The sequence below is a fragment of the Rosa chinensis genome, chromosome 4 (assembly GCF_002994745.2).
Source record: "Rosa chinensis cultivar Old Blush chromosome 4, RchiOBHm-V2, whole genome shotgun sequence".
Lineage (NCBI taxonomy): Eukaryota > Viridiplantae > Streptophyta > Magnoliopsida > Rosales > Rosaceae > Rosa > Rosa chinensis.
The window spans coordinates 30,054,102-30,176,018 of NC_037091.1; the positions used below are offsets into that span (position 1 = coordinate 30,054,102).

Below are 121,917 nucleotides of genomic sequence, written 5' to 3' on the forward strand. Positions count from 1 at the left end.
TTTTCCTCAAGGTCATCTTCAAACTCTAGGTCAAGGTCTTCATCAACTATCAAATCTTCATCATTGATGTGGAGATGAGGATCATCCTGAGGAGGAATGACAGCTAGGGGTTGACGTTTTGCTACAGCCACTACAAGGGCTTGAGAGGTGGGCAGGGTTGGAACAGTCCGATCTGGGGACAGAATTGAATGGTGAAGGTGAATGATGCATGGTCTCATTAAGATTTCTGGCTGCATCCACAAAAGTGACTCAAGGTCTACGTAAGACCGGTCCAGAAGCAGAACGACCTCTATATTGAAGCTAAGAGTCATTTTGGCTATCTATCTTTCAATTCGATGGCTTCCAGAATCCCATATTTAGAATCTTTTATACAATTTGAACATGAGATTCCTCACTTACAACGTGCACATGTTAGCATATGCTGCACATTAACTTGCTACATCTCAAGTGTCCAAATAATGGGTCATAAGTTAAAGCATAGATAGGGAAGAGCTGAGCCTCTAAATGAGTGAATGACGATGCACATCAGCCTTGTCTGAACATGTTTTGCTTAAAATCAGAGTACGTGGTAGTGGTTGGAGAGATGACAATGTTGGAAAAGTGTTTTTCCATTCTTGGCAGCAAGTTGCCTTTAAAAAAAATAAAAAATAATATGTTTTCATAAGAATGTCACCTCTTCTTCATGGAGCAAATGTTTTGTCTGTCATGCTAGCATTTACTTATGCTGCTATACTTACATGAACAAAGATTCTATCATGCTCTTTAGGTACGCAAACAATGTAACAATGTCAGAGGGATTGAGAGAGAAGGATAATTCATCACTATTGATATTGAGAATGGGATGCAATATAGAAAAGTAAGGTTTCATTTTTATACTTTGTTTTCAAGATTTGGAATTGATCTTTCCTTGAATTTGTTTATATTAGTTAACAAGCAATATTTCTTCCTTGTGCAAGGACCTATCTTCCTATGTTTCCATGTATTTTATTCTGTCTCACTAAGTTCTCTACATGTTGGATTGTTGGTGATTTAATCATTGAATGCCTAACTTAAAGGTGTCATTCTATACTAGATAGTGCTCCTCGCGCGATGCTGCAAGATCAACAAAAATGATTTTATGTGTGTATCTAAGAGATATTCCAACTTTGGGATATCCTTTAGAGGCAATACATCTCAGACCTTTAACATTATCTCATATTCTTTGCAATAGTCTGTTGTGCAAACAATGAGATTTAACCTTAAGTTTCTTCAAGATTAGTCAAGAGCTAATACCAACTTCTCCCTACACCGCGCTTCTTGGGTCTTTAGCCAGATGACTGCTTCAGTAGAAGATCTAGTGCTGAGTGCTAACTTCTCCAAACAGGCCACATCAGATTCTTGAATAACTTCAAAAAGTTAATACTAAAAAGCACCTGTGTATAACCAAATAATCTAACATCAGTACAAATATGGACCATGTGGTATGAAATTCTCGGAAATTAAAGGGGAAAACATAGGATATAAAAACAAATAACATCAAGTCACCTTGCATCTAGCGTTTTTGAAAATTATGCTGTTGGCATTGGGCAACTCATGAAATTGGTCCAACATTTTCTTTACGTCTACCATGGCTTTGCCAAATCATTGTGTTGATCAGCATTAAAGAAGCATTCACAACTTTTGGCATAAAAAATCAAGGCCTTCCAAACAGAATCACTACCGCATACAGTTCTTCCATTGCTCAAAATCCAGAGACAGTGCTTTCCATAGAATTGAACAACACCTACTCTATCTCCAGCTTGATCTAAAGCACTTCGGAACACTTCTTTCCCACCATTTTGGTTGGTCAACGATGTTCAGCTCAGGAATAGTAAATTATGCAACTGCATCAATGTAGACCAACTGTTTTTAAAATGGCATAGTCGAACTGCAGCGTCGCTATAGTATCAATTGCAAACCAAATACAATTGATAAGTTCCATAGTTAGAGACTAAAAATAAATAAAAGTATCTTCTGAACATTACCAGAATCGTACTTGAGGTGATATGTTCCCCTACTTGGTTTGTTACTTCATGCCACCTCCTCTCAGATTTCTCCAGAACAATGTTGCCTTAAGGCCAAAAGCAGTGCTCCTGTATGTTTACGTAGGTAAAAATTTAATCAAAATCAACTTAAGCACCCAATTGCATAATATAAAAGTTCTATCAATAGATTCCAAGTATCTAATCTTCAGACATAGCTTTACATGAAAGAAAAAAATGCATATATGTATCACACATCAAATACATAAGACTACCTTGTACCAAAAGAAATTTCTGCAAATAAAGAATACAGATTAGCCTCAATCTAAATGCGAAACAGATTTCAACTTTGCAGTGGCTAATCTAACCGTTATTATATATTTACCATATAGCAAAAATCGATAGCAAAAGAAAACTGATAAACAATATACATAAGAGCTTGTAAATCAAAAAGGGAAATATCGAATAACAAAAATAAGAGGTTTCTTCCTAGCTTCTGGGTGTGTGAACGTATGGCTGCCAAACAGATAGAAAAGCCAAACAACACGGATTTGTAATGGGTATAATATACACAATTAGTCAAACTATATACTGCACATATATACGACGACCCTTCAGGCATGAGCATAGAGAAAAAGGAACCAATCAAATCAATGAATCAACACAAACATTATTGATGAAGAAAAATTACCAGCTAGGGGAATACTTGTGCTCCAACCAAATAGTAGCCAACTGCAAGACAACCATAATAAACAGAAAACAGATAAATTGTTAGCAGAGTAGATATATACCCATTAAAGAAAAAATTAAAATGAACAACAATTAGAGTGAAAAGACATCCTTAAGGTTGAATCTAAGATTGCAAATCTTTGTTTTTTATTGGCATCGATTCAGCACAGTAAAGCAATTGTAAACCATCGAGACATGAAATTTCAATTCTTTGCTCATCCAATCATATGTTTTCCGTACTTTGAAACTTTTATACCCAGAATCATAGTAAAAGAGATGAGTAATTGTGAATAAAGATATTATTATGCAGCATCCAAACCCAGAAGCTAAGAATACAAAGGCTACCTCAACAAATGAAGAACAAATAAATTCAACAAAAATTACATGCAACCAAACAAAGACCAAAAAAGAAAAATTCACCGATTTCTATCAACTGTCAAAGGAAAAATTCACCTGATGCTTTCGGCTAGTGCGTGGTTGTAATTCAATCCATTTATGATAGGACCAAGCACCCGATATTGAGTTAGAGCCGGTTGGGAAGCTTCGAATCCTGATTGATGAGCCTCTCTGTCTTCCCACCGTCAAGAAGCACCTGCAATCAATGTTGAAATAAATACAATCACACTATTTCTTCATAACAGAAATCTGAAACTTGACTTTAGATAGAGAACAAAATTAAGCCTCCCTTTTCCTTGGTCGACCCTATAACCAATGCCCAGTACCTCTGACATTTTGCTCGATCGTAACTCAAAATGAGCCATTTGTCGCTGAATATGTTTGTTTTTCAAGTTTCTAATCAAGCAGAATGGGATTACACTCTCTCTTCTCACCACTTCTACTTACGGAGTCAATCTTGGTTATACGGCCGTAGAAGAAAGAAGAAACCGATGGAAGCATCTAGTACCTAGGTCAATGGCAGCCTGAGATTATGAGTGAAAAGCAAGGGCAAAACCGTCTTTTCGACACCCAATGAACAGTAAACCGAACTTTCGTATTATTTATTAGTAATAATAATCTGAGAAAACTTAATTCCTTAATACATTGTGAATCTAAATTTACAATTGAGATCTAAATGACTTGGTAACTAAGCAATAATATATCATACATATTTTGTTAGATACAATAATAATGATTTTATGCGACTTGTTATGGGCAAGTATTCATTGTTTTGTACAATATAAATGCAGGCACCGCTTACAATTAGGAAAATGATTCAAACTCCAGTATTCATAAATCAATTTACAGTCTACAGTTGAATGGATTCCAATTGAATATAATCATAAATACTACTAGTCGTGCCTGCTTCTAAATCTTCGTTTAAATGTTGCATAATACCATGGAAGTTTGGCTGTGCGCTCAAACACACTCTGTAAGTATATTGTCCACCTCTTTTCTTTTACGCCTTAGAGAGATTAAAGGACCATCAGGCGAATTGACTTCAAGCCCTCTTAATTTCTTTTTCTTTATTTCTTTTCCCTTCTATAGGATGAAGTGAAGCATCATACGAGTATGCCCGATGCCAATCATCCATGGTGTGATACTTGTACAAGATACGCGGTTTGTTCTGACATTTTTTTTTTCTTCCTCAATTATGTACAAAAAGATATGAGACTTCTATTTTCTACGCATTTAACTGAGTAGTTGGAACTGTTTTTGGTTGCCTACAATATATAGGAAGCTGGAGACACTGGATTTTTGAACCTTGGTGATGGCCGGCAACTTTGCTCAGATTGTTCTTCAATAGCAGTCATGACTCGAGAGGAATGCAATTTCATAGTTCAAAATGTGCTTGAATTCTTTAAAAGCCTCAATCTTCAAGTGGATGAAAACATTCCTATTGTATTTGCCGACAGAAATCAGATGCGCAGTATACGGAGAGGTAATGGGCCTGAACTCTAGCATGATCAAAGGTCATGTACGTGATCCATCGCTTTAGTCTACATGCATAAGAAGAGTTCACTCGCTTATAGATAGGAACAATATTGCAAAAAAATCAGCAGCTAACGGAATTGTTTAATCATCGAAATTGTTTGAAAAGAAACATATCTTCTACATGATTTGTCAATTCAAATTACTAAACAGTTGATGTATTAACGGAAGAACTAGAGAATAGATAGATGTTTCTCATGAGTGAACAATTTCATAACACATGGTTTCCATTTAATATTTGAAAAAATCTTAATTAGATGTTTAGTTTTTTTACTTTTGTTTTTGTCATTTAGATGATGTGGCAGGTTTATTCCTTCCAAGAATCAAAGTCGATACTTCATGCCTATCAGTTTACGGTTCACTTAAAATATGGTATCTTCTAACCAGGTGTATTCTGCCCAAGTTGATGACTATATGCACCATTCAAATGGTAAAAGTTATTTGTTAATTATATTCTCTTATATGCAGCTATTTCAAATTTATGATAAGTTGAGACAGAAATTTATAAACGTTTGTATTGTGTAGAAGGGTTCTACATACAATCTCTTAACTTGAACAAAAAAGATGACGACCTTACATATATGTTTGTGTACCCTCAATAATATATACAAATGCTCGTTTTATTTGTGACAGAGAGAAGAATATCTAAGATCTGTAATAAATACTGAAAAAGCCGTGAAGTTGCTGCTAGGAGACAGAATCATAGTTTTGTTTGGGAAACCAGAGTAAGTAAATATGAATGAACTTCTAAATTTATCAAATGCCTGAATATGTCATATAACACACACGCACATATAACATACAATGTCGTTTACAAGTTCTTTAGCATTATGTACCCCCAATGTATTTGTACTGCATCATATGCATATACATGTACAATTTATAAAATACGGTATGAATCATCCTTTTTTAAAAAATTTGTATATACATACTTCGTATGAATATACCTAACTCTAGGGTGTTGTTATCTTATTTGCATTCAGTGTAGAAATGGGAGGATTGTTGGCACATGAGATGATGCATGGATGGTTGTATCTTCAAGGTTTGACATTTCTTATTTTCGATTTGACTATGGATTTTACTGAAAAGAATAAAAGAAACTTTTGCACTTAATTGATTTATATGCCAGTCATGATTCATAGAGATATGTGGTCAATTAATAGGTAAACCATGGGAACGGGAACGAAGCGTTGAAGAAGGTATTTGCCAAGTAATGTATTACAAATGGTTGCAATGGTTTTCTTCTAGAGGTTATAACTCTTCGCACAAAACCAATGAGCAAGTTCAACATACAAGAATGTTGAAAGAGTACTTGGCACAGGAGATTGAGTGTTGGAATGATGAAGTTTATGGTCAAGGATTCATAAATGCTATGCGAGCTATTGAAATATTTGGATTCAAAACTACGGTGGATCATATCGTCAAAGATGGAACTCTCCCTGTGGTTCCACCGGTTGCCCCGGTTGTGATGGGGAAGAAGAAGAAGACCACCACCACCACTGAGTTAACGAGGAAGAAGACCACCTGTGCCCTAATAACTGAGCTGTTATGGAAGGCGACTAGCAACACAACTAAATCATTATGGAAGGCCACAGCTGCAACAATTACCAACTTATTATGGAAGGTCACAGCCGCCTGTGAAACACCGCGATTTGTTACTATGGAAGGACACCGCCACCACCAGTATCATCAGGGACAAAGCCATAACAACTTACATGTTCCCATGGCCGCATCTCCTACTCTCCTTCTTGTATTTATTGGGATATTAATCGAACACAAGTGAGTCTACGTTGTTACGTTCATATTGTACAGTAGGCGCAACAAGGTGTTTATGTGTTAGTAGTACAGTGCGCAGCGTTGGTCTCCTTGAGCAACAAAGCTGCTCTGTATTTCGATATGTCTGCTGCCATACCGATGTGTGTTGATGGGGTGCTTGCTGGGCTCCAAACAGATCACTTTTGTTATTCTGGGTATCTATCCATAGTATTTATGTGGGTGTCCAAATGAGTAGGCTTTTCTTCTTACATGCACCAGCTTTGTTCTCATCCTTGGCTGCTGATGGTGGTTAAGGAGTTGTCTGCAATGAACCAAAACTATTCTGGTGAGCCGTGAGATTGACTCGCATACGACAGGAAGATGAAAACCACAGGGGCTTTAACGGGAGAAGGAGAAAGGCACCTGCATCCAGTTTGAAGAAACCATCAACCTGCAAACAGAGCACAGTTGAAGTCGTCATCTCCTCCGAAGAAAGCGTGAATCCGATAAACAAGTAACTTCCTGAACCCTAAGAAATTAAGCGTGATTCTCGGTGGTACGTGTTGATTATTTAGGAAGATTACAAAACAGAAGATGGTGAGAAAAGCTGCTTAGGCTGCTGGGTTTTCATGATCAGGTTCCGCCACATGTTCTAATTAATTTATCTTGTTCATTGTTTTTGTAACTATCACTTGATCAATTTTGGGATGGTTAGCTCTTTGTTTTTGATGGGTAGCATAGTTTGCTTTTGATTACATGAGGGAGGCATTTGAGTATTGACCAATGTCAATGTGGCTTGTCATTTGTTTGATTGATATCCTCGGAATTTTCACCGCTCTTTTCAATCCCATTTTTAACAAACCCTGGGAATTCTCACTTTGCTTGCTTACATAATGCCAAGTTATAGGGGTTGCTTGCTCCCAGAGCTGCAATCAAAATCAAAGGTAAGCTTCTTTCCTCTTTTTAATTTATAACAAAATCAGAGAGATGGGTTTGAGTGGCTGGCTGCTTATGGCTAGATTACTGAATTTGTGGGACTATGAATCAACCTATAGGTTACAAAATTTTGATTGATTGGATCCTTTAGGAATCAAACATTAGCGTGCACATTATGATTTAGCCTCTTTTATTAGTACGCCTGTGCAAAGTAGCTTACTTTCCCTTCAATTAGTTTGCCTAAAATATGCAAGTAATAAGACTATCGATTATGGTGAAACTTGGAATTTAGGTGGTATTTTCCTTCAAATTCTTCAGTGGGGAAGTCTTCGAACCCTTAGTTAATCTAGAATCCCGGGCTACATTTTGTTGGCTCAGGCATTTTTAAGTAGATTTATGATCTCACTTCCCTTCTGAAGGTGGTATCTGAATTACTTGACCCTTAAACTCGTTAAGAATAATTCTGATCACAAACATCTGATCAAATCTAAACAATCAGACTTAGTGGGCATACCAAAGAGGCGCATAAGGATTTTTTTTTTCCATGGGTTTCACCTTTTGGTCTGCTTTGCTGCAGGACTGCTTTCCCTTTTCTATTAGCCTACTATTAATTTAGTTATTGTAAAATTTGATGCTAATTTTATTTGCTCCATGTTTCGGTTAGGTTACTTGCACATGCAAAGGTCGAATCTGTAAAATCAAAGGAAGTGGCTGAACAGAGGATGCTCCTGAAGAAAAGCTGGTTTTCATTTAGATGGTTAGCTAGAACTCCACCCTAATCCTGAATATTTTTTTATTGTTTTTGGTTGTGTTCTGTGCTAAAAATGTTATTTTCATTTTGTAAAAGTGTGTATTTTTTCCGTATGTGTACCTCCCAATCATTGTAGTTTTAAGCTTCTTTTTCTTCAGGCGTACGCCTGATGAATCTGATGATGATACTTCTGAGGGATCACAGTCACCAGAAGAAAGACTGACTGAAGAGGAGTGGCAAGCAATTAATAAGTTACTAAGTTACCAGCCAGATGAAACATTGGCATCTCACTCAGGAAAGGACATGCCGAATATGATCCGGTTTATGGTAACTGTGTCAGTTGATCGGGCTGCTGCTAGGATCGTTGATATAAATCACACTGAGATTTTGTGTTGTAAATTTGAGCAACTTCAAGTGTCTACGAAGTTTAAACATCAAAGTACATGCTGTGATGTGTCATGCAGATTCTATGGTCTGTATGCACCGGAAGGCTCGCTTGCTCAGGTATGTCTGTTGAGAGTATATTTCATTTTCAGAATCTCCGTGCAGTACAAATTTACAAGACATAATTTCTTGGGCTTTTTTGACCATTAGCCAGTTGGTGAACATAAACTCAATCGTCAACATTAACTCAATAGATAACATGACATTCCATCTGTGGTTCTATGTAGAGTTTTTTATTTTCTCAAATCACTTTGAAATGAAGGTCTTTCAGGTTTGGAATGGCTCCACTTGTTGATCAGGTAATTACTTAGATTTCTGACCTTCTTATTTAATGATTTGAGGGAATAGGTTTAGTCTTGCTCTTTTTAGTCATCGGAGTCTACGCTAATTGTTTTATGCTCTTAAATAATTGAAGATCAGAGTACCTCACCCAAGTTACCTGTCAATGCGTATTTCAATTCAAGTGCCAAACCTCCGAGTGCACTTTTCACCATCGAGATTTCAGAGACTCATGAAATTATTAAACAAATTTTATGGTACTCTGGAAACTGTTGGTCAGCCAGCTGTTGATAATTTTCAAGCAGAACGTGCCCCATGGAGTCCTGCAGATCTTTTACACGGATGCTAGAATTTTAGTATGGAAGGTATGTGATGTGCTTAATCTAAGGAAAACAAGCTGGTGTACTTCATTTTTAAGTATCTGGTGTTAATTACGCCAATATTTTTCATAATTAAGGGGATTGGCAATTCTGTGGCTACATGGCGACCTTGTTTTCTTGTGTTGTCGGGGACAAATATTTGTGTTTTGGAGTCTGAGAAGTCGCAGACTTATCAGCGATACTCCAGGTATCTATCTGAGTCTGTATGCCAAAAGTAAACCTATCTCTATCACTGACATCACTGCAATAACATTAGCAGGGGTCCACTTCTTTTCTGTATGCCAAAAGCTAGTAAACCTATTTCTTAACCACTTCTTGATTATTCTTTTCTGTTTCAATAAATTGTTGTTTCTCTTAAAACAAAAAAAAGTATAAAATAAATACCGCATCCTATTTCTCTTTTGAACTACCACTCCATAATATTCTATCACATAGCTTGCACCCCAGTGAGCCCACACAAGTAATGCTAACTCACACAACTTGCCTTTTCCTCTTATATAGTCTGGTTTGTTTTCTTTCTTGGGGAATTATGAAGTTATCACATATGTCATCTGCTTTTGTCTCTTCTAAATTGATTTTCTGTGTTTCCTAATTGGAAATTTCTTGTTTGGGATGCTGCAGCATGGCTGGTGGACAAGTATGTGAGGTTCCTCCTACAACAAGTATTGGTGGTTCACCATTTGGCCTTGCTGTGATTCACAGGGGGATGGACACTCAAAAGGTATGTCGAATTGGTGGTTCACCAATTCACGTTGCTGTCATTTTCTTGCTATGCTGAATCAACTATTGTGGTAGAGGTGAAGCTTGTTTTTCCATGTCTTTTTGAGGTTGTATCCTTACTGGCTGAGATTTTGTGATTTCTTTTTGTTAGTGTGAGCATGCCTTACCCACTTCCAATGATTATTTCTAATCTAATATAATCTCGTGTGCCTTGTCCACTTTCAAAATGGTTTAAAGTGATATTTGACCAGACATTTCCCTGTTTGAATCTTAACATGTCTTGATTTACAAAATGAAAAAACGCCTCGAGTCTTAGCCTGTGCCTTTATTTTTTCTATGAAATATTACTTTTCAATCATCTCTTTAACATCTCACTCATTCTTTTATCAACGGTTTTTGATATGTATCTGTTAGTTTATTTCGTGCTTTAGACCTAACATCTGGATAGTAGTTGGCTTTATTCTAGCCTTATTGTTGGAGCTGGGGATATCTTCCTTTTTTCAGTCTAAAATATTAAGTACTCATCTGTTCCAGGCTCTGGAGTCTTCTAGTAGCTTGATTATTGAGTTCCGTGGGGGGAGGAGGAGGAGGTCGTTTGGTTGAAAAGACTCATACAAGCAACATATCAAGCTTCTGTATGATATAAATCTCTCTCCCAGTTAATTTTTTCTTCAGATATTATTACTGAAAATTTGCAATTATTCTGTATATAGGCTCCCTCTTCAGTTGATGTCTTGGGAGAAACAATTGATCGTGTTGCTGAGATTGGTGAGCCTCCTCAGACCGGCAATTCTAAAACAGCTGACCTTGTCATTAATGGGGCATTGGTGGAGACAAAGTTATCTATTTATGGAAAGGTTGGTTTTACTTTTTTGGTGGGTCCATTTTGTCAAAGTATCTACAGGATCCTCAATCTCATCATTTTTGGTTTTTGCCATGTATGCTTCTTCTTTATACTTGCTTACTAGCTTATATATGTTTTATTCTACTATATTGTGTAGACGGGTGATAAAGGTGCTGAAGAACTTGATGAGACTGATGCTTGAGGTTCTTGCCAGTCGGGGGGCAGGTTTGTTTAGCCAATATATACTCCATTATGATTTATGACAGCATATATGCTCACACCGACAAGGGATCCAGAATGTGAAAATATATAGAATGGTAGTGTTGAATTTGTTTTTCTTTGTAATAGTTTTTATGTTTCTGAGTTCGTATATGTACCCTATCTTAGCTGAAGTGATCCAGGCAGTAGGATTAAAATAGTGGTGGAAGAGATGTTTCTGTGCGTGGACATATTCCACTTTTATAACTGTTTATCAAATTTTGAATGTTGATTTAATTTTTAAGTTTAGTTTATTATCACTTTTTAACTTTATGCAAGTTCTAGGGATATTAAGTCATACTATTTGAGCTCTTTCAATAGTGATACTACTACTGAAGACTAGGCCATTTTGTGTTGCAGGTTCATATGATTCTTTGGGAAGGTGGCATGACACTTAAGACAAAGCTTCACTCTTTAAAAATCAAAGATGAGCTTCAAGGTCGTCTCTCTACAACCCCACAGTATTTAGCTTGTTCTGTGCTGAAGAGTGACAATTTAGTTTCATCCCCCGGCATAATTGATCCACATTGGAAATAAATGTATGTTTTACTTCATGAGGAGGATGATACTTTTACAGATGCTTTGCCAGATTTTATGTCTGTATCTGATGCAGGCTTTGGTTCACCAACTTCAGATACGGTTTCATGTCTAACAACTGAGGACAGCAATGATGCTGCTGGATTTGCATCTGCTAAAGGCTTAGTCCTTGAAAAGAATCTTGTTACAGCAAGGTGCATTTCTGCTGAGGAATTTTATGAGGCGGAGGGTAGTGACTATTCCAATTTTGTCTTTCTAACCTTCTCGACTCTGAGTTCTAGTTCACCTGATTATGATGGTATTGACACACAGGTACTGACATGAGCAGTCAACTTTTAATTGTTGTTATTTTCTTTCATATTAGCTTAATTTCCATTGCTAATCCTATCAACTGATTTCAGTTGAGCATCCGTATGTCAAAACTGGAATTCTTCTGCAACAGACCTACTTTGGTCGCTTTAATTGATTTTGGCCTGGACTTAAGCTCTGTGTACAGTGAGGAAAACACTGCAGACATTACTGAAGGTTCAGGTGACAAATCTTTGACGAACAAAGAAAAGACCGAAGAAATTGGGCGTGTCAAAGGCTTGTTGGGTTATGGTAAAGGTCGTGTAGTATTTTATTTGAACATGAACGCGTACGTGGACAGTGTGACTGTGTTTCTCAACAAGGAGGATGCTTCTCTGCTTGCGACGTTTGTGCAAGAAAGTTTTGTGCTAGATCTGAAGGTGAGGAAGTTCTGTAATAGAAGTATGAATTTGCTTGAAATTCCATAAGCTACACTTGCTTACCTGTAATTACATTTACTGTTAAATAGCATTCTATTGTGGGTGAGCCAGAACTAGCTTCCCAAAGTCAACAAGCTGCGAGAGAATTCGCATGGCCACACAGCTCCGTCCAGTCCACCTCCGAGCTGACCACAAAGAAATCTCTTCGTTTCGTTTTCTAGGGTTTTGTGGTTTGGGTCGAGTAGGACAGGGAGAGAGTGTGAGAGAGAGAGAGAGAGTCGTTTTCTAGAGTTTTGTGGTTTGTTTCGATCAGGAGGAGAGGGATAGAGAGTTACTACATAGTGCTCCTCGCGCGATGCTGCGAGATCAACAAAAATGATTTTATGTGTGTATCTAAGAGATATTCCAACTTTGGGATATCCTTTAGAGGCAATACATCTCAGACCTTTAACATTATCTCATATTCTTTGCAATAGTCTGTTGTGCAAACAATGAGATTTAACCTTAAGTTTCTTCAAGATTAGTCAAGAGCTAATACCAACTTCTCCCTACACCGCGCTTCTTGGGTCTTCAGCCAGATGACTGCTTCAGTAGAAGATCTAGTGCTGAGTGCTAACTTCTCCAAACAGGCCACATCAGATTCTTGAATAACTTCAAAAAGTTAATACTAAAAAGCACCTGTGTATAACCAAATAATCTAACATCAGTACAAATATGGACCATGTGGTATGAAATTCTTGGAAATTAAAGGGGAAAACATAGGATATAAAAACAAATAACATCAAGTCCTTTACCTTGCATCTAGCGTTTTTGAAAATTATGCTGTTGGCATTGGGCAACTCATGAAATTGGTCCAACATTTTCTTTACGTCGACCATGGCTTTGCCAAATCATTGTGTTGATCAGAATTAAAGAAGCATTCACAACTTTTGGCATAAAAAATAAAGGCCTTCCAAACAGAATCACTACCGCATACAGTTCTTCCATTGCTCAAAATCCAGAGACAGTGCTTTCCATAGAATTGAACAACACCTACTCTATCTCCAGCTTGATCTAAAGCACTTCGGAACACTTCTTTCCCACCATTTTGGTTGGTCAACGATGTTCAGCTCAGGAATAGTAAATTATGCAACTGCATCAATGTAGACCAACTGTTTTTAAAATGGCATAGTCGAACTGCCGAGTCACTATAGTATCAATTGCAAACCAAATACAATTGATAAGTTCCATAGTTAGAGACTAAAAATAAATAAAAGTATCTTCTGAACATTACCAGAATCGTACTTGGGGTGATATGTTCCCCTACTTGGTTTGTTACTTCATGCCACCTCCTCTCAGATTTCTCCAGAACAATGTTGCCTTAAGGCCAAAAGCAGTGCTCCTGTATGTTTACGTGGGTAAAAATTTAATCAAAATCAACTTAAGCACCCAATTGCATAATATAAAAGTTCTATCAATGGATTCCAAGTATCTAATCTTCAGACATAGCTTTACATGAAATAAAAAAAATGCATATATGTATCACACATCAAATACATAAGACTACCTTGTACCAAAAGAAATTTCTGCAAATAAAGAATACAGATTAGCCTCAATCTAAATGCGAAACAGATTCCAACTTTGCAGTGGCTAATCTAACCGTTATTATATATTTACCATATAGCAAAAATCGATAGCAAAAGAAAACTGATAAACAATATACATAAGAGCTTGTAAATCAAAAAGGGAAATATCGAATAACAAAAATAAGAGGTTTCTTCCTAGCTTCTGGGTGTGTGAACGTATGGCTGCCAAACAGATAGAAAAGCCAAACAACACGGATTTGTAATGGGTATAATATACACAATTAGTCAAACTATATACTGCACATATATACGACGACCCTTCAGGCATGAGCATAGAGAAAAAGGAACCAATCAAATCAATGAATCAACACAAACATTATTGATGAAGAAAAATTACCAGCTAGGGGAATACTTGTGCTCCAACCAAATAGTAGCCAACTGCAAGACAACCATAATAAACAGAAAACAGATAAATTGTTAGCAGAGTAGATATATACCCATTAAAGAAAAAATTAAAATGAACAACAATTAGAGTGAAAAGACATCCTTAAGGTTGAATCTAAGATTGCAAATCTTTGTTTTTTATTGGCATCGATTCAGCACAGTAAAGCAATTGTAAACCATCGAGACATGAAATTTCAATTCTTTGCTCATCCAATCATATGTTTTCCGTACTTTGAAACTTTTATACCCAGAATCATAGTAAAAGAGATGAGTAATTGTGAATAAAGATATTATTATGCAGCATCCAAACCCAGAAGCTAAGAATACAAAGGCTACCTCAACAAATGAAGAACAAATAAATTCAACAAAAATTACATGCAACCAAACAAAGACCAAAAAAGAAAAATTCACCGATTTCTATCAACTGTCAAAGGAAAAATTCACCTGATGCTTTCGGCTAGTGCGTGGTTGTAATTCAATCCATGAGCATCCATTTATGATAGGACCAAGCACCCGATATTGAGTTAGAGCCGGTTGGGAAGCTTCGAATCCTGATTGATGAGCCTCTCTGTCTTCCCACCGTCAAGAAGCACCTGCAATCACACTATTTCTTCATTACAGAAATCTGAAACTTGACTTTAGATAGAGAACCTTCATAAGAGGAGCACAAAATTAAGCCTCCCTTTTCCTTGGTCGACCCTATAACCAATGCCCAGTACCTCTGACATTTTGCTCGATCGTAACTCAAAAGCCGGCCCTTCGCTCTCAGAGTCTCTATCGTTCTTATCCGCATTACACTCTCTCTTCTCACCACTTCTACTTACGGAGTCAATCTTGGTTATACGGCCGTAGAAGAAAGAAGAAACCGCCCCGATGGAAGCATCTAGTACCTAGGTCAATGGCAGCCTGAGATTATGAGTGAAAATCAAGGGCAAAACCGTCTTTTCGACACCCAATGAACAGTAAACCGAACTTTCGTATATTAGTAATAATCTGAGAAAACTTAATTCCTTAATACATTGTGAATCTAAATTTACAATTGAGATCTAAATGACTTGGTAACTAAGCAATAATATATCATACATATTTTGTTAGATACAATAATAATGATTTTATGCCACTTGGTATGGGCAAGTATTCATTGTTTTGTACAATATAAATGCAGGCACCGCTTATAATTAGGAAAATGATTCAAACTCCAGTATTCATAAATCAATTTACAGTCTACAGTTGAATGGATTCCAATTGAATATAATCATAAATACTACTGGTCGTGCCTATTGTTGCTGCTTCTAAATCCTCGTTTAAATGTTGCATAATACCATGGAAGTTTGGCTGTGCGCTCAAACACATTCTGTAAGTATATTGTCCACCTCTTTTCTTTTACGCCTTAGAGAGATTAAAGGACCATCGGGCGAATTGACTTCAAGCCCTCTTAATTTCTTTTTCTTTATTTCTTTTCCCTTCTATAGGATGAAGTGAAGCATCATACGAGTATGCCCGATGCCAATTATCCATGGTGTGATACTTGTTCAAGATACGCGGTTTGTTCTGACTTTTTTTTTTTTTTTTCCTCAATTATGTACAAAAAGATATGAGACTTCTATTCTACGCATTTAACTGAGTAGTTGGAACTGTTTTTGGTTGCCTACAATATATAGGAAGCTGGAGACACTGGATTTTTGAACCTTGGTGATGGCCGGCAACTTTGCTCAGATTGTTCTTCAATAGCAGTCATGACTCGAGAGGAATGCAATTTCATAGTTCAAAATGTGCTTGAATTCTTTAGAAGCCTCAATCTTCAAGTGGATGAAAACATTCCTATTGTATTCGCCGACAGAAATCAGATGCGCAGTATATGGAGAGGTAATGGGCCTGAACTCTAGCATGATCAAAGGTCATGTACGTGATCCATCGCTTTAGTCTACATGCATAAGAAGAGTTCACTCGCTTATCGATAGGAACAATATTGCAAAAAAATCAGCAGCTAACGGAATTGTTTAATCATCGAAATTGTTTGAAAAGAAACATATCTTCTACATGATTTGTCAATTCAAATTACTAAACAGTTGATGTATTAACGGAAGAACTAGAGAATAGATAGATGTTTCTCATGGGTGAACAATTTCATAACACATGGTTTCCATTTAATATTTGAAAAATTCTTAATTAGATGTTTAGTTTTTTAACTTTTGTTTTTGTCATTTAGATGATGTAGCAGGTTTATTCCTTCCAAGAATCAAAGTCGATACTTCATGCCTATCAGTTTCCGTATCACTTAAAATATGGTATCTTCTAACCAGGTGTATTCTGCCCAAGTTGATGACTATATGCACCATTCAAATGGTAAAAGTTATTTGTTAATTATATTCTCTTATATGCAGCTATTTCAAATTTATGATAAGTTGAGACAGAAATTTATAAACGTTTGTATTGTGTAGAAGGGTTCTACATACAATCTCTTAACTTGAACAAAAAAGATGACGACCTTACATATATGTTTGTGTACCCTCAATAATATATACAAATGCTCATTTTATTTGTGACAGAGAGAAGAATATTTGAGATCTGTAATAAATATTGAAAAAGCCGTGAAGTTGCTGCTAGTAGACAGAATCATAGTTTTGTTTGGGAAACCAGAGTAAGTAAATATGAATGAACTTCTAAATTTATCAAATGCCTGAATATGTCATATAACACACACGCACATATAACATACAATGTCGTTTACAAGTTCTTTAGTATTATGTACCCCCAATGCATTTGTACTGCATCATATGCATATACATGTATAATTTATAAAATACGGTATGAATCATCCTTAAAAAAAAATTTGTATATACATACTTCGTATGAATATACCTAACTCTAGGGTATTGTTATCTTATTTGCATTCAGTGTAGAAATGGGAGGATTGTTGGCACATGAGATGATGCATGGATGGTTGAATCTTCAAGGTTTGACATTTCTTATTTTCGATTTGACTATGGATTTTACTGAAAAGAATAAAAGAAACTTTTGCACTTAATTGATTTATATGCCAGTCATGATTCATAGAGATATGTGGTCAATTAATAGGTAAACAATGGGAATGGGAACGAAGCGTAAAAGAAGGTATTTGCCAAGTAATGTATTACAAATGGTTGCAATGGTTTTCTTCTAGAGGTTATAACTCTTCGCACAAAACCAATGAGCAAGTTCAACATACAAGAATGTTGAAAGAGTACTTGGCACAGAAGATTGAGTGTTGGAATGATGAAGTTTATGGTCAAGGATTCATAAATGCTATGCGTGCTATTGAAATAGTTGGATTCAAAACTACGGTGGATCATATCGTCAAAGATGGAACTCTCCCTGTGGTTCCACCGGTTGCCCCGGTTGTGATGGGGAAGAAGAAGAAGACCACCACCACCACCACTGAGTTAACGAGGAAGAAGACCACCTGTGCTCCAATAACTGAGCTGTTATGGAAGGCGACTAGCAGCACAACTAAATCATTATGGAAGGCCACAGCTGCAACAATTACCAACTTATTATGGAAGGTCACAGCCGCCTGTGAAACACCGCGATTTGTTACTATGGAAGGACACCGCCGCCACCAGTATCATCAGGGACAAAGCCATAACAACTTACATGTTCCCATGGCCGCATCTCCTACTCTCCTTCTTGTATTTATTGGGATATTAATCGAACACAAGTGAATTGATTAGATCAAATTTTTTATTTTTATAATTATCTATTTAAATTCGGATAATTTTTTTTATTGCCAAAGAGTAAATTCCAAAACACATACATCTGACAATAAGACCCCAAGTAATGAGCAAGGGTTAACCTAAAAAAATTTAAGTAAGAGAGTCTACGTTGTTACGTTCATATTGTACAGTAGGCGCAACAAGGTGTTTATGTGTAGTACAGTGCGCAGCGTTGGTCTCCTTGAGCAACAAAGCTGCTCTGTATTTCGATATGTCTGCTGGGCTTGCTGGGCTCCAAACAGATCACTTTTGTTATTCTGGGTATCTATCCATAGTATTTATGTGGGTGTCCAAATGAGTAGGCTTTTCTTCTTACATGCACCAGCTTTGTTCTCATCCTTGGCTGCTGATGGTGGTTAAGGAGTTGTCTGCAATGAACCAAAACTATTCTGGTGAGCCGTGAGATTGACTCGCATACGACAGGAAGATGAAAACCACAGGGGCTTTAACGGGAGAAGGAGAAAAGAGGAGGAGGAGATAAAATGTCCAGTTTGAAGAAACCATCAACCTGCAAACAGAGCACAGTTGAAGTCGTCATCTCCTTCGAAGAAAGCGTAAATCCGATAAACAAGTAACTACCTGAACCCTAAGAAATTAAGCGTGATTGTCGGTTGTACGTGTTGATTATTTAGGAAGATTACAAAACAGAAGATGGTGAGAAAAGCTGCTTAGGCTGCTGGGTTTTCATGATCAGGTTCCGCCACATCTTCTAATTAATTTATCTTGTTCATTGTTTTTGTAACTATCACTTGATCAATTTTGGGATGGGTAGCATAGTTTTCTTTTGATTACATGAGGGAGGCATTTGAGTATTGACCAATGTCAATGTGGGTTGTCATTTGTTTGATTGATATCTTTACAATTCCTCGGAATTCTGACCGCTCTTTTTAATCCTATTTTTAACAAACCCTGGGAATTCTCACTTTGCTTGCTTACATAATGCCAAGTTATAGGGGTTGCTTGCTCCCAGAGCTGCAATCAAAATCAAAGGTAAGCTTCTTTCCTCTTTTTAATTTATAACAAAATCAGAGAGATGGGTTTGAGTGGCTGCTTATGGCTAGATTACTGAATCTGTGGGACTATGAATCAACCTATAGGTTACAAAATTTTGACATTAGTGTGCACATTATGATTTAGCCTCTTTTATTTGTACGCCTGGGCAAAGTAGCTTACTTTTTCAATTAGTTTGCCTAAAATATGCAAGTAATAAGACTATCGATAATGGTGAAACTTGGAATTTAGATGGTATTTTCCTTCAAATTCTTCAGTGGGGAAGTCTTTGAACCCTTAGTTAATCTAGAATCCCCGGCTACATTTTGTTGGCTCAGGCATTTTTAAGTAGATTTATGATCTCACTTCCCTTCTGAAGGTGGTATCTGAATTACTTGACCCTTAAACTCGTTAAGAATAATTCTGATCACAAACATCTGATCAAATCTAAACAATCAGACTTAGCGGGCATACCAAAGAGGCACATAAGGATTTTTTTTTTTTTTTTTCCATGGGTTTCACCTTTTGGTCTGCTTTGCTGCAGGACTGCTTTCCCTTTTCTATTAGCCTACTATTAATTTAGTTATTGTAAAATTTGATGCTAATTTTATTTGCTGCATGTTTCGGTTAGGTTACTTGCACATGCAAAGGTTGAATCTGTAAAATCAAAGGAAGTGGCTGAACAGAGGATGCTCCTGAAGAAAAGCTGGTTTTCATTTAGATGGTTAGCTAGAACTCCACCCTAATCCTGAATATTTTTTTATTGTTTTTGGTTGTGTTCTGTGCTAAAAATGTTATTTTCATTTTGTAAAAGTGTGTATTTTTTCCGTATGTGTACCTCCCAATCATTGTAGTTTTAAGTTTCTTTTTCTTCAGGCGTACGCCTGATGAATCTGATGATGATACTTCTGAGGGATCACGGTCACCAGAAGAAAGACTGACTGAAGAGGAGTGGCAAGCAATTAATAAGTTACTAAGTTACCAGCCAGATGAAACATTGGCATCTCACTCAGGAAAGGACATGCCGAATATGATCCTGTTTATGGTAACTGTGTCTGTTGATCAGGCTGCTGCTAGGATCGTTGATATAAATCACACTGAGATTTTGTGTTGTAAATTTGAGCAACTTCAAGTGTCTACGAAGTCTAAACATCAAAGTACATACTGTGATGTGTCATGCAGATTCTATGGTCTGTATGCACCGGAAGGCTCGCTTGCTCAGGTATGTCTGTTAATTGAGAGTATATTTCATTTTCAGAATCTCCGTGCAGTACAAATTTACAAGACATAATTTCTCGGGCTTTTTTGACCATTAGCCAGTTGGTGAACATAAACTCAATCGTCAACATTAACTCAATAGATAACATGACATTCCATCTGTGGTTCTATGTAGAGTTTTTTATTTTCTCAAATCGCTTTGAAATGAAGGGCTTTCAGATTGCTTTTTCACTGGACTATTTATTTTTTTCATGATAATACCAGTCTGATCAAATATTAGTGGATTTTTTATTATCACAATTTTGCTTTACTAAAATTTATATCTTTCCAGGTTGCCTTATGTGTTGCTCAGTATGTTCATTCGTTCTTCTTCTTTTTGGTGGCAGAGTGTATCTAGTGAGCAGAAGGCGAATGCACTGGCTGCTAGCTTTGTATACCATCCAGTTGGAGAGAATGTTGATCAGAGGCTTTCAGCTACCATTTCACCTTGTCATGTCACGGTATTTTCCTATATTTAAATATGCAGAGGGAGTGGAATACACTTCGAAGAACTCGTCTTGAAGTGGTTACTGCATTTACATTTTGCATGGATCCCTCAGGCTTCTCAACTGTGATTTTCATAATATTCCTACCCTTCTGTTTTGATCCATCTTGATGCAAGCAATTATGATGTGGAGTCCTTGGTAGTTGTTTGTTTTGCTTTAATGTCTTTATTAAATGTTGTTTAGAGAATCTAAGAGGGGTAGTTGTCTCATAGCTGTCTTAGCATTTAATATAATCTGGGAATTAGGAGTCTCTAATGTAGTTTATAGGGTTGTCGAAGAGTCTAGGGAATGTCTGGAGGTATTTAAAAAGGGGTTTAGCCCAGGCCTGTAGTACTCAGTTCTGAAGCATCTTCATTCAAAGTATTCCCAGATTGAAATACTTCAAGGCTTTTCCTGATTTCCCTTAGAAATCTGGACTCCAACGGTGATTGGAGTAATCTTCCCTAGCTCTAAGTGCCAGTTCCACACTTAGTTGCTGGTTTTTGTGTTTCATTTACATCACATCTTTATATGGAGCTTCCTGAAGTCTACTTTACTTGCAGGTTTTGATGGAAAGCCGCGATCGCTTTTTGGATTTTGTGAAAAGGAGTAATGCAGTTAGTCCTACTGTTGCATTGGAAACGGCAACTGCTTTGCAGGTAATGGTATCTTATTTCTGTTAGCTTTCATGCTACATGTTTGACATGACATTAAACATTTGTTAATGTGCTACCGTTTATTTCTAAGAGCAGATGCCAATTGAGAAAGTGACTCGTAGAGCACAAGAGCAATTTCAAATGGTATTAGAAGAACAAAGCAGGTTAGTACATGTTATCCTTGGTTGAAAACAAAGTATATGTTTCCTATCTCTATTTTGCTTTGTTTTCTGGGCAGGGAAAGCATCGGAGTTTCTAACATGGCAGTCTTTTTCTTCCTGTTTCAGATTTGCCCTTGATATTGATTTGGATGCTCCAAAAGTAAGAATTCCTATCAGAACCAAGGGCTCTTCCAAATGTGATAGCCATTTTCTATTGGATCTTGGTCATTTCACCCTGCAAACGAAGGTCTTTTGTTTTTTGTTTTTTGTTTTTTTTGTTTACCTTTAATTCCATTTCAAATTGCCTCTTGCTGCATTTTCACGGCCTCAAATGATTAATAAATGTTGATTGTTGCAGGATACTCAGCATGATAAACAGAAGAAGAACATGTATTCTCGTTTTTTTATAACTGGAAGAGATATTGCTGCATTTTTTACGGATTGTGGTTCCGATTGCCAAATTCGCACTTTGGAATCACCTGATTCTGATAACCACGCACCGGTTACCCTGGAAACTGTTGACAATTTCTATTCTCTCATAGATAGGTGTGGAATGGCTCCACTTGTTGATCAGGTAATTACTTAGATTTCTGACCTTCTTATTTAATGATTTGAGGGAATAGGTTTAGTCTTGCTCTTTTTAGTCATCAGAGTCTACGCTAATTGTTTTATGCTCTTAAATAATTGAAGATCAGAGTACCTCACCCAAGTTACCTGTCAATGCGTATTTCAATTCAAGTGCCAAACCTCCGAGTGCACTTTTCACCATCGAGATTTCAGAGACTCATGAAATTATTAAACATATTTTATGGTACTCTGGAAACTGTTGGTCAGCCAGCTGTTGATAATTTTCAAGCAGAACGTGCCCCATGGAGTCCTGCAGATCTTTTACACGGATGCTAGAATTTTAGTATGGAAGGTATGTGATGTGCTTAATCTAAGGAAAACAAGCTGGTGTACTTCATTTTTAAGTATCTGGTGTTAATTACGCCAATATTTTTCATAATTAAGGGGATTGGCAATTCTGTGGCTACATGGCAACCTTGTTTTCTTGTGTTGTCGGGGACAAATATTTGTGTTTTGGAGTCCGAGAAGTCGCAGACTTATCAGCGATACTCCAGGTATCTATCTGAGTCTGTATGCCAAAAGTAAACCTATCTCTATCACTGACATCACTGCAATAACATTAGCGGGGGTCCACTTCTTTTCTGTATGCCAAAACTAAACCTATTTCTTAACCACTTCTTGATTATTCTTTTCTGTTTCAATAAATTGTTGTTTCTCTTAAAAAAAAAGTATAAAATAAATACCGCATCCTATTTCTCTTTTGAACTACCACTCCATAATATTCTATCACAGAGCTTGCTCCCCAGTGAGCCCACACAAGTAACGCTAACTCACACAACTTGCCTTTTCCTCTTATATAGTCTGGTTTGTTTTCTTTCTTGGGGAATTATGAAGTTATCACATATGTCATCTGCTTTTGTCTCTTCTAAATTGATTTTCTGTGTTTCCTAATTGGAAATTTCTTGTTCGGGAAGCTGCAGCATGGCTGGTGGACAAGTATGTGAGGTTCCTCCTACAAGTATTGGTGGTTCACCATTTGGCCTTGCTGTGATTCACAGGGGGATGGACACTCAAAAGGTATGTCGAATTGGTGGTTCACCAATTCACGTTGCTGTCATTTTCTTGCAATGCTGAATCAACTATTGTGGTAGAGGTGAAGCTTGTTTTGCCATGTCTTTTTGAGATTGTATCCTTGCTGGCTGAGATTTTGTGATTTCCTTTTGTTAGTGTGAGCATGCCTTACCCACTTCCAATGATTATTTCTTACCTAATATAATCTCGTGTGCCTTGTCCACTTTCAAAATGGTTTAAAGTGATATTTGACCAGACATTTCCCTGTTTGAATCTTAACATGTCTTGATTTATAAAATGAAAAAACGCCTCGAGTCTTAGCCTGTGCCTTTATTTTTTCTATGAAATATTACTTTTCAAACATCTCTTTAACATCTCACTCATTCTTTTATCTACGGTTTTTGATATGTATCTGTTAGTTTATTTCGTGCTTTAGACCTAACATCTGGATAGTAGTTGGCCTTATTCTAGCCTTATTGTTGGAGCTGGGGATATCTTCCTTTTTTCAGTATAAAATATTAAGTACTCATCTGTTCCAGGCTCTGGAGTCTTCTAGTAGCTTGATTATTGAGTTCCGTGGGGGGAGGAGGAGGAGGTCGTTTGGTTGAAAAGACTCATACAAGCAACATATCAAGCTTCTGTATGATATAAATCTCTCTCCCAGTTAATTTTTTCTTCAGATGTTATTACTGAAAATTTGTAATTATTCTGTATATAGGCTCCCTCTTCAGTTGATGTCTTGGGAGAAACAATTGATCGTGTTGCTGAGATTGGTGAGCCTCAGACCGGCAATTCTAAAACAGCTGACCTTGTCATTAATGGGGCATTGGTGGAGACAAAGTTCTCTATTTATGGAAAGGTTGGTTTTACTTTTTTGGTGGGTCCATTTTGTCAAAGTATCTACAGGATCCTCAATCTCATCATTTTTGGTTTTTGCCATGTATGCTTCTTCTTTATACTTGCTTACTAGCTTATATATGTTTTATTCTACTATATTGTGTAGACGGGTGATAAAGGTGCTGAAGAACTTGATGAGACTGATGCTTGAGGTTCTTGCCAGTTGGGGGGCAGGTTTGTTTAGCCAATATATACTCCATTATGATTTATGACAGCATATATGCTCACACCGACATGGGATCCAGAATGTGAAAATATATAGAATGGTAGTGTTGAATTTGTTTTTCTTTGTAATAGTTTTTATGTTTCTGAGTTCGTATATGTACCCTATCTTAGCTGAAGTGATCCAGGCAGTAGGATTAAAATAGTGGTGGAAGAGATGTTTCTGTGCGTGGACATATTCCACTTTTATAACTGTTTATCAAATTTTGAATGTTGATTTAATTTTTAAGTTTAGTTTATTATCACTTTTTAACTTTATGCAAGTTCTAGGGATATTAAGTCATACTATTTGAGCTCTTTCAATAGTGATACTACTACTGAAGACTAGGCCATTTTGTGTTGCAGGTTCATATGATTCTTAGGGAAGGTGGCATGACACTTAAGACAAAGCTTCACTCTTTAAAAATCAAAGATGAGCTTCAAGGTCGTCTCTCTACAACCCCACAGTATTTAGCTTGTTCTGTGCTGAAGAGTGACAATTTAGTTTCATCCCCCGGCATAATTGATCCACATTGGAAAGAAATGTCTGTTTTACTTCATGAGGAGGATGATACTTCTACGGATGCTTTGCCAGATTTTATGTCTGTATCTGATGCAGGCTTTGGTTCACCAACTTCAGATACAGATTCATGTGTAACAACTGAGGACAGCAATGATGCTGCTGGATTTGCATCTGCTAAAGGCTTAGTCCTTGAAAAGAATCTTGTTATGGCAAGGTGCATTTCTGCTGAGGAATTTTATGAGGCGGAGGGTAGTGACTATTCCAATTTTGTCTTTCTCACCTTCTCGACTCTGAGTTCTAGTTCACCTGATTATGATGGTATTGACACACAGGTACTGACATGAGCAGTCAACTTTTAATTATTGTTATTTTCTTTCATATTAGCTTAATTTCCATTGCTAATCCTATCAACTGATTTCAGTTGAGCATCCGTATGTCAAAACTGGAATTCTTCTGCAACAGACCTACTTTGGTCGCTTTAATTGATTTTGGCCTGGACTTAAGCTCTGTGTACAGTGAGGAAAACACTGCAGACATTACTGAAGGTTCAGGTGACAAATCTTTGACGAACAAAGAAAAGACCGAAGAAATTGGGCATGTCAAAGGCTTGCTGGGTTATGGTAAAGGTCATGTAGTATTTTATTTGAACATGAACGTGGACAGTGTGACTGTGTTTCTCAACAAGGAGGATGCTTCTCTGCTTGCGACGTTTGTGCAAGAAAGTTTTGTGCTAGATCTGAAGGTGAGGAGAATAATTTGTTAATAATTAATTTTTTTGATGTTCCATTTTATATTTGTATATGACATGCAAGTGGTATTGATAGTTGAAATTTACTAGAGCTCATGAAATATTTCGGTTTCCAAACTACTGCACATTTGATTTGGTCGTTGTCATCTTTGCAGTATTTGTTTTTTGTCATTGAATTTCTTTGGTACTTTTACGGTTGATCTATGTTTAATACTGACTTGAGTCGTTTGTTTTGTAAAGGTCCACCCAAGTTCTCTTTCCATTGAAGGCACCCCCTAGTAAATTTTAGACTCCGTGATACGTCTCTTGGAGAAGATAACTGTTGGGCCTGGCTATGTGATATACGCAATCCAGATGTGGAATCCCTTATCAAGGTAGAGATCACTCAGTTGTTTCACTCTCCCCCCCCTCAACTTTGGTGCTCTGATATTCCTCTGTTCTTGAGATAATATTATCTTCTATTTGCTTTTCAGTTCAACTTTAAGTCTTACAGTGCTGAAGACGATGATTATGAAGGATATGATTATAGTTTGTGTGGTCAATTTGCTGCTGTTTGTATTGTCTTCCTTTACAGCTTTGTTCAGGAGGTATGTTTGACATTGCTAACACTTTGATTTCAACACTATCAGGAATGTATTATTATTGTTCGCGCAATATTAAGTTTATACTTTGTTGGGCTTGTTTTGAACCTACTATAAATATTGTGGACATGCTTCTGCAGATAACCGCGTACTTTATGGAACTTGCTACCCTACATATTGTGGAATGTGTTCTTGTAGTCTGTTTTGGCAAGGAGTGATACAATGGATCTAAAATCTCTGGAGGGGGTTTGAAAACTATGGGCCTTGATTTTGTTGTCTATATTTGTATATTCCTTACCTAGATTGTTTTTGTACTTGTATAAATGTACTCATCTTTTCCAGCCAAAAATAAAAAAGAAGAAAGCAAAATTTTTGCTTGAACTGTACGTTATTCCTTGTTATGTTTCTTCCATTTTGACAGAGTAACTCACCTAGTCAGCCAAAATTAATCTAGATATAAGTATATATTATAGTGTACTCGAGTTTCTTGGTGATGCTGTTGAGTCGTCTATCTCTAATGTTTGTGGGTGAGTGCGGTGTGTGCATGTATTTATGCTTGTGAGTGAGTATGTGCGGCGTGTAGGAAGAACTGCCTGGAGCGCTGGTGGAGTGGGCAAGGCATTCATCTTTGTTGTTGGCAAGCAAGGCTCTCTGTTTCTTTCTTCCTTTCTGAACATTTAGTACATATGTTCACTTGAGGTAGGGTTATGGTGTCTTGGTTCTGTTGTTGTGCTTTTTTTTGGCGTTAGCCCTGGGGATTAGGTGTAATAAGTCAATAGCCTGAAGCCTGGACAATCATTGTGATTAGAATTTGAGAATCACCGGTTTTATTTGGGATAGTTTCCCTTCTCCGTTTGGTGTAGTTGCGAATTTACATTCTCATTCTCTTCGATGTAATATTTTGGATTATTGAATGCAGCTTTTCCTTTTCTCTCAAAAAAAAAAAAGTTAAGTACATTTTTCTACCTTGATTTGTTGGTTTTTTTTTTTTTTTTTTTTTTGAGAATAGAAATTTTATTCAACTAGAAAAATGATTACAAAATATGGGACTGACCGATGGTGGACATAATATCCACACTCTCTTCCCTACTATTAGAAACAATTACGGGTCTATCATCAACTATGACACCTATGAGCCAAGAGGGCCCAACCCCTAACCAACTATGACGCCTCTCTAACCGGGCTACACTCGTAGCTACAGCATGTGCCACGCCATTGGCCCTCCGAGTTATATTGTCAATACTCTGAGCTCCAACTGACAACAACAACAACTGCATCCTTCTCCACCAATACTCCCCCTTCAGCAAAACAATCATCACTGTCATATATTCACCAATCTCACAGCCTCGAGACAGTCCGTCTCAATGCTTTCAGGCTCCCACCCACGCTCCACCATAGCTTCAAGCCCCCCACAATTAGCGGCTTGCAACTCAGCAGCACAAGGTCGAAGTCTCCCTTGAATACATTCACCCACGGCCATCCGAAGGTCCCCATGCATTACCATCTCTAATAACCGCCCCCACTCCAACTTGTGCCCCATTATTTAAAACAGAAGCATCACAATTTAATTTCAACAAGCCTGAACTAGGGGGGACCCACTGATTACGTCCAAATCCTCACCATCACCATTGCATGCATGCACCTTCATTTGGGACGTAATTAAACCTTCCCATTAGACATGCATTGTTCAAAAATAATGTCAGGGGGTCTGGGTTTCTCGCCATGCACAACCTTATTTCTTTCTCTCCAGTTATTCCACATTATTGTCACCAACAGCTTCATTTCATCCATAGATAGTACGTTAACCGCAAAATCAAAGAATCCAGAAAAGGAATCCAACGTACTCGGAACCAACTTCGTATAAAAACTCGCCAACACCGCAGCACTTGAAGAACACAAACATGCTACGTGCAAAGGCGTTTCATCAGCTAGCTGGCACGTCACCTAGGGCATATAGGATGATTTGCGATGTACCTTTGATAAAGCGACCACATACAAGTCATAAACCCCGTCGAGCATCTCCACAGAAATACTCACTGCCCTTTTTCTTGAGGAGGGTTCTTATGGAGGAGTTGGGAGCCCAACACTTCCTATGCAGTAATCACCAGTTATTATTTGGAGACTGCAGTACATGCAATGCTCCTAGACTCCGGTTTTGTCCGCTTTGACTCCGATTCAGTTTCGGGTCTCTGGTATGTCCCTCTCTTATACTGTGCCTGGTAATTTGCAAAATCTGGGAGGATCCAAGGAATTGGGTTGAGGTTTGATAAATTGGATGAATCTGTAAGGGTTAATCGGGTTAACGTGTCTTTAACCGGCGATTCTGTGTACTCGGTGATCTTGGAGGTGGAGAAGGTTTGCATCCTTTATCGAATTCGTTAGGGCAAGTAAAGTGTGAATGATATTGTCACAGTGGGACTACTTGAGAAGCAAGAAACACAAGGATCTCAAGACAAAGATTTTATGGTCACTATCTGGTGTGAATATTGCAGCAGTAGAATGTACAAGGAGCTGCAGAACCTTGGGAATGACGGTGAGTTGTGGAAGCACAGGTTAGGGCAGCAGTTTCCTGACGAGTTAATGAGGAAGAGGAAGAAGAAGAAGAAGAAATATATGCAAACAACAGAGTGGTAGATGGTGTTTCCTATAAAACAATGATAGGGTCTTCAACAGTTAGTAAATTACAAGGGGGAGGGGGGAGGGAAAAAAAAAACTTATTACGTTGAAGTGTTGAACAAGCAAAAACTCTTCAGGAGATATATATACTCACATATGATCCGCAACCTGTATAGGATGTGATGAACGTAATTCATAGACTGATAGAAGAGAACCTGCAGGTTCAATGACACATTCAATATTAATTCAAGGAATATAAACCGAATGCAATTCATTCTTGTTGAGAAGAGGTTCGCAACTATTGAAGGTATATATAAGTCATGGTTTATAAAAAAAATAGCAGTGTTTGGAAAAAGAAAAGAAAAAAGAATACATAAAAACAAAGAAAAAAGGAATTCAGTATATATAGTTGTTTCGTTTGCCTTTATATATCCAACCGTAATCAGATACTCTGATATTCATCAAACGCAAGATTGGTTTGGAGTTTGGATAGGACTCCTATATATCCAATGTAGTCTAGTCTAATCCAGTTTGAAATCCTAATCCAATCTTTATTACTCTACCAAACGTGGCTTAGGTCTCTAATAAAGTAAAACAAAGGCAAAGAGGAAAGTAGTCTGAATCGTGTAATTAATCAAATATGATACCTCGTCGTTGGAAAGTGATGTTTGTCTGCTACTGTTGCATCCAATGTCATATGTTATGCTGTATTGTATGATCACGCATCTGGTGCTCCGCCCCCAAGATCCAGCGTTCCGGATCGACTCGGCCGCCTTGTCCCAACTTGATGTGAGTACTCGGTGAGTTAACGGCCACGTTGGACTTGACGGTCCACATTATCAACCCCAACGTAAAGCTGGGTATCGACTTGTACAGCATCGAGGCCATGCTGTTTTACCTGGTGATGCATGACCGACGCGAGAGACTGTTTTACCTGGTGAATGCTTTTCCTAAACCCTAAACCCTAAAACCCATAAATTTTTTTTTTTAATTTTTTTTTTTAACTTTTTATGAAAGCAATTAAAACCAATTAAGACATATATATCCCCTTCATTTGCCATTTTCTCTATATGAACTTTTTTGGTTTTCTATTTTGAAATTTTTTATTTTCTGTCTTTTTAGATTTTTTTTCCTTTCCTTTCCTTTTTTGACAAAAAAATAATTCACAAATCACAATTATACGACGATCCAACGGTCGGACCCTCACAGATCACCAAGAGGATTATCTTTATCGATTTATACGATGATCCAACGGTCGGATCACCTAGAGGATCATCTTTACCGATTTATACGATGATCCAACGGTCAGATCCTCACAGATCGCCCTTAGTTTCATCCTCTCAAAATTATACGACGATCTAACGGTCAGATCCTCACGGATCACCTAGATGATCATCTTTACCTATTTATACGATGATCCAACGGTCAGATCCTCACGGATCGCCCTTAGTTTCATCCTCTAAAAATTATACGACGATCCAACGGTCAGATGCTCACAGATTACCTAGATGATCATCTTTACCGATTTATACGATGATCCAACGGTCAGATCCTCACGGATCGTCCTTAGGTTCATCCTCTCAAAATTATACTACGATCCAACGGTCAGATCCTCACGGATCGCCCTTAGATTCATCCTCTCAAAATTATACGAAGATCCAACGGTTGGATCGTCTCGGATCGCCCTTAGAATCATCCTCACAAAATTATATGACGATCCAACGGTCGGATCCTCATGGATCGCCTTTTGAATCATCTTTGCACAATTATACGAAGATCCAACGGTTGGATCGTCCCAGATCGCCTTTAGAATCATCCTCACAAAATTATACGACGATCCAACGGTCGAATCCTCACGGATCTCCTTTTGAATAGTTTTTTCACAATTATACGAAGATCCAACTGTTGGATCCTCATAGGGAATAAGAAAAATTATAAAAATGCCTTGGTTGAAAAAAGAAAAAGAAAAAAAGGGAACCCATATGGGTAATGGGTTTTTGGGAATGATTTTTAGTTAACGGGTTCCAATGGGTTTAGCCCGCAAAATCCGTTAATTTGCGGGTTTTTTGAGTGCGGGCTTTTTTTAGCCCGAATTAATAAACGGGCGGGTTTGTGCGGGTTTTTAGCGTGCGGGTATAGTGCGGGTTTGCGGGTTACGGGTTTAAATGCCAGGCCTAATAGGGGGTAAACAGTATTTAACCCTAAATCTTTTAAGCTGGTACCAATATGGCAAATACAAACAAAACCCCCAATACAGACATCTCCAACTCAAAAGAGCAAATGTGCAGCAACTTTACTACTAAAACTAACTATGGGAATAAATCGTGTGAACAGTACTTTCCAGTAGTTTACCAAAAAGTAAAGCCAAACTTGTTTCAGTGTAACCTTGCTAATCTAAAACTACTAACAAAAATTTTGTTTTCCTTTTTGGTATCACTTTCAAATGTAAAACCCCATAACAAAACAACTCCCCCCCACTCAATTAAGAAGGCATCTACCCCTTTGACATCAAGATCTAACTGTAGCAACTTGCGTCACTGTTACACCAAACTATGAGAATACATATTGTGAATTCTTCCCGCTACCTTGCCAGACAGCAAAACCTAAATACCTAACGTCTCTGAGCAAAATCTTGCTAATCATTTTGGTATCACTTTCAGACATTATCTATCACATATCAAACAAATTTGACAACTCTGATCATAATTAAAATTGCACCAGTACAATTGACACGATGACCGCTTAAAAGGAATTGACAATGTGACCAGGTTTTGGTAAACATTATAACTTAGCAAGCACCTCATATCTTACCATCTTGTTGAAATCTTAAATGGAATTACAGTAAACAATGGCTCCCAATAGTTTTTCTAAAGCAGTGAGCATGTCTTCTTATAAGATAAGTTTTAGTGAGAAAAGCCCCATTCATGTCACAGCCCTTCATAAGTAGAAAAATCATACTGCACCATTACTATTAAGTGAACTAGGCACATGTTATTTGGATTACTTATATAGCTTTGATTTCAACAGAACACCAACAAGAAAAGTGTAATCAGCAAAGTGAGCAGTAAAATAGAAAAACAGATCAGACCCGTGGCTGACCTCATTCTGCAAGTTTTTCTCCATCTTTCCGTTGTTGTTGTTGTGCCTTGACGCAATAGACATACAGAACGACATTGCTTACGATGTTAAACAACAAAAGGACCACGAAAAGAAGTGAAAGTATCACAATCTGTAGCACAAATTCAGAAGTGAGCATCCTCCAGCTGAGATAACCTGTTGTTAAACTCAACTGGAGTTGTAGAATCCAACCACTGAACAAGCCTAAAACGAGGGCAAAAGTCCCAAAAATCAAAAGCATCATCAAACCCAACATTTTGTTTCCCTTCATCAACGAGCTGCTTTTTCTCATAGACTCTACTAGGCCACGCGCTTCTATGACAACAATTGAGGGTGTAAGGTTCCACTCTAAGTGAAGATGGACACAACCCAGCAACAAAACAATATATACAACATCCACCTTAATCCCTGTGATTACATTTTGCCCCAAATGAACAAGATTAAACAAGGTAACCATGTTGGGAATAGAACTTAAAACCAAGCCAAGGAGAGGAAAAAAAGAGAAAAATGCAGATATAAAGAGAGCAGCGGAACAGGGTCGGCAGTAATATACTGTGTATGTGATTGACCAGAGACCCAAACTGTAGTGGATGAATCCTGAGAAGGAGAAGATGAAGGTGAGGGATGAGAAAGTAAGAGCTAAGAGAGCCTCAGATTGGAACTTGTTCGGAAAAGGATGGTCGGCCATCCCTTTTAGGAGATTTTGACGGGTCGGATAGGCTAGAGAGGAGAAGGATATGGGGAACAGATAGAGAAAAGAGAGATACAAGAGATATACACAGTCTGCTTTCAGTATCCGCACACACTCCCCCAACTGCGACCGAATTTCCATCGCTGACAGGAGAGATCACTCGAATTCTAAAACTGGGAACCGATGCCCCGTGTTTTACGGCAAGCTCAGTCCATGTCAGCCGAAAGCAAAATTTATAACCGATCGGTTTAGGTCAGTATCTAGGAACTCCGATAGTCGGAATTTAGAGGCTTGCGAGTAGTCCGGTGATGAGTTATGCATCTAAAGATCGATGAGTACTTGAGAGTCATGACCCTCAGATATGTCAAACTGAAGAAGATGAGAAGAAGAAGAAGAGATGAAGTAGAACTGCAGAAGAAGAAGAAGATGAGAAAAGACCACAGAAAGAGCAAAAAAGTAAAGAGAAAAATTCAGTTACCGTCCCCAAACTATTATGCCAAGGCTAATTTGATACCCCAACTCTCAAAAGTATCAATGTGATACCTAAAGACCTAAATTCGCATCAACGTGATACTTCCGTTCAAAATTTCTGACGTCGCCGTTTGTTTGCTGACGTGGCAAGCACGTGGGTCCAAAAAAAAAGTGAAATGACCCATTCACCCTTTTTTTTTTGAGAAAAAATTCAGCTACCGTCCCCAAACCATTCTGCCAAGGCCAATTTGATACCCGAACTCTCAAAAGTATCAATGTGATACCCAAAGACCTAAATTGGCATCAACGTGATACTTCCGTTCAAAATTTCTGACGGCGCTGTTTGTTTGCTGAAGTGGCAAGCACGTGGGTCCCAAAAAAAAGTGAAATGACCTATTTACCCAAATCGAGCAATTGACAGTGTGTGGGAGAAGCCAAAGGTACCAAGTACCAGCTGGCAAGTCTTTTTCTTGATCTAATTGTGCTGAATTGCTATCTGGGTTGGTTTTGCTTTTTTGGTTTATGCTGGGTTTGTTTTTAGTTCTTATATACATGAATTCATGTTATATGTTGCTTTGGCCTTATGATTGTGATTTTGATCGGAGTATTTGGTATATGTTGTTACTGACATGACGGCGGCAGTGGAGGAGGGGGTTTGATGAATGGAGGTTCTATTAGCGAATGGGTGACGGTCTCTGCGAAGAAAGAAGATGGTTGGTGGAGCTAAGGTTCACCAAAATTTAGTGTGCAGCGAACCAGTTTTCCAGTTGGTTGCCCCGGAAGAGGAAAGCTGCTGAGCGGAGAAGAAGGAAATCGGTTTTGGCGAAGAAGAAGACATGGGTGTCTCTAGGTGCCCAGAGAAGTTTTCTGGGTGCAGAAAGATTTGATTTTTTTTTTTTTTTTGTTAATCGTGTCACCCAACTTTCGTTTTGGGTCCGTCTGCTAGGAGTTGAATGCGAAGAACATGGATTTGTAGCAGGAATTGGAGAGGATGATGGCAACGTTGGTGATGGTTTGGGCGGAGGGGAAGGAGATGAGAGAGAGGAGGAGGCGAGAGAAGAAGAAGAGGACTGAGTTTGAAGAAGAAGCAGAAACCATTTTTCTTTGATTCTTGAGTGGAGGAGAAGGAGCGGAGCTTGCGGTGGTTTGGCTAGAACAAAATCCCAGAAGAACAAGAACAAGAAGAAGAAGAAGAAGAAGAAAAATGAAAAGAAAAAAAATGCTCCTTTCATTTAATAGGATTGATCTAGGTGATTTCACTTAGGTTAATTAGTAAAGGAAAGTAAAATATGGGAAATCATTTGCTTCAAATGTTTCACATGATCGGCTTCTTTCTCATGACTTAGATGATCAATTATGGGATTTGAATTGAGTTTAATCATATGGAATTGGTTTTGATCTTTGTTTCTTACATTTCATCCTTGATATATGTTTTTGTATTTTCTTTATTTCATTTAATTTTAATTTTTAATTTTACTTGTATATATTTACTTGTATATATTTATATTCTTTGTTTTATTTTTGTAAATAATACTTTATTTTTTTAATTCTTTATTTGTTTACACAATTGTATATATTTATATTCTTTATTTTATTTTTGTAAATAATACTTTTCTTTATTTGTTTACTTGTATATATTTATATTCTTTATTTTATTTTTGTAAATAATACTTTATTATTTTAATTCTTTATTTGTTTACACAATTGTATATATTTATATTCTTTATTTTATTTTTGTAAATAATACTTTTCTTTATTTGTTTACACAATTACAGGTGTACCCTCAATTCTCGGTTAGAACGATCCCTACTTATTCTATACTAACGATGACATTTTACAGGGTTAAATTATGCGCTCATTTTGTGCGTGTCAATTTTTGGCGCCTTTGCCAGGGATTGACACTCATTTTGAGCGTGTCAATTTTTGGCGCCGTTGCCGAGGATTGACACTCATTTCAAGTGTGTCAATTTTTGGCGCCGTTGCCGGGGATTGACACTCATTTTGTGCGTGTCAGCAAACAGACGACGCCATTAGAGATTTTTGACCGAAGTATCACTTCGATGTCAAAATACGTCTTTAGGTATCATATTGATACTTTTGAGAGTTCGGGTATCAAATTGGCCTTGGCAGCATAGTTTGGGGATGGTAGTTGAAAATTTCTTTTTTTGAGGAATTAACAAAAAAAAAAGGGTAAAAAGTCGATTTTGCCCTTTTTTTTTGACCCACTTGCTTGCCACGTCAGCAAACAAACAGCGCCGTCAGAAATTTTGGACAGAAGTATCACGTTGATGCCAATTTAGGTCTTTAGGTATCACATTGATACTTTTGAGAGTTCGGGTATCAAATTGGCCTTGGCAGAATAGCTTGGGAACGGTAACTGAATTTTTCTCAAAAGTAAAAGATGGCTTATGGGCCTCTTTATAATCTAGGGTTTTTGTCTATTTACCATATTTTTAGAGATTTTTTTCCTATTTATCCTATTTTTAGATATTTTTTTCTCACTTACCCCATTAAGTTTTTTTAATTCTCCCTACCCAAAATACTCTAAGGATGTCTTCCCTAATACCCAGTTAAGATTTTTTTTTTTTTTTTTTAAAGGGTTCTTGACCAAAAGCACAAAAATGAGCCAAAGTTATCCAACTTACCCCAGCAACAAATTTTTATTCCTCACTACCCAATTTAACTTAAAAAGATAATTTTACCCTCAGTCAAATTAATAAATTACACCATATGCCATCAAGCTCTCTCTCCTCTCTCCCCTCCGATCTGACTCTCTCTCTCTCTCTCTCTCTCTCTCTCTCTCTCTCTCTCTCTCTCTCTCTCTCTCTCTCTCTCTCTCTCTCTCTCTCTCTCTCTCTCTCTCTCTCTCAGCCGGCGATGGTCGTGCAGCCCAGAAGCCGGCACTCGTGCAGTCAGCGGCGAGCTTGTGCAGCCCAGAAGACGGCGGCGAGTTCATGCAGCTGGCGCCATCAATCGTACAACCGGCGGCGAGTTCGTGCAGCAAGCTCGAAGTTCCTTTACGTCACCTCCGTGCAGCCAGATAGAGTTCCGGTTCGCTCCATCCATCGCCGACGGCGAGTTCGTGCTGAAGACGGAAGTCGCCGGTTGCTTGGCTTCGCCGATCTCGAAATCAAAACCGCAACTCATCTTCGGTGGGAATTGGCTCTCGAGCTCGACCTCTTGTGCTCGACCTAGGCTCTCTGGCTTTGACACAGGCCGGTGGCAGAGAAGAACATGGATCTGGTATGCCGGTGGCGGAGGAGAATCACGATTTGGTGCCCAGAGCTTTTCCCTGGGTGCCCGAATCAAATTCTTTTTTCTTTTCTTTTTTTGCTGTAAATTGGTTCAGAAGCCCAAAATGAAAAAAAAAAAAAAAAATTATGTTGGGGCAATAGAGGCCTCTTAAAGATCTATTGGGGGGCAATAGACGTTTTAAATTGATGTAATCTCCTCGTGCATTTTTCTTTAATCAATGTTTTATTTGTCTAATTTTAGGAAGATTAGTTCTCACTCCACCACCGAAAGTTAGGGTTGTATTGGGGGACAATAGAGATTTATTGCCCCTCTATTGGGGGGAAATAGACGTCTATTGCCCCCAATAGACACCTATTGGGGGCAATTGACGTCTATTTGGGCAATAAACATTTCCGGCGAGGTTTTCAGAAAAGTCCAGCGAGCGGCGACCGGTGACCCGAATCCGGCTGCTAGTGACGGGGCTCTTGCGAAGTCTCTTATGAAATCTCTCTCTAAGTAACAAAAGGGTGAGGGTAAAATTGTATTAAAAAAATTAAAAAAAAAAAAAAAAAAAAAAAAAAACTTAATGGGGTATTAGGAAACACTTCCTTAGAGTGTTTTGGGTAAGAGGGAATTAAAAAAACTTAATGGGGTAAGTGGGAAAAAAATCCCTAAAAATGGGGTAAATGGACAAAAACCCTTTTTTTAATACCATGTTACCCTCACCCTTTTGTTACTGAGAGAGAGAGAGAGAATGGAAGAGAGAAAAACCATAGGAGACTTCGCCGGAGCCTCGTCACCGGTCGCTAGATTCCAGCCAACTTTCGCCGGATTCCAGTCACCAGCCGCCACCCCGCCGGACTTTTCTGAAAACCTCACCGGAAAGGTTTATTGCCCCAGTAGACATCTATTGCCCTCTAATAGACATCTATTGCCCCCCAATAGACGTCTATCAGTCATGTATTGTCCTCCAATAGAAGTCTATTGCCCCCTAATACAGAATCAGCAACCTGCAGCACTTGACCTTGCACCATCTATTCAGTTTACCAGTCTTTTCCATAATCAAGTTACACGATGAAAGAGGGTGTACCGACATGAACTCCACTACAGTCGAATCATTTACTCATCTAGAGTACTGAACTCCACTACAGTCGAATCATTTACTCATCTAGAGTACTCACTTCCTGCTGAACCTAATCAATGCCATTTGGTTTTCTAATAATATCTCATTCCGGTGTCTTCCCGCACCTATACCGAAAAATGTAAATTTTGGGACCTGAGGTGAGAAATTGGGTTCGGATCGGCTTCAGGGGTTCAATCCCCTCCAATGTGACCAAAAAAATGCAAAGTTTGTGCTGCTTCCATTGTTTGATTAGGACTCCTTGTATCTGTTGGTGAAATTGAGATGACATTGGACACATTGGACAAAGAGATGACATCGGGGACATATGATAAACCAGATTTTATGTGTAGAGAAATAATCACTCCTAGAACTCAGTTTTAATGAGCTAACTTTTCAAGATTTTCCTGTTAATATGACTAGTAGGATGCCACTCTACTTTCACAATTTGTTTAGTACACACTACAGAATGTTAGTGAGATTTAACTTTGCAAGGTAACAGCAGTGTTATTGGATGTGAAACAAACTCACCAGCCACCATACAGCAGAAGCACCATAGTGATAGGTTTGCTGCTACTTGAATTTCAAAACAAGGAAATGAAAAGACACATGCACTTATTCTTTGCATCATATTACAAATATTTACATCTCATTTTCAGAACTCAACTGAGCATCGTTAACTGCAAAAGACTAGCTTGTTAGAAAGAGCCTTAGATATTGCCGTGATGGTATTTGGAGTTGTTCTGCAGCAGCCTCCAAACAGGGAAGCACCAGCCTCACGCCACTTCTCTATGACTACGTCTGCAAACACTTAATCAACCCGCCTACTTGATGACTGCAATGGGAAGCACACGCAGTCAAGACTTTTTCACAAACATGTCAATTCAACATTCTCATCATCCATCGAACAATTCATCATATACAAGGAAGATCGATTTCATACTTTTACCAACAAGTGGTACAAGATTCACCATCTGGTTATATAACATTATATCTCACAAAAGAACATTACTTTATGAATTATATCATGAATGAAATTATCTATAACCAGATGCTATAACTGAAAACGTAGGGCAACAAGCACTGTGCATTCATACAGAAGGAGACTTACCACCCATTGCTTGCTCTGACCATCATAGGTCTCACTACTGTTGGGGTATATCACTATTGGTTTGCTTGTCACCTGCAAATTTGATAGGCAAAGGAACATTAATTATATGAAAATGTATTGGGGCTAAGTTACGTATGCTAATTTATTCCAATTAACCAAAGATCGTACCCGTTAAGCAAGAAAAAAATTAACCAAAGATCATACCCGTTAAGCAAGAAAAATTAAGAAGATAATCTTTGAAATATGTAGGAGATATTTTATCTTTTATTGAACACTGAATAAGAAAATTACATCAACTAGGAAGAGAAACAGATGATGAGCAAGGGAAATAATACCTTTACTTCTGGTTCATTTGCAGTCGTCTCAAATTCAGACAGATCAGCATGTACCCGATTTTGCTCAAATCTGCAACCATTCCAAGTGAAAGTTTATAGTTCCCACTGCAAGCAGAAGCAACAATCAAAATGTATAACATTAATCACCCAGAAACTTTATTACCTGATAACAATAATCGAAATGTAAGTAACAAAGTGAAGCCAAATATTACTACTGGATCATATCAACCAATTTATATGGAATACCGTGATTTGCAGAGCCTTGACTGCCACCAATATTCTCCTACAACAGTGGGACTCAATTGATAATCAACGATGAAGATAATGGAAAAGTTGTGATATATACTTGAGACCTCAACGTTTATGTCTTTAAATCGAGGATAGTCCAATATTTCCAACTGTTTTCTAAGAAAATGAGCTGTTCTGTGATCACTTCATTAAACTGGCTTCTGATTGTAAATTATGATAAAATAAAACCTAAATACAAAACATAATAGGTATGCATTATTATTCTGAAAAATTGAAAATAAATGCTACCTCTAAGTTACAAAAGAATGGAAAAGGAAAGGTATTTATTCTAAGAGTATTACACATATGCACTTACTCATTGATCAGTTTTGATGAATAGAAATACTTGTTGGAGAGAGCCTGATCTGCAGCAGCGTGTAAAGAGACTCATGCCACTTGCTTATGACTGAAACCACATCAACAACCACATATGATCGCTGCAATAGAATACGGGCAGTCAGACTTTTTCAAGAACACATTAGAAATCAAAATTGCCATCAGTTAATGAAACGTATATTAAGATCCAATTTCTTTCATGATATAAATATTTAGAATTAGTTTCTTCTCTTACTTACTGTGCCACTAGACCTTGTGAATGGTAATCCAGATTGGTGCTAGCTACTGAATATGTGCTGCTGAATTGATGCAAATAATTCATGCTTGCTTGCATGAATCTACAACAGAGGCAAACTCCAAGGAGTAACTACTCACAGTATCAATTCCATCCTTAGAAACAATGAAACCAATTCCTTCTTCCTCAAGAAGGTCAGCACATAGCTGCGGCATCACCTTGAAGCAAGATACTTTGCCAAAGCCAGGCTATAACTGCTGATACCAAAAAATTGTTGTATATGAGTTTGATGAATTATTGGTCATATTTATGAAATTTGAAGTTGTACGCTGTAGAGAAAAATTTAATATGCATGAACAAACCTTAATAAGCACTAGTATTCTGAAATAACCTCAGCATACAACACCAGCACCATCTATGCTTATAGCTCCAGCATCATGCCACTTCCTATGGCTACCGCAAACTCTTGATCAACCACCCCATTAGATCACTGCAATCAGTGCAATGGAAAAGACATGCAGTCAGACTTTTTTAAGAACATATGAGAAATCTAAATTGCCATCATCTTCTGTTTTCGTGTGCTCGAAGCACCAAGCATTCATTTGAATCGTATCTTATATTGGCAGAAGGGTGTTGGAGGAAAAGAATGAGCACAATATCATTTATATAAATCAGGGGACTCACCATCCCTTGCTTGCTCTGACCATCAGAAGAGTCTCGCCACTATAAGGTATATCAGTGTATGCTTGCTGGTAACCATCCAACTACATAAGCAAAGGAACATTATACGAAAATGTTTAAGAGCTGATCGTGCATGTTTAATTTAAGTTACTTAACTAGAGATCATACCTTTTAAATAGGTAAAATCTACCAGTGAAGAAATCTAGGTAGTGTTCGGTTGATTTCAAGCAACAACTTGCTTGCATGAATCTACAATATTGGCAAACTCCAACAAGCAATAACTACTTAAGCATCAACCCCATCATTAGAGACAAAGGCCTTCTTCCCTCAAGAAGGTCAGCACATGCCTGCCGCATCACCTTGAAGTGGAATTTAGCCAAGTCAGACTAGAACTTTTAGCATATTCTTCACTGCTTGCAAGTATACCAATTATATAATACAATCCTTAGGTTTGAAAATTAATATAGTGAAAAAGATTAACATGAGAATGTTTGTCCTTCAGTACATGAATGAAAACAAATGGCACAGAAAGAAGGGGAGGAAAAACCAAATGTCTAGAAATGTCAACCGTAGTATGCTTACTACTGCAGTTTTTAGAACAAAGAGAAAACCCTAAATTGGAATATCTTGAAAAGGAAGGAAAACTCATAAAATCTCAATTCTAACAATTTGAAACTTGAAGTTAAAAGAGCAGCATCGTTTCAAGTTGTTGCTTTGAACCACTCTAACAGAACACATCTCAGTGAAATTTGCTTTCGCTAATGCACCTCAGAATAGACCAGAGTAAATTACATGCACATGATATTACATGGTAATGCATGGGAGTAACAAGGCGTCAGATTCTAATGCAGTAACAGTCCAGATAGACTGCCGTATTCTGATCTGAATGCTGACTACCATAATGCATTACACATGGCGGAACAACAGTCAGGATTTACTGCACTTGAGTTTCCCCGTGCAGCTGCAAGAGCTACTAACTTGCGTTGACCATCAGCCAGTTCTCCGCTTAGGGTTTGAGTCACTGATGATGCAGAGCTAATAGCTTCCTGCAAATAACATCACGATGCAGAGTCACATATAAATGTGCAGATGAAGCTGTACACCATAGTGAACCCAGAAGACCTGCATAAGAAAGCAAAAGCAAAGCCAAAACATTTGCTATTCCTAGAAAGATATCAACCAGTGAGATCTTGACCGACCAAAAGAAAACCTTGTGTCTAGAACCCAACACAGACTCATCCTTTCAGTCATCAACTCAAAAATACTACTCTTTGCAGGTAGAGAACATTAATACTTTGAGATTCAAAACATAAACACTAGTGGAGCAGCATTATTACACATTCCAGTTCCGCAGTATCAACCTATGACCAGTTACATAAATACTAGTGCACCCCACAAGAAGTTCTACAGTCACTGTGAGCAGATAATAATTCCTAATGAGCTACCAATCTTCATTCCCCATTTTCTCATATAGAATCAAAGACTCCAAACATTATAATTCTTGAAAGCATAAGCGATGAAAATTTGTCAATAAATAAAGTATTAAAAGAGAGGAAGCTGGACAGAGAAAAAGCATACACACCCTTAAAGCATGGGCCAACGGCGAATGTGCAGACTCAAAATGCTGCTGAGCCACAGTTGCATGTTCAACCATTACTTTCTGGACTGTGGCATCTACTTGCTCAAACATGGCTTTACATGACTTCTCAAAGGCAGGTACCACTGAAGCTTCCATGCTAGACTTGAGAGCATCCTATGTGAAAAGGGTTATATATATCATTAGTTAAAAGGTTTACTGAAGCAAATCAAACGCGTGTTAGATATTCAAATCACAAATGCAAAGAAATTAAGTCACTATCACATTTAGACATACCTGAAGAGCTTGTTTACCCGATGTTTGAAACTGCGCCTCGATTTGCCTGGATACAGTAGCTTCAAGTTTTGAGTTAGCTGATTTTTCCAATTGATTAACTGCTTTATCTCCCACTCCTCTCTGCAGCACAAGCATCAATTAGATAACTAAAGCCAATTTTATAAAGGAACAAGCCAGATCATCAAAATTCTTACCTGAAAGCAATCAGATATAACCAAAGGTATTGTTTTCTCCGTAGCTGGAGTGATCGCACGAACAACAGCTGGTCCAACAGCAGCTATTTCATTTTTTACCATTTTCTCTAACATGGCTGGAAAGTCCTTGTTCACAATCAAACCAGTTACTTGTTGAGTACGGTCTCGCAATAATTTCTCATTCTTTGCATTCTCTTCTTGAGACAGAGCCCTCAAAGCAATATTATTGGCCTTTACAGCCTTCTCTGTACTCCGACTGAGAGCTGACTCTAATCGTTTGCCTTCATTTGTAATTAGGACAGGAACCATCATTGTCATCTGCTTTTGCAATTCTTTTTGCACAGTCATTAGCTGCGCGTAGACCAAAAGCCATACTTAATAGAAAGGATAATGGACATAAAAACAAGTTTGATTACACAAAACACAACCAGAACATACGCAAACATAGAACCTTTTGCTATTGCCAGGATATAGACAGGTGAGATGGGACAATAAAAATCATATTAATATACCGTTTCACCAAATAATAAAAGACTTTAAGACGGACTCAAATGGCAGTAGCATAACTTTGGAAAGGCCAGTAAGCCTGCTTTACTAAGGTTAAGCTGAAAATAGTTGGTACGTCATAGACACATGCAAGATAATTGAATTTCCAAATTCTTCAGCACTCACCTGATTCATCATATCCTGCATGGCCATAATTTGAGGAAATGCAGCTTCTCCGGAGGGGGGACTTGAACTCCCACCTGCTTCATTTGAGGGCTCTATTGAGTTGAGCACACTTGGTGATGGGGAAGATGGACCTGATGCTTGCACATTTTTCCATTTCCGTTTTCTCGACTTTGCATTTGGTGTTTGTAGTTGTGACGTGGTTGTCGCGGTAGCTGACCCAGATACATATTTTGTAGAGCGATCCTGGTCTTCCTCTCCAGAATGAGGCTGGGCTAGTGGTTCTGACATGCTGGCACCATCAACTAGCCGAGCTTCATCTGTAATATAAGATTCTGAAACAGCATTTTGGAGTTCTCGTTGAAAGCCAAATTCATCAATTTGAGTAGATCTGGCTTCACCCACAACCTTAACTTCCAAATTCATCGAATTCATCAATTCGCAGGGGAAAGCCATCGGCATGCCACTCTCATGGGCAGGTTCGGCCGCCATTACAATCTTATTTGAATATTCTTTCGGTGGTTGGCATATGAGGTGAACCCCACAGCTTTTGATTTGAGCGGAGCAGTAAAATTCCACTTGACACTGATAAGTTAGCTCAATGGGATACTTGCCATAATAGTCTATGGGTACCCAACCCTTTTGATCCACCTTTCCCTTTATTTCATCTGATAATGGAAAATAAGTTAGCCACATATGGTCTGCCGTTGGATAGAGCCAATTGGAACGGCGCCAACTGGGCAAATCGGAACACCGATGTATGAATACCCCATTGATGGAAATATCAACTCCATCGCGGGTCATAAAACTACGTCTTTCCAGAACAGAACAAACAGCCAGTCCTATGTTCTCCCAATTCAATTTGCTAGGGATTTCAAAAGAAATTGCACATGTACTGGATGGGCCTTTTTCATTAGCAGCAACCTCCTTCGAACAATGGAACCACTTCGGAACCTCACTATCAGGTAATACAAGACCAAACCGGGTATTGTGCTGCAATAAAAATGTCAACTACGTCAATACCTCACGTATTCTTTCAGCAATAGGAATTCAGGTGAGATACCCCTCAAAATGTAGGCGGGTCTCACCCCATATCTATTAATAAGGTGTATGCATCATGTCATAAAACAAAACGAGAGAGAGAGAGAGAGAATAAACAGACCTGATTATTCAGCAAAATATTTTCCACCATGTCATAGCACAGACTGTAACTAAATCTATGGCAATTCCACAAGTTCATCTCTAGCATTTTCAAAGACTTGGGCAATATCAAGAATCTCTCCAGTGATTCGCAATCCCTCGCATTTACCTTGAGTATATTTGGTGGAAGCTCTGGAATCTCGCGAAGTCTCTTGCAACAATACAAGTCAATCCTTGGCAAGTTGACAAATTTGCCAAGTGCAGGAACACTGACAAAATTGTTACTTGAGAGATCAAGTTCGGTTAATGTTTCAAAGCAACCAAGACTCCCAATGAAATCAGCAGTTGATAAATTACATCTGTTGATTCTCAGTGCACGGAGCTTGGGAAGCGCTAATGAACCACTGTCATGATCATATGAAATGCTTGCTTTTGTTGGAAATGTAACGAGATTTGAGCATCCACTCACATCTAGGATCTCTACATTTTGTAACTCATATATGCTGCATGGTATTGTTGTAAGATTTTTACAATCTGCTAGATTCAACTCATTAAGCCCCATGAGATTTCCAATTGATGAATGCAATTCTTTAATGCTAGTGTGTGATAGGTTCAACTTTTTAAAGGAATCTATCTTTCCAATAATTTTTGGAAATTCCTCTAGCCTACGACAATCACTAAGATCCATAGCAATGAGAGATTTCAAGCTAATTTCGGTTGGCAACTTAACAAGTTTATAGCAGCCTTCAAGACTTAAGGTCACAAGCTTATCTAGGAATCCAACAGACTGATGAACCACAACTAGACTTTCACAACCATATAAATTCAGCTCTTTCAAGTTGGGTATTCCGGTGAAGTTCGGGAGTTCTGTTAGGGATTTACAACATCTTAAGTCCATAGATGTTAGAATTGGAAAATTCTGTGCAGCAAGGAAAAAAAGAAAAGATCAACCAATCTGAAGCACTAGTAATTTGCAACATTATTAATTATACAAAAAAATAAAAGAAAAACTTTCTTGAAATAAAAATGGATTATTAGATTAAAGTACCTTCAGTCCCTCCCATAGTCGTCTGATAAAACGGCTGTATGGAATATGGAGAGCAACAAGTTTCCTTGGATGAAAATTTGAAGGAAATGATTGTATCGGACATCCGGACCAATTAAGCCACCTCAACTCATTGGATAGATAATCGATATTCCCAGAATAGTGTGCAAAATAATCGCTGACAAAGTATCTAAGATTTTTCATCTCTGAAAAGCTTTTAGCATTCAAACATATCGTTTTTCCTAGCTGCCCCTCTACTTCGATGCCTTTTATTTTCTTTGTTCCCTGAAAAATGAAAGAAGGCAATTATTATTAACATATATAGCATTTTGAAAGCACAAGCTAGTAAATATGTGTTTCAAAATCTCCTAGCTTCAAGATCTCAAAAAGAAATTTTACTTTCTAGATTAGATACTTACCATATTATCTGTTAAAACATGGTCGACATCATCATATTTCCACAATCTACTCCTTCCGCTAGATTCACCCTCCTGACGCACTATTTCTTTACCCATTTCTTCTATCAAGTCATGCATCCAAATCCTACCACCCTTGAAAGTCTCATAGTCAATTCTAATTAAGGCCTTTTGTTTGAGTTGTGCAATACCAATCAATGATTTGAGGTCGTAGCAAGCTTCTAGTATTGGTTTCACATTGTCTACATACTTACCCTTAAAGAAACAAGCGATATCAAGAAAATATCCTTTTAAATCTACTCCCAGAGCATCATAACTTATTTTGAGAACGTTTATTATCTCTATGTGTGGATCTTCTCCTTTACAACCATCTAATGTAGCTTCCCACTCATCCCTGCTTTTAAGAAATAGATGAGAGCCTAAAACTATCAAAGCTAATGGAAGGCCCTGGGCATAGCGTACAACACGTTGTGCAAGTTCCAGATAATCGCCTGGAGGATCATTTCTTTTGAATGCATTCAAACTAAACAAATTCAAAGCTTGACGATCATTTAACATCTTGACCTCATATACTTCATCAACTTGATGAGCAATTAGCCAACGTTTATCTCTTGTTGTTATGAGAATTCTACTGCCGGGGCTAAAACAATCATGGGATGGAACTAAATTCTGTAATTGGCTAGAATGACTGACGTCATCAAGGACTACAAGAACTTTTTTTTTTCGCATCCATGTCTTTATAAAATTGACTCCTTGATCAACATTGCACACCTTCAAAGTTGAGTCCCTGAAAATATCAAACAAAAGTCTCTCCTGTAGTGGGGCTAGGCCATTTGATCTAACATCTTCCAAAAAACAGCTACCTTCAAAGTTATGGCGAATTGAATTAAACACAGCTTTCGCGATGGTAGTCTTTCCTATTCCACCAGGCCCCCATATGCCTACCATGCAAACAATATTTTCCTTGGCATGTAAAAGTCTGTTGACGTCTTGTCTACAAGACTCTATTCCAATTGGATGTGTAGCAATTTGCAACATACATGAAGGGTTTACTACTCGGGCGGACAACTCCCCAACAATCTTCCTGATAAATTTACCCTCATACCTATGAATAAAGCATATATACAAAATCAAATACTTCGAAAATATATATAATTAAATAGCTAGTGGAGGGGTTAAAGACATACTCGCCATCCTTGATAGGCCATCCAGACAAATCTGCTGCTTCCTTAAGAGTTGCCTTCCATTTGCCTATGCTATCCTTGTATTTGCATTGATCAAGCGTAGCAAATGCCTCACCGAAAGCACCTCTTTGGTGTCGGACATCTGAGGGATCCACCTTGTAGAAAACCGGTCTAACCTCGTGTCCTCTTGATTTTCTGCATTCAAGTATCTTGACCAGTTCATCTAGGCACCACCTTGAGGAAGCATAGTTTTGAGAGAAGACAATGATTGAAACTCTGGACTCCTCAATTGCTTTAAGGAGCTCTTGTGATATGTCCTCTCCTCTGCTAAGCTTATCATCTCTAAAGGTCTCAATTCCCTTCTGACACAAAGCAGTGTGCAAATGATCTGTAAAATTAAAGCGTGTATCCTCGCCTCGAAAACTCAGAAACACCTCGTATGTGTAATGATTTTGGTGATCAGTAGAAGAATGTGGGAGAGAAGAAGATGAAGAACTGGCTGCTTCATTGGTCAGAGAAGCCATATTTTGCTTTTCGTTCTTTGCTTTGCTCGAACAGTTGAATGTTGCCTTCCTAGAGTGCTTTTGCATTGTAGGTCTCAACTGTCCAAGTATATAGTTAATTCCCAATCGATAGATAAAAAAATGTATACACTCACTAGGCGCACTTGCAAAGAATAGTTAATTTTATGCTTTCACTTTTTCTTTTTGACATGGACTTGGATTCTTGGAAGAATCTCTTTTTCTTTTTCTTTTTAGTGGTGATGACTTGGAAGACTTGGAAATTCATTACTTAGATGCTTGATGGAACCGAAAGTTTTCAGATGGAACAAGGAAATTGTGTATTCTCTATGGTAGAGATTGCATTTAAAATCATTTGACAGTCTTAAGGGCACAGTCGGTTGATTTTTAAGGCTGTATTTTACGCAATCCGAAAAGAAAAAGGAAAATACCTATTTAGACATTAAACAATGGAGGCGACATAGCAAAACTTCATATATAATAAGCATCATCACAATTACTCCTATTTTGGACCTGTACTAACCTTGTAGTTCACTCGTCATCATTCAATAGGAAAAGGACAGCAGCATATCATACGTACCAGACTACCAGCAATGAAAATCACTATGATTTACAAAAGGAAAACACAAAACAAAATCAATCTCATCCACGAGGTAGCTCAACAGTTTCTGAATAGAAAAACCCACGAAAATAAGCAAAATTCGAAGTAGCAAACTCATCCAAATCAAGACTAAATACCAAAATTAGAAGTAGCAAACTCATTCAAACAGATACGAAGAAGTGAAAAACTGAAGAACAAATTCTTCTCTTCAAAGTTCAAACTGTCCAATAGTTCAATCCCAATCCCAAAATACTGAAATAGATTCAGTACCCAACTACCCATTAAGTCATTAACCAATTCAAAGTTCGAACTTAGTCAACTTACCTTTAGAGACTGAAGGCAGCGCGATGTAGAGGGAGTCTGAGGCAGAGTCGCGGTGGAGGCGTGGAGCTGCGGTGGCTCGGGGCGGAGTTGCGGTGGATGTGTGGAGCAGAGGCGCGGTGGCTTGGTGGGGAGAGCGAACAAAAGCTGCGGTCTATTTTTCCAGTTTTGGGGGTCGAATGGGTTTAGGTTTCGCTGATGTCGAGTTTAGGTTTCGGGGAAAAAAAAAATAGGAGGAAACCGCCCAGAGCGCCCAGTAATCCAAAACCATAAACACCAAACTCACTGTAATAAGGAATTTCATCTCCACCCTTCATTTTTCTGGGTATCCAAACGTCGATCTCATTGCCGGCCATGTCGAAATCTTCTTTGAATCAAGCCAAACACATTCGTTTCTTCGCGCCTTCAATCAATCTTCTCGATTTTTTCGGTTTCAAAGCAAGAGAGTGAGAATTCTTGCTTTCTCCATTTTTTTTTTTTTGGATTCGGGAGTTTTAGGAGGAAGGTGGCGAAGTGAGATGCGTAAAAGCAAGTTGACCCATTGAGCTTGACTGACAAGACTATTCACCGCTTTTTTACGTTTTTGATGTTGGCTTGTCAGATACTATTCATAAAATGTCAAGAATGATCACTTATAGTTAAGAAATTGACTACGAAATTTCCCTAATTGGGTTTTTGGCTGAAATCTAGGTCAGATAAGAGCTAAGGACAATTTTCGAAATTTCCCTTCTAAATGGGCCCCACTTCTGTTGAGTTGGCATGCCACGTTAGATACTGACGGCTTATGTGTAACGAAATAACATATTAGACGAGATTTGATACTGTATGGGTGTTTTTGATGAAATTGAAACTATAGAGACTCAATTGATTTCAAACCCAAAGTATAGGGTAGTAAACAAACCCAAAGAAGTATTAAGAAGAGAATTTATACACCCACCATATGTAAGAGAATAGCTCATGCTCTGTAGTGGTTGAGACTACGTAGGCCTGGGACGGTTCGGTTATGAAAGAAAATAACATTGGAACCTGACCGAAATCGCAGAAACTATTTTCGGTTCAAGTTTGTTACATTTCAAGTGTGGTACCGAGCACAAACCGAACTGTTTTCAGTTCGGGTTTATTACATTTCAAGTGTCGAACTGAGCACAAACCTCGGTCGGTTTACTGGTTTCTCAGTTCCTACTGTCCTACCTGAAATTCAGAAGTTCAGAACTGCAGAACAGGCAAAAGACAAAGTGCAAAATTGAAGCAGAGTGCTTCCAATCTGGGCAATTGAAACTCACTGTTTTTTATCATTACATGTACAGAAATGCATAAAACTGAAATCAATTAATCAAATTATCATTACCAAGCAATTACAGTATTACACAAATACATAATCAATGGATCAAATTGTCACAAAAACTGTTAAGCAAATAATCAAACTGTCAAACATCAAAGACTCAAAGTCATCAAATTCAACAAGTTTTTTTTTTTTTTTTTAGGGAAACGGAATCAGGTTCCAATATGGCAAGGCCCGCCCCGGATTTCACCCTGAAATCCGAAGTGGCCCTGCGGGACCCACTTTTAAAGAAGATTTTATCAAAAATTTTCGGCAGAACCTCCCCTAAAAATAGGCAACCCAAACATGTAAGAAACCAAAAACACTTCTAATAATCCTAACGTATCCTCCTGGAGCCACCCAGCTCCAATATTCCAACCAACTCAAACTCAAGGATATTGATAGTATTTCAAATACGTAAAGTCCAACGAAGCTCCATAATTAAAATACAACAATTCACCAAAGTTAGGTCATAGACCTCAAATATAATTCATTACAAGTCCGGGTCACACTTCCCATAGTAATCAGAGCAAACTAAAACAGAAATTTATAAAAGTTCAGTAGGTTAAACAAGTAACCTACTATACGAGATGACGGAAGCAGGAGCGGTCACTATGGCTCACTCCTAATGCGCCGAGTAGCAACGCTGTGAACTGGGCATTTGAAACCGAAGGGCCCAGGGAGGAAAGCATTTAAAACGTTAGCGTGAGTGGACAAAAAGTTAAATGGCTATAACATAAGGAAAAGAAAGAAAGAGTTTGTACTTTCCCACAATTTAGTTTGGAAAGATAAATTTCCGATGCATGCAAGATTTAGAACGATTTATTTCCTTAACTTCAAACGAGCGTAAGAAAGAAAATAGTTTAGCCCCGTTGGCTAAAATAAATAAATAATATGGGGAAGAGATTCCACCATACGAGTAAAGGAGCTCTTACGCTCTACCCTCGACTGCCACCTACACATAGATTGTGTGAGGATGAGAACTAATAACCTCGACTACCACTCACGTAAGGAGGGGAATCCTCGACTGCCACTCACAAACACAAAGTAAGTGAGGAGGAGACACTAACAGAAAGACCCGAGTATGGTGAGGAAAAACATTCGAAAACCAATAAAATCCATAAGGCTTCCCCACATTTCTCACGAGAAAATAAATATATTCCAATGACATGGCCCCGCACGCCAAAATATTCTCAAATTCGTAATAAAAAGCCGAGCGATAATAGATAACTATAAATCAGTGAAAATCATGTAAATCAAAATTTAATCTCCCAAAATCAAATCATGTTACCGAAACAATTCAAAAACCTAAATTTGAGCATATATAACCATTTCATATTCGAAATCCATATGGAAACAATGCAAAAATTATGATCCAAAGTAAAATATTATGCTCGATAAGAAACATGATAAATAAATAAAGCAATCACTCATCACTTCGAAAAATAATTGCATGCATCACAATTTAAAACAAAAGTCCACTCACTAAATTAGGCTAGTCCTGTCGTCGATCAGTATTCTTCTCGTATGAAGACTTTTCTCGTCCTGTACGAATAACACTTATAAAAATATAATTATAGGACGGAAATTTAAAGTTATGATAATTAGAAATTGAAATTCTAAACCCCTTCTTTAACCAACTCCTTCAATCCGCATCGGATTCCATCCAAACTACACAAAAATCACAATTACAGCTTCTACAACTCAAATACCATTTAATTAGCTAAAAACCGAAACCAAAACTCCGCCCTACGCTCCATCACGCGCCACCCACAATGGCGGAGCGTGGGCGCCTCCAGCAACACCACCACAAGCCACCAAATTTTACCAACAAACACAACTCAACAGTCCAAACATCTTTCTCAACTGCACCTAAGCCTAATTATACCTGGAATTGCCTGAATCGGAGCAAAATTTCGAAGACCACCGAAATGAATAGTGACAAGTTCAATTCTTCGATTCTCCTTCCACACCTAGAATTGGATCGCGAAACTTGGAGAGATTCATCTATGAGGAGTGGGCTTTCTCGAATGCCCGGTTTTGTAGCCGGAGGTGGCTGAAATTGAAAGAAATCGGTGATTGAAGCCGACTGCTACAGTAAAGTTTGGAAGCTCGATCTGCGAAATTCCTGCCAAATAGTCGTGAATCACCACCGTAGGTGTGTCAAGGAGGAGGAGGAGCGTCGTCCTATGCCCTGGGTTCGTCGTTGGGTGGCCGAAAAGAGAAGATCGACAGGAAATCAAAGGGAGGCTGAAGGGGAAGAGAAAAATCGGGAAAGAGGAGAGGAGAGAGAGAGTTACTAAGGTGAGGGGTGGATTTCCGAAAATGGAAATCTACCAACAGTAATTTTCCTATATATACTTATTACCATGAACAATAATTTTCACATTTTAAGCTATAATTTTCACATACGAACTCCGATTTAAGTGTACCACATGTCCACGGACTCGGTTTAACGTCCCCCATAACTTTCGTGAAGAAAATTTTCTCAAATTATTAACCCCTAAAAAGTCAACCCCCCCCCAAATGGTAGAAACTGAAACCAAGGACAGTAAAACGTATAGTAATTCACTCAGAAACCACTCATAGTACAAATACAAGCACATAAAGACTGCGCAAAGCAGCCAAACACCTAATCAGACTGTCCAAAGCAGCCAAATTATTACTAGCCAAACCTAGAAAAAGAAATTGCAACAAATAAATAGCCTATCACCTATCCAACCCCGAATCAAAGCAACTGACATAACAAGCATTAACGTCTAAGACCTTCATGGTGAACATCGTCACTCATCAATCATCACACAGCAACGATCAAGGACAAAATAGGAGGTGAGCCGAGCCAAACTCAATTATTCAAAACAAGAAAACTGAAAAACTACCACTCTCCCAAAAAAACCTAAATCAGGCCTGGTCCAAGAAAAGGAAGGGAATAAGAGAATGATCCCAGGCAGGCGGAGGCCCACTGGCCAAGGCCCATCTCTTACCCACACCTTCCCAGACCCGCCCGTGTCAGGCTTCGAGAGAGTAGCCTCCTTCACCAGTCTGGCAGCCGGCCGTGGACATCTACCATGGCCATGGTCAAGTCTGGACCCCGACCTAGATCGAACGACCTGTTCTCCGAAGCCTCCTCGCCGCCGAGCCCGGCAAGATGGATCATAATTCTGATCCAAGCACCGTTATAGCCCAAACACCCTTAAATGCGAATGGAGCTGGACACACTTGGATCGAACAATGCAATCGACCACCCCTACCCTCGCCACGATCAAAGTCTATCACCGCTTGGATCGAAACTTGCCAACACGATCTGAGAAGCCTCGAAACAAAGAACCCCTCGCCACACCCACGATCAGAGAAGCCTCCGATCAGAAAACTACCGCTGTACCCCATGATCGTCGCCGAGACCCAGCCCCGCGTCGTCGCCATATCTCGTCACTCCCACGGTTATCGCCTTGCCTGAGGGAAGAACGCCACCGTCGCTCCATGAAACCTAGGTTTCGCCAGTCGAGGTCGCTCCCATCAAATTCAACAAGTTCTGTTAAGCAAATAATCAACTGAAATAAATTGAGTATAGCTCCATAGTGCATAATCAACAAGTTCAAAGTCATCATTCCACAAGTTCTGCACTTCTGCATAGTGCATAAAGAATGAAACAATTGAACAAACAATGAAACATTGCACATGTCCTTACTCCATTGTCCAATATTCCAATTCAACAAACAATGAAACAATAAAAGTTGGGCTTCTGAAATAACAATGAAAAAAAATGCAGCATTGCAGTTCCAACTTCTAAACACAACCTGGCAAAAAAAAAAAAAAAAGTAAACTCACTAAACTGAAAAAGTATATAAGATTATAACAAATCAAAGAATGCAAACTTGAGTTACAGAAAGTCAGAAAGACAGAAACCATAAAACCATCGTCAAAATTAATCTGAATAAAAAGGTAAATGTAAGAGCAAGTTCAGCGGAGGCCCTGGTGCCCGGGCACCACGTCAAACGGTGACCCAAGTCACCAAAATTCTACTGTTGTTCCTTCTATCGGGGCTGGGGCAAGAGAGCAGTGGGTGACCCAAGTCAAGAGCTCGGGCAGCATGGTGATTGAGTTGATGACCCAAGTCTCCACCGTGATGACTGAGGATAGACGCGCCTGGCAATGGAGGTGAGCTGCAGTTTCTTGTCGTGCAGCGGATAGGAGGCTGCTTGCGCGTGGAAGCCCAGAAGCTGTCGGCTAGTGGCAAGTGGAGATGTGACGTGGCAATTAGCCATTGGATGCTTTGCAATTTAAATGCATCGGTCCACAGATCTGGACCGTTGGTTCTAATTATAGGAGGGATCCTATGGTATATAATTAAGGAGATATTTACATCATTTGCTGCGGTGATTTAAAAAAAAAAATTATTAAATGGTTACATTTACAACGGTAATAAAAAAAAAAATAACTAAAATTTTCTATAAATACCTCACCTCCTATTTTACTTCTCACACCAAAAAAATCATCTTTCTTTCTAAAAAAATATATTTGATGAAACTGGTGACCCTGGCCCAACGGGTGGAAGCAAAAATCCAGTGATAGTGAATAGTTTCCTACGCTCTAAGATAGTTCTGATTTGGATTTGCTCATAAGAACCCAGATGCAATCACAAAGACGATTTTGGCCTCATTTAATTTTTTTTTTTACGGTTCTGTGACTGCCCAGACCGAGTGTTTTTGCTTTGTTTTCTGCGTCCTGACTCCTAAACCGCCTCCTTACTCCCTCAGACAACTACCTCTTCCTTCAACCGCGTCTTCATCGGAGATTCCAATTCCGGGTCGGGTTTTGTCTCCACAGGCCGGTCCACCTCCAAACTCACCCTCTGCTTCAAGCTATAGCTTTAGCATCAAGAAAATCGGAACTCCACTTGGTACGTTTTCATTCATTCTCGCCGTTTTCGGCTCAGGGTGGGTTTTGATTTGAGAGCAGCAAACTTTACCTTCCTTTAAAGCTTTTATTCAATGAGTATATCTCTATTCTGCAAACAGAGATTATTGACTGGTTGTTTTTGCTTCATCCTTTTTCTGTGTGATTGATGATGATTTCCTTCAGAGACTTGGGACTGCTTCATATTATGTGTTTATGAATTTTCATGTTAGATTGGATCTAATTTCTGCGTGTTTTTTTCTTCTTCTTCTCCATATATATATATATATATATATATATATATATATATATATATATATATATATATATATAGTCTCTTTCTCAACCCAGAGGAAGATTTTCCTATTGTTTTCAATTATGAGAATGATTTAACAAAAAGATTTGCTTATTTCGTTAACTGAAAAAGACTTTACATATGTTTTGCATTTGATTCGTAGATGACTAACTGATAAATTTTCTATGTGCATTTGCAGCTATACTCAAAACACTGAATCAGTTTTTGTCATTAGAACCAACCACCTCGGTAATTTTCTCACTTTTTTTATGCATGTACAAACTGGTTATTTAGATAGAGATATGGGATCAAAATGATAGAATTGTTTAGCCTTTATTGCTGTTTGGTTTGTTTCTCAGAATTTGTTATGGTTTTGTTGTCACTAATGGTGTCATTAGGTTTCAGATCGAAAGAGTTTTTCTCAACTAGTTCAAAGTGTTCCTATATCGCATTCATTCCCGTATTATTCTTTGTTTTCCCTAAATCCATGCAAGGAAAATGAAATCTGAAATAGGCATTCTATTAGTAAACTTATAGACATATCAGTTCTCAATATTGAAGAAATACAAAAGTTCAAATTATTCTACATATTGTTTTCTCCGGTAAAAGACATACTTTGATTCTTATCTTTCAACTTTTGTCCCCAGAATCACGACTTTGAGGTTCGCAATCTAATTGTTAAAGTTGTTCCAGATCTCACAATCTAAAGAACTGCAAGTTTGGACCTCATTAATAATATATATTTGCTAGAAAAAACCTGTTTTCCTGTTGCCTTATATTCTATTCTGCAGAGTGATCACCTACAAACTATATTTGTAATTTGGTGCTCTACTTAATATTTTTAGTATCGTTAAAGTTTTGAATGCTGATAAGGGGTTCATGAAAATTCTGAGACTGCAGTATACTGCTTTAATCCGTAGCCGGGGTCATAGAGAATCACTAATAGAGATTACAAATAAAAAGGACGTCGTAGGAGACCTTTTCAACCAACTTCGACTTGCCTCCCAAAGACAAACTAAAGGGCGTCCTGCTCAAGTATGCTTTTTCTAGAATTAGTTTTCTTTCATTGCATTCATAATAACAAAGCAACATTTGCTGGCAAACAATTATTTTTCTTTTAAATGCTTGAGTCTCTTTCCTCATGAGTCTATTAAAACAGTTGCTGCTTTAGCTTTAATAAATAAGAGTAATGATGACCCTGGATATCTCTTGAACGGTGGTCTATAGTAATCCATTAATGCGACTCTTAAGTCTGGTGTTAACTCTTAACTACATTGATGCTATACATATATATATATATATATATATTTCTTCCATTCATACCCTTATTCTACATTCAATGGATTACGTCATATCATCAGCATTTAGCAAGCATTACAAATTCCTAATCCAAGAATGTGGGCCAAAAGATGTTAGACTGAAAAAGGAAAGAACATGTATTAACGTATGTGCTCTTTATTGTATCTCAAGTGTTGCTATCCTTTCAGACCCTTGCTGCAACAAATTTACTTATGGCTATAATTGTAAATGAATATATTGATTTCAATATTGTTCGGTTGGTTTGGGAAATTAGTGTGAAAATCGTAGTTTAATGTTAAAATCTGTATGACTAGGGAAACAACAGTTTCTATAAGTGCACCTTTTACATTTCTTTTGATTTTATTCAAAGTTCATGTTAATGTTTTTTGTGCAATGATTTATTTCATTTAGTAAAATGGTATTGTGATTGAGGTATCAAAGCTATCATAGCATCATTTCGTTAATACATCCCATCAACCAATTTTTATTTGGGGAAATGAGTTTCCTTATAGTTTAATAAGTTTGCTTGGGTTGATGGTTAGAGAACCAGCAGATTGATTGAAAAATAGAACCAAATAGATTATGTTCACTGCAATCTGAGATTAGTGGCATGCATGACTTTATTCAAGAAAATATATATTAGTATTGCTGCTATTACTATTGATCACTTCAAGTTTCTCATTGCAAACCCTTCTTTTCGTATTAAATACCAGTTTATCACTATTTCCTCAAGTATTTGGTAGACTTTAAATCCAAATAGAGCAGTGGGAAACAGTAATGTTATTTCTCATTTCTTTTCAGTTATGTGCTCATTCCTTTTCAGTTATTTCTTATCCCTAAACCTGATAGTTAACAGCTTAAACCCTAAATTAAAGGTTGTTAGCTGTTTTGTACTCAGTAAGTAAATAACCTAAATTAACCATCATATGTCACTTGCTTTGAAACTTACTCAAACTTTCAATCACACTATTTCAGGGAGTTTTTGGCTCAGTTTTCCAGGTTGGTGTATCGACATGGTGTCGATGCTCAACCTTTGAGGATTATATTACAATTATCACCAATGCTATTCAGCAGTCAAGTTTAGTTGAATTTTCTACTGTATCCATGTTCAAGCTTTTGGGGATTGTAGTTACCGTTTTGCATTGAAACCTACTATTGCTATTTTGACTCAGAAAATTTAGAAAGAAAGCACGGGCTATCTAGCTTCATTTAGAGTTTAACTACCAAAAGATAATTGTTGTTTATGTACCCTATTAAACTGAAAACACATCAATAATAAAAATACCCACAACAAAGCGCGGGCTATCTACCTAGTTTATATAATTCAACTATGTTTTGTTTTTTTAGGGTTTAACCTTGTAAGAGGGTGATCCCAGGGGCCTGGGCATTTCTGTTTTCTGCATCATTTTAGGAATTGTTAATTTGTGGAGCATTTTTTCTACTAGTGTTACCCATATTGGCTTATCGTCTCTAGGTTCAAGTATCTACACGCATTTGATATGAGTGGCTAAGCCTTTTATGATATTCTGACTGCTTGCGTTCGTAATCTTATTACAGTCATCTTTTCAGCTTTGTACAAGATAAAAGAGGACCAAAATTTGGAGTTTCAGCATGGAAAATTTTGAACAGCCTATGGACTTGAGGTATGATTTCTATTGCACAATGGAGTTTTTTTTTTTTTTAATTGCATTTTGCCTGAAACTTTGTATCCTGGACAATACAACATAGAGCAAAATTCCTAAACTGTGGGCACTGGCTCGCTTGTTTTAGCTTTTGGAGTTTTTGATTTGTTTCTTGCACAAGTTACTGTGGATTATCTACTAATAACTAGTCTGGTGGGACTGGGCACTGAAATATGTACTGCACTTTCTGTTTGAGCATTCATGCTCTTTCCCTGTTTCTGGCAGCTCTGGAGGTGGCGATAGCAATGCAATCGTCTTGCCAAATAAGAGAAAGAGGAAAAGGAAGGGTGCTACTCAGGTATGTGCGGAACCTAAATCACCGATCTCTTTCTTTTCTACTCTATCACAAATAAAGAATTTCTCTTATCTGATTGGCATAGGAGGGTAAGATACTTGGCACAAGAAAAACACCGAAGATGACCAAATCCCAGGAAAGGAAGTTGCAAAAGTTGGAGGTACGTCAATATATTCATTTGTGTATATCTGTTTAAGTCTCTTAGCTTGACATGGATTAGTTTGCTTTCTATTTCTGCAGGAGGAGAAGGAAAAAGCCCTTTTGCTATCCAAGAGCATTGATGCCTTAGGGTAAGTCTATCGTCCCCATCCTCCCCTCCCCAACTTCTTCTTCTTCTTTTTTTAAATTATTTTTTAGTGTCTTTCTTGGTGGTTAGGCCTGTTTTCTACACAAGTAGTGCTTGATGCAATTTATATGTTTAAATTATCAGGAAATATAAGCTTCCGGAGGGTGCATATTCTCTTTTGCAATCATCAAAAGATATTGGCCAGGTTTGTATTTATTGAAATGTTCATCATTTTTTTTTTAATATAAACAAATTTTATTTAGCAAAAAGAATGATACAAAAGAAAGTGGACAAGCAGTCCACAAATGCACTGAGCTACATAACAAAGCTCCAAACAATCTAACAACACTAACAAAACTAGAAGCGCACAACAACCATACAAGAACAAGGACTCTAGAGCAGCCTTCCAATCTAACAGAATGGAAGAAAGACTAGAGTTTGGAAACCATCGAAACAGAAGACCCCAGAGCTGCCCAATATCCTACTGTTTCACCACATTAGTCTTCAAAAATCCTTCTATTTCTTTCCATCCAGAGCTCTCAAATGACAGCACGAACACTACAACCCAAAGTACTTTGGCTGACCCTTTCCCAAAGCAGACAAAATGAAAATGTTCACCAAAATTTGTTGCATATATCTTCATTCTTGACGGGTTCTTCTCTGTAGGTTGAATCAAAAAAGGAAAAACGTAGGAAGGCTGTACTATTCTCCAAAGCTGGATTAGAAGTTCCCTATACCAACCAACCATTAAAAAAGAAAGACGGTATGGATGCTTGTAGTGAAAGTGAACCCGAGTCGGAAAGAACTCAACCAAGGCAGGATCTTGACAAAAGTGGTCAAGTACAACCGATGGTGATACAAAAGGAAATCCAAAAGACCACATCTGTATTTTTGAACTCCTCGCAGGGGCTAGTCTATAGCAGAGGACATGCTACAAATGGTGGTCCTGCTGATGGCTCACTGTCTAAAAATGTTATTTGCAACGTGTCTTTGCCAGAAAACATAGCTTCTAGTGTGAATGATGACCATGAAAGAACAGAGGCAATGGTACTTTTCATTTTTATCATATTGTGAATTTCTCAACTTTGTTGTTTTGCTTCCTTATTTATGCAATTAAAATTTTAAAAGGAGACTTGTTTGACTCTTTGATTACATATGCTGTACATTCTGTTATTCTGGCCTTTTGAAAAGGGAGAACTTTTTGGATTCTAATATTTTAGTGTCTTTGTGACATGTGTCCAATGAGCAATCTGAGATCACATTTCATTTTGGATTAGGTATTAGATCATAACAATGAGCACCGTGTAAAAAAGATGTGGAGATGTCCCTGGTTCTCAGCTAACAATACATATATAGAGCAATGACAACTGTAAAACTACCTGTTTTTGTATCTTTCTGGGTGGCATTCATTTGTATATCTAGTATATTTACTGACTAATTGGAGATTGGATATCGTATAGGATAGAGTAAAAGGGAGCCCAAAGGTGACTTCAAGCAGGACAGGTGAATTTTCTGATTTTGCTGCTCCAAGGTCTTTGATCGCTCCAACTATAGTGCACGTATCAAGGCCAATTGAAGTTGAAAACACAAGGAAGGATCTTCCAATAGTAATGATGGAACAGGAGATAATGGAGGCTGTTAATGACCATTCCACTGTTATTATATGTGGAGAAACAGGGTGTGGTAAAACCACTCAGGTTCCTCAGGTGGGTTATAATATTTATACCCTCAAAATAATAAAGAGAATCATCATCATTATTATTGCCCATTATTTTGCTTCATCTCAGCTCTCCTTGCACTTCCTAATTTCCGGACTTCGGTTGACATCTTACAGTTTTTTTTCTTAATTCTTTTTGAAGTTTCTAATTTCTGCATTTTGGTTTACATCTTGCAGTTTCTTTTTGAAGCTGGCTTTGGTTCAAGTCACTCTTGTCATCGAAGTGGTATTATTGGTGTCACTCAACCTCGTCGTGTTGCAGTCCTTGCAACTGCTAAGCGAGTTGCATATGAGCTTGGTCTGCATTTAGGTAAAGAGGTTGGCTTTCAAGTTAGGTTTGACAAAAAATTTGGCGACAGTTCCTCCATCAAGTTCATGACAGATGGAATATTACTACGCGAGCTTCAGGTGCACAACTTTTAATTTTAATGTCAGGATTTGAACAACTATGCATCAAAATCAAATCTTGACTCTGATTTAATTTATTTGAGTTTTTACTTAGGTAGGTCCTCTGTAGAATGAGCCTATATCTGCTATCTTATCTTACATCTCCATCTAAAGTAGGTTCAATTTAGGAAACAGAAAGGATTGTATTGTTCTGGCCCACCTGCAATTTTGCCCAACAATCTACTTTAGATAGTCCAGTTTTTAAGTCTCCTTTCTGTGACCTTGCAATAAGAAACAGCGGTAAAATCGGAAACCATTTAGCCATTATGAGCATATAATTGTTTGAAATATTGTGTTTTTCTAACTTTTAGACGACTATAAGTCTCAATTGAGATGATTTTATGCGACGATGATCTTTAAAGGGACAGGGGACTTAAGAAAATAAATAGTGTTGAATATTAGAACGATAGTCCAAGCTGAAAACTACAAGTGGTATTTTCTGAAAAGGTGGATCCTTTTTAAGAAGTTTTGCTCCACTTATGTGGGCGCTGCCCAATTTTATAATTGCATGATTTTATGCAAAGGGTCCTAGTTTGAGAGTTTCACCTATGGATCTTTGGAACTGGAACCTTAGTGCCAAGTCTTGCTCAGCCCCAAACTGAATTCTGTTTGTTTGGATTTGCCCCTTTCTCTTTAGAGAAGCATTGTTCTCTTTCGAGGACCTGTTTTGAACTCTTTTGCCTTTTCATGTTAGATTCTATGCAGCATGGTTGCTAAACCCTCTATTTTTTTGCAGAGTGATTTTTTGTTAAAGCGATACTCTATAATAATTCTTGATGAAGCTCATGAGCGGAGCTTGAGCACGGACATACTTATTGGAATGCTTTCTCGTGTAATTAGTACTCGCCAGGTGAAGCTCAAGAGCGGTGTCTATTACTGGAAGTTTTACTATTAACAATTGTTTATCAACCATTTGTTGTACTCGTATTTGCAGGAAATCTATGTTAAGCAGCAAAGGGCTGTGCTTTCAGGAAAAACTATAGATCCTGGACAACAAGTTTTTCCATTAAAGCTTGTGCTGATGAGTGCCACCTTGCAAGTGGAAGACTTCATTTCTGGTAGAAAGTTGTTTCGTGATGTCCCGCCAGTTATAGAAGTTCCCACTAGACAATTTCCAGTAACCACTCACTTCTCAAAAAGAACTGGGACGGACTATGTTGGCCAAGCATATAAAAAAGTCTTGGCAATTCACAAGAGGCTGCCCCGGGGGGGCATACTTGTCTTTGTCACTGGGCAGAAGGAAGTAGAGTTCTTGTGTCAAAAACTACGTAGAGCTTCAACAGAACTGGTCATGAAAACATCTGGAGGGAAAATTGGGTGTAATGCCACTGATGCTTCTAATAAAGATGTTGAACTACTAGATATGAACGAGATTAATGAAGCATTTGAGGTTGAAGAAAATTTAGCCGACCATCAAATTGACAGGTTTAGCTCTGTTGATGAAGTTCTGGGTAATATATATGAGGATGAATTGGATGCTTCGTATGATTCAGACACAGACAGTGAAGTGGAAATTATTGATGATGATGGGGGTTTATTGTTACACAATCCCCCAGAAATTGATGGTGTTGGTGCAGATGTTTTAGGAGAGACGGGGAGCATTGCTTCACTGAAAGCTGCTTTTGAAGCTTTGGCTGGTAAAACTGAACTGTACTCTAGTTCTGATGGGAAACAGCCAATTTCAGTTACTGTAGATGCTTACTTTAATAAATCCCATCCTAGTCTTGGGAAAAAGAGTGAGGTTGATATTGATAATTCCCCAGGTGGCTTGCATGTTCTCCCTCTTTATGCCATGCTGCCTGCGGCTTCTCAGCTTCGCGTATTTGAAGAAGTCAAGGAAGGAGATCGACTAGTTGTTGTAGCCACAAATGTGGCTGAGACCTCTTTAACCATACCTGGGGTAAAGTATGTCGTCGATACTGGCAGAGTAAAAGTGAAAGACTACAATTCCTCAAATGGTATGGAAACATATAACATAAAGTGGATAAGTAAGGCATCAGCTGCTCAACGTAAAGGAAGAGCTGGAAGAACGGGACCCGGGCACTGTTATCGTCTTTATTCTTCTGCAGTATATAATAATGAATTTCCCGACTTTTCTCCGGCTGAAATATTGAAAGTCCCTATTGATGGCGTTGTCCTTCTCATGAAATCTATGAATATTGAAAAGGTTCCTCTCTATTTACATTTAGATTCCCATAACTGTACATTACTTGCCTCGGGTTAGATTGTTCCATATCTGTTTATTTCTGTATGTTATTAGTTGTAGATGTATTATTTGTCTTCTGGTGTTCATGGTTTGGATGTTCTTACAACTTTCTTTTTCATTGATTGCCTTCTATATCTAATAGTATGCTTTTTTTTATTTATTATTACTTGTTTTTCATTTGAAAGGACTCTCTCTCTCTCTCTCGTTATTCTTTTGTTTTTTTTTTTGTTTTTGTTTTTTGTTTGGACGTATTCTAGTATTTGACCTTATGTTGTGGAAATCCCAGGTATCCAATTTTCCATTTCCAACTCCACCTGATGTTGCTGCCTTGGGTGAAGCAGAACGTTGCTTGAATGCCCTTGAAGCACTTGACAGCAATGGCAGATTAACACCTTTAGGGAAGGCCATGGCTCGTTACCCCATGAGTCCTCGCCACTCCAGGATGCTCCTTACGGTTATTCAAATCATGTACAATGAGAAAAGTTATTCCCGCAGTAAATTAATTCTAGCATATGCAGTTGCAGCAGCGGCTGCTTTGAGTTTGTCAAATCCTTTTGTGAGGCAGTTTGAAAATGACTCAAATAACCATGACTTGGATCAGGATGAAAATCTCAGCGCTTCTGTGAACAATAAGGTGTTAGAGAAGCAAGAAAAGTTAAGAAGGAAGAAACTAAAAGAAACTGTAAAGGTGTTTCGTGAAAAATTTTCTAATCCTGTCAGTGATGCTCTGTCTGTAGCTTATGCTTTGCAGTGCTATGAACTTTCTAGGAGCCCACTAAAGTTCTGCAATGATAATGCCCTACACCCAAAAACGATGGAGGAAATGTCCAAGCTGAGAAAGCAACTACTCCAACTTGTATTTAGTCAATGTGGTGTATCTGGCAGTGAGAAGGATTTTTCATGCATTTTTGGAAGTTTGGAAGATGTTGAACATGTTTGGAGGGCTTCCCATGATAAGAGTCCTCTTTCACTGTATGAGGAAGATCTCTTAGGCCAAGCTATCTGTGCTGGTTGGGCAGATAGGGTGGCGAAACGTATTAGAGGAACCTCAGGGTCATCTGAAGTAGATAGAAAAGTTCATGCAGTGCGGTATCAAGCCTGCATGGTTGAAGAGACTGTGTTCCTCCACCGTTGGTCATCTGTTTCTAATGCTGCCCCAGAGTTTTTGGTGTACACTGAGCTAATACAGACAAGACGTCCATACATGCATGGTGTTACTAGTGTAAAACCAGAATGGCTTGTAAAGTATGCTCCATCTTTATGCACTTTCTCTGCAGCTTCATCCGATGCCAAGCAGTATTATGAGCCTGTGACTGACCAAGTGTTACATGATGTCATTCCAGCCTTTGGTCCTCATCTATGGAAGCTTCCCCCACATAGTTTGCCTATTACTAACTATATCTCTCGAGTGGCAGTTTTTGCTTATGCTTTGCTTGAAGGCCAGGTTTTGCCATGCTTGAGACGTGCTCGGGAGTTTATGAAGGCACCTCCAGCTAGTATTTTACGGCCAGAGGCAGAAGGGCAAAGACGGGCTGGAAATTTGTTAGCTAAGTTAAACATAAAAAAGATAGACAGCTGTGCTATGTTAAGAGAGATCTGGAAGGAGAATCCTAATGAATTGCATTCAGAAATCCAGGATTGGTTTAAGGAGAGTTTCCGCAAGAATTTGGCAGCTCTATGGTCAGACATGCTTAGGGAAGTTCTTTTAGAGCCGCAAGAACGGTTTTCAAAGAGAGAGATCAGAAGAATTGAAGTTAAAAGATAAACTAAATGGTTAGTTTGGATGTTGGACGAGCACACTGACACGAACATTGTTTGCCTGAATATGAGAGTCAAAATTGTAGTCCGTTTAAACTTTTCGTTTGCTTGTTATTCCATTTGAACTCCCAGCAATTTCACTTTTAACTATTGTTTACTTACAGTTCTACACACCAGTGTATTTTAGGGCTGGTTAGTTACATGAAAAAGGAAAGAAATATAAAAACTAAAGTAAACATGGGTATACATATTACTTGGAAGTGTCATTTTAAAATTTATATTATCAATTAAGTCAATATATGTTTTTATTTCTCATTAAGTCACCAAAAAATAAAAAAGATCAATATTTACAAAAAAATTGTGATATCCAGTAAACTTAACTTAAATTTTTTGTACTGTTCACCGATGGTTATTTTCTTTTAGGTGAGTTCTTGTTATCTGGATTGGTAAATTGACCTGTTACTTATTTAGTATTTGTTTAATATGTATCTGTTTTGTTTTGTTTTGTTTGTTGGTAGTAAAACAAATAAAATGCCTTTAGTTAGTAAGCGTGGTTTAGACTATACATGTGGCTACAGCTTACTAATATACCTTTTGCTATAGCTAATTTAAATGGGGAAATAGGAGCTGGAGGGGTTCTTAGATATGATTATGGTAACTGGATACATGGATTTGTTGCTCATCTGGGGCATGGTCAGATTTTGGAAGCTGAGACATGGGGTATGTTATTGGGATTACAAATGGTTGCTGATCTTGAAATGGATAAAGTTATCCTGGAATGTGATTCTGAAGTGTTGGTTAATCTGATGAATAGTGGATTTGATGATATGCACCCTGTGAAGACGGTTATTTTGTCTCCATCTTCAAAGTAGCTTCTCCGAGTGTGTGATTAGCCTCGTGTTTCGAGAAGTTAATATAGTTGCAGATGCCCTTTCAAGATGCAATTTATCTGCTGAGAAGTTTTGTTAGGTTTGGGGCTTAAAATGAGAGGACAAAGGCCATTGTGGAAATGAATGGTGCATATTGTTCGAGCAGGCCCATGCGTATAGGTGTTGCAACGCCAAAAAATCATCTGGATATCAACAACAGTACTCTTCACAAGGTATGATTGAATGCTGAGGTTTTTATTGCGTGATATGAGTTGCAAGTTTAGTCCTTAAATTATTCACCTGTAACAAGTCCCCCGTTTTTTATCAACATGTTGGATTCATCTGTGCACATTTGACAAATGAAGTTTTATATTCTCTTTTCTTATGTTATGAACTTGCTGTTGATGTAATTTTAAGTCTGGCTTCTTACAAAGCTGAAACTGTAAAGTAACAAACTTGTATTATTGGGCCAACCCACATCTTGCACATTTTCCTTTTCCTAATTTCTAATTTCCTTTCCTCCTGCTTTCTACATAAGTTGCATGCTTTGCTTATCTTACTTTTAACCTTAACATTTACTCATGCTTAGGATATTTAGTATTGCTTGCTTTTCCATCATCAGTCATTTCTACTTTCTTAGCTCTATCATATATTAAAGAGCTTCTTGTACAATGGCAATTGGTAATAGTAATCGTCATCATGTCATAACTGACTTGGAGGCATTGCAGTTCATTGGGCGATCTAGTTTTAACAGGCATGTTTGATTGTAATTGGCACCTTGCAGTTTGCATCATCTTCTTTTCTTGGTTCTTTTTTTTTTCCTTCGTTCAGTGCTCTAGCTGTCAGCTAACTCATTGACAATGTTTTTCTCTTTTATTTTTTCCTGAGTGCTGGTATACATCCCGTGGATCAAGTCCCATTAAAATACTAAATACATCCTGAAAATAACACATCTATAATGAATTGCCTGTTCCTGGTAGTGATTTGTAAAACATATTGTTTTCTTCACAATTAGACATAGCAAGAATGGGTTTAGTCATAAAATTGTTATCACTAATTGAAAATTTACTGAAATTGAATATTTTCATATATTGAAATATTAAACAAGTCAACTACTAGAACAAACTGTCCATAGTCACCAATTTACCTTCTTCTGAGCTACATATTTGAAAAGTACTGAAGCTTTAGTCATTAATGTGAAAAGGGTATCAAGTTTGTGTGATGTCACAAGGGGATTAGTCATTCTTTACATCTAATTTGTTTTCACTATCCTTGACTGGTTATCCATGTTAACCTTTTCATTTTCTTGTAACCTAGAACTTTAATTCAGGCACCACAAGGATGTTAGTGTTGTGTTCTTCAGATTTTTTTTTTTCCCCCAACACTATTAAGTGCTTTCATAAAAGCAGCTGGTTTATGAGCTGGCATGGGCATATTTAGAGTGGGATGGTGTTATGAAAACAACAGTCCCCATTGCCATGTTGAAAAAGTTGAAGTGTTGATTTACTAAGTTGCTCAACTTTTCAAATATTTGTAAATCTTTCTCTTTTCTTGGTTTTGGCAATCCCTATGATTTCAAATTTTTCCTGTACTGAAAGTTTAATGTAGAATTTTGACATAAATTGTGGACATCTAGAATTGATTGATAAGACTCAAGTGACAACTATGCTTCTCAGTGTGTCACTGTATTTTCCTTCATTTTAAAACGAGTAGTTCTACACCAAGCCACTTGGACTTTGGATCAATTTGTAAATGGTGATGATGCAGTTGAATTTTGTTTTCAGTCCGGTCCAGGGACCTATGATATGTAACTGTGGACATTATTGTTAAAAAATGCGGTTTTCTGTTTAATATGGATAGGATTTTAAGCTGTATTTTGTAGTAAATATATTTTTCCTCCTTTAATTAGGATTGGTATTGGCTGGAGGTGGTGGACATGCAAGTGGTGCCATTGCCCAAGGTTCTCAGTCTGATGGCGAGCCCAATAAGACAACTGTGAGTCCGACTCTTCTCTTTCTGCTTCTAATATCTTTAACTTGATATGGCTTCTTACTCTGACTCATTGTAGATATTTGTTGGAGGGCTTGATTCTGATGTCAATGAGGAAGACCTCACGCAGCCATGTTCTCAATTTGGTGAAGTTGTCTCTGAAAATACCGGTTGGAAAAGCATGCGGTTTTGTTCAGTTTGCTAATAGGTAGTCTTGCCAGGTTCTGTATATCCTTATTATAGAAGTAAAGCTATAATTAGGAATCAGGAATTTTGCTGGTTTGATTATTTTTTTCAATTTCAATGTTATAATAATTTATTGAACTTAAAACTGTGTAAAAGGTAGAGTAAAAAAGAATTATAATGAAAGTATCAAAGACTGCAGAAATTAGATATTCTATGTTCCCATGTAATGTAATGAACTATAACCACATTGTTTTGATTTGTAGGAAGGATGCTGAGAATGCAATGAATATGCTGAATGCAACTGTTATTGGAAAGCAAACAGTTCGTCTGTCTTGGGGTCGCAGTCAAGGCAACAAGCAGGTAATACTGGGTCGGCCATGTCAAGTTAAATTTCCTTTGCCTAAGATTTAGAATTTTCACTCCCTTAAATTTCTTTTGATTATAACATTAGAGGAAAGTGTGAGACCAACCCTCTGCTCCCTATTGCAGTTCAATAAATACCGTTGTAGTGTTTCTCATATCATCTTTAGTCCTATGGTTGAATTTTGCCATTCTAGCAATTCAAAGTTGTCCTCTCTCACTCTATCACACTTTTTTTTTTCCTTCGAGTTTTTCTCTTTTGATTATTAATATCATGTGATTTTGCAGTGGAGATCGGACTCAAGTAACCAGTGGAACAATGGAGGACATTATGGAGGGCAGGGGTATGGTGGGTACACAAATGCTGCGCCACAGAATCCAGATCTGAGTATGCATGCTGCAGCTGCGGTTAACAGGTCTTCTTAACAGGGACATTGCAGTTGCTAGCCGCATGTAAACTGAATTTTTGTGAGTGGATTTTAGATATAGTTGTCAGTGTTGTTAATTTCTGCAGGATTGATTTAGCTGCTTATTTAGCTAAATCTGTAATATGTGGAATTTTGTGGCCGGATTGAATCATCTTGAAGTCGATGTGTGAGATTAATACTTTATTTAGAGTTCTGGGTCTGCCCGAATTTTTAAATGGACACGAATTTTTTTTATCCCAGAAAATATACACATGTTTGGGAAGTTACTCAGAACAGAATATGGAAACAAGAATTTCGAGTTTCTATCGGCTCTAGCCTCTTAGCCCAAAATCTGGCTATATAGATAAAGAGGCCCTACTATTGTTATTGCATGATGTTTTGTTTTTCATTTCTGATTTTTTCTTCTAAAATGGATTGGACATGGGCCGTTTTCCATTTTAAGATTGTTATGTGTGATCATACTTACCACAATATTGTAAGAGAATAGTACCCTATGGTATAGAATTGTAGTTGTCATTGAGGTAGTAAAGCTGCTATTGTACATTGCCAGTTGATGTCCACATCCTAGAAGGTGCTTTCTTCTTTTTCTTTCTGTCTGCTTTTTCTTTAGGTGTTAGATGACTTGTGTGAAGTCCTTAAATATAGGAAAGTTGTAATAGCCATGGGAATTTGTTTTGTTGTTTTTGCCTTTTGGGCCATTTGGATCCTCATCTATCAAAAAAAAAAAAAACAAATTAACTGGTCTGGAAAAGCACTGAGGTTGAAGCTTTTGGGTTGCTGAGAGGTCACGCGATAAAAAGGAGATTAAGGAAGAAGAAAATTATGTATATTTTTTCTCTGTGATTTAGAGATCTTTTGAGCAAGTGTGGTGTGAGAGAAAGACAACTTCAGAGTTTGGTTTGAGTACTGACGGGAGGAAGAAGATTGGGTCTTCTTCAGGATTCCAAAGTCGATTTCTTTCTTTTTAAATTCTTTTTTTTATTTCCTTTTGGGAGGATTGAAAACTAAGTTGGCATCCCAGTTTTAACCTTGGGTTCAATTAGTCTCGTGTCTGTGTTGTTTCTATCCTTCAATACCTTTTCGATTGAACTTTGAGGTGTTTGAGAAATTGGTTCTTAATTTCTACTGTGCTTTGCTCTCAAACATTTTGGAACTATTCTACAGCAGAATTAGTCTTCTTTCCTTTTGTTTTCATAAATTTCTTCACAAGTAGCCTTGGGTAATTTTTTATTCTTTATTAATGTGTATGTTTCTTTTCTTTCTTCTTGAAACATAACTTGAATTATGGACTCTAGTTCAGGATGTGTTTATGTTCTGTTAGGTGATGAGGGAGCTACTTGAGCTCTTCTTCTTTTTTTTCCTTCTCTCTCTCTAGAAGTGTTTATACAATCTTCCTTGTTGGTGAGTGAATTTTTGGTTACTCAAGTATACTGTATACATTAAGTTTTTTTTGTTATGATGTTGGATATGCTTGATTTAACAACCATGATATGGTGACTGATGGTTGTGAAAGTGAAGTTTAAATTTCTAAACTACAGTGAACTATTGATTTATGTTGTGGAAGCATAAAATTATGTATGTTTTAAGAGCCAACAAGAGAGTGGTTTTGGTAATGTGCACATTACATATGACGTAGCCATATTATTTGGCATGATCCTTGTGCTGTGGTAGCCGTTTTAGTTAAAAGAAATTGCAGTAACATTCCTAATATTAAATACTAGAATTATTGCTCTCGCGATCTTGCGGGGCTCTAGATTGCACTTTTGCTATGTTAAGATGTATATACTAAGTCATCAATATCTTTATTAATAATGCGTCACAAAGTTTTTCAAGCCTCTAACACTTCGTCTTTACAACAAACCTTAACATAAAATGGAGAAAATGTATCACGTACAATTAGGGGAAATTATACTCAACTTAGATCATATCACATATCAGATGAATTACGATTTCACAAACTAATATGGACTCCATTCTAGGAAACTGTTCATGGCTTGAATAAAAAATAGTGTTCAATAATTATGTTAATTGTATAGTGGATGAAATAATCTTATTTGCTCGTGTTTTAAAGTAATTTCAGATATGTAGATCTCAAATATCTAGAGTGCAGTGTGATCTGTAAAACAAAGACTTGATGAAAATTTAATAGAGATAAACATTCTTACAACAGTATTAAACTTTCAATTAATGTATCCTAGCTATTTTGAAGCTATTGGGTAAATCAATGTGCAAGAACCTATGCTCTACATCGGGACTGAATCTTTATACACGTGATTAATTGGAGATTAGTTAAATAAAATTATTTGGATATTCGACGCATTAGCTATTTTTCCTTTAGATAAGAACTCAGACCGTATTCTATACTATCATCAGGACGATTGATGGGGACATCTATAATACTCCGGAAATTCATTATTAATTTTTTATTATTTTTTAGAAATTACAAAGTTGGTCGTTAGTACAATTTCGTGGTTCGAGGGTAAAATGAAAGTGTTTCGGACGAATAATTATTTGAAATGTTTTATTTTCGAGGCGTCAAAAGGTTGACTTTTAATTCATTGGTAATCGTAAAGTGCGTCGATACGAGTTTGTGGACATGTGGAATGCAAAAATCGGAAAAAAGTTTCCAATATTGGCCTGTTTAAGGAAGAATCCGACTTTATGTGCGTTTTTGGGTCGCTAGCTATTTCTCTGTCCTCCGGCCACCTCTGGCCGCGCCACAGGTTAAGTTTTGAACCCAATGAGACACTGATCATTTTCCCCAAGTATCTTGAACCAATTTGTAGCGAGGAAGGATTCATAGAATTACCTTTCACATTTCACACTAAATGGCTCTCTGCCTCTCTCTATCTTTGCTAAACCCTAGCCACCATGGCCGGGGACTCTATCAATGGTGCACAACGCCAACACCACGTAGATCGGCCCTCTCTGCCCCTCGCGGCCTTGTCGCGGCAATCCAACGATTAATTTTCATTTGATTATTCTCTCCATTGAGAATTATCAAAATGAGTTCGGAACAAAGTAAGGGGGTACTGCTGCTTTCTCGAGCAAGATGGCGGAAGATCTAATTCGATCCAGGCCAGGCAGGAAGCGACTGAAGGAGGAGATAAAGGTGATCCGATTGGGGTACAACCATGGCCTTTGTACTTGGAGAAGAGTGGTGGCGGACCTTGCAGAGGGGATGGCGCTGACCAAAGCACCCCGTGGTGTGAAGATGGAGGCCAACCACCCAGTTGGAGTGATGATCCGATCAGAACCCCGATCTAGGGATGTTTTGGCGAGCATCATCGACCACTGATCTGTTGGTCAAATGAAGGTGAGGAGGTTGGTGATGGTCTAGAAAGTGGATCTGGTCGGAGAGGAGCTCCGATCTGCGAGCTCATCGGAGTAATCTGCTAGTCCCCTACCGGTGATGGTGGTTGCGACCGGGACAAACACCGGTGACGGAAAGACCGTGGTGCCTATTCTTGTTGGGTGCCAAAATCACTTTTATGGCCCATATCATATTGGGAGCCCAAAGAGAGTTGGAGGCCAAGGCTAATGGCCTGGAGGTGGGCTCAACAATGGGCTCAAAGCTGGACCTGGGCTCTTTGATGGGTCAATCTGATGGATTCCTATTCTCTAGGATTTCGAATATGAGATCCGGGTGGCGTCGATCCAGCAAAATATGTTTACCTTAATATTTTTGGTACTAGTGAATCTTCTGGAGTAGTACTAAAGGAGGATTCAAGCTATTTAGTATTGGTGGACCAGTGGTTGTTCAATGAATGGACCTATCTCTATGTACCATCGTGGGTACTACAACATCTTCTTGTCTTATCCTTAGATGATAGTGGAAGGGTATGTAATGGCACTCTGGCTTGAGGCTAGCACAAATTTCAAATCATTTGTTAATACTCCTAGAACTTTTCTGGATGTATTACAATACGATTGTAATCGACTTTTTGAGTCTTTCTATTATATGAAGATAAATTCCCTTATTCAAAAAAATTTGTAATGAGGAAGGAGAATTGAGCAGATTGGGATTTTAGGGGTTCTTGACTTTTGAAGGTAAATTCCGGAAAATCATTTCATTTCTGGACTTCATGGTAGTTATGAAAGTTGTTTTGCATGTTGTTGGGAACATTTTGTCATAGGTTTCATGACCCAATTTCAGGGTTGCTGATGGCACGTGGAGCCCATGCGCAGCCACTACCGGAAGCGCGCTGGCCAGTTTTTGGGTTTTTGTTTTTGTTGTTGTGTCCTACTCATCAATACGAGCATGTTAATATTATGGGGTCATGTTGTGATCATTTGAAGCATGCTAACGTAGTTTCGGTTTTCTTGGTTTGCGATCTGTGATGTGAGCCCCGGAAAAATGTATCGAGCTTAAGAGGGGCCCTGATCATGTGACAAATTGTTCAACGATCTCAATAAACGTTACGTTGCTCGAGAATATTTTCAGAAATTTTCATAAAGTGAAAACCTCAATTTGAGAATTGAATAATAAAGTACACGACACAACGAGTTCGTGGAAATATTTGGGAGATTTTTCGGACACTCGAAGTGTTTATAATGAATTTCCGAAGTTTGGAAATTATGGAAATTCATTTAAATAAAAAGAAATTTCCGCAGTGCAATCTTGGCCATCCATCCACCCACCGCTTAATAAAGTACACGTCACAACGAGTTCGTGGAAATATTTGGGAGATTTTTTGGACACTCGAAGTGTTTATAATGAATTTCCGAAGTTTGGAAATTATGGAAATTCATTTAAATAAAAAGAAATTTCCGCGGTGCAATCTTGGCCATCCATCCACCCACCGCTTGATCATGGTCGTTCACTGTTAAATGGACCAACCTATATATCTAGGTGTTGATCAGATCAAGGGTGGAGGAATACCCAGAAAGCGAGAGAGAGAGAGAGAGAGAGAGAGATAGATAGAGAGAGCTCGGTGCTCTCTGACCCGGACACAACCGCGACCCAAGAGAGAAACCCGACTGGAGTGATGCCGTCCGGCCACCGATCGATGACTTACGACCACCGATCTATTCCTTTAGTCGTCGTTGTCACGCCTGTGGGCTTCAATCACCCATGCATCGGATGAGGAGGGAGAAATGACAATGAGAAAATCTGACTGCTCCGGTGAAGTTCAGCAATTTCCGGCCACCGTCTGGGCTGCATTCGGTATAGAAATTCCTCCTCTCGCCTTTCTCTACATGTTAGATTAATTAGTCTTTGAAACTGATGGAGTTTTGCTTATTTGGGTTTTTGGGTTAGCTCGGGTTCGACGCTGTTGCTACGCCGGCGACTTTTCCAACGCGTCTTGGTTCAAATGGTTCTGTAGATTCCTGTTTGGAAGTCCAGTTCTCAAGATTCCTGGGTGAAATGTCAAAGCTTTGGTATCAGTTCGTCCCCGGGTTTCCAGAAAGCTGCTGCGAGGGAGTTGGAACCCAGACTGCAAATCAGACTTGTTGAAGGTTATTCGAAATGATTGTGAAAAGTTTGAGAATTGGGTAAGTTAGGATCTTGGGTGTTCTTAGTGTTTTGAGTAGACCATATTTGAGATTAAAATTGTGAACTGGGTTTCCATAGTAAATTCTGTCGAATTACTATGCGACAAAATGTGAATGGTAAAAGACTAAGTGTCGGATGAATTGAGATAAATTGTTGAAGAAATCGGAAACATGATCTTTGCTTGTGCATATGTTAAATTGATAGTGAGTAAAGAAAAGAAATTTTATACACACACACACACACAGATCCTATCCAAAGCGGAGCTCCGCTTTGATATTAACATGTGAAGTTCGAGTTTTGGGTCACTTTTCAGTCTCATATCCATATCTCGACCGTTCAGTTTTTAGGTGCTAGTGTATAGATCATCTCTGCAAATTTTCAGCCAAACTGATGATCGTTAAGGTATCTAACTCGCTTAAACCAATGGACGGACTGAATCTGTCAACCTGAACCGTACTAGCTTTAAGGCAATTATCAATGCCTTAATGATCATCATTTTGGCTGAAAATTTACAGAGACGATCTATGCACTAATACCTAAAAACTGAATGGTCGAGATATGGATATGAGACCGAAAAGTGACCAAAAACTCGAACTTCACACGTTGATTTTCAAAGCGGAGCTCCGCTCTGGATAGGATCTGTATATATATATATATATATATATATATATATATATATATATATATATATATATATGTTAATTGATAGTGAGTAAAGAAAAGAAATTTTATATATATATATATATATATATATATATTTGGTCGATATCGTAATCTTCAAGTGAATGTTTGGTAATTTGGGTTAATTATCGAACTTGTTGCGCTTGGTCAATCGTTGGTCAAACAATGGTCAAAATGGTCAACTCCTAGTCAAACCAGGAAAACTTGGTTTGGACGATTTATTAATCATTAATTGTCGAAATGTCGGAACTTATGACTCCAATTACCCGAGGAACGAAAGGTTCGCGACTCTCGGAGTGCGTGAGAGGAAGCATCGGAATCTAAGTAGAGATTCAGGACTCTCTTCGATTAGTTGTTTTCTTATATATTGTGTTAAAATGATGCATGTTTGGTGGTATGGTTTGGTTATGTTAAAAATGCAATGCCTACTAACCAAATCGTGAGAAATGTGATGGCTTGAGAGCGAAAAGGGCACTGACTTCCTTGGGTTCGATTCCCTAAACCTCCGGAGGGTTAGCTATGCCGGTCGTCCGAGTATCCACAATCACGGACTTAGTACGTGTGTGTAGCTAGGTTAGTGGACGCTCTCGCTACGCTTACCTGGTAGACCTGTAAATGGACCGAATTTTGATCCGGACCCGCTCCATATCCGCTGCTATTGGACGGGTTTGTATTGAAAATTTTGATCCGTTGATCCGTTAATGATCCGAATCCGTTAACCCGTTTATTTAATGGATCAAATACGGATTAAGGTCGATCCGATCCGTTAATGATCCGGCCCGTTTTCGTAATAATAAAATATTATTTTTGAAAAATATAAAATATAAAATATGAAGAATTTCTATACGAATTTTTTGCAGAAATCTAAAGGACAGTCCATCACCCAAGATTCTAAGAAGCATTAAGAATTTTGATAATGTAATTCTACTTTTAGTGATACTTTTCATGTTGTTTTAATATTTTATTAATATCTTATGATGTATCATGATATAAATTTAATATTATTTTTTTTAAATTTTAAAATATTTAAAATTATAAACGGGTCGAATTAGCGGATCAGGTATCTGTTGATACAGATTTGGATCGAGCTATCAATGATCCGCCGGGTTAACGGAGCCGGTTTGGATTGAAATTTTTTTTAAGTAAATGGATTTGGATTTAAGTTGATTCGATCCAAATCCGGTCCATTTACAGGTCTATTACCTGGTGATAAATTAACTTGAGGTAAGGTCGTGTAGTGGGTCAATGGGACCGGCCATCAGGTAATACTTGGATTTGGCGCCGTATTTATTTAAGCATCATGCATCGGTTTTCAAGTTGAAAAACATTAAAGTTTGTCGTTCCTCTAACTATTTGGTTTAAGCATGTTTTCATACTAGTCGGAGCTCCAAACATTTATCTGTTGATTTCAAACCTAGTTGAGTTAGAGTTCCTGTTGAGCAACGAGGACGAAATCTCACCCCTACAACAGTATGGATGCAGGTACTGTGCACTGGTGACGGGACAATAGCGGACGAAGCTGGGTGTGCATAACAAGTTCTGTAAATTACCGTGTGAACTTTATTCTAGATTCTATTTCTCGAACTTCGTGTTCCGGAAATTTTCGATATTTAGTCTCGAGTCAAATTTAGTTGAATTCTTCTTCATTGAGATTCGTACCTCGTGTTAGCCTTTGTTCAAGATTTGGACAAATGAAATAGATTTTAGCAACTCAAGTTTTTCACCTCAAAAATATTTGTAGCTTCCGCTGTGTTTATACAAAAAGTTTATCTAGGATGTAAATCGAGCGTTCAGTTTATGTTTTAGAGTCTCACGGCACTGTAACGAGCTTATGCTGGTGAGATGCAGCTTGGGGCGTTACACGTGAGGATTCAACCATTGGATTGTCGTATAATTTTGATAAACTGATCCTAGAAGTGTTCTGGAGACATTGGGAGGCCTCAAAGGACGTTTTGTCTTGATTGACGAAATTTTCAGTTTTTGGTTCAAATGTTGGGTTCGAACTGTAGCTGCTTACTTTTTAATCGCGCACTAAGTTGAGACCTTATTTTACTTAGGTGATTGACAGAGAGTGTTTTGAACTTTATCTCGGCTATGAGAGAAGATGCAACAGGATTTAGAGGTGAGTAAATTTCACGGGATTCATTTATGAACGAAGTTACTTGACCTGCACAAATAAGTAGGCCCACCTCACCGTAAATGTGTAAGTGAGAATATAATGTTGAAATTATAACTTACCAACAACATGGTAAATATTTTCTTAAAATTTTAATCTATACCCACCGCAACTGTTCTAGCAGGCACTGTCGTTCTGTAACCCTGTCTTGTACTTCCAACAAGACAACGACTCCTTCCAACATTGAAACAGTGATGTGTTCGATTCTTACTGGCATATGTAAGCATGGGATGGACTAAGTTTTTTTTTCTTTTCTTTTCTTTTCTAGTTTTTATTAAAAAAGAAAAGGAAAAAAAAAAAATCGTCACGTGCTACTATGTTTAACTTGCACTGCTGCGCGCTGAAAAGACTCCCGGGCCTCTACATGGGTCTTGATTCTTAATGACTCTTCATTTCTGTTAATTCTGGGTTTTTCTTGTTGCTCTGTTTCAAGAACGCTACTTGTTCTCGGTTTTCGGAAGATGGTTTTCTCTGAAATTCAAGTCTATTGGAGCACTGTATAGAAGAGGAAATCTGGTAATCTTGAGAAGGAGGTTCGATTTTTCAGTCACTGAGGGTAGCACTCGTCGATTCTGTCTCTAAGTTCAATCGGGTAATCTTGGTTCTCTGCAAGTTCTAATCTTTCTCCACATTTTGTCTGGTGTGTTTGTTTTTTCGCATTTCTTGGTTGATTTCCTTTATAGTACTCGTTTTCGGCGAATTATCTGGGTTTCAATTCTTGATTGATGCTTGTATGGGTTTAGGGTTTACTAACCTTGATGCCCAAATTGAAAACCATGTTATAGATTACTGCTTTTTCATGTTTATTCTACTAGTTGAATCAAGTTTTCTGGGCTACTACATTTAAATGGTTTTGGGCGCCAAGTTTTTACAAAGTGCTGGTATGATTAAGTGACTGAATCTATGATTTTTTATTGAAATTTAACCAAATTCTGTAATCAAGTGCATGTTCTGTGTTAAAGATTGTGTCTTTTAGTGTTTATGAATGTGTTATATCTGGTAACCTGGGTTGGTACAAATCCCTGTTTTGCACCAGAATTGAATGCTTCATTGTACTGAATTCGACCACTATTGTAAGCATATCCAGCAACTTCGTGTGGTTGTACAAACCATTGTTTGAATATGGCATCATCGTTGCGCATAGATTTGCATAATGGAACTCGCATCTTGTATAACAGTATTTGCAGCATATGTAGAATTCATTCTAGGAACAGATGCAGTGGCATAGCAGATTCTATTAGACACAGGAGGAGCAACATCCCTCATCTTATACCTTGAATTACACATGGACTGTTCAGTGTGTCCAATAGAAGAAGAAACACTAGTTGTAGGCATCAAAGCATTAGAATCACATTTGGCATTTGTAACAAGAGTCGGTGCAGGAGCAAACCCTCTGAAACTATCATCATGTGCTATAATTTCATTCTTTCAAGGCAAGGAAATAGACCTGTGAGCTTCTTCAAGTTCAGCTTCAGCTGAGAAAAAGAGACCTTAATTCTTGTCTTGAAATCGGGATGTGCTTGGCCCTGATTATAGTTTTCATGGTAGTATAGTCTCTGGATAGATTTCATTTCTTGGCTTTGACTTTTCTGCTTCTTTCCGTCCGGGTTTGTGGTACCAAATGACAGGTGATAAAGATTTCCTGGCCAGAAAAAAAAAAAAAAAAACAGTTTCTGATGCTCCTGGGATGAAGAAAGCTCCTTTGTTAAAGAAACTGCTTAACAAAAGTGGCTCGTTATGGAAACTGTTTAACAAAAGTGGGTCTAATCCGGCTGAGAATGAAACTGACCAGTTGGGCTCAAATGAAGGGAGAGCATTTAACAATGAGGTTCGAATCGGAATCAATGAACCAGAGGTGATGCCTCACAGGAATGCTGTTCGAGAAGATGGGGGTTGTATGGATCAGAAGGTTAATAATGGTGCACCTGTTCAGGATATGGTTATTTTTAGCGGCGGTGTTCATCATCAGAGGCAGCAGCAAATTGAAAATAGTGGGGCAGATCATGTTGTTATCCATATTGAAGAAGGTGTGGTAGTTTGGGTTATAGTACCTAACATAATCCCGAGGCTGAATCTTGGAGCTGCGAACTTGGAACGCGCTTATTCATTGCTTTCTGTAGGAGGGATCATAACTCCATTTCACAATTTTATGAACTTCTGGCAGGGCAATGGTCAAGGATTGAGGCAGCAGCTCTACAATCTTATTCTGAGGCAGCAGCAGAATTATAATATTGGTGCACAGGGTGATAATGATTTTCACCAGCAACTAGTTCTGGACATTAAAGAAGCAGAAGGAGGAGTGGTAGGTGGGGGTAGGAGGATACCAAGGATCAGAGTGGCAGGTGGTGCTAGGAGGATACCAAGAATGATCCATGTGAGGTTGAGCGGTGGAGATGTGCCTGTCCATTCCACTTACGCATGGCTTTGTGAGAAAGGGCAATCAATTCCATTCAATGCTAGTGTGCATTCAGCGTATGGGTATGGTCAACAATCAATCTGGTTTGAGGAGGGAGGGCTTCCTCCGGCTGTTAAACCTTTTGCACCAGATACTGCAGACTTCCTCACCAAATCAAGTCCTTATTTCTGTCAGGGATTGATATCACTGGTCGTATTTTTCCTTGTTAGCTCACTACCGTACTTTTTCTTGAAGGGCTCAGGAGAAATAATTGGACCTAAAAATGATTCCAACGCCGACCCATTTTATTTCAGCATGGTCATAATGTCTTCCACAGGATACGGCGATATGTATCCCAAATCTACCCGTGCCAGACTGTTGACTTGCTTTTGGATACTTTTTGGTGTTGGAATTGTCGCTGGGCGATTAAGTACCGTGTTTAACTGCTTAGCCAATGCCTTTGGCAACCTGTTTTTTGGATACATGATTCGTCGATCTTCAGGTCAACTAATAACTGAAAGGTCCAGGGCAAAATACAAAGTTTGGTTCGCTGTGTTAGTGGTCGCCCTATGCATCGTTGTAGGTCTCTTTGGCTGCAAGTATTTGGAAGGAATGGACTGGCTGGAGTCCTTTTACTTGTCAGTGGTTACAGTATCATCAGTTGGTTTTGGAGATCTGCACTTTAATTCTTTAGCTGGAAAGGTTTTTGCGACTTTCTGGATACCAGTAAGCACCATTCTAGTTGGAATTTCATTTGGTTATATTTCAAAATGTGGATATGGAAGCTTAAGATGAAATTGAAGGTGATGTATGAACAGATGAACAGATATATAGACTCAGATGATGTACTACAAAACAGAGGTATAGACTGATGCCTTTGATTGAAGGTATTGACAGTTGATTTGATAGAATGTATAGCTGATGCTTAGGTGGATGTATGAACAGATATATAGACTCAGATGATGTACTACAAACAGAGGTATAGACTGATGCCTTTGATTGAAGGTATAGACTGTTGATTTGAGATAGAATGTATAGCTGATGCTTAAGACTTGTTTGAGAGGTTTTCTTTTTGTACAATTTTATCCCATTTTACCCTTTTGCAAACATTCAAATTTAAAAAGTTGACATCTCTGATCGATCAAGGCAGAACTTGTTTACGTAAAAACTAACAACAACTTTGCTTTATTTCAACCAACTCTTTTTAAAGCTTATCTACTTCTATATTTACTCTCTTCACTTTTTGCTGAGCAGCAAGTCGATAACACATCCTGCGTGACATTTTTCTCCAGGTTACATTCACTTTCTTTTTCTTGTTCCTCTACTACTATTCTAAGCTTCTAGTAAATAAGAGTAAACCAAAACAGAACATCAATTACCTAAACCAACTTGCAACCTTGAGCGTTCCACAGAATAAAGAGACTACTTCACCAGTTCACCACATGCACAAGCTTTCACTATTAGGCTAGAGGATAACCTCTTGCATACAAAACTGAAACCCCTGTAGCAAATCCAATAGAAAGACTGAAATCAAGAAAATTTGGAATAGATTCCACCCGGTTTTTATTGTTCTGTCTTCATGACTGAAATCAAGTAATAACTTTTTGTTTTTCATCAGTAGAGAGGTGGAAAAAAGAAGAAGAAAAAAAAAGGTGGGTGGGGGGGGCGCCTTGACTCATAAAACTAATTTTTGAAGAATTTATGAAATTACGTTTACTGTCACTCAACTCTCACGTCTCTCTCTCTCTCTCTCTCTCTCTCTCTCTCACTCTCACACACACACACACACTCAAATTACCCTATGACTTCGACCTGACCTACGCCGATGACACCAACCTCTCTCTCCCCGGCGACGCCTTCACCCTCTTTGTCAATCTCCCTCACGTACCTACTCCTTCTTCTCCTTTCCTTTTCATTATCATTTACTCCGATTCCATTTTTTTTTTAATTAGATTTGGTTTCAGTGAGCTTATTTCTATTGATTTTGTTGTTGATTTCTTCAATTTTGGCTTGTATTCCAAAAGGGGTTTGTTCCTTTCTCTTGCTCCTGGAGAGTGAGATGGGTTTCGAGAATTGAGAGATTATTCAGAGCACCGCCGTGCACTTACACCAACATAAATGAATGGTTAGATTGCATTAAATACACTTTTTGTTTATTAAAAATAAAGTTGATAATAAATATCAAGGGTTGAGATTATTTTATAAGAGTTGGGTCACTTACACCGTCGGTGCATAGAATAATTTCCATCGAGAATTTTAGATTTTGTTTTTGGCTTCTTTATCCCATAAAGCCTCGTTTGGTTCGTGGAATTCAAGGCTTAGGAAATAAAATTTATTCATTTCCTATGTTTGGTGTCCATAAGGAACAATTTTTTTTCCTTTAAAAAAGAAAAATGTGGGGAAAAATGAATTCTCTCATCCTTCAAATGAATCATTTTCTCATCCACTCCCTGCATTAATGACACTAGTCTTCTTCATACATACTCTTGCATATGTAATACTTTTTTTTTTTTTAAGAAATTTAAAAAAATAAATGAAATAAAACAGTTAGTGCAAAGAGAAAATAATGAGAGAGAAAAGTGGGGGTTGTGGGTATTTTTTGTAATTAAAATTCATTTTATAGTTGTCATATTTACCCTTGTGATTTAATTTAATATCAAAGTTTTTTAGTCTTTGAGGGTTAAATCTATCAAAATCTTTAATTTTGACTAACAAAACCTCTTCTCTTAATATAGTACTAGTCTGTAATCACATGCTTTGCATGTGTATGAAAAATTTAATTGTAAAAAAAAAAAGTTATCTGCAGAAGAAATAGATTCAGTGGGTAGTTATTGCAGAGAGAAAATAGTGGGAGAGAAAAGTGGAGGTTGTGGAATCATTTCTTTTTAATTTTCTGAATAAAAATCTATTTTATAATTGTCCTATTTACCCTTGTGATTTAATTTATTCTCAAAGTTTTTTAATATTTCAGGGTTAAATCTGTCAAAATTTTCAGTTTTGGCTAACAAAGCCTCTTCTCTTAATAATAGTATAGATAAATAGTATAAGGGTTGTTGAAAATTATTATTGATAATTTTATTTAAAAAGTTTATGAGATTTGTGTAATTATATATGAGGATAAAAATGGAATATTAGTATGATTTTGCTTCCTTTCCTTACACAAACCAAACACTAGAATGGAAATAAACATATATTTTCTTCTCACTTTCCCAACGTTTCCAAATAGCGAAAAGGAAAATTAGTGGGAAGGACTTATTAAGGAATTGATTTCCTTTATGCAAACCAAACAAAAAACAAGGCTCTTTCTCTCTGGAGTGCAACTAGGTCGTCACTTGTGTTGACTGGCGGTGGCGCTAAAAACTCACTGACTCTTGATAGAGATGTTTCTCGACTACATAGTGGTCCTGTAACTTGGAAGGATGGCAGCGTTACTCTTTCTCCTCCCCTCCTTGGTGGCAACAGCGATTGGATTCAGCGGTGCACATCATGTTTGGATTGGGTTCATCTCCTTGGGGGATCAAAGCCTCAGATGATGGCCATCTTGGCCGTGATGACGCGGGACTTCCTGCCTTCCATCTTGTTAGTGACAATCAGAGCAGGGGCTTTCGATGACTGGTTTGCCTCTCTTGTCATTGGTGACAGAGGTTGGGCAACTAGTTTGCTCGAGGCCAACTCTAACAAGCGGCGACGGTGCAGTTTTGTAGGTTTGGGATTCAGGTGTTTCCCTACCGGCAAAGGTGGTGGTGGATCCATGGCGGCGGCTTTCTATGGTAGTGGCTCCCTTCTAGGCCCTGGTTGGGCGGATTGGACCTGGTATTGGGCTACTTACTCAATCTGGGTTACAAGATCAGTTTGGGTTGTATGGACTACATAGGCTTCCTTTTGGGTTAAGGTGGACTACATGGGCTTCCTTTTGGGTTAAGGCGGATTGGAGGTTTCTATTTGGGTGGTTCTGATGAATGAAGAGGGAGTGGAGGAGACGAGTCATCCTCTACTCCAAATGTTGCTTGCCTTTGGTCTTCACTGTTTTGAAATGTTACAGATAAAACCAAAATAATGCTTCACTTTTTTGATATGTTACATTCGACATAAAAAAAGAAGGGGCCAACGAAAAACTATCATATAAAGAGGGAAAAAGAACATATTCATTATTTCCAGATAGTTGTCCCATGGCAACACAAAATCTAATTTTGTATGAAAAAAAATAAACTAAAAATTACAAAATAAAACAAAAACCAAAAATGACATGTGGTGAAAATATCTGTGGTCCAAGGTAAAAGAATTGGTAGCTAAGACAGAGGTACGGATCCAATAACTGTGGACAACACCATCACCCATGTTGCTATTTTCTCTATCCAAATCTTCTGAGCAAAAATTGGGATCACTGTATGGCATGTAAAATACAAGCTCGTTTATACACTGCTTTACACACCAACTTAGGGAAACCCTGCGACATCGGAAAGGGATCCCCAAAAACAGTAAAGTATTTATCCTTAGATTAGTTATTGGATTTTGAGGAACCTCATTTTATCTTGTCATTTAATTCCTGCCAAAAGAATTCCTTCCAAAGAATAAAACCTGCAAGAAAACAAAGTTTGTTTGATTTTAGGGATTATTGGAGAAATTTTGTAGCTCTATTGTTATTCAACAGAACCAAGAAAATATAGCAAACATATGGTTGAAAAACAATAACATACTCCAATAACTTTAGGTGGGTAGAAGTGGCTGTCTTTCGTCAGAGCCGACACGGTGACTAGCCTGAACAACGATGAAATTGATAAGAATAACTTTGAAAATATAGTATGAGATAAACACTTAGAAAGTCATCTACACAAAGCTAAGAAATTTGCATCATTAAAACCTCTTCGTTTGCTCCTGCTGCCATATTTATAAAGGAATCCTTTGACCTGAAACAGAGAAGGGAAAGAGAAAAACTATTTAGTAATCATCATGGATGAATAAATTTCTTTTTCCATGTATTCCTCCTTTACAATAACAAGTAACACACCACTATACCTCCTGCTTGAGACTCTACATTTCCCTTTTCTTCTTTTGTGTGTGTGTGTGTGTGTGTGAGAGAGAGAGAGAGAGAGAGAGAGAGAGAGCAATGGTGATCTGTAAGGGGTTTGGAAGGGATTGATTTAAGTTTCTCAATTGCTTCAGACAGTGGAGCTAAATCTTATGGTTCTTTCTACAGAATCAATTGCTTAAAAGATTGCGACGGTACTTGAGCTACTCCTTAATACAAAATTATAAGTTTCAAATGATCATGAAATAATCAACTTAAGTAGAACTTTTAAAACATCATATACCTATTCATGTGCTAACAGGAAGTTTAATTATTGACATGGAGTTTGGAAGCATACACACCAGGAACACAATAGCTTGCAAGGAATTTGAACCCCAAATTGATGCCATGCCATACCACTATCATATACAACAGAAATGAGCAAAAAGAACTAGCATGTACCTGTGATCATCATGGACATCTACCAATTCTAGCTTCCCATTTTGTTCTTCATCTTTGGCTTTTGAAATAGGAGAAAAGAACTAATGGAACATTGAAACAAACCAAGGTCACCCAATGAACTGTTCAGAGAAAATATATAGAAAGCAAGTTTTTCCTAATTTATACTTATTGAATTGAAAATTGATCTTCGCATAAATAAGAAAACAAAAACACAAAACTGCTATAATTACCTGGTGCATGGAGATGAAGACAATAGAAATTCCTAAAACAAAATTCATAGTCAAAGTATGACCAAATAGCACAGCAGATGCTATGCCTGTGAAGATAGTGGCTACAGTGGATGAGTACTTCTTTAGAATTGTATCTGTAAACATTGAACAGCATCTTTCATTAACGGAGTGAAGTAAAATGAAATTAAAAAGACAGAAGTTTCTTGAATAGAAAGAAATGTCTCATTAATAGCAATCTTCATATTGCAACTGCTTCCAATCTAAAATTGGCATGACATCTAAACCTGAAATGGCTAATGAAGATAACTGACCTGCATATTTGAAGAAAAAAGAAGACAGTATTCCTTGCGCTGCATTGTTTGCTATCAGAAACATTGTAGCTTTTGAATGACCATGAAGGATATCAAAGCTACTTGGACCTGAAACATTAAAAATGAGGTGATGAAAAATTTTACAATAATAAATCCTAAAAATCTTCTTTCTTATAGTGCTTGTTTGTTTTTTCCCCCCTGTTTGACTGGGATTTAGTAAAGTCAATAGAAATTGAATATTGCTTTCAGTCATAACTCATTACATCGAGGTAAAAGTCATAGCATTTATGGAACCTTCATTCAATGAGAATAAAGATTACTGGGAACTGGAGTCTCTAAGAGGATATTTTCTTATTAGGATTTACATCCATATTGCTTGCATACTGTTCATTGGGAGACTTATCACATACTTTAATTCATAGGGAGAGAGAGATGCGTGTAAGGGTGCATGCAAAAATCATGGTTCATCTCTTTTATGCTCCACAAATTATTTTCTATGAAATCAAATAAGGTTAGCCCTTTAGCTATTAGTCTTGGCAGTTTGTCTATTCTTTCTTCAGGTGCCAAGTACAATTATTGCTTTAGTTATTTGTAAAAGCATCCAATAAAGAGAAATGGGAAATAAATCTCAATCTCTCTCTCTCTCTCTCTCTCTCTCTCTTCAGAACTTCTGAATAACGTTCTACGTATGAATTTATTTTATGTGGAGTAACAAAACCCCTTTCTTCATGATTTAAATAGTAGTTTTCTACTTCAGTACTAATCTATTGAGAAAGTTTTTATATATCAAACAGAAAAGAACTCTGGTTTCTCTGAAACTACAATTAAAATAATGTAGTACATACCTTTGACAATGGCCATTACCACTATTCCTAGAAAGTTGAATATAGCACCATACCCATATAAAAATAAGTTCTGCAAGCCAAATGAAGAAGAGTTCAAATGAGGAGATAAACTGAAATAGTTTACAATGTTGAATCTAACAGAAGAAAAACAAAATTAGAAAGAGAGAGAGATGAGACACATGCTACAGAAATTCAAGAATATAGTCATAAGTCAGACAAGGGCAAATTGAAGTTATAAAGAGGTCAACGTCCAACCCAAAAATAATACAAGCTCCAGATAACTTATGACATATAAGTGGGTGAAAAGATAATCCATCAACCTGTTAATAACATCTCAGCTATATGTTTCCATCTTGTCATAAACTTTTACTTAGTGCAAAATGTAGATTAAAATGCCCATAAAAGTCTGGCAGTATATAAAAGTGTATATCACTAATATTCTCTTCTGGAATTGACTTGTTTTTTGTTCTTTAAACTGCCTGAGTTTTGCTCCCCAAAAAAATGAACATTCATGTGTGTTTTTATTAGATTTAACACATCAAGAAAAAGAAGGAGAGCAGAGAGTTCTGGTTGTGAGTGCACTGCTAGAAGCATTCATGCATGAGGGAGGTAGCAGAATCTATTCAACACACACACACACACAGAGTAATTTATGGAACTTACATGCTTTCAAGCAAACTTCTGTCAATTCTGTATTGCTTGAGAGTATATCATAAATCAATAGTTCCATAAAACTGCAGACTGCTATTTCCAAGAACACACATTTTTATCACTACATATAATCCCTATAGAACGAGAACCGGTCCTTTTTGACTTTCAACTTTTACCTTTCCTGGGCTACGGCAAGTTATTAAGAAATTTTGTTGTAGTTGATACTTCAATTTCAACCCCAAACACAATCATAAGTTCATAACCATATATCACTTGGCAAATTAAAAAGGAACCTAGTATATAGCTCCTCCAAACACAAATCATAAACAAGTAAAAATCATAAATACTAGGCTAGCCCAAATTTGAGTGACACTAACTGGAAGTACAGAAGCTAATGCTATTTTCTAGCTTTTAGAAAATCAATCTCAACACCATTTTTAACCGCAATCATTTTTCCTGGTTTAACACAGAAACCAATCATCAAAATCCTACCTGAAGGTATATGCTTGTGTCATATTGGCTCTTCAAAGCATACTCATTGTAGACAGAAGCCAGGGATGGAACTGTTACCTATAAAAGGAACCAACGGTAAGTCTCCATCATGGATGGAAAGGTCTTGGTCACATAATCTAAAAGGATACTAAGGGCCTATCTTGGAGTGCTTTTGTGGGACTTAAAAAACAGATCTTTCTTGCATTACAAGACATTATATAACCACAAAAGCACTTTTCAGCCAAGCAATGAAAAGTGCTTTTGGTTTTTTAAAAAACTTTCATAACTGCTAAAAGCACTTCAAGCAGGTCAGCATATTAAGCTTAGAAGCCCAAAGGTACATGTTAGAAAGGAACTCAACACTACTAGAAAAAAGAAACATTAGAGATTCTTACAAAGATCAGCGTGTATATGTATGCGCCGGTTGAAATTGTTAGATCTAAAGCAGTGGAACCTGCAGGTAAAGATCGCAACTGATTTACACTAATCCCGATGAGCAACAAAGCAAGGGCCTCCCACTGTGTCAAAGTAATATACGTTATCATTAGACAAGAACAGGATTGACAAATGAGTGTAAAATAGTAAAATGACAAAATAGCGGGTTAAAAACCGACTTTCCCACATATTCACTTCTCCAATTCTTTTTTCTATTTTTAAATTTTTTTAATTCCTTCCCCCTTTCCGTTTCTATTTTTATTTGATTTAAAAAATAAAATAATAAAATAGAAAGGCCATTTGGCATGCACACAGGTTTACCTGAATTATGGAAAATCGGCGTTTCATTATCATTTTCAGGAGAACAGCAATAACCAACACCTGCATGTCCATTGTGAAACAATAGAAATTTAAGAAGTGATGAGTTTAAGACGACAATGTCTTGCTCTAATAAAAGGAAATGACCACTAGAATTTTACATGCGCCACTAACATAAGGCCTATTTTACATATATTTTCATGCAGGATAAAATATGTATGCCAAGCAACTTCTTTTAACCAACATCACTGCTGCAGATTATTTCAACTGGGTAAAATGTCAGGCTTATCATGTATTGACACAGGGTTCGGTGACTATACATCGTATAGTCCAAACTAGCAATTGACAAGCGTCTCACAACATACTCTCATCTACCAGAGGTTCTTGCTTTCTGGAGATTGTTACTTGCTCAAGAAATATAAAAAGGGAAGAAACATGGAGGCTGGAGTAACTACATGAGCACATTGGAAATTATGAGACAATGTCCCACTGAGCAATCTGAATACAATTGGTTCATACATATACTAGAATGGTCACCAATATATTTCTTATCCATTATGGTAGCATAAATGCAACTGATCATGTAGCTACTCACAATGTAAGCACAAAAGTTTAACAGAGTAGGATATCTGTTTGTTTAGGACTGAGTCACAAATAAAGATCATGCTGCATGAATTACTTGGAATGTCTAATAGCCTAGAACAATGTCAACACTTGTGGTTAGTATTACTAATACTGTCAGATGGCTCTCCAGAATTGTAAATAGCATACTAATACTGTCAGGTCAGAAGGCATTCAATGACATCCTCTTGCCAGGTTGTAGAAAACACGGAAAGAAAAGAAGGGAAAAAACCAATATTAACAGTTTTTGAGTTTCAGAGTTCCACTTTATAGTTGCTACTGTTATTGGATTGCAAGTTAAGAGTGCCCATTCTGCTAAAAGTAAGCAACTCTTATTCCGCATTTTGTTTCCAATCGAACAAAAGAACAGGTAAAGGTCCGCATCAGATGTCACTTAAATGACACCTGAATCCTTGCTGCTGTCTCCAGAATAATATATCCTCCAAGCACTTATTGCTACACAATAAAGACTGATTCAGTGTTTTTATACACTTCCTGAATTAATCCAAGGGTATTAGACAGAAAATGCAGTGTTCTCTACCAAAACAGGATAGACATGCAGAGGACTGAAAACAAAGTCACATGTACAAAATTTAGAGCAATAATCTACTGAGCACTATATATATTTAGGGATACATGTAAGCCATCAAGCTAGAAGTAATATTTCCATGAGAAACCCGAAACGCAAAGGCCAACCAAATGATGATATGGCAAGTAATATCACTAATCAGGAAGAAGGTGATATTAATTATATTGAGATTTCATGTACCTTCAGATTGCTCAACATCTTCACTGTAGCAGGATTAAAATACAGCTGCAAAATAGGATTAAATAACTTTATGACTTTAAATAAATACAAAAGCTCTCTAGAATCACTGAAAGGGGTACCCTTTCAATTAAGATAAGGATAAAAGTTGGATGAACAAGTAGCAATGCATTTAAAGTAATACTCATGCTTCTGTACTATTTAACAAAATAATAAAATCTGAATAAGCTGGTAGCTAACTCTCTATCTCACACAACCAAGCAGTTGTATGTACATAGCATGTCGTGCATGAAGGTGCATGAACACACACACTTGTCTAAACACTTTGTCTTGTTTTATAAAATACTGCATGGGAGAGAATGCTTAGATCTAAACATGGTTATCACAATTTAATCTCAACAGGGATAGCAAGACTGCTCCAAGAATCCTACTACAAACTAAAAATGTAAGCATCAATATGTATAAACCACCCAGATCCACAAAAATGCTAAGAGAATCCATGGAAGAACTATACCTGCATGGTGAACTTTAAATAGTTATTAATAGCATATAGAAATGCTGGAACAGCAAGAAGCACATTGTTCCGAGCTGCCTGCAAAAAGAATAAAAGGATATTGCTGATTTATTCCACCACAAATGACCGTGTTTGTCTTCTAGAACATATAAAATATAAACAAGTTTACAAGTTAAATAAGACAACTCAAATATGGATGCAAAACAGTTAGATAATGAAATATAAAAAAACAACCTCTATAGTATAAAGGAGCACATAACTTTCCTATAGAACTAACTAAAGAAACACTTAGAGTTGGTCTGTTTTAATCTTAGGACATCCAATCTCCAAAAAAATCCCAATTTTTTTGAACTAAAATGCATAAACTTTTTGAATACATGAACATAAAAAATTAAGAAATACTGAATAGAGAACCTGAGTGAATGTAGAAATCGAGAGAAGAGGCTTCTCCCCGACTTTCTGATTCTTAGCCTGCAGAATCAACCAAAACCTCAATAAGCAAAATGCATACAAGCCCAACAAAAAAAAAATGAAAGCCTACAAGTAATCTGAAATTCCACTAGTACAAACTAGAATAGAGTGCTATTACGAACTATCAGACATCTCTCTCACTATATGTATTATATATATATATATACACACACTATATGTGTGATATATGCATATATATATATATATATATATATATATATATATATATATATCTTCTTAGCATATAAAATCCATAATCTACATTAAGGTGAGCGCCTAGCATATGTAGGTTCTCACTTCTCCAGAAAGGCGAGGAAAAGGCACTTTCTAGTCTAAGCATACGAGGCAATGCTTTTGATCTTTAACAACAGTGGATGATTTATGAGTAACATTCTTACGATGCCTTATTCCACTTTGACAAGAACGACTCAACCTTAGCAGATGATGAAACACTTACAGCACCAAGGAATAACAGTAACTCAATCTGAAATCTTCCATTAAATAAAAACGCTTCATATATATGTGCCAAGAAAAGTTGCGCAATAAGCATGAATATTAAGAAGATACTTGAGTAAGGGAGAGAAAAAAGTTGTTGGCTGTACCTGCAACAAGAGCATAACAACAGCAAATAGAACCTTTGCAGCCTCCGTCAAAAAGTTGACACTAATCGGGCTAAAATCAAATTTTCCATCCACCTTGGACATATAAACCAGAATTGGCTGGTACAAAAGGAAGAAAATTTAAAATGTCAGATAACTGAGAATTGAACTGCGAAGAGAATTTTATAATAGCTAGCTATAAAAAGTTGCAAGTGTTACTGTTTATCTACTATAAACTTAATTTTATTTTTCTAAAATTCCACAAAAGTTTGATAACCAAAATTTCTTAAGAGTCAAAATCTAAGAATATAAGTGATATATCAAATCAGTAGATCAAAATCAACAACACTACTGGAACTTAGGAGGTCAGAAATGATGGTAGTGTGATGGTAAGAAGACTGGCAACAGGTGAAGCAGGGGCAAAATGTTAGCATCATCTCAGTCATCATGGTAATGGTGATTACATTAGAGACAGACAGCAATGGAAGAGAATAGCGTTAGTAGTGATGGTCTTGATGCTAGTTTGTGGCGTTGGTAGAAGAAATAGCAACATCTCTGGTAGGGTGATAATGCTGATATAATACCTTATTTCTTATAAAACCTAAAACCTAATTTATGCACCAGAACCTAGACAACTCTCTGAGTAATAAACACACCTAAATTTTTCTAGTTCAATAAGTTCATAGATGAAAACAAACCTGCAAACCAACTAGCATACAATCGCCAACGACCAAGAGGACATTGAGAGCACGCTGCTTGGACGATAGCCTACTCTTGTGCCGGTCATAAGCCTTAGAGAAAGCTTTACTATTCGAGGGAACCAACTTTGAATGGCATACACTGCATTCTATCATCCCGTTGTTCATAAATTTGCCCTACCCTCTGTCAAACTCGACACAGAGTTGAATCTACAAAAAGAGAAAAGCACTTTAATACATTATACACATTCCGGCTAAATCATCATCACCCTCAATATAAACACAATACATGATAACAAACTATACCCGAAAGACGCAACTCTAAAAACGCACACCTAGAATCCACCTAAGCCCTCAAAAGGAACTCAGTCTTCCAATCTCAAAACCCAGCCAAACCATAGTATTCTGATCCTATCTCATATCCTATAAGTTCGATTGACAAAACTGCAAGCAAATGGTAGCTGAATTCTACCCAACACCTTATGTAACCAATCACAAATCAGTATAATTCAAGCAGATCTTGCATTAAATTACATACAAACTGACAGAAACCAATTCGTAAAAACCTAAAACTCTGAATTGAATCAAAACAAGAGCAGAGGGAGCTCAGATCTTACTGATCACCATTCCACCAAAACTTTTTGAGCTAGAAAAAGTAAACAAATTGAGCAGAACTAACCGAATTCGAACAATGAGGCGGAGCTATGGTCGGCTCATTGATCCGAGAGTTGGATTCAGATCCACAGTCGCCACAACTCAATTTCAACTCCTCACACACCAAAAAGAAACTCAGATTGAAAGTGAGAAACGGCGAAATGGTGGAGAATTTAGGAATCTGAGAATGTGGAAATTCGAATTGAACTCATATAATGGAATTCGAATTTCCAAAGATGCGACGAATATGCAGAGAGAGAGAGAGAGAGAGAGAGAGAGAAGGGGGATTATTTCAGAGCTTAGGGAAGGAAATGAAACAGCTTCTGTGTTTGTCACCCTTTTCTCTCTTTTTTTATTCTTTTTTTTTTTTTTTTGCTTTGAGTATACACAAGTGCGGCTGTGACGCAACAAACTGTGACCGACCAATGAGGTGTCAGATTTAGATGGAAAGGGGTGAGTCAATGAGTGCTTTTGAAGCGTCCGGGCCAATGGGGTTATTGGGTGAGGGTTAGTGAGATGAGATTTGCTGGGTTTTGGTCTTGGATTTCAGGTTGGGATGTTTCTTTCCCACTTGAATTTGATGTAGGTTTAAAGTAAGGTTTCTTTGGCTTGGACTAAGAAAAAGTAGGCTGGCTTTGGCCGCGTCATTATTTCATGTGAATAAAATAGACCTTTTCAGTTCTCAGATTTCGATCGGGGGAGTCAAGGCTAGTGCCACGTGTGAGCTGTGGTGAAAATCAAGTACTCCTGTGGGATGGGATGTAGAGAAAATGACCATCTTCAACTAGAGTTTTTTTTTTATTTTTTTTTTGAGGAAATATCAATACAGGGCCTCAAGTCTTAATGATTAATGAAACTACCGAATATATGGAGGCATGATAGCTGACACTCAAATTACAATAAGTATCAAGAGAACATCTTAAAATAATATCAACAGTCTCTACGAAAATTATGCATAAAACTTGCACCAATTAGTGAGGAGAGAGTTCTACTGGCTACTCCGTTTGCTCTACAATTGTGGTGACATAATGGAAAGTAAATTTGAGTTTTTAATTAGAGCTGTTTGGAAATTGTATTACGCCTTTTACATAATGATTCTTCAAAATTGTTTTGCAAGATAGTCATCCATTAATCTTTGTAATTGGTCCTTGGATGATTGCAATGGTCCATTGATCACAATCCCCAACTAGAGATACAATAGGTGATAATTTGAAGGTCGCAGCTTCGCAAATATCTTCAACAAGATGATGAATTGTTTATCTCCAATAGGGATGGCAAAAATCCCCAGCGGGGCGGAGCTTCATTGGATACCCGCCCCTAATGGGGGAGAATTCGAGGACAAATGGGGAATGTGGATGGGGATCCCCAATCCCGGCTATCTAAGATTGGGGATGGGGCAGGGATGGTATTGTGATCTTCATCCCCAAACCCGCCCCAATAATATATACATATATTTTAATTTATTGTTTATAATATAAATTGCAAATATATACATTTATTACTTTACTTTAATATTTACACTTTTATTTTAATAATGTTTTGACTTTTGCACTCACTGAATTATGATTTATGAATTTAATCATATTTTAAATTTATTTTTTTAGATTTTGATTTTTAAAAAGGCAATATGAGAAAAAATTATTTTATTTATTAAATTTTTATTGAGGATTTGGGGGGCGGGTTTGGATGCTTAGTCTCTAATAGAGATGGGGACGATGGGGACGGGGAATCCCCAATATATTTTTATTGGGGATTGAGATGGGGATGGGGGTAGAGAATGACCCCGAGGATGGGGATGGTATTGTGATCCCCATCCCCAACCCGCCCTATTGACATCCCTAATCTCCAACATCAAGCGAGTATGCAGATCACGTCAACAATTTCATAACGAGCTTGAAGCATTGACTGCACAACCGCCACTATCATTTGCAATTACTGCAACTGAGCCTTCTTTTGAAGTTTCTACAGCGGTGGCATGTAGCACTGATTGCCTAAGTGAATATGTCATCCTTTGAGGCTCAACCTTTAATGGTAGCTCATCTATCACTTAAGTAAACTGATTTGCTTTGGATACTATCAAGAACCACGTACAGGTGGCGTCCGGATTGGTCACTGGATGGCGAAGTAATGGCCAGATAATGTAATTGGGTCGGGTCGGGCAAATCGGGTTGACTGGAAATTGATAAATCAAGCTCATTTGTATCGAAAAAAAAAAAAAAAAAAGGTCAACAACAGTGATTATTTTCTCTTGGATAAAAAAAATATATATAACACACGTGAAGCACGATTCATCAAGAGTGCAATTTATTGAAATTGATAAATAAGAAAATATGTCAGACAAATATATAAAGGGTCCGGATCAAGGGACACAAAATTGTACACAATTTTTTACACTCCTCGTGAGCCTTTAGGTTTTAAAATATTCAATGGTTTAGATTAGATGTGAGAATGACATGGCATTCAATTATTTCCTAACAAAAAAAAAACAAAAGATAAATAAAAGTGAATTAAACTGTTTTATTTTATTTTTATAAAGAGTAAAATACAAAAATAAATATTACTGGAATTAGAAGAATATGATTAAAGAAGCAAAACAACTACAATAACAGAAAAGAAGAAAAAACAATGGTGTTCATCGTCATTAAGTAATTTACTAATTTTCATGCCCTTTTCCTAAAATCAGTTTAAACGCCTTCCTAATTATTAACCCCTTGATTGAAATTTTTTTGAACTTGTATGTTTGATACTACCTATTGTTGTTCTTGGATCTATATCTAGACTCGTACATGTTAGTCTGAACATTGAGATCAATTAAACCATGGTCACGACATTTCTCTTACTGAATTAATCCTCAGACATATGTTCTCTAACATTCAAATGTACCTGATATTCATTGAATATGACAAATCACAAGATATGCAATATTGTTGTGTGCGGAACAAAATAAAGAGTGAAACAACAAAAGAAATCAATTTCCCAAGTACGAAACAAATATCCGATTTTTTCTCTGTTAATGCTTTCCATAATCCTCCCTTAGCTTGTATTGGGTTGAAATTATGGGATTTGTGTGCCCTGCATGTTGTTTTCTTCTTTGTTTGGTAATGAATTGAAGTTCTCCATATTCCAAAAAACAAAAGAAGAAAAAATTGCGCATGGGCGATCTTGTGAAATCTTAATTCCTATATTTGGAATTTGAGGAAGCGGATGGGCATGGGGATGGAGCTTAGGGAAGGCAATGTGGTGTTCTTGTTCTTGTTATTCCATTCTTAAGTGCTTTTGATTTTTATCGTTCTCCATTTGTTTAATTTCATTATACTTTATTATTTTGTTATTTTACTTTTTCTTTAAAAAAAGAAGTTTATCTATTAATTTTGGTTGAAAAACAAATTATTATTATTTTTGTTATTTATGCCATGTCATTCTCACATTTAATCTAGATCATTGAATGTTTTAAAATCTAAGGGCTCAAAAGGAATGTAAAAAATTGTGTACAATTAATTGTGTGTCCCTTGATTCGGACCCTATATAAAAATTTAAGAAACCATATATATTGGAGAAGGCATAATTGCCAAAATACCCTCTAAACTTGACAATGATTGTCAATTTACAACCCAAACTTGTAATTGCAGAAATTTACCTCTTGAACTTGGCAAAAATTACAAATTTACACTCCGTTAATTGTAGCGTTTTTCATCCAAATGGTATATAGGCATATGCTATACACATGAGGGGTAATATAGGAATTTTATATTTTTTTAAACAACATAAGATATCAATTGGGTTCTTATGCCATCAATCTCTTTTTTTTATATTGATGGCTCATCCATTTCAATTGAACAGAAATAGTCTTGCTGCTCCATAAATTGTTTCAATCCGTTGGATATAGTATAATCGCCATCCTACCTCCTTTCTCAAAGTTTGCATATATATTTACCAACTAATAGACTTCAACAACATAATGTTAGATTTTTCAACACTACAAACGAACATGTAACACTTGTTGCTAAGGACGGTATATAAAGAGATTGAGGTTGCTACCAATATCATCATTGCATGGTATTTCACCATCCGTTTCCGGAACTTGACTTCCCTAGACGCTTTTCCACCATCACATTAAGAGTCATAGACGACCTGCAATAATGAGCAACTAAGATCAGAATACTTCAGTACACACCACAGTTTAACAAGCTCTCATGGGAATATATTAATATTAACGAATTGGAAGATGCAATCCTTCTTTCGTCTGCACAAAAAATAACTCTTTGCCACTAGTTGAATTGGCGGGGTTGAAATAGATAGGAATTAAGCCCCAAAACAAAACAAAAAGTTTACAATGAAAATACATGCATGTTACAAAATTAATATGTAACAATATGTCCTCAGAAGCGTTAATCAACATGTCCTCAGAAATTCAAGCAACTAAATTCAATATCATGGCTGATCATTAATAGATTGATGTTCCATCATGAGGCATTGGAAACCGGCACAAGGGGCATTGATGATTGATCTCCAACCACCGAACAACGCAATCTCCATGAAAAAAATGTAAGCAAGGCAAGCGAGTAGCTTCAACTCCGGCTTTAAAGTCCTCCAAACAAATACTACACAACCCAGCATGTCTCGCAGTTTCCACACTCTCGAGTCTCACTTTCTTCAAATCCTCTATCGCTGATTTACTTGCTGGGATGGTCATGGCGATATATGTTTCCATGGATTCCAATGTAGCCCCATCAATCTCCTCATTACCATTATCATATGTTTCCATTAGCAATTCGTTCAGCATAAAATAATCTTCATCCTCAGTATCATGATCAATGGACGAATTATAGGGATATTCATGAGGTGGCCGATTTTGATACTGATCAACCGCCTCAATATCTCTATAGTTCACCAGCTGAAAATCCTCAATATGATGATCATCATTTGTTTCTGTGAACGTAGGAAGATTCCTTTGAAGCTACTCATGGATGCCGATAACCGCTGCATCCACATGATTAATATCATAATATAACTTGGCTAACATTGCATCCAAAGGATCTCCACATTCGATCTCGCTATCGTCATTATTTGGTTCAACGATTAAATCAAAACCTCTTTGCTTTGCAACCCTATCATGATCAAAATAGTCATCCGTGTATATTTGATCAAAGCTATATGAATCATCTTCCTCATCACTGGGAACAATATTTAGATCTATGTATGATGCATCATGTATTATGGTCACATCAATATAACCATTATTAACGGTGCGGTCCATATTCCCAAGAACAAGAAACTCAGATATCTTTGCAACAATAGTTTGCTGCACCTGCCGTGGAACACCCATGTCTCCAAGAACCCTAGTGACCTCAGTGAACTGCATATCACAGTTGTTGTGAAGGAAGGTAATGGTTTGGCTCGGTTCGGTTTTGATTGACTTGAAGAGATAAATATGAATGGGAAGGCTCATAGTTCCCTGTGGGATTGGAACCCACTCTACCTGGGTGCGATAGTCGACGTAGTGGTCATGTCTAAATAAAGCCTGGCCGTCGCTCACAGAAGGAACTGCAACTCCACCGGACATCACAGCCCTAATGCGAGCTCGCTAAAACCCTACTGAATTGACAGAGTTTGATCGATGTTCAATTTCTCTCTCTCTCGCTCTCTTCCTCTCCTAATTGGTTTTGGTCCATTGTTTGTTTTTATGGTAGGAATTCTGCTTTTATAATTAGCCTCAACCAAGGAATTGCCCAATCCTTGTTATAGTCGGAAAGCGATTATTATTATTTTTGGCCAAGAACCTTATATAATTATATATTTATCATCAACTCCCTTTCCCTGTTCCCTGTCTTCTCAGCTAGGGTTGTAAATGAGCTTGAGATATCTTGATTTCGTATCAAGCTTGGCTCAATTTGTTATTGGCATTGTTGCTAGCTTGAAAGCTCTTAATTAACAAGTCTTACTATGTGCTTTAAGGAATTGTATATATTTGGATGAGATAGATCCTCAGGATTCAATAGGATATTAATTTCATTGTCTATCTTCTCATGATTTTCATCAGTCATGTTTGTACGTTAAACGAATAACAATTTTTTTTCGAATGGAGATTTATGACACTCCAACTACTTAATCCACATACTTCGCATTTATTAAATTGCATTATATTATCCAAACAAGAAGAAAATATTAAAAATTAGAATATAATCGAATGGATGTTGTAATTTATAATGGCTATAATTATCCCAAACTCCATTTGTTAATTAAACTTCTTCTTTTTTTTTAGGGAATATGTCAACTTTTTATAGATCTGCGAAATTACACATAACGACCTACCTTATATGGTTGCCAAAAAGAGTCATTATCTAAGCAATTCAACCTTTAAAAAACAATGAAGCACATCCACTGCCAATACTTCCCTAAGCTTGTCTCAGTTTCGATGAGTGTATCTCCCTCCCTACCCATAACTACTCTAGTCCCTACAAACACCCTACTTAATTTAACATCCAACTACCAACGTCTCTCTTCTTAATTTTCATTCCTCTAACATTCTACCAAACTCATTCAATTACACTACTGCTTATACTCTTCTGCAACAAAACCTTTACAATCTGGGCTACCTACCTAGAGCATCCATCATCATCCCATCAACGCACTTTTTTTTTTTTTTTTTGGAAAGCCTTCAGCACACTCTAAATGACATTAATCTCACTCTTACACAAAACCCCTCTTCATTACCAGAGCTCTTCTGGATCTTTAATTAAGTCATTTCCTTTTCTTTATTTCTCTGCTTCTCCCATTTTACCCAAGACATTTGCTCTTTCTTAAACGAAACGAGTTTTACCTCATCATTTTTGCTTCTTTGCCTTTCTAGTGCAATTCTGTGAAACTGATGATGCCTCAGTCATAAAATTACTGGGACAACTCCAATCACTCGCATCAATCTAGAGAACCTTGTTTTTCCTATGAGATCTATGGTGCCTATTTCAACCCTAGCCTCCTTGCCCCTCAGTTCAAATCATGAATACCCACCTTTCTCATATTCCTCCACTTGCTATTAGCCCTACACAACTCCCCACCCAAAACACAAACCCGAACCCTAGACATGGAAATTGAAAATGTTGATACCCAATATCTTATCATTCGCATGAGAAAAAGGCTATGCCTTCGTAACCTAAACCAAAATGTTCGACTTGTGGCTGTGATTTTCGCAGACAAAGTTCCCCACAATGCCCTCAACTATTGACATGCTGAAGAATGCATTGGACTCTTTCAGCGTGATTGGCATTACGGCCAAAGATGAGAGAAATCCCACTAATCGCCTCTTTGCTGTCACAGTCCGAAGTGATGAAGGAGCAAAGGAGACAATAGAGAACTTAACATGGTCTGTCAAAGGATACTCTATCCATATCCAACACTAGCCAAAGCACCTTGCTATTAAAGAACTGCTAACCAACAATATTGCTTTTTGGGTCCAAATTAAAGGAGTGCCCCCTCTATATGTTTGTTGTGTCAAATGTGGAGGAAATTGTAGAGAAGTTTGGAGAGTTTATGAAGATGGATGATCCTCTAGAAAGCGCAGATGGCACATATAGCTTCCTACGTGTCTGAATCATGCTTGATGTTAGAGACCACTACCTCCTGGGTTCAAACTACCAAGGGAAGATGGGGAACAATCATGTGTAGAGTTCAAATTCAAAAAGCAATCTCATTTCTGCTTCTGCTGTGGACATCTTGGGCACATTGAAACTCCGCAAATTCCCTGTCCAAACGCGAATGAAGAAAGACCGGAGGACATTGCCTATGGTGAATAGATGATAACAAGTGCTTTCAGGCCACCATCACAACAAGCCCAAATTCTCCGGCCAACAAGAAGACGGAGAAGTGCATGCCAAAGAATTAACTAACTAAGATTGAGTTAAGCTACTCCGTTGACATCCTCCACCAATAAGTAGGGAAAGCGCGGCTCTTGCCACACAATGGGCAGCATTATTACACTCTCTAGGAATATAACCCAAACTATAAGACTGAAAATGACTCTCAAAAGTACATTTGCTTCATCAACAAGAACTCCATCTAACCTGAGGTCATCATGGTTGGAATTTAATGCTACGAAGATAGATTGGGCATCACATTTGGAAGTGGAATTCAATTTTGCTTGTTGGTGATCCATTGATACCACCAAATTACAAGTTTATTATGGAAAAAAAAAAATTGCGTTATATTTTCACAATTTTTGTTGCCCCAAACTATTGACAAAAAACAGTAGATGAAACTGAAAAGATTTTACGCATTACTTGGTACAAAGATTCTAGAATGACAATTGTTCCCAATTACTAAATTTTCATTTTCTTTCTCGTAAATTTTGATGCATAAATTAGGGTTAAATGTTGGAGGAGATGGAGAAAGAAAACTTGTTATGTCTTTGGAAATATTATTAGAGAGACTATGATTAAAAACCATTAGTCTGAGGAAGACGTTTAATTGAACGGTACCTCTGGGCCAACCATGAAGATCAAGAGGACATGAGTTTGAAGATGCAAAAGGAACGCCGGGTTTGTCAAATAAGGAAAAAAAAATTATTTTATTTTATTGTTCTTTTTTGGTCCTTATTAATCGGGGAAAAAACTTCATATGGTACCTGGACTCTCATCAAATGCACTTTTTGGTACCTTAACTTTTAAAACTACCCTGATGGTACTTGAACTAAAGCACCGTTACTGCAGATGGTACTTCCATCTATTCTGCCGTTAAATTTGCTTAGTTGGTGCCAACGTGGTCATAAAAGTTCTGAATAAGCTCTGGGCAAAGGGTAATTTTACCCACAAGCTTTCTTACTCTGCGTTTAAACCCCAAAAGTTCATTTTTCCTTTGAAACACTCTGTCTAATCCCTAATGAGTGAATGAGATTCGATTGAGAGGAAAAGATATTCAAAAGTTAGATTATGGTCCCCTTGTGAAGGCTACAAAGCCTTTACACTGAAAAGTGAGATTCGAGATGGTGGAAATCAAAGATATGGAAGAGTTTTGGGGAGAATTTCGGATTTCGAGTCAACCCACATATAATAGTAAGTGTTTGTCTCTTTTTATTGTGGTTCCTTTATATTTTATTTCAATCTTTTATGCACGAAATTGATTGTTTTGAAGAAGATTTGTTGGTTGTATTGATGAGGTTGATGCGTGGATGTGGTTGGATGAGTGGGTACTATTGAACGATGGGCTTGTGAAGCATATTTTGGCAGTATTTGGGTTTATTAATTGGGTCTTTGAAGATATTAATGCTTGTGTTGGTATATGTCTTCAGCCAACTCTTCAATTATTCCAGACTTATCTATAAATATAGATTAAGAAAGACATTGGTGTTGCTGCTTTGTGTTTTGTGTGGTTTGATTATTGGGTGGCAAAATATGTGGTCTGACTTTTCGTTATGAATAGTAATAGGGACAGTTATTCCATATATTTTGATATTGAAAATAAAAATTTTGAAATCGACACCGATCGTTCTTTTCTGAGTGAACTAAAAAATGCGTTTTATAGTTATCAGACTTCAATTTCATTGTTTGAAGTTAGAGGAGAATAAGCCAATTTCAAGCCAACAAAAGTTTATTGTGTTTGGCTGCAGGAGAACAAGCTTATAAGTCAATATATAAACATGCTTTTAATCTACTCATGTTATGGTAACCTAATAAATATATTTGAATACTTTCCCGAGTTTTCTGTTCTAATAGGCCACCTACTTCATATCGTACTTAACAATTTGTATTTAAATTACCTTGAAAGCTTATATGTGTTAATGCTTGATTATTATAGGTCAATGTTTCGCTCTTCAAATACATCATGGAGGTGATTTTGTCAAAGAGGCTGCTGGGCATAAATATGAGGGTGGTCAACTGTGTTGGGCAAAGTTGCTGGACCCAGACAAGATTTGTTGGATAGAGCTCAATACTTTTGCTTGGAGGTTGGGATATAGGAAGCCACCAGTGCACTATTGGTTCAAGTATTCCAACATGTCAGTATTCTTGCCGATCACCAAAGATGAGAATGTACAAAAGATGATAAGGCTATTGCCAAGTTCCAGGATTATTCAAATTTATTATGTTCGTGGAGGGCAGAGGCAAGTCAAACTTGCTGAAATGGAGTATATGGATCCCAAACATGAGGAGATTATACCACATGTAGATTTCATTCCTGAGATTGTCTTAAAGCCAATAAAAGCATATGCAAGGAGTGAATGCAGTATAGAAGAAAATACAATTGGTTAAAGAAAGGCAAGAGACATAGATGCGTGTGAAGGTTATAATGAAGATGATGATGACAATTAATGTACATGATAGAGTGAATATAGATGAAGATGGAAGTGATTACGTGGATAGTGATTATGAAATATTGCCAGGGGATGAAGGATATGGTGAAGATGGACAATATAACTTGGAATATGAGGAGAATGTTGATAATTGTGATGTGTATGATGAGTATGCTAACATGGGATTCAATGGTGAAATTTCTGACCATAGTCATGATAGTGAAGAATTGAGGGATTTGGTGGAAGAGACTGAAAGTGATGATAAAGAAGGTGAGTCAACAAGTAAACCAAAAAAAAATAGGAGACAAAAACTTATGAGAGGCAGAACTTGAGTTCCTGAGAGAGACATGAAGGATCCACAGTTTGAAGTTAACCAACAATTTGCCAACGCAGCACAATTCAAGGCTGTTGTAAAAAAGTATGCTGTGAAAACTGAATATAATATGTTTTTTTAAGAAGAATGCAGGTGTTAAAGTAGAGGTTGCATGCGGAAAGAAGCACAAGGGTAAAAGGAAGACTTGGCCTTGTCAATTTTGGATCTCTGCTAGTGTAATCAAGGGTAAAGAACCAGAATTGATTATCAAGTCAATCAATTTGAATCACAAGAATTGTGAAACTGTTTCAAGAGTAAAGCTTTGAACTTCTAATTTTTAGCAAAAGAGTATGTACAAATGTGGAAAGCTGATCCATTTATGTCTAGAAAACTCTTCTAAGAAATAGTATCTCAAGATTTTAGTCAAACCATTTCACACAAGCAGGTTATAAGAGCAAGGAGGCTAGCTGCACTTATGAATTCTGGGAATGAGGCAGACCAATATAATCTCTTGGAAACCTATGTTGAGGTATTGAGACAATCAAACCCATGGTCAACTATTGAATTGGTAACTGATATGGATGGAGGTGTTAGGAAGTTTAAAAGATTCTATGTATGTTTTTATGAATGCAAGAGGGGTTGGATGGCTGGTTGTAGATCGTTGTGGGGTTGGATGGCTGCCATATAAAGACAAAGTACCCTGGTCAGTTGCTCTCAGCCATGAGAATTGAAGCTAACAATGAGATGTTTCCCATCCCTTATGATGTGGTTCAGATGGAGAATTACGAAACTTGGTGTTGGTTCCTAGCGTACTTGATTGGAGATTTAGAAATGCAAAATGATTTCAGCTATGTATTTATGAGTGATAAACAGAAAGGGCTACTAGATGCGGTTAATGACTTAATGTCAAACAGTGAACATAGACACTGAGTAAGGCATCTACACAACAATTTCAAAGTTAAGAATCTTGAAATTGTGTTGAAGCATCTACTTTGGTCAGCTGCTAGGGATACTACAAAGACATGGTTCAACAAGCATTGGGAAGATATTAGAGCAGTTTCAGCAGATGCAATCGACTGGTTAAATAAACATGAGAACCCTAAACACTGGAGTAGATCTCATTTCAGGGAAGAGAGCAAGTGCGATATGCTATTAAATAATCTATATGAAGCCTTCAATGCAGCAATCTTAGACTGTAGGGATAAGCCTATGTTGGTGATGCTTGAGATGTTGAGACAAAACCTGATGGGAATGAATAACAGAATGGTAGCTGGTATGAAGTGGAAAAGTGAAATTGGTCTTAGAATTCAAAAGATTATAGAAAAGAATATCAACAGATCAAGGGAGTACAACAGCTTCAGATCAAGTGACTATGTATTTGAAGTGCAAGGGAAGAAAGGAAGTGTCTTATAATCTCAACACATAGTGGACTTGGCTAAGGGTACATGCATGTGATGCCCCGAAAATTTGTATTTATTTTCCAATGATTTTTCGGAATTATTTTATGGTTATTGGACAGTTTCGTGGCTCGTGAACAAAGCGGAAGTGTTTCGGACGAATTTTTATTCGAAAAGTGTGGATTTAGGGGGGGTTCAAGGTTGACTTTTGATACGTTGAGATTCTTGATACGCTCATAGCAAGCGCATATAATTTAACCCTAAAAATATCATTATTAGCATAAGCAAGTAGGGATCGATCTAATCCGGGGATTGAGGGTGCATCTGTCAAGGTAGGACAATTAAACAATTAATAAAGACACAAAGTATATTATTTACAAAAATAAAATAAAGTATATACATAATTACGAAATTAAGGGGGGATTTAGGTTTTGGTTTTCAGAAATAAACTAAGTAAAGAAAACAAAGAAAACTAAAAACATAATTACACGAATGGAATGAGAGAACAAAGATCAAAACCGAAACTATGATCAAATTCGATTAAACCCTAATATTGTTCATCTAAGTCATGAGAAAGGAATTGATCATGTGAAATATTCGAAAGCAAATAATTTCCCATTTTTTACTTTTCAATGCTAATTAACCTAAGTGAAAGCACAAAGATTAATCCTATCAAACATGTAATCAAGCCCTAGAAAGCTAGTCAATCATGACATGTTTAACGCATGAAACACATAGAAAGGCTATCAACTCAAGTGTGCAACTTAGTATGAAAAAATCCACCTAATTGCAATCCTCTTTAATTAAATTCGGTTTTTGTCCAAAACCTTTACTACTTCGATTCAAGTTAAACAAAACAAAAAGTTGATTTCATGTTCTTAAATCTAGCACCATTCATATCAAAACCCTAAGTGTTTCGAACCACATAAGATTAAAATACAAAAGATATCTATAAAGCAAATTTAATTAAACAAACTCACATAAGCAACTCTCGAATTACAATAATAAAATCTGAAAATTTCATTCAATCATATAAAATTTCAGAATTGAAAATTTTGTTCAAACATAAACGTCAACTAGTACGTAACCAACGAATTCAAAACAAGGTTTACAAAGGAGAGGTCGAATTACACCGTGGATGGAAGATGAAGATGGATGATTAACGTTGTGGTCTCTTGAAACTCGAAAGCAAGCTTCAAGGATGGGGATGGATGGTGGTGCTCAAGGCTTCTTCTTCTTCCTTTGGCCTTGCTTGAACCCGTGGAGATGACTAGAGGATGGAGAGAGGAAGAGAAAAGCTCACAGCTATGCTAGGTATTTTCTGAATTTTTCTAAAGTGTGTGGAACCCTTTGTAGACGCAAGAAATTTAATGAAAATAAAATTCATTAAATAAATCGGTCAATCTTTGAAATTTTGACTAAACAAGCTTAGTTGGCACATGAGTCCTACAAAAGGCACACGTGGCTCATATGTCACCAAAATTATGTGAGCTTCGAGGATGACACATGTCAAAACACGAGTGATCCATTGATTGAATGACGTGGAAGCATCAATTGTGGAAGCTTCAAACTATCGCTGATTGATTGTTGCTCGAGTTAAGCATTTAAAGCGGATCAATCGTATTAAACTGATTGATCTCGACAAAAATCAAGTATTAAATACAAATATTGATCAGATTAAATTGTTTAATTCTGATTGAAATCAGGTATTAAATTCAAATATCAATCAGATTAGATTGTTTAATTCTGATTGAAATCGGGCATTAAATCAAATCGAAATTGATTGACATATTCCTTAAATAAAAGATAATTAAATCAATCAATTAAAACTGATTGATTTAATTACACAAATTACGGAATGTGATTAGTGTTATGTCATCAAGAGTTCGAGACACCGATACTATAAATACCCCCTCTCAAATCAAGAGAAGGACTTCAGCCAGAAAAGAGAAGGAAATACTCTCAAAATTCCTGAAGCCTCCCAAGCTCGTGTGAAGAACCCTCAAGCTGCCAAATAGTCGGTTCATCACCAACCTCAAGCCAAAGCACTCGTCACGTGTCGACTCTCGTGACCCTCTTCCAACTCAAGATCAAGCGTCAAGCCCTTGAGTGAAATTCATCGTCGGAGATCGAATCAGAGGATCACCAAAGATTGTAACCTGCACTTGAATTAATAAATATATTATTTTTGTACACGTGTCTGCATCTTATTTGCTTTCAGATTTCCATGTTTACACCCTTCTCATCGTCAAAGAGGTGAGTATATATAGGAGCACGACTAGGGTTCACAAAGCAATCAGAAATTTCCACATAGCTTCCACCAATAGGAATTCGCCAAGTAAGCTTTGTGATGTGGCCCAACCAATCATAGAATGCCAAGTAAGCCTTGTGATGTGTTCCAACCAATCAAAATTCTCTAAAATACCTCCCTAATATTTAATTGCTGAATTTCCTTGAAATTATTCTGATTTTCTTCATGAATTTTGGCCAACATTCCTTTAGGGAATTTAGGGATGAATCTAAACGCCTTTTTAGCTTTTCCTTGGTGCACACATATTTTCCTTCCATAAATATCTCCCTTGAATCTCTCTTGGCGTCATCTCCTTGATTATTTCTGATTTTCACGTTGGCAATCACACCAAATTATTCCTCCAACAATATTTCTTTCCATAAAGTCTCCCAAGAAAATCTCTCCTTGAAATCCTCAATCAATCATCTTTAATTCCCACGTTGTCACCTTGTTTTTCCCTTAAGTATTACACGGCAAATTTAATCCCCAAGGAAAATATATTTTCCTTTTTAAAAACTCTTCCTTGATTTCCTCTTGCTTTGGACGGCAAAACTCTTAAGTCTCCACATTTTTCTCTTGACATAACAAAAACCCTAGCTCACATGGGCCTTCCTCCATTTTTGTCGAAAATCCAAGCCTCTTGATAATTCTTGGGCTTCTTGCGTCACCTTCTTGCCATGTCATCTTCTAGAGTCTTCAAGAAGCTTCTCTCATGCCATGTCACTTCATTAATTCGATTTCCATTCTTGGTTGGCTCAAGAGTCTTGTTTTGGCAGGCTTTCCTTTTCTGGACAGGGTTTCCTGGTTGAAACAGGAAATCTTCATTTCTGCTCACTTGTGCTGCCCTTTGTATCTCATCCTGTCTCCCTCCAACGTTGGCTAGCTCCTCTTTCCATTTATGAGCTCGTTTCAACTCATTTATTCCAAGGTCCTGAAAATAGAAACTGTTACCAAAAATAGAAACTTTCTAAAAACAAGAAATGACAGCTTTCCTAAACTCAAATGGGAAACTTTCTAAAAATGAAAAATAGAAACTACAAAACGGAAACTTTCTACAATTAGGAACTTTCCCATTCGAAGAATGGAAACTTTCCAAAACAAGGATTCTTTAAGGAAATAACGCAGGAAATGTAGGGAAATAGCAGTTAAAACATCGCATTAAAATGCTCCTATCAATTCTTCGAAAAATTCCTTCACAAAAGTTGTAGAGCGCGTCGGTACGAATTCGTGGATATATGGAACGCGGAAATCAAAGTTAGTATGAGAAAATTATGAGCGTTTGAAAATTTGGAAAGTTATTATATATAGGGGTTTTCTTTTTTGGAAGGTTACTATTTTCATTTTGGAAATTTCCATTTTCAGAAACTCAGAAACTCTCCGTTCTCTCTCCTGATTTTCGACTGACTCGACCAGGATCTTGTCGACCCTACCCGGCTTTATCGGCGATCTCCGGCGACCTCTACTGGTGAAACTTTCCAGACCGACTCGCCACCTTGTTCCGCTCCTCCCTGTGGTGGCCTCTACCGGTGATTCTCCTCCACGGCAGCGCTGTAAGGCGGCAAAGTTTAAGGTATTCGGACCCGATCGGAAATCCTTGCTCCACAGACGTCATGGTTTCAAGTTTTCTTGGTTAAGTTCATAGGAGCCTCCTTGATCTATCTGTGGTGTTTGTTTGGATCGATTCATGTCAGAATCGTATCAACTCAAGGTGAACAGTTCATGACGGCTTGTGGCGGCGATAGGTGCGATTTAGGCCTAGTTGGCTTGAACCTCAGGTACTTAACGAAGTATTCTTGGACGGTTAGTTGGTGGGTAGGCTGTTTTGTTCTGTATTGAAGACGCAGCAAGAATTTCAGGGTGAGTAATCTCACAAGGTTCATTTACGAACGGAGTTACCATTATTGTTTTGGCGTTATTTATTTAACTGCAAACTATAGTTGGTATTAGTAGGCATTCCTGAGCGAATGACTATTTATATATATATATATATATATATATATATTCTTGTGAGTGATGTGTGATGAATAATATGCATGATTGTGTTCATATTATTATTGAAGACTGCTTTTCAGGAAACAATATTATGAAAAAAGATGTTTTCTATTGTTTGAAAAGTAGTGAATTTGATGTTACATTTTTGAGTCAAGCGTGAATCATTTTAAATGTGTTGGTCCTTGTACCAAGAGTCGCAGATGGTGACCAACGGTTAATTCTAAGACCAGACGGGGTCTGAAAATCATATGTCACAGATGGTGACAGGTCGCAGATGGTGAGCACGACAAGAAATTGGGAATCATGCCTTCGGCCGGATGAGTGGTTACGATAGTTAGGGCTCTAGTCTGTTAGTCATTATAGCTTATGAGAGTAACGGTCGAGGTTGCTGGAGACTCATAAGTATGTAGTTTAAAGGAGAGTTCCGAGAGTATTCTTCTTTTATTGTTTAGATGAGACTTGAATTTCTTCGTGATGGTTAAGTTAGCAAATAGAACATTGTCACAGCGGTGACTTAAGTTGCCCATTCGGTGGAAATGATATGGAATGTTAGAAGGAATCATAGTTGCATTGTTTCCTTAAGCTGTTTTGTGTGAGTTGTTGATTGATGTTCATGAGTTACTCATACGAGCTTTCATAAGCTTACCGGATTTGTTGTGTGACAACCCGGTGCACCATTCAAACGGTGTAGGGGTTAATCCTGTAGGTCAGGGTAATCGTGAGTGAACCTGAGGTAGTTTGTTGGCAGCAGAACGGGTAGGAAGCAAATTTTGTTGGTTTTGCCATTGTATGACTTTGGCTATGTAGTAAGCTCTGAGGAGCATTTAGGCTTTATTTTGTGATGACAATTTAATTCGTAAGCTTATGTAATATATGACTCTGTGGAGCGGGTCAATATTGACATAGTGGGTTTCAGTGCATCAATTTGTACTTGGGTTAAAGGGAAGATGTTTCCATGTTGATACGCTTTAAGCAAGCGCATAATTTAACCCTGAAATGTCATCGTTAGTATATAGTAAATAGGGATCGTTCTATTCCGGGGATTGAGGGTACACCTGTAATTGCAAAAACAAATTAATAAAAGTAAAAAGTATTAATTACAAAAATAAAACAAAGAATAAAAATATATACAAATGAACACAAAAGGGGGTTTTAGGATTATTAAATTAAAAACTAAAATCAATATAATAAAGAAAATGTAAAAACATACATACACGGGTGGAATGAGAGAACAAAGATCAAAATCGAAACAATGATCAAATTCGATTAAATCCTAATATTGTTCATCTAAGTTATGAGAAAGGAGTTGATCATGTGAAATATTCGAAAGCAAATAATTTCCCATTTTTTTTACTTTTCAGTGCTAATTAACCTAAGTGAAAGCACAAAGATTAATCCTATCAAACATGTAATCAAGCCTTAGAAAGCTAGTCAATCATGACATGTTTAATGCATTAAGAACAAAGAAAGGCTATCAACTCAAGTGTGCAACTTAGTATGAAAAAGTCCACCTAATTGCAATCCTCTTTAATTAAATTCGGTTTTTGTCCAAAACCTTTACTACTTCGATTCAAGTTACACAAAACAAAAAGTTGATTTTATGTTCTTAAACCTAGCACCATTCATATCAAAACCCTAAGTGTTTCGAACCACATAAGATTAAAATACAAAAGATATCTATAAAGCAAATTTAATTAAACAAACTCACATAAGCAACTCTCGAATTACAATATAAGAGTCGAAATTCTCATTTAATCATAAAAATTCCAGAAATAATAATTTTGTTCAATCATGAATGTCAACTAAAACAAAACCAATGAAATTCAAACAAAGGTTACAAAGTAGAGGTCGAATTACACCGTGGATGGAAGATGAAGATGGATGATTTTCGTTGTGATCCTTGAAGCTTGAAAGCAAGTCTTCAATGGTGGATGGTGGAGGAATAGGTCACGGCTCCTTCTTCTCTTGCTTCGGCCTTGCTTGAAATCCGTGGCTTGCTTTAGAGGATGGAGAGAATTTTCTGAATTTTTCTAAAGTGTGTGGAACCCCTCTCAACGTCAAAGAGGTGGGTATATATAGGAGCATGGCTAGGGTTCACAAAGCGATCAGAATTTTCCACATAGCTTCAACCAATGATAATTCGCCAAGTAAGCTTGTGATGTGGTCCAACCAATCATAGAATGCCAAGTAAGCCTTGTGATGTGTTCCAACCAATCATAATTCTCTAAAATACCTCCCTAATATTTAATTGCCGAATTTCTTTGAAATTATTCTGATTTTCTTCATGAATTTCGGCCAACATTCCTTTAGGGAATTTAGGGTTGAATCTAGACGCCTTTTGAGTTTTTCCTTGGTGCACACATATTTTCCTTCCATAAATATCTCCCTTGAATCTCTCTTTGTGTCATCTCCTTGATTATTTCTGATTTTCACGTTGGCAATCACACCAATTTACTCCTCCAACAATATTTCTTTCCATAAAAATCTCCCAAGAAAATCTCCTTTGATTTATTCCACGTGAAATTCTCAATCAATCACCTTAATTCCCACGTTGTCACCTTGTTTTCCTCTAGGTATTTCACGGCAAATTTAATTCCCAAGGAAAATGTATTTTCCTTTTTTAAAAACTCTTCCTTGATTCTCTCCTTGCCATGACATCTTCATGAAGCTTCTCGTTCCATTTATGAACTCAATTCAGCTTATTTATTCCAAAAACCTGAAAATAGAAGCTTTCTAAAATAAGAAATGGAAACTTTCTTAAACTAAAATGGAAACTTTCTAAAAATGGAAAATAGAAACTACAAAACGGAAACTTTCTACAATTAGGAACTTTCCCAATCAAAGAATGGAAACTTCCCTAAACAGAGTTTTAATAAGGAAATAACACAAGAAATGTAGGGAAATAACAGTTAAAACGTCGCATTAAAATGCTCCTATCACATGTATTTTGTATTGATGGTTGAACGATCACGCATGTATAATTATGAGATTATATATCGATTTTTATTTTATATGAAAAATCAGGGGCGTGACAATGCACATGTATGAGATGGACATTATCAAGTTTACCTTGCCCTCATGCCATACATTGTATTTTCATAAGGGAGAAGATCCAAATAAGTATGTGCATATGTATTACAAGAAGCAGGCATACCTGGATGCTTATACTCATCCAATAAATCCAGTTCCAGGAATTGAGTATTGGACAATCAGGGAGCTGAAAATTCATCCCCCTTAATACAAGAGACAACTTGGGAGACCCAAAAAAGTAAGGACAAAAGAAGAAGTAAAGCCACCAGCGCCAGAGCCAACAAAAGTTTGTGGAAATACAACTAGGCTGTCAAGGAGTAAGTATGTGACTATCATCTGCAGAGTTTGTAAACAACCTAATCACAACAAAAGAATATGTCCTGTTGAAAAAGCTAGAAAGAAAAAAGAGGAAGAAGAATCAAGGGTAAGTGACTGGTGATGAATAGCTATGATGTTTACATTAGGTGATATTTACTTTAATTATATGGTTGGAAATAGTTATGGTTATTGTGCTAATTTACACACTCATATATATATATATATATATATATATATATATCCTATTCAGAGCGAGGTCTCGCTCTGAAATTAAAGTGCGAGGTTGGAGTTTAAGGTTACTTTTCGATCTCATATGCATATCTCGACCGTTCAGCTTTTAGGTATTAATGTATAGATCATCTCTGCAAAATTTCAGCCAAATTAATTATCTTCAAGGTATCTAACTCGCTTAAACAAATGGACGAACTGAATTTGTCCAACCTGAACCGTACTAGCTTTAAGGCAGTTATCAATGCCTTAACGACTATCAATTTGGCTGAAATTTTGCAAAGATAATCTATACATTAGTACCTAAAAGCTGAACAGTGGAAATGTGGATATGAGACCGACAAGTGACCCTAAACTCCAACCTCGCACTTTAATTTCAGAGCAAGGCCCCGCTCTGGATAGGATCCGTATATATGTGTGTGTGTGTACAGTGGCGAAGCCAGAATTTGATCTCAAGTGGGGCACTCAGATATTTTGAGGAAAAAAAACATTTGAGACATAAACTATATACCAAAATTTTAATTGGGGCACTCAGATGTTTTGAAAAAAAAAACATTTGAAACATAAATTATATACCAAAATTTTAATAAACATTAAAATATTATAATAAGATTCCAGTAAAATCATTTTTTTTTAAATTACATATTTTATTAATCAAATATTTTTAAATTTTAGAAAACTTTTCATGTTGGGATATAAATTATCTTTGACTTTTAAAATTAAAAAGAAGTATAGTGTTACTTACAAACGAATAAAAAGTATGAAACACATGTTCCAGACCAAAAAAAAAAAAAGAACGAAAAAAAAACTCAAAACAGTCAATGTTGATAGCAGGATTCGAACTTGGGATCAGCCATATAAAATAATCAAGTCCATCCGCTGCGCCATATAGGCTGGTAGTAACATGACGAAACTCTTAGCTACTTATAGGATTGTAAAGTACGGAAATTTTTTAAAAAAATGAAAAACCCAGTGGGGCACGGAACCCACTGGGCCCCAACATGGCTCCGCCTCTGTGTGTGTATAATTTTCAGGCGCGGTGCAATGGAGACAATGGAAATGGAGATCACAATAATGGAAAAAGTGGTAATCGAGACAATACCAATGGAAATGAAGGCAAGGGTCAACAGATTTGTGAAGATCTTTAAAGACCCATTAATTGAAATAAATGTTGTTATGTGTTTGTTTGACTTAGTTATTTTTTATTTGTGTGAACTTCAGGTTGCCAAAATAGCACCAAGGAGGGGTCAGACTTCTAAGGCACCTAGTCATGCCATCCAAATATCACCGAATCCTTCATCAAGCCAACCATCACCTGCAACTTTCTCACAACAACCAGTGTTACGATCCAGTATTTCACAACCCACTCCAGTTAAGGCGAAACCAAAAATGCCAAAGCAGCCACCTAAAAAGCCTGTGTGGAAAAACTAAAGGTTGTCATACCTTAATGGAGTATATTTTTGTGGGAATTAGGATACATGTAATGCCTTGTTCCTTGGTTAATATTGGTTAATATGTGATAATATTGTACTATTATATTGTACTATGTTTATGTGAAGTTGGTATCCCACATATGCTGCTCAAATTCTTTGGTTATTAATATAAACTTCTTCAACTCTAGCCTTCGTATTTTGGGAGTTCTTGATATAATTAAGTTGTAAATTATGAGTTTTTTTTTAGTCAAAAGGAAGTTGTGAATTATCAATTGTATTTCAACTACATGAAACTATTTCTAAAATTGTTAATAGGGACGATAATCATCTCCAAAAAAAAAACACGTTAATAGGGAGGACGTAAAAAAATTGCAACATAGAATTGATTGTATGTGTTTTGGCGAGAGATTTTGGGTTAAAAGAAGGGAAATGACTAAGAAAGCTGAATGGGTATGTTCTTGGTGACTTGGCTTATTGGAATGGTTGTAATGACCAATTTGCCCCTATAAGTATGGCCACATAGGCAAATTTAATGGCAAAATGGATGGAAGTACCATATGGAGTAACGGTGCTTTGGTTCAGGTACCATCAGGGTAGTTTTAAAAGTTAAGGTACCAAAAAGTGCATTTGACAATAGTCCAGGTACAATATGAAGCTTTTTCCCTATTAATAATTTTGAATGAGTTGATGAATTTAATTATTACTCTGAAAAATAAAGAGGTTCAAATGCTAATTATGGAGGTATGAATAAAAGTACTCTTAAAAAAAATTTATCATTATAAAATGATTATAATATCCCTCATGTGAATGACACATGCCTCACATTTGGATGGAAATGTATAAATTGGTGATTTTTGCCAAACTTAAGAGGTAAGATTAGTATAGCCAAGTATAGATAGCAGTAGAATTTGTACCCACACGTTGCTGCGGGTTTTGGATTGAAATGTGAAGTGATTCATTGTGCAAATTTGAAGAAGGTCCATTATCACATCATGCAAATTGGGACCTTCTTGGTTTATATGTTGCTCACTGACCTAAGAAATTAGAAAAAAAAGGTGAATTGTGCTTATTGCAGGCAAAAATAGAACAGTAGGAAGCAAAAGCAGTATCTCTTATCATTATCATTCATTCATATAAAGTCCAGACAAATGTCAAAGTATGGAATATGATCTATAATTAATGAGTGAAAGATAGGTTCAAGTGATATATACCACATAAACTCAGAGTCATGACATTACAACGATACCAAACTACAAAATAAAAAAAATATTCCAGTAAAACTTAAAAGTCTTTTCCTACATTATTCTTGATAACAAATTGTGATTGATGGCAACCTATTTTACAAACAGGATCTAAATATATAAAAATTGTTTAAAGTTGATTGTTCTGAGATGTTACTTATTCATTTTTAGACATGGAGACCTATTTGACAACTGACACTATGCCAATAAAGCTATCAGACGACAGATCTCCTCTGTCGTCTGATTGAAAAAAATTCTATTGTCTAGTACGGTGCCTTCTCTTGGGGGTATCAGACGACATATTTCCTCTGTTGTCTGATTTTTCAGACAACAGAAGGTTTTCAAGTCATCTATTGTCTGTTAGAGAATTCAGACAACAGTTATATGTTATTTATAATGACTTACAATAACAGTTTTCTGTTGTTTGTTTCGTATTCTAATAACAATTAACTGTTATTTAAGCTACCAACACAAAACAATTATTTGTTGTTGTACATTCATTTAAGAAACAATTGTATGTTGTTGTTTTTGTCTTGTGTCGACGAAAATTTATATATTTTTGTCGTTGTTTTTATTGTAAGGCCACAGTTTTCTGTTGTTTGAGTGGGAAAATAACTAACAGTTAACTGTTAGTTAAACTACTAACACAAAACAATTATTTGTTGTTGTACATTCATTTAAAATACAATTATATGTCGTTGTTTTTATTTTGAGTCAACAGAAGTTTATATATTTTTGTCTTTGTTTTGATTGTCAGACCACAATTTTCTATTGTTTGAGTGGGAATATAACAATAGATTTTTCCTAAATTTTGTTGTTCTTAAGTAGCTCCAACAACATATTTTGTGGCTTTGATTTAGTGGTTGCATGGTATTTCAAATGTCACATTTATATTCCTATTAGGATGTAATCTGGAAACTACACAAAAGGCATATATTATTCATTCTGTCATTATGGCCAGCAAATACATCCATAATTGTTTCATACATAAACCTAATGAGCATCTGCTTAATAAACTCATAAGGCAAAAAACTACTATCTAGGGCAACTATTCTAATTTAGAGTGACTAAGTAGCAAAAGCTTTAATTTAGCCAATTATGTAACAGCTATGATTCTTCAAGCGGATAATCCTCCAGAGATATCAGCTAATTGAAGAGGAGTCATTGTTCCATATAATTCTTGCAATCTGCAGATCACACAAACACAGAAATTTAGCAAAGCTTCTTCTTGTTCACAACCGCACTCCATCCAGTGGTGAGCAAATTAAGTATGTTAAGTTCCTCACCTACTAATACTTCATATCAGAAGCATCTAAAACCACAGAACAAGAGAACACATTTCTGTATCAAGCCTATATTAAAAGATTTAAATTGTACTTTACAAGTACTAATCCACATGATCACAAAGAAATATATTAGATCTATACTTTTGAAACTTATATCTTAAATTCTCTAAACCATCAATGAAAAAACTTCAATCTTCCAAAATATGTCCTCAGTGGTGTTATAAGGCCTAATATTTTGACAACATACTCCAATAAACAAAAGCCTAACAATCAAACATGTTCCATACAGAGGAGGCCTTTCATTTTTTTTTCGAGTGCAAAGTGCAAATGTTACGCCCCGAACCAAAATATCATTTGTTTACTTGTGGAAAAACGAAAGTTAATGATTTCAGTTACATTTTAGTTGTTCTCGATAAGTTTAGTGGCCCTAAAAATCGACTTTTTGTTCGGGTCAAAATTTGAGAAAATGTTTTTCATGAAAGTTGTAGAGGACGTTAAACCGAGTGCGTGCATGTGTGGTACGTAAAAATCGGAGTTCGTATGTAAAAGTTATAAGAGAAAATGTAAAAGTTATTGTTCACGGTAAGTTTCTATAAATATAGGAAGTTACTGTGGTAAGTTTCCATTTTTGGAAACCTACCGGCTTTTCTCTCTCCTCTCCCCCGATCCTTTCTCCCCTTCGGCCCAATTTCTTCTTCCTCCGATTTCTTCCTCCACCGGCCACCCCACGATGGAATCCGGGCACCGGCAAGCTCGCCTCTGGTGGTGATTTGCGCCTGTGGTGCTGATTTGCGGTGGCTCGGCCGGTGGAGCTCCGAATTGGGCCATGAAGTTCACTGTAGCAGTTTGGGAGTTTTGTCGATTTCCGGCGATTCCGGCCGTCTCCAGCCACCAAACTGGCGTCGAAGGTTCAGTTTTTGCCAAGGATCATTTCGCCCCTATCCTTGAGCCACGATTTGCAGTGTGGAGGTCGAATCGATCAAAACCCGATCCTAGGGTTCTTGAATTTTCTGGAAATTTTTCACCGGCTAAATTGGAGCTCTTCCAGGTAAAATTGGAACTTGTTATAGTTGAGAAAGAGGTTGGGTTTGTTGAGTAGATGGTGCTGCCAAATTTTGGTGGCCATCGGAGGTCGTTGCCGGTGGCGCGCGGGGCCCACGCGCTGCCACTGTTGGTGGTGCGTGGAGGCGTGTAGGGCAGTGTTTTAATTTCAGTTTTTAGCCCATTAAATTGTAGAGCTTGTATGTGAAGTTTGGTGAATTTTGGAGAAGTTTGGAATTATTTGTGTTTTTCCGAAGTTCGGGATTTTGAGATTGAATTGTGGAAAATCCGACTGTCGGATTTGTGATGCCCCAGAAATTCGTATTTATTTTCCAAGGATTTTCCGGAATTTAAATTATGGGTATCGGACGGTTTCGTGGCTCGTGGACGGAGCGAAAGTGTTTCGGACGAATTTTTATTCGTAAAGTGTGGAATTAGGGGGGTTTCAAGGTGGACTTTTGATACGTTGAGATTCTCCAAAAACTTCCTTCACGAAAGTTGTAGAGCGCGTCGATACGAGTTCGTGGACATGTGGAACGCGAGAATCGGAGTTCGTATGAGAAAGTTATGAGCGTTTGAAGTTTTGGGAAAGTTCTATAAATAGGAGTTTCCATTTTCGGAAACTTACTATTTCCATTTTTGCATTTTCCTTTTCCGGAAACCAGAATCCTCCGTTCTCTCTCATCACCCGCGCTTGACCCGACCCGAACCCGGTGATCCGACCCTGTTTTTCCGACGAGCTCCGGCCATCTCCGGCGACGAGACTTTCCAGATCTGCTCGACTCCTCCGTGCGCTCCTCCCTGTGGTGTCCTTTAGTGCCGATTCTCGGTGGTAGTGGCGGTAGAAGGCGGTGCAGGTTGATGTTTTCGGACCCGGCCGGAAAACACAACTCCGGCGACTTCGTGGCTTCGTGTTTCCTTGGTTGAGTTCAGAATAGGCTTCCTGATCGATCTATGGTGTTTGTTTTGATCGGTTTACGTGGAAATCGGTTCAACTCAGTTGGGATTACTGTTCACGACTTGTGAGGTAGTTTTCGATCCCTTAAGCTTGTTTTCTGACTTTGATCCAGTTATGAAAGTTCACAAGCATGCTTAGATGAAGAACTTTGATGTTGGGAGTTTTGTGAAATAATGTGTTTTTGGCCGGCGGCGGTGCACCAATGTCTGTGGTGGCGTTCCGGCGGTGTTCCGGCCACTTAAGGAACTGTTTCTGTTATTATATATGTTCTACTCGTTGATACAAGCGTTTCGATATATAATATGCAAGTTTTGGAGTTCGTTTGGAATTGTTAGGATTTTTGCAGTTTCATACCGATCGATTTATGCTATCCGTGAGGATTTGAGCGTCCGATCGACTTGTGGTTTGGTCACATCGATCGTGGACGTATTCCGGAGACTTTGGGAGGTCTCTGATGTGGTTTCGCCTCGATTGGCGCCACTTTGGGGATTTTGGTTCAAAACAAGGGTTTCGGACTTAAATCATTTGTGAATCGTTACTAATTTGAGATCATTGGTGATTAGGTGCTTCTAAAGGTGAATTGGACGAATTGTTGGTGATAGTGTTAGTTCGGTTCTGTATTGAAGACGCAGCGGGATTCTGAGGTGAGTAATCTCACGAAGTTCATTCACGAACGGGAATACCCTTATCGTTTTGAGAGTTAATTGGTTAACTGCAAACTGTAGATGGTATTAGTGACATTTCTGAGTAGATGACTATGTGTGTGTATATATATATATATATTATGGGATGTATATATATACATACGTATTCATGTATTAGTTGTGGATTTGTGAAACAATATGCATGAAACGATGCTTTTTATTGTTTTGGGTTGTGGCTTTTGGAAAACAATGGGTGGGAAATGGTATTTCTATTGTTTTGAAAAGTGTTTGAGGATTTGAGAGTCACAGGTTGTGATTTCTCCTTTTGAATTGATTTAACGTTTTGATCTGACGACCGGTGGTCTGAGGATTTGAGAGTCACAGGTTGTGATTTCTCCTTTTGATTTGATTTGATGTTTTGATCTAAGGGTCAGGTTGGCCTAAGGATCCGGGGTTGCAGGTTGCATCCTCATGACAATATTATATCGTAAGATTGAACCTTGGCCGGGTGACAGGTTACGATTCAGTTAGAGCTCTAGTCTGTCTGCCATCGTACTTTAGGGATCTAAGTAGGTTACTTAAGACTCCTGGGTACATATTTTGTCCAGGTTGGACCGATTGTTGTTTTGTCCAGGTTGGACCGATTTGTTGTTTTATCCAGGTTGGATCGATTTATCATATTCTACTTGTTAGGTTAACAATAGGTATGATTTATTTGTGTTGATGTTTTGTCCAGGTTGGACCTATTTGCTGTTTTGTCCAGGTTGGACCTAATTATTGTTTTATCCAGGTTGGATCGATTTATCATATTCTACTTGTTAGGTTAACAATAGGTATGATTTATTTGTGTTGATGCTTTGTCCAGGTTGGACCTATTTGTTGTTTTGTCCAGGTTGGACCTAATTATTGTCTTATCCAGGTTGGATCGATTTATCATATTTGAATTGTTAGGTTAACGATTTATATGATTTTGTCACTGTGTGACTTTCGTTGTTTCTTTTGGGAAAAGAGTACTGATTTTGGAAGCACGGTATGTTTTCTTTATTCGCGAGTTGAAAGGTTTTCCTCGTTTTTGGCGTGAGTTGTGCATGTATGTTTTGAGTTACTCATACGGGCTTGCAAAAGCTTACCGGGTTTGTTGTGTGGCAACCCGGTGCACCATTCCAACGGTGTAGGGGTTAATCCTGCAGGTTAGGATAATCGAGGTTGAGGCAGCGAGTTAGCAGCTTTACGGTAGGAAGCCGTCTTTGTGACTTTGCCTTTGATAAGGACTTCCGTTGTATAGTTACTCTGAGCTGCCTTTACGTGTTATTTTGTTGTTGACAATTTAATTCGTAAGCTTGTGTAATATATAACTCTTTGGATGCGAGTGTATATTAACTTTGAGGGTTCATGACATCAATATGTGTGTAAGTTTAAGGGAAAAAGATTTCAGGTATTTTGTATTGATGACTGGACGTTCACGCATATATAATTATGGGGTTATATATATATATCGATTTTCATGTGTGTAAAATCAGGGGCGTGACAGGATTTGCCACGTTTTCGTATTGGAATATTTTAATTGGGGAATTGGTGTTGTGAGAGAGAATTGGGTTGAATTTGAGAAGTAATGGAGATATGGATTTTCGGGTTTCGTTTAGGTTCGTATTTATTTTATCGAATTGCCGTTTACGGAAATATAATTGTGTACAGGACGATGTCGCGAGCTATGGTTAAATAAAGGAACTCATTTGCGGGGTCGCCCAATAGTACAGTGAGTGGACTTTTGTTTTAAATAATGATGCATGCATTTATTTTGAAACTATTGATTTATTTAATTATCGTTTTATTTATCAAGCATAATATTTTGCCTTGGATTATAATTTTGACATTGTTTTTCCATATAAATTTTGGATACGAATTTATTATGCTCGGATTTGGGGTTATAATTTATTTTCGGAAATATGATTTAATTTTCGGAGATTAACTATGATTTATTTCAGTTGTGTTTCGGAAATGGATTTTGAGCCTTCGATAATATCTCCGATATATGGCCTTTGTTTGAAATCACGATTTAAGTGATTTTCGACAAATTATTTTCCGAGGCGATTTCCGGAAATTTATAATACATTTCTATTCGTCGATATTGAGATTTCAGGAATATTTTTCGAAAATGGGATTTTCGATGGAATTATTTTTTATTGATTATTTCTCGCCTAATGGTTTATGATTTCGAGAATATTTTGGAGTGCGGGACCACGTCATTGGATTATGTACTTTCTCATGAGATATTGGGGAAGCCTTACGGATTTTCAAGTTTTTCGTGTGGTTTTAAACCACCATACATGGGTCGCCATATTTATTGCTAGCTAGCCTATTAATACTCCTCCCTGCTTACAATGTGTTCGTGGGTGAGTAGAGTAGAGCATGGGATGCTCCAGAGTGTGGGACACTCCGACTGGAGCCTGGGAGGCTCCCTTATTTGTATGGTGAGAACTTCTTCCCCATATTTGATTGATACCTTCAGCTAGCGGGGCTAGCTTGATTTCTTTTGACCAGCGGGGCTGGAATGTTTTCACGAATCTTCGTGTTGCAAGAAATATGTTTTATCCACGTTGCATGCATCGAGTTTTTAAAGCAATAAATGTGGGAAAGTATTAAAGCTCTTTCTTTCGTTTGAATTATCTTACTTATTTATTTTTGTCCACTCACTCTAACATGTTTTACATTACTTTCCCCTGGGCCCTTCGGTTTCAAATGCCCAGCTTGCATGCGGATTAGTGGAGGTCGGGCGTACATGGCATTTGAGGCATAGTTGTCACTACTTCCGCAATGTAGGATCCCTTGATCCTTTACTCTTTTTTTTTTATATCCCTGTGTATTAGTAGTATTGCTCTGATAACCTTTGAGATTAGTATTGTTGAGTTTTGTGTTTTGTGTTATGTGAAAGTAGAGTTGTAAATAATTGGGAGCAGAGTGGCTCCAGGAGTATAAGGTTGGTTTGCTTGAAGGGTTTTTGTGTGTTTTACAGGTTTTTGGGTAGTCCATTTTAGGGGTGACTTTGCCGAATTTTTGGTAGAGCTATTCCTAAGGTGGGCCCCACAGGGCCACATCTGATTTCAGGATGAAATTCGGGGCGGGTCCTGTCAGCAAACCAAAAGAAAGCATTAATATTTGTTAAACTATATTAGTAGATGTTCCTTGTCAGAGGAAGAAGATTGACAAGCTAGACTGATTGAT

General features: G+C 37.4%; 6 protein-coding genes, 2 long non-coding RNA genes and 1 other non-coding gene across 50 annotated transcripts in view; 5 read left to right on the forward strand and 4 right to left on the reverse strand.

The window, feature by feature from the left end:
* Positions 1-3,609, reverse strand: part of LOC112200529 — a 4,273-nt gene extending 664 nt beyond the window's left edge. For 3 of the 4 annotated variants that reach the window (XR_005809610.1, XR_005809611.1, XR_005809609.1), the window contains exons 1-5: positions 3,183-3,609; positions 2,692-2,732; positions 2,004-2,111; positions 1,525-1,862; positions 1-1,412 (exon numbers count right to left, since the gene is read on the reverse strand). The exon at positions 1-1,412 is cut by the window's left edge and continues 16 nt beyond it. This is a non-coding gene — a long non-coding RNA (uncharacterized LOC112200529). The remainder of the gene's footprint in view (positions 1,413-1,524; positions 1,863-2,003; positions 2,112-2,691; positions 2,733-3,182) is intronic. The other variant, XR_002936352.2, reaches the window with a different exon arrangement.
* A 3,419-nt stretch (positions 3,610-7,028) lies between these two features.
* LOC112199087 lies at positions 7,029-12,483 on the forward strand. Its single transcript, XR_005809615.1, has 11 exons — positions 7,029-7,357; positions 8,014-8,106; positions 8,259-8,843; positions 8,960-9,188; positions 9,281-9,390; positions 9,825-9,924; positions 10,458-10,558; positions 10,637-10,780; positions 10,925-10,992; positions 11,386-11,874; positions 11,964-12,483. It is a non-coding gene; the product is annotated as an uncharacterized LOC112199087 (transcript).
* A 138-nt stretch (positions 12,484-12,621) lies between these two features.
* LOC112195954 lies at positions 12,622-15,145 on the reverse strand. 3 transcript variants are annotated; one of them, XR_005809614.1, is made up of 5 exons: positions 14,744-15,145; positions 14,253-14,293; positions 13,564-13,671; positions 13,085-13,441; positions 12,622-12,968 (listed from the first exon to the last, which is right to left on the reverse strand). It is a non-coding gene; the product is annotated as an uncharacterized LOC112195954 (long non-coding RNA). The 3 variants fall into 3 exon arrangements; XR_005809613.1 differs by having other exon boundaries at positions 13,085-13,477; XR_005809612.1 differs by having other exon boundaries at positions 13,085-13,422; positions 14,744-15,142.
* A 3,029-nt stretch (positions 15,146-18,174) lies between these two features.
* On the forward strand, positions 18,175-26,909 carry LOC112195953. Of its 3 annotated transcripts, none has more exons than XM_040517947.1 (20): positions 18,175-18,745; positions 18,999-19,041; positions 19,673-19,765; positions 19,918-20,263; positions 20,646-20,759; positions 21,347-21,442; positions 21,536-21,603; positions 21,727-21,847; positions 21,959-22,174; positions 22,291-22,519; positions 22,612-22,721; positions 23,148-23,244; positions 23,778-23,878; positions 23,957-24,097; positions 24,242-24,309; positions 24,703-25,191; positions 25,281-25,601; positions 25,848-25,981; positions 26,081-26,194; positions 26,329-26,909. In XM_040517947.1, exons 3-10 carry the CDS (start codon positions 19,731-19,733, stop codon positions 22,501-22,503), a joined length of 1,209 nt encoding a protein of 402 aa, XP_040373881.1. In that variant the 5' UTR covers positions 18,175-18,745; positions 18,999-19,041; positions 19,673-19,730; the 3' UTR covers positions 22,504-22,519; positions 22,612-22,721; positions 23,148-23,244; positions 23,778-23,878; positions 23,957-24,097; positions 24,242-24,309; positions 24,703-25,191; positions 25,281-25,601; positions 25,848-25,981; positions 26,081-26,194; positions 26,329-26,909. The 3 variants fall into 3 exon arrangements, with proteins under 3 accessions (XP_040373881.1, XP_040373880.1, XP_024191959.2); XM_040517946.1 differs by having other exon boundaries at positions 19,005-19,041; XM_024336191.2 differs by having other exon boundaries at positions 18,175-18,312; positions 18,416-19,041.
* A 10,998-nt stretch (positions 26,910-37,907) lies between these two features.
* Positions 37,908-48,938, reverse strand: LOC112196990 (disease resistance protein RUN1). Of its 26 annotated transcripts, none has more exons than XM_040517519.1 (20): positions 48,391-48,938; positions 47,989-48,068; positions 46,948-47,546; positions 45,764-46,865; positions 45,348-45,629; positions 44,322-45,218; positions 43,163-44,152; positions 42,491-42,841; positions 42,297-42,416; positions 42,006-42,176; positions 41,406-41,469; positions 40,592-40,782; positions 40,427-40,506; positions 40,105-40,232; positions 39,747-39,999; positions 39,488-39,608; positions 39,130-39,360; positions 38,884-38,988; positions 38,549-38,620; positions 37,908-38,272 (listed from the first exon to the last, which is right to left on the reverse strand). In XM_040517519.1, exons 3-12 carry the CDS (start codon positions 47,532-47,534, stop codon positions 40,760-40,762), a joined length of 4,587 nt encoding a protein of 1,528 aa, XP_040373453.1. In that variant the 5' UTR covers positions 47,535-47,546; positions 47,989-48,068; positions 48,391-48,938; the 3' UTR covers positions 37,908-38,272; positions 38,549-38,620; positions 38,884-38,988; positions 39,130-39,360; positions 39,488-39,608; positions 39,747-39,999; positions 40,105-40,232; positions 40,427-40,506; positions 40,592-40,759. The 26 variants fall into 26 exon arrangements, with proteins under 26 accessions (XP_040373453.1, XP_040373440.1, XP_040373434.1 ...); XM_040517506.1 differs by having other exon boundaries at positions 39,883-39,996; positions 41,362-41,469; XM_040517500.1 differs by having other exon boundaries at positions 39,747-39,996; positions 41,362-41,469.
* A 5,360-nt stretch (positions 48,939-54,298) lies between these two features.
* On the forward strand, positions 54,299-65,542 carry LOC112196678 (ATP-dependent RNA helicase DEAH13). 10 transcript variants are annotated; one of them, XR_005810492.1, is made up of 16 exons: positions 54,301-54,608; positions 55,099-55,148; positions 55,800-55,934; positions 57,756-57,841; positions 58,106-58,178; positions 58,261-58,335; positions 58,416-58,465; positions 58,606-58,666; positions 59,128-59,508; positions 59,922-60,167; positions 60,356-60,586; positions 61,362-61,475; positions 61,560-62,792; positions 63,118-64,604; positions 65,193-65,309; positions 65,404-65,542. XR_005810492.1 is itself a non-coding variant. In XM_024337084.2 (15 exons), exons 4-14 carry the CDS (start codon positions 57,810-57,812, stop codon positions 64,594-64,596), a joined length of 3,975 nt encoding a protein of 1,324 aa, XP_024192852.1. In that variant the 5' UTR covers positions 54,301-54,608; positions 55,099-55,148; positions 55,800-55,934; positions 57,756-57,809; the 3' UTR covers positions 64,597-64,604; positions 65,193-65,329. The 10 variants fall into 10 exon arrangements, 9 of the variants coding, with proteins under 9 accessions (XP_024192855.1, XP_040375205.1, XP_024192852.1 ...); XM_024337084.2 differs by lacking the exon at positions 65,404-65,542 and having other exon boundaries at positions 65,193-65,329; XM_024337087.2 differs by lacking the exons at positions 65,193-65,309; positions 65,404-65,542 and having other exon boundaries at positions 54,299-54,608; positions 59,128-59,502; positions 63,118-64,756.
* Positions 65,543-65,553: 11 nt separating this feature from the next.
* On the forward strand, positions 65,554-68,636 carry LOC112196679 (polyadenylate-binding protein RBP47). The gene is made up of 5 exons (XM_024337090.2): positions 65,554-65,691; positions 67,368-67,453; positions 67,527-67,655; positions 67,897-67,993; positions 68,282-68,636. Exons 1-5 carry the CDS (start codon positions 65,599-65,601, stop codon positions 68,417-68,419), a joined length of 543 nt encoding a protein of 180 aa, XP_024192858.1. The 5' UTR covers positions 65,554-65,598; the 3' UTR covers positions 68,420-68,636.
* A 9,753-nt stretch (positions 68,637-78,389) lies between these two features.
* LOC121053004 lies at positions 78,390-80,197 on the forward strand. The gene is made up of 2 exons (XM_040519288.1): positions 78,390-78,502; positions 78,533-80,197. The coding sequence occupies exons 1-2, from the start codon at positions 78,397-78,399 to the stop codon at positions 79,963-79,965; spliced, it is 1,539 nt and encodes a 512-aa protein (XP_040375222.1). The 5' UTR covers positions 78,390-78,396; the 3' UTR covers positions 79,966-80,197.
* A 3,089-nt stretch (positions 80,198-83,286) lies between these two features.
* On the reverse strand, positions 83,287-92,564 carry LOC112197834 (CMP-sialic acid transporter 2). Its single transcript, XM_024338721.2, has 16 exons — positions 92,271-92,564; positions 91,592-91,801; positions 90,897-91,013; positions 90,238-90,294; positions 89,824-89,901; positions 89,313-89,357; positions 87,926-87,985; positions 87,565-87,687; positions 87,170-87,247; positions 86,027-86,096; positions 85,182-85,289; positions 84,871-85,004; positions 84,641-84,720; positions 84,032-84,077; positions 83,868-83,928; positions 83,287-83,748 (listed from the first exon to the last, which is right to left on the reverse strand). The coding sequence occupies exons 2-15, from the start codon at positions 91,757-91,759 to the stop codon at positions 83,878-83,880; spliced, it is 1,215 nt and encodes a 404-aa protein (XP_024194489.1). The 5' UTR covers positions 91,760-91,801; positions 92,271-92,564; the 3' UTR covers positions 83,287-83,748; positions 83,868-83,877.
* Between the last annotated feature and the right edge of the window lie 29,353 nt (positions 92,565-121,917).

Excerpts from the sequence above, each read along its gene's own strand:
- LOC112195953 (XM_040517947.1), top strand. The coding sequence starts at position 19,731 with ATGCTCCTGAAGAAAAGCTGGTTTTCATTTAGATG. Across the intron at positions 21,443-21,535 it reads AAACGGCAACTGCTTTGCAG|ATGCCAATTGAGAAAGTGAC; the intron begins GTAATGGTATCT and ends TTCTAAGAGCAG. Across the intron at positions 21,604-21,726 it reads GTATTAGAAGAACAAAGCAG|ATTTGCCCTTGATATTGATT; the intron begins GTTAGTACATGT and ends TTCCTGTTTCAG.
- LOC112196990 (XM_040517503.1), bottom strand. The coding sequence starts at position 47,534 with ATGCAAAAGCACTCTAGGAAGGCAACATTCAACTGTTCGAGCAAAGCA. Across the intron at positions 44,153-44,321 it reads ATATTTTGCTGAATAATCAG|CACAATACCCGGTTTGGTCT; the intron begins GTCTGTTTATTC and ends TTTTTATTGCAG. Across the intron at positions 41,470-42,005 it reads CGTTGGCCCATGCTTTAAGG|GAAGCTATTAGCTCTGCATC; the intron begins GTGTGTATGCTT and ends TGTTATTTGCAG.
- LOC112196678 (XM_024337084.2), top strand. The coding sequence starts at position 57,810 with ATGGAAAATTTTGAACAGCCTATGGACTTGAG. Across the intron at positions 58,179-58,260 it reads AAAGGAAGGGTGCTACTCAG|GAGGGTAAGATACTTGGCAC; the intron begins GTATGTGCGGAA and ends TGATTGGCATAG. Across the intron at positions 59,509-59,921 it reads ATGAAAGAACAGAGGCAATG|GATAGAGTAAAAGGGAGCCC; the intron begins GTACTTTTCATT and ends GATATCGTATAG.
- LOC112196679 (XM_024337090.2), top strand. The coding sequence starts at position 65,599 with ATGAATGGTGCATATTGTTCGAGCAGGCCCATGCGTATAGGTGTTGCA. Across the intron at positions 65,692-67,367 it reads ACAACAGTACTCTTCACAAG|GATTGGTATTGGCTGGAGGT; the intron begins GTATGATTGAAT and ends TCCTTTAATTAG. Across the intron at positions 67,454-67,526 it reads GCGAGCCCAATAAGACAACT|ATATTTGTTGGAGGGCTTGA; the intron begins GTGAGTCCGACT and ends GACTCATTGTAG.
- LOC121053004 (XM_040519288.1), top strand. The coding sequence starts at position 78,397 with ATGACAGGTGATAAAGATTTCCTGGCCAGAAAAAAAAAAAAAAAAACA. Across the intron at positions 78,503-78,532 it reads AAAGAAACTGCTTAACAAAA|GTGGGTCTAATCCGGCTGAG; the intron begins GTGGCTCGTTAT and ends TGTTTAACAAAA.
- LOC112197834 (XM_024338721.2), bottom strand. The coding sequence starts at position 91,759 with ATGAACAACGGGATGATAGAATGCAGTGTATGCCATTCAAAGTTGGTT. Across the intron at positions 91,014-91,591 it reads GTATGCTAGTTGGTTTGCAG|CCAATTCTGGTTTATATGTC; the intron begins GTTTGTTTTCAT and ends CTTTTGTACCAG. Across the intron at positions 87,688-87,925 it reads GCCGATTTTCCATAATTCAG|TGGGAGGCCCTTGCTTTGTT; the intron begins GTAAACCTGTGT and ends ACTTTGACACAG.